This window comes from Rhinolophus hipposideros (genome assembly GCF_964194185.1).
Source record: "Rhinolophus hipposideros genome assembly, chromosome: 13".
NCBI classification, from domain to species: Eukaryota; Metazoa; Chordata; class Mammalia; order Chiroptera; family Rhinolophidae; genus Rhinolophus; species Rhinolophus hipposideros.
The window spans coordinates 6,442,876-6,556,392 of NC_138059.1; the positions used below are offsets into that span (position 1 = coordinate 6,442,876).

Below are 113,517 nucleotides of genomic sequence, written 5' to 3' on the forward strand. Positions count from 1 at the left end.
CAGAACAAAAATGTTAGCAATCTAATTATTAATGGAACTTCATTTTCTGGCTAACAAAGTGACCTAATTTTAATATACGACAAGAACAAATGCACATTAATTTAACCATGGTCGCCTTGGATTGAGAAGATGAGTGTTACTTGGTACAAAGGGTCTTCTGTGTATGTGACAAGAATCTAGGCTACACCGCTATTCATAGGTTAAGGAGGCCATTTGCTCCCTCTCTGAAAAGAAATGAATTCAATGTCTAGAATTTAACCACAATCTGGAAAAGGTTAGAGCTCTTATTTTAAAATACAAATGAATATAGTATCAATCTTGAAATACACACATTAGCAAATTTACTCCACACATGGAATACAGGCACTATTTACTTTAATATGCAAATTTAAGCAACTACCCCATAATATCACCTCTACTAAAGCTTTTCATTTCTCAGTAAGATCTTTGACAAGGTTAATGTATCACAAGTAAATACACATGACTGTATTCTATGTCGGTTGATCTTTGGCACATTTGTCAAGTTGGCGAATCTCAAAAGGCAAGAAAAATTTCTAATGACTATTTAGCACATACTTTTCATCATCTTTACATCAAAATATAAGGCCGCAAAAAGGCAAGCTGAAAATTTAGGATATGTGGAATAGTTTTAATAAAGTTTTACATACAGTACCTTACATATAGAACAGTGTGTTTGCAAATTTAAATAATATCTGAATGTACAGTGGCATGGATTCTTATCAAAGATAAATTCAAGTTTACTGTTTATCAGTTCTAAAATGCATTTATACAGATTGCTAGAACTGATAAACAGAACGAGGCATAAAATATTCAAGTGTTATATGTCATCAGATAGCCTCCTCTTAACAGTCTTTTTCCCCTTTTTAAAAAAGTTTCAAAACCTGTACATACATTTGTAATTTTTAAAAACAGTCTGTTAAAAGGTAACATTTCATGTTAACCACCAATTCTTATAGTCTATAGTAATAAAACTAGATATGTGTAGATATAAATATGTGTAGGTTATGTACATATGGACGTTGAGCGTCTGTTTCAAACAAGCATCCACACTTGCGCAGACCTACGCGTGGAGCACTGGGCACTGCGGACAGGACGACCTGGGCTCGAAATCCAGCAAGAGCTAACACAGCAACTTAGTTGCCTTTGGTTTCAGAATTTGTCCATTTGTGACCAAAGCTAAAAGTTTTGAGTGCGCATGTACTTTTTTTAAAAAATAAAATCCATCTTCAGAAATGAAGATTTTCCAGTATTCCACTACCAGCAGTTTAAAAATATCCACAGCCACAAATCATTTTGATAGCTTTGTCACTCCTCATCCCAGCCGAGGTTATGTACAATGTATTTTCTGAAGGCAAACACCAAGCATACTCAGGATCAAATGGTACGTTGAAGCCTGAATACTGCAATTCAACCATATATATTATACATATAGCATATGCAACATATGTTTCTGATGGACTGATGGCATTATGTAAGACTTGGGGTGGGAGACACCCACGGCATTTAAAATTCTCTTTCCAGCAATATCATCATTTGGCACACTGACCCTTCTGCCACCCATTTTGTTTTCAATGAGCTTTAATGCCTGCAATAAATTCCAATTATTTGGTGTTTATTTTTAAAATAGATTCATAATGAAGTAAAAATTCCACAATTGTTTTCCCCAGAAGTGAGACTTCTGCTGTCAGTTTTCTGATTAAGGACATTCATCATCTAAGAAACAGCTCATGATCCTATACAAGTTTAAATACCCCAGCCTTCCATGCAGCTGCAGAAACTGCAAAGACAGTTCTTATAGCAACCTTAAAGAACTTTCCAGAATGTAGTCTCCCCCTACCATTTTGTTTTTGGCCAAATGCTGGTTTATAAACGTGGATTTCCTTACTAGAAACTATATAAATACACCATATTTCTTTCTACAGGTATCTCGAGCTTTCATTCAAAAATCCTGCCAGTTGAATTCCCTTCGTCTAGATTAGATTCTATATTCGCTCATCGTTGGCATACAGCACGTTATCATTTGTAGCTTACTCACAAATTTTTCATATTAGCTTCCTTGATCAAGTTGTTCATTTTCTCTTTCAAGGTGCTCTCTTATTGATGTCACAAATCAATAAATGACCAAACATCACTAAGCTTTTGAACTATCCACTTAGCAGTCATGTGGATAATAAAAATTCCTGGACTGAGGAGAGCCACATTCTTTTCTGCAGGTTTTCACTGCTGTCATACAGAACAAAGAGTTGCTATCTGTTGTACTTTGCCCATGTCAATCAGAAGCTGTTTGATGTGGCGTTTGAGTTGGGGCAGTCTTGTGAGAGGGTCAGGTGGTTCCAACTCCCCTGTGAAATCAAGCCAGCTTTCCAGAACTAAATGAGAGAAGAGAACAAGTTTAAATGGCAAAACAATGGTATACGCATCAGGTTGGAGAAGTGACGGAGACAGAGTTCACTTCCCTCTCCCTAGGAGGCCAATATACACAAGCCATTTCTGAGAGGTTTCGCATCCCCGAGAGAGCTAATTCCCCTTGGTAACCTTAATCTGCTATTATTGTAGATAATTTTTTCATATATATATACACACTCACACACACGATACAGTGAATGTTTAAATAAAGAAAGCTTATTACAGTAAAAGACACATTGCCATTAAGCTCCCTCAAAATACTCCCCCTTGTTTCTAACACACTTATCCCATCGTTCCTGCCACTTTCTGAAGCAGTTCTGGAAGTCCTCTTTCCTGGTGTCTGTAGTTGCGCTGTCGTGGATGGCTTGATGTCCTGAATCGATTCAAAACGTTTTCTTTTCATGGTCATTTTAACTTTGGGGAAGAGCCAGAAGTCACACGGTGCCATATCCGGTGAATAGGTAGATGAGGACACACCATAATGTTTTTATTTGACAGAAATTGCTGTACCAGTAATGATGTGTGACACGAAGCGTTGTCATGTTGGAGGGTGAAAACACTCAGGAAAGAGGACTTCCAGAACTGCTTCATAAAGTGGCAAGAATGATGGGATAAGTGTGTTTGAAGTGAGGGAAAATCTTTTGAAGGTGATTAATGGCAATGTGTCTTGTACTGTAACATTTTTTTAAAATTTAAACATTCACCGTATCTTTTGATCACACCTTGTACATGTAAACTAACTTCATTTTGAATGTCTCCCTTTAGTCTCTTCTGGAATATAAACCAACAGCTTCCTGTGCCTACTCAAGATTTCTATTTTTTAGGCTTAAATTATCTCTACTTCATCTTAAATGAAACTTAGCTACTTTAACCATTTTTATTTTAAATCCAAAAGCTCATTTTTAATAAAGGAAAGGACATGACAATTTCTCAGTGTCCTTTTCAATTCTGCTATTTTATCATTACTTTTAAAAAAAAACATGCAAACACATTAGAAGTCTCGGCGGAATGCAATTAATTTGCATTCTACACTTTTTATTAATCATAGGGGATAGTGTCAAGCTGCCTTTTTTTCCTTCACACATCTACTCAAAACATTAAACTAACTCGACAGTTAGTATCAACAAATAAAAGATGCTTCTGAAATGGGTTTCCATTTCCTCATTTCTCAGGGAAAAATAAAGCAGTAGAAGCTCTAACTGAGCATAGGGCGAATGTATCCCATCCTTTTGGACATTTGAAAAAAAAGTGGGTGGGAGGGAGAATGCAATCTATGAAGTTGGGAAGAAAAAGGAGTCAGAAAGCACAGGAAATACACTGGGTTAGGAAGAGGGTAACCTAAGTTACTCTTTCCTCAACTACTATAAAATGGGGATAATATCTTCCCTGTTTACTCCTCAGGGCTCCTGTGTGATAGAGTTAAAAATATATTTTTTTAAAAACTATTTGGAAATTCGTATGCAAACGTAAGGTTTAACATACCTAACCTTATATGAGCTTTTTGTTCTTATTAATTGCACATAACAAATAGTGACCAAAGTGAAAGCAAAAATGTTTTCCCTCATATTTCAAATACGCTTAACGTCCTTATGCAGACTTTCAAAGAACACATAGTTCAACGAAACGAGTACATAGCTCCTAAGTGCTCTATACTGTGCCGGGCAAAGGGGCAGTATTTAATAAACATCCACCTTAAAGAATAATCTGACATAAACAATATTCAGTCATGTTGCCTTGAGCGGAACGGACCCCAAATGCCAGCTGATTGAAGTCCATGGAAAGGGAGCGGCAAAGCCATCAGGAGGGGCGCATATGCACTTTCCAACCCACGATTTAAAATCCTTAAATGACTTCTGCATAATCACACACACACACACTTTATACACTATAGTGGTTGTACTGTAGTTCTTTCTTAAATTACCATCAACTTCTTTTTCTATTAAGTCCATCCTGCTGGCGACTTCATTCTGCACATTCTCTATGTGCGTGAGGAGATTGAGCTGCCACTGAAGGTGTGTGTCTCCTGGGTCTTCTGTGCCTTTCTTATCATTATAAACAAATACCGTGTTCTTTTCAGCTGGCTTCTTCTCCAAAAGACCATCGGAAACAAACAAAGAGTTGGATGAAATGTACTATCACACAAAAAAAAAAAAAAAAAAAAAAAAAAATTGCAAACCTCATCACCCGCAAGGATCAGTGGAATCCAACCTGACTCTGAGTATTTTTAAAGGACGGCTAGCACATAATCAAATTACATCTGATGGCCCTTAAGAGCAGGCATGCCCACCTTGGGTCTCCACAATGCCCAGCGGCAAACTGCTATACATGGCCAAAGGCACTGAAGAAAACATGCGAAACAGAGGAAGTCACTAATTATAGCCTTCATTAGAATGTCCAGCTAATTTGGACTGACTATACCTTCAATTAACCAAAGCTGGTGAAATAAGGAGAATGAAGGCAAAAAGCAATAACGGGAAAAAAATCAAGAAAGTTGGCAAAGACCAGTATAAAGTCCAATTAACTGTAGACTGGACTTTACGGGGCAGTTAAATCAATGAGGTGAGAGAAAAGCAAAAATCTTTTAAAAAGTGAAAACTGTTTAACACACACACACACACACACACACACACACACACAACAAATGGGAACTCAGAAATAACCAATCTCATAAAAGGGATATTAATTTGACAACATAATTTACCGCAAGTTTTATAAAATACAAGCTTCCCAAATTCAGTTAAGTATTTATAGTGGTTACTTAATAAAGGAAGCCAGAAAAATAAAGAACTAATTTTAAAGGCATTGCTAATTGAAACTTAATTAAAAAAAAAAAAAGTGAAAATACAACGTGTCTAAGACAAGCCCAATGTATAGGAAATAAGTGTACAAATATTCAATGTACAACAGCTCTACGAATTCAGCTGACTAATAGGATTGATATGTATATACAAACATGCTAATATTTTGAAGAGGACTGAAGTGCCACCTTTTGTCTAAAACACACAAAAAAGACAAATTATATTAAAATGTACAGGCACCTATATGCACTTTCATGTTCTCACATAATTTTCATTTCAAATACAATGTGGCTCATATTTTTGGAGGTATCTAGCTAGGTATATTTACAAAATTGAAATTTTTGTTAGGGCACAAGTTTACTAAATTACTACAATTCTGATTTAGGAAATAATTAAACATCCAAGCGGCCAGTGTTTTCTTATAGAGGAAACAAACAACGTTTGTACCCTAACAAGGTACTCAAGAACTTGGAAAATGTGAGTGAAATCTCACAGTATGTGTTATTTTATACAATTTTCCTTTGCTGGTCTATCCCATTTTCCAAGAAAACAAATGAACGAGTCATACCTTTTCAGGCATTCCATCTTCTTTCACCATGCTTTGTAAACGGCTTTTCTCTCTCATGTGGAATCCTTGTTCTTCTTCAAAACTGCTAACATCATCATCTGAGCTCCCAGGGTCTGCAAGAGATCTGCAGTCTTGACCAAAACTTTGTGGTTTCTGGTAGCTGTGCTCACTTGTTATATAAGTTCCTTCCATTTTTAGGGGCCAACGAGGTGGTTCTTTATGGTTTTGTACATGATATTTCTTTTCTTCCAGATTAACCGTGTCTTGCACTGTTATTTTTTTCTCTACCCCAACAGTTACTTGGTCTTGGTCTTTTCGCTTCCCAGAACAAGCCCAGAGATGAAGGTCAGGATGATGTTTATTCCTTAAAACAAAATTAGAGAACAGCAATTCAGAAAAAAAAATCCAGCAACAAGTTTCATACCATAATAAATTTCAGAATACAAAATTACACAGTTAACCCTTTGTTTCTGAAATTATAAATTTGATCTTTTTGACCCCTAAGAATTCAACATCTTAGAAAATACTAAAATCCTTCACATGGTAAAAGGCACAGTAGAAAGAAAGCTGGCTTCCTAGTCCAACAGTCTGGTGTGTTGAGTCCTGCTGTGCCACTGAGGAGCTTGGACAAGTGATATAACTTCTATCTTTGACTACCCATCTGTCAAACAGGTAAGACCTACTTTTCAGGCTTATTCAAGCAATCAATAAAATGTCGTATGAAAGCACAAATTCCTGGCATGTAGCAGACAGCACCAGCAAGGGGAGGCGGCGTGGCCTGCACAGCGGTCAGGAATTACGGGGCGTGGGCACACTCTGTGCTCTAGTCAGTGTGGGAGGCCCCAGGATATGGACGGAGCAGGAGAGGACGTTTCTGGCCCAGGCAAGGGAGTCAGAATGAAGAAAATCTTGTGAGGAATCAGTGATTCATCCTGTTTTTATATAAATATGTCTTTTGTGTGTTTTTAAATAAGAATCCTAGCGAGGAATAAGAAAGTCAAGAGCATTCTGACATGTCGTTTAGGGAGGCTCAAGCCTGGTTTTTGACAGGACAGTTGTCTGGCGTGCACAGCACAGGAATGGGTGACATGACCTGCCAGCTCCCTTCAAAGTCAACCTGAAAGTAACTGAAAAATTTGCTACTGAATCTGTTTCATCTTGACAGCATTCCAGGACATAAAACACAGTGTTCACTGCAGCAAATGTACTTAATACTGTGCCAGTTATGAGCACACAAAGCAGTGGATAGGGGCTGACACTTGTTGAAATCCCAGCTGCTGTATCTACCTCCAACCATGCTTACCTATTCCTGGACTATGTGCATGAAGCAGCTATTCATTCAAACAGTTACTAATCTTTTCCGTTTGGGTAAGTTGAAATTTACTCAAATAACGATTCTGTCTTCCAGACTGCTCATCCGAACCTTCAAAAGGCCGGATGATTTGTCTGAATTAGAACTGACGTTCAGCACGACCCTCCCGGGGCACCCTCACTTACTTGAGTATGCCAATCTTCAGCTGTAGGCCGTGCAGAACTTTCGTAACACCACAGACATCCGCGAGCAGGTGATGTGTGGAAACTATCTTTTTGGCATTGAGATGAGAATAATTTTCCTTTAAAAATGACAACCCGCACATTTTCCCATTATCCAACCAATCCTTATCATAACGGTATTTTGCACTCCACCGCTGACCTGTAGATGAAATTGACACTTAAGTCACAAAGGATTCCACTTGTTCAGCTTTGTTTTCAACCGCTGCTAACATCACTTAGGAAACAAGGTGAAGCACGGTACAAAAAAACAAATTCAAAGAGCAAAGCAGCATTCTGAGGATTTCCTGCCCGCTAAGGAGAACGGACTCCACTCAGCGTGTGCTCAGTGGCAGCTGACAACTGTGAAGGGAACCTGGGTGTACTGCTTTCCACTTTCTAGGTATCTGTCATCCGTCTTCTAATAAGGCTGAGAGGTCTGGAGAGAAACTAGACAGAGGAGCTTGTTTCTCTCACTGACCTTCATTTTGAACTGGATGAAACATGAGTTCTAGTTCAGTGAGTAGGACCCCTCCCCACGTCTGAGATCTCACAGAATCCTGTATGATTCTGTCTTCGTATCAACAGTAATTCTATCCCACCATGATTAGCTGCTGCTGTGTCTGTGTCCCTACTACACTATGAGATAGTGAAAGGCATGGTTAGAGTCAATCATCTTACCTCTTACCAGTGTGGCAAACAAAAGGCAGCCAATAAATGCTGCTGAATGAATGAATGAGTGAACAAATGTAGACATTCATACAGGTCTGAATAGTTCTTCTGCTTCTTAATGTTACTTTTTTGATAGGTGGGATAATTCATCTGCCTTTTATTTGAGACTACCGAGTTATTTTCAGCCTCAGAAGCTGCAACTGTACACAGCATACAGAATAGTGCTACGCTAACAGCCTCCAGTGTGGCGGAGGGCACTGCGTGGAAAGCTCAATGAACAGGGAGTCAAAAGGCGCAGGTTTTCATCCCGGTTATGCCACATCTAGTGCTATCCACAAAGCATTCAACTTTCTGTGTCCTAGTTGCCTCGTCAGTGAAATCACGGGGTCATATGTGATAATCTGAGATCCTATCTGCTGTTAAATTAGTTGGATACACAGCACTATCAGAAACTTTTATGAAACTATGTCAGGAGGCGTGTTAAGTTCAAAATACGATTCCATTCAAATAGCCACGCATAAACCTACTGAGAAATCAGCACATAGGAGCATACTAAGCGGCTAGTGTTTCTCCATGGAAACGCCGTAACTCTGTCCTCCCAGTAAAGCAGTAATTATGTTGACAAATTTATGGTCATGTTTCTTCACCTAAGTAATTAATACGGAAAATAAAACTGGAACGGTGAACACCACTTGAAAACGTCGCTATGGAGGCCGAGTGTGCCCGACACCTTGTGGAATCCCTAGCGGGACATGCGGGCACCGGGCAGCCCCACAGCGATGGGTCTTACCAGGGGGGTCTCGGCAGACGTAGCATATGTACTGCTCTGGGATGCTGTCCTCTAGCAGACCCATGCACACGCTGTGCTGCCAGCACAGGCACTCTTCACACTGGTGGGAAACAGGAGTCGGACAGTCACCGCTCTACGCTAGGGACAGACAGACTCCCTTCCTTGCAGTGAGCTGGCTTCATCCCCTGCTCAGCCCCCAGCTCAGTTTTACTCCGTACAACAAAAGCAAGCGATGGTGGAAGATGAATTTCACTTCTGAAACACTCAACTATTCCAAGAACTGCCTTGTGTCGTGCCCACTAAAATGTGCTTTGATAAATTACTTAAATCATAAAAAAGTCATAGAACTATTTCCCTCATCTATTTCCCACTGATTCCTAGACAATTACATGCGTAAAACTCTAAAATATAGCTTTTCAAGTGCAGAAGTTTTGTTTTGTTTTGTTTTAAAGGCAAGTTTGTCGCAGTGCCTGTGACAACAGTCTCTTAAAGTACTACCTGTGTGGTGAGCCTATAAATCTGTAGTTCCCTTATCTGAGAAAAACCACTGAAAAGGGGGAGGAAAAAAGATTACTATTTTTACATTCCTGTAACTAATGTCTCCACATCTTCCAAATGTCACCACAAAATATGGGTGATACTTTCCTTTTTTCTTAAAAGATACTCTTTCTACAGGGAGAGGCTGTTTGTAATGGTTAACCCTTGCAACAAAGCTTTCCTTTAATCTTTCAGAACAGGGGAAACTTTGATGTTTCCATAGCTGCCTGTTGAAGGGTGACCATATAACATAAATTATTGTAACAACAGGGATCCCGATCAGGAAGAGAAGGGCTGCGATGGTCTACCCTTCACTGTGGACGCTCGCCCATCTTCATGGCTCCCGAAAAGAATTTCAGCTTCAAGGCCTCAAACGAAACACGCTAGCAAAGGGAGAGTGACCCTCCCATATGAAACCTGTACTTCTTTGATGAAGAGATTTCCCAGGCATCACTGCGGGTATTTTACACATGGTAAGTTGGAAAGCCCCATCCCCAACAGGACGGTTAGTAAAGAGAGAGAACAGAAGCCCGGATGCACTAAGGGAGCACCTGCAATGACTAATTCTGGGTGGTAGGGAGACCTTACCTGGATCATGAAGCCATTCTCCTCGTCCATTTCACAAATGCATCGCACGATTTCATTAAGAGCATCGTCTTCATCCTGAGATTCCTCAAAATTGGTTGAATCAAAGTCCTGATTGTACTCATCCCCGCTGAGAAGCAAACTCTCCGTTGAAGAATCGTCTAGGAATTCCACATCTGTTAAGTCTAGAATATACATAAAAGTATACTCAGCACGTTTTTCCATTTTTCTGTCTTTTCCAGAAAGAAAGGTGCTATGGGAAGTGCCTATGAGCTGTTAACTAAATATTTAGAGAGGGAGGGCAAACAAACATGACTAGATTGTTTGTCTCTGGATGAAGACACAGATGATTTTTGAAGCTTAGGTGAATTATGAATGCTTTACATCTTAACGTATACCTAGGTAAGTCAGAAAGTATCCCCTAGTCTTGGTGTTGAGAGATTATGGCTAAGGCTGATATTGACAATTTAAATCTGCATAGGTTCCAAGTGCTTTCACAAATGTTATCCCTTTTGGTCCTCACAAGAACCACAGGTTATAAAGAGAACAGGTTTCATTACTTGTGCCAGAGATGAATAGCACTTCACAGAGGGGAAAGGGCTCGCCTAGGGTCTTGTATCAATACTGCATCCTCAACAGCATTGATATCATCAACTGCCACTTAAAACAAACCAGCTGTGACAGCAGATACTTGAAATATAAGGTGTGTAACTTGCTAGAGTAAGGCAGCCAGCTAGTGGTAAGGCCAACTGCGTATGAGGACCGCCTGGCTCTGGGACCTGTGTTAGTGATTTCTCCAGTATTTCTCAATCTGGGATCATGTGTTCCCTAACAAATTTGTAAATTTCATTTTAATAAAAATCTTTTAAAAATTAGTGAAGTATATTCTAGAAATCAGATTACAAGGATGACTACTACATACAACTTGATGTAAATGCCACATTTTGGGTTTGGATTTATACATGGGAAAAGGGTGGGGTCGGGGGATATGACTTTTTCTAATCTTCCTCCTCCCAACGTTATTTTTATTTATTTATTTATTTTTTTATTAAAAAAATCTCAAAAGTGCCATGTGCTTAGTTTAGGGTGAAGGAAAGACTATGATTTTCTCCTAAGTGATTGAGAGGAGTTAGGCCTGGAAGACAGCAGGCAGTAACAGCGGAAAAGCAAACACATAACTTAGTCTCTGGGACTAGGGCACATGTGGGGCACTCAGCAGAGAGGACAGGAAGTAAGCTCCCTGGGGTTTCACATACGGTGAAGACCCCATCCCTTAGTCTTCATTCGCTGACTCTGGTTTCTATTCTGCTGGAGCTCTAGTTTCAGGCCACAGGCATCTATGTCTCGAGTGGGAAGACCCGTTTTCCTGTCACTGAGGACACAGGGCAGTGAGAGCCCTCGGCATCTCCCATTGTCAGGACAAGCTGAGAGCCCAGCTCCAGGCTCCAGCCACCACGTGGCTCCTGGCTGTGTAAGGGTGCCCAGCACCCAGCTGCACTCATATCAATCCTCTGACCACACTGCCAGACCAGCGGTTACGGAAGCATTTGTGATCAGGAATTCAAAGTGCGTTTCATTTCCAAGACTACGATAAAGATTCGGTAGAAAGAGCATTCATCTTCTTTGGAGTTAAGATGGACCTTGGTTTGAGTTTTAATTCTCACACTAACTAGCCCCAAAAGGTACTTAATGTATAAGCTTCTGCCTGTTTATCTATGCAATGTGGATAACAATATCTACTTTGTAAGTGGGTAGTGAACAATGTGAAAATATATGTAAAAACACCTACAGAAGACCAATGTATGGTAGAAACTAATAAATTCTCCATACCATCTCACCTATAATTAAGTATAAAGCCAATTTTACTTCCATAAATTCAAAAGTAGCTCACATGTCTAATGTTGACGTTTTGATGTTAGTTTATAGAATAACTTTTTGTGTGTCCTGCTTTGATAGGCCCTCAGTAAAGTATGTTTTATCCTCAGTTCCACAATTAAGAATCTTAAGACTTGTTTTAAGCATTACATGGTTACACATACTTTCACCACTAAGATCAACTGACAAAATTGCCCTTGGGTACTGATATGTTGTATTTTTCTCCGTAAACATGCTTCGCAGAGCCAGAGAACTCCCAGAAGATCGAGTTAGTGGAGAAGAGCACCTTTCCAAAAATTCTAGGGAACTGTCTTCATAGTCTGAATAGTCTGCAATATAAGACACATAAAGAAATATTAGTCAAGTGTCAGGTAGTTGAGAAGAGTCACTATACAAATACTGAGCAAGTCAAGTTTTAGGATACATGTTTTAAGATACAATCGTGCCAGCACTTCCTCTTCTCATCCATGAACAGCAAGATGATTATGTAGCTAATAGATTCGGTTTGGCAAGAACACCTGGGAAATACAGCCCAGACAGCATATAGGCAGCACAAATCTCTGTGTTCTAACTGGTACCAGTAAATTCTTGTTGAGTAGTCCAGGAGTGAAAAATGATGATTTCTACGTTTTCTCTTCATTATAATCACAGCTATGACTATAGGAAGACACACAATGACCTTTTTTTTTTTTTTTCGCAATTTGTAAAGAGGTTCTCATGATGTCTAGCATGTCAATTATTATAGTGATAATTTGATCAATAAATTATTCAGCCAAGAACCTCTGAGTGAAATTAACTGATGCTGAAAGATATCTGTCAAAGTTCTGTCCTCTGCTTGGAATGAGTCATAGAGACGGATGAGAGGGGAGAGGCCATATGCAGCTTACAGGACAGGGGTGCTGGGTGAGGGGAAAGACACCAAAGGGTAGGATTCTAGGCAGGTGGGAAGGCTCGGAAGTAGAAGAGTACCCGGCGCATTTGACAAATTATAAGACTATTGTTGGAACACGTTAAGTGAGGGAGATAAGAAATGAGGCTGGAGTGACAGGAGCCAGATCAGGTTAAAGACTTGTTTTTAAAGTTTTATCCTAAATGCAACAGAAAGTCATTCACAGTTTGGAACGGGGGGCAGGATGTGACACAAGTCCAATTGCATTTCTCAAAGCTCATTCTCGCTGTGGAATGGGGAGGAGTGCAGGGAGGCACAGGCGGAAGTGAGGAGACAGCTCAGAGGCTGCAGCTGTCGTCCAAGCAAGAGGCGCTGGCAGCGTGGACTGGGATGATGGCAGCTGAGTGACGACGTAGCGTGATCTGCAGACTGCATGTGCAGGGCTGAGATGACATCATCAAGGACAACTTTGAAGTTTCTGCTTGAGTAAGCAGGTAATGAAAATGAGGTTTTGAGATGGGGCTGAAGAGTAAATGGGAGGTGGAGAAATCAGAGGAGTGTGGGTTCAGAGGAGGACTTTTCATTGATGGGCGATCCTACACATCATCTACACCAATCTAAAACTCGGGGAGGAAAGAGGAATGAGAGATGCTAGGATTTTAAGAATAGAGAGGGAGAGATCTCTCCATTTTAACAGAGGCAGAGGAGGAGAAGATGGATATACCAGGTAAGTATGCAGATGTATGTAGAAGATGAGGAAATTTTTATCTGATGGCTTCTAGTTCAACTGAGTGTGAAGCAAAGGACAGCATGTGAGACAGTCGGGGAATAAATAAGAGGTGAGAAAGAATGGAAAGGACTGAAGAAAGACAGTGAGAAAGCACGTTTATAAGAGACTGAGAAAGCAAGTTTACAAGAGTAACAATGCTGGTGTGTACTGAGTATCCATTTGAAATTGGTGGCTGTAGTAAGTAGAATAATGGTTCCCAAAGATGCTCTTGCCCTGTGATACATGTTAGGTTGCAAGATGGCAAAGGGGAATTAAGGTTGCAGACGAAATTACGATTGCTAACCAGCTGACCTTAAAGTAGGGAGAGTGTCCTGGGTTATCTGGGTGGTCCCGAAAAGCGAAAGAGGACGGGTGGCATGAGTTGTCAGTGATGTGGAGTGAGAAAGACTTAAGCGGCCATTGCTGCCTCTGACGATGGCAGAGGGACACAAGCCAAGACATGCAGCAGCCTCAAGAAAGTGAACAACTGATATCATCTAAAACGAATCTGAAGTTGTGTTAGTTTCTTAGGGCTGCCCCAACAAATGACCACAGCATTGGTGGATTAAAACAACAGAAATTTATTCTCTCGCGGTTTGAAGGCCAGAAACCCAAACCAGGTGTCCACAGGGCCATGCCTCTCCGAGGGCTCTGGGGGCAGAGCTTTCCATGCCTCTTGGAGCTTCCGGCAGCCTGAGTCCCTTGCTGTTGGACAGCACCTCTCCCATCATGCCTGTGCAGGACTTGTCTCCCGTGTCTCAACTCTCCCTGTCTTTCCTCTTGTACCAGTCAGTCACTGGCTTTAGGGTCAAACCTAAGTCCCAGATGACCTCACTCTTAATCACACTGGCAAAGAATCTTTTTTCCCAATACAGTCACATTCACAGGTATGGGGGGGGGGGTAGGAGTTGGACACATATTTTAGGGGGATACTATTCACCTCACTGTAAGATTGTTCCTCTTTTTCTCAGTTATAAAATAATTTATGAAAGTTTAGAATAATTTGCTCCTTTTTAATGTTTGATAGAACGTGGCAGGAAAAGTTTTTGGGCCAGCACTTAGTAGGAAAATTTTTAAATATTGAAAACATTGATTAAATTTCTTTTAGGGTCTGAAGCCTATTCAGGTTTTCACCTTTCGGAGTAAGTTTGGTTTCTGGCAATAGTCCATACTCACATCTGAAGTTCACTGATATAAAGCTGTTTACATTATCTTTTCTTTTTTTTAATGTCGGGGAGTATTTGTAGTTATGTTCCCTTTATGCCTAATAGTGTTTGTGTACTTTGTTACTTTTTCTAATCAGTCATCCCAGAGATTTGCTGATTTATTAGTTTACAAAAAACTAACTTTGGCATGTTTTAATTCTTTCTAGCATTTTTTTTTGGTATATTAATTTCTGCTTATGTATTTTTTTATTTACTTCTTTTTTTGAACTTGTTCTTTTCTAATCTCTTAAGCTGGAGCTTAGTGATTTCCAGCCTTCTTTTCTAATGTAAGCATATACTGCAAAACATATTCTTCCTAAAACTGCCATTTTAACTACATTCTTAAGTTTTTATATATAATATTTTCATCTCTCAGTTTCTTAATATCTTGCTTTTCCTTTGCTACTGTTCAAAGGAAACATATATCTAGGAAGATATAAAATGAACTGAACCTTTATCATTATCTGGTTACTGTCAATCTCTAGGAATGATTTTTGCCTTAATGACCATTTTATTTGATATATGTATAAATATATCTACTCTTATCTTCCCTTTTGGTTGGTATTTGCTCACCATATTTTTCTTCCATATTTTCACTTTCAACATTGCTCTGTCCTCTCTATCCTTATAGATTTGTCTCTTGAAAATGAAATATAATTGAATTTTAAAAATCTGTTGTGATCTCTCTTATACAGCTTTAATTAGTGATACATTTGGATTTATTTCTAATATCTTATTTTGTAATTTGTACTTTTTTTCTTTTCTATTTTTCTCTTATTATCCTCTTTTGGATTTTTTTTTCATTACATTTCCCCCACTCCACTTTGGAAATTATACCCCACACTTCTATTATTTTAGTATTCATGTCAAAAATTCTACAGTGCAGATTTAATTTATAAAAATCTAAAAGCAATAAATTTATTTTACTCTTCCAAAACAAGAACTTAAAAACACTGATATACAAGGATGCCCATCTCAATTTATAAGCTATTGTTACATATTTTTATTCTCTACCATTTTTTTATTTTCCCCCACAAATCGAATTATTTAATCAATTTTTAGATTTATCCACATATTTACATTTTCTTTGCTCATCATTTCTTTTGGCATCTCAAACCTTCCTTTTGTCATCATTTTCCTTCTGTCTTCAAGTATAGGAGTAGAATATTGACTATCCAATAGGCTATCATTTGTTTTTGTTTTTTTCAAGTTTTTCTAAAAATACCTTTATTTTACCCTCATTTTTGAAAGTTCATTCAAGGCACTATAAAATTGTAGATTGAGAATAATCTTTCAGTATGCTGAAGGTGCTTGGTCAGGGTATCTAGGGCACCATAACACTTGAAATGAAAAGTCTCTAATCAGCTATAAAGACTAATTTACAGACCGCTTAATTAGTAAAACAGAGTTGCATATTTTCAAAATCAGCAAGAAAAGGGAAAGCTACAAGAACTTCTCAGTTCTCATTAATATGGGGATCTTGTCCCACCTCCATTTTGGTAAAAGAAGAGAGAAAAGTGGAAAGAATCTTAGAATTTAAAAGTGGGAATCACCATTTTAACATACTCACCATGCTGCTTAGATTTCTTTTTCTTTTTCTTCTTCTTCTTCTGTTTTGGTTTGTAGTGATCTTTGTCTCTCTTCTCTTTCTTTTCTTTATCCTTTTCTTTTCTCTTACCTAAATGACAAAAGTAAGTATTTCAGTAATCATGATTGATCCTGACTTGTTCCTTTGTGGTTAACCTAAAAGCAGCATGTATGTTTTAATCAGCTATTCCAGTCACCTGCCCAGAGTGGATGGATTCAATTAAACTGTTCCTGGCATGAGTCTGGCACTCCTGATTAGCTTATTGGACTATAAGAGGGGATCTTCATTAGCAGTGTTGAGAAATCCCAACTCCTGACACCTTGAAGTTAACACAGACAGTAGTTAACATCTTTAAATGAGTAATAGAACTCAGTTTCCTGATGTGGCAAGAAATAAGCTCCATGATTTAAGACCTGACTGAGGAGACTCAGCATTTCCATGTGTAATGTAATGAAAATCTATTAGAAGATTTAAAAAAAAAAAAAAAAGAACTTTTTTCTTTGGAAAAATAAAAATAATAAAAATAAATCCATAAATAATTCCTTCAGTCTTTCAATACTTTCCCAGTGTGTACAAGAATGAAGATTAAAGACACAAAGAAAAAGCTTATTTCATTAAACTGATTTTTCCCAAAGTTTTAAAATATTCCCTTTTCCTAATCATATGTACTTTAAAGAAAATGAATAGATCTTAAAGAAGTATCCTAGAATATTTTATTAAAAGTTAATTCATCACATATATTCAACTATCATTCCAACTCAAATGTTTAGCCTACAATTTATCGTCCACATTTAACCAGCTTTCAGTGACCCATGCTCCAGGTAGCTAATGTGTAGAATGTTTACGACTATCATCCATTATTTCAAAACCTTTAGCTATTATAGCACAGAAACTAGAAAAGATAGCAGAAAACTTAGTAACTTTGTTATAAGGTGGGTTAAAGAAGACAGTCTGAAAAAAAGAAAAGACTATTTTAGCATTCATTCTCTAAGTCTCAACAACATTAAATGGTGGCTTATTTTTAAATAGCCGTAATTTTAAAGATATTCAAAAACACAAAGTTCTCAGAGAAAGCCTTAGACTCCCTTGACAAAAAAAATACACATAACACCGTAAGATACGCATTTAAGAAATCCTGTATCTGGATCTGAAACACTAATAAATACTCTGACGATAGCTTACACCTAAAAGAGCACAACCTGGTAAAAGTAAGGAACAGACTATGTCCTCCCACTGCCAAGCCATCTATAGTCTTTCGCTTAATGATTACTTTCTGTTCATACCAAATGCTGTTGAGCTTTTTTCTTCCAATTTCACTTTTTTTTCTGTTTTCGATATTCCTGCAGATTTAGGGGAAAAAGATGGTAAGTTTAGTCAGAAAGGGTTAAAAGTATGGAATGATGTTTTAAATTACAGTTGATCACAAAACTCTACATTAAGACACACTTTCCCCTGAAGGTCTCCATTATTTTATTGCCTGAACTAGTAACAAAGAAGTGGGATTTCTTCAAAAAAACTGATAGATTAAGGATGATTTTTGTTCCTTCAGACTACCCCGATTAAAAGCCTGTTTCCACCATGTATTAGCTGTATGGCTTTGAGAAATGCGTTAAATCTCTGTGTTTCGAATAGGAATAGGAGTATCTACCTTGTGTTGTTACCAGGATTATATGAGTCCAAGTATGTAAAATGCTTAAACCAGTGTCTGTTAAATAGTAAGTGCTTGTTTTCACTTTCTCCTTTGTGATGGGGTAATAATTTGAGACTACATCATTTCTAGAAATAGAACAAATATGGGTATAAACATAAAAAAAAAAGTTAAGTTAAATGTACTAGGCAATCAGTAAAGATCTACTCTGCCATCACAGCCTTTGGCAATCCAGCAAATGTTGACATGCACCAGAGTGGTAGGTCCATATAATATTTCCGCTTCTGTGACAGGAATGACGTAAATACTATTCAAGTTATCCAACAGAAATATTAAACTTCATATTCAAGTATACTGGTTTTCAACAACCTGTATCAAACTTAGCCATTGTTGCCTAAAACAAACTTGTATCTTTGAACTGCATCATGAATGTGATGTTAGGTAATGATAAAAATCAAACAAAACTGTTTCACTAATTACCTTTGGTCTTTATCTAACAGTAAAATACAAAGCCTGTTTACACATAAAAAATATTCAACTTGAATGGTATTTAGGTATTACTATCTAACAGTCCAAAATACATTTTAAACCAATAGTGCACCTCGGTAACTGTAGAGCTGACACAGATACATTTAACCGAGCTTCTCAACTCACATTCAACCATTCCCAATGCTAACATCTTACATGTGTCTAGGGTTAATCTAAGAAAAATACCATAGTAAGTTTAAAATACAATTTCAGTCTACTAAATTATGCTTTAATATCAGCATTCATGAGTTCTTTGATTTTTAAATCACTTCAATGCAGTATCAAAAAAGCTAGCATTTTATTATCTTTATATATTTTATATAGCTTAAACACAATAAAAGTATGAAAATACCACTCAACTTGAATTAAATGTTAATAAGGCTCTAATAAGTAAGTTTCATGTTAAGTTAGAATAGTGCCAATCTCCATGACAAAAAATGAAAGGGGCATCAGAGCAAAGAGAAATACAATTAAATTTCCTTATTCTTAAGACTGTTGAACAAATGTATCACTTCCTTTTACTAATTACTGTTCACTGACTACTAATAATGCACCATGAGAATTCTACAAATCGGATGCAACTTTCTTAAAGATGAGAAGGCATTTACAACACGAGCAATGAGAAAGGGGTTTCCTAAGTGCTCCGTGACAGTACAGATATAGTCAGAAGCCGCACTTGATTGTGATAGGTGCCTTGTAAGTCTAATGCTCTGGAGCACTGACTCCCCAGGCTGAAAGGTGGAGCGCGGTTAGTATCCCCCAGGCTGATTCAAATGAAAGGAACTGCCTTAGTGGGCTGCCTTTATGGACTGGAATGTGTGGGATCCCTCAGGTACTTGGAAGACAAAATGGTTATGAACCACAGCTCCGGACACAGGTCAGTAGAGCAGAACAGATACAGTCATTTCCAGAGTGCTTTCAGTTCCAGATTCAATTTTCCCACTCTTTTATATTTAACTGATTAAAAAAAAAAAAAAAAAAAAAGTAGAACTGGGGGATTGACAAAGGGTTGTCAATATTTTACACAAATAAGGATATTAAAATAAACATTCATATATGCAACAGTAGCAGGAGTTTTAAACATACTCACACCCAAATACAGGAACAAAATAGATATATTCAAGAATTTAACAAAAGAATAAATTTAGGAAGTTCACTACACTACCCTTATTTTGCCACGTGCTAGAATTTGGAACCAAAGTACTAGTTTAGGGAATAGCGATTTTTAAACTAAATTTTATTAGCGGAACAGTTACTTCAAACAAAATATTACATGATAATCCAACACAATACAAAAACCATAAACATGAACCACAGGTTAAAAAACAAATGGAGCTACGTAGATTAAAGGAAGGAACGTAGATCTCTGAACTGTGTCTGCTTGCACACAATTCAAAACCCAGTATGCAGAGGGGTTTCTCAAGGCCCTTCACTAAACATCTGACTCTTCTGGCTAAAAACAAGGCTATCCCTGAGGCTCTCCATGGAAACTCCAGGCTCTCAACAAACCATGAACATTTGGTGTGGGGGTGGAGGTAGATTACGGAGTCTCTGGTTGTAGTTTTATTTTGTACAATTCTAGAAAAAAAATTGAAAAGCACTTTACAACCAAAAGGCTGAAGAGTACTAGGCGAAAACCAAAAAAGTTTTGTTTTTCTTCATTTCAGAACTGACTCAATTCAGACTTCCTTCACCATCTAATTTCAAATTAGTTATTTATTGAAAAAGCATTGGAAATTAGTATTTGCCTTTTTTCATTATATGTACTCTTTAGTTGAGGTTAAAATTCTATAAAACTGCCAAATAAAACAATGTAACCATTTAAAGGAAATATAAATTAATATTCTGTCAGGTTATAACATCAACTTGATAAAATACCTCTGAATAGTTTCAGATTACAATAAATATCATAAAATCATCCCAAAAATGTGTTATTGAGCATGACTGATTTTACATATTAGACTCCCAAAATAACGCTATAACAAATTAGATTTAAATTTGGTAGATTCTGCCCCAAAATATGGGATTATATTTAAGATACAGGTATATAGTTAAATTAAAGCTAAGTGTTTCTTAAATATAAAATTCTATTAAAATCCTTAAACCTAAGTATTGATCCCATTAAGCATTTTCTGGCTACAAAACCAAAAACTTCAGTAATAATATTTAGCTCTAGTAGAAATAGGATGTAAGAAAAGCTAGGAGGGGACTTCTGGTCAAGATGGCAGAGTAGATAAACGCTGTGCTCGCCTCCTACCGCGACCACATCAAAATTACACCTAAATTATAGAACCACCACCTTTGTGAACCATGTGCAGACCAGCTGAACAGAACTCAGATAAACAAGGATAAAAAGAAGCCACCTCGAGACCGGTAGGAGGGGCGGAGAGGTGGAATGGTGCACCCACACCCACGTGTGGCAGTTAAGAATCAGGAGGGATGTCTCGGCTGTGGGGGTGCCTCTCGAGGAGCGAGGGGTCCAGCCACACATTGGGCTCCCCAGCCCCAGATTACAAGTGCCAGGAAGAGGAGTTCCGTAACTTCTGCCTGTGAAAATCAGTGGGGATGACGACCAGGTGAGATGGAGGGCAGGGCGGCTGGAGTCCTAGGCGCTCCTCTTGAAGGGCCTGCACACGGACTTACTTGCTGACGGACTCACGTGCTCTGAGCTCCAGCACCGGGGCAGCAGAGCAAAAGGTGCCAGGGACACGTGGGGAAGAGCTGAACTGCCTCGTTTTAGAAAGGTGCTAGAAGGGCAGCTCTCCCCTCCATTTTGTTCCTTTGTTGAGCCACCCCCACAAAGCCAGCAGTTAGACGTCATTGTTCCTTTACTGAGCCCTCTCCCAACCCACACAGGTGCCAAATCTGAGTCTCCACCAAATTGGCCTCACCCTGGTCATTCCCTGAGACCCTGCCCCACCCAACTCACGCACAAGCCTGAACCTCTTTCAGTGGCTGTTACTCACAAGCGGCTGCCCTCGGCCCATGCTGCGGACTTCCTTAAAGTCGCTGAAAGGTCCACCACCCCCAAACAAGCAGTGGCTGGCTTTGGCATGCCCTGTACTTCCTGCTAAGCAGCCCCAGCCTGGCCCTAGTGGCCTCAGTTCACAGCATAGCCTCTCCCACGTGCCTCCGAGCCCAGCAGAGACAGCTACCAACCACAGATCACCCTGTAGCTCCTACCAGGTTGCCCCAGAATGGGCTGACCTGGGCCTGACCAGAGACCCTCCCAAGAGGCCCCAGAACCAACATACCCGGTGGCCAGTTTAAGACCACACCAGAGCAATGATCTCCACAAACGATACACCCAAAGGGTGGCCTGGGCAGACACCAGAGCCCCACTAAAGTGAACCCTGATCCATGGGCTCAGACCCCACATAACAGCTCATCCTCTGTAGTCACAACCCGTCCTCACAGCCAATCTGCCTGAGGATCAGTCCCACCTCAATGTGCCAATAGCAATCAACACTCAATACAACAGGAGGGCACACACAAGCCACACCAGGGACACCCATGGAACACCCAGCTCAGAAGATCAGGGAGTCTGCACCAGTGAACCCAGAGGCCCACACCAAGACACACCATAATTAAAATATCAAAGGTTAAAGACAAAGAGAGAATCTTAAAAGCAGCAAAAAGAAAAGCAGTTAGTTGCCTACAAAGGAGGTTCCATAACTGTCAGCTGGCTTCTCAACAGAAACTTTGAAAGCCAGAAGGGACTGGCACAAAATATTCAAAGTGATGAAAAGCAAGGACCTACAACCAAGATTACTCTACCCATGAAGGCTATCGTTTAGAATCAAAGGCGAAAAAGAGCTTCCCAGACAAGAAAAAGCTAACGGTGTTCATCACCACCAAACCAGTATCGCAAGAAATGTTAAAGGGACTTCTTTAAGAAGAAAACAAAGATAAAAACACAACGAATCATAAAATGGCAATAACTACATGCCTATCAATAATTACTTTAAATGTAAATGGATTAAATGTTTCAATCAAAGACTTAGGGTGGCTGAATGGACAAGAAAACAAGACCCAAGTGTCCATCGATAGACCACTGGATAAAGATGTGGTACATACAGACAATGGAATATTACTCAGCCATGAAAAAGAATGGAATCTGACCATTTGAGACAACCTAGATGGACCTAGAAGGGCTAAGTGAAATAAGTCAGACAGAGAAAGACAAATACCACATGATTTCACTTATATATGCAATCTAAAAAAACAAAAAATGAACAAACAATACAGAAACAAACTCACAGGTGGAAAGAACTGATGGTTGCCAGGTGGGAGAGGCTTTGGGGGGGCAGAGTGAAAAAGGGGAAGGGACTAAGAAGTACAAATCGGCAGTTACAAAACAGTCATAGGAATGTCAAGTCCAACACTGGAAATATGGTCAACAATATTGTAATAACTATGTATGGTGTCAGGGGGACCACTTCGTAAGTTACATAAATGTCTACTACAATTTATACCTGAAACTAATATAATATTGAATGTCAACTGTAATTGAAAAATAAAAAAAGAAGGAAGGAAAGAAGGGAGGGAGGGAGGGAGAGGTAGACTAAAATGACAAAGTAGTAAGTATGGCCAGGGAATATAACAAACGATAGCACAAAATACCTTTAAACAGAGAAACCCTGTTTCCCACAGATGTTACATAAAAGTTACGTTTGAAGAGGAACTACATATGAAAATAACCTTAATTATACATCAAGGTGTTTACAGCGTATAAATGCAAGCCCAGCTACTTGTAAAACACAGTTTTTACCTGATGCTGCTGGAGCTCCTCTTCCGTCAGTTACTGCTTTGGAAGGAGGGTTTGTAAGCGTCTGTGCATCTTCCTGTTCTGCTCTGGGACATTCGTTATGGTAAGAGGGGTCTGGCACTAGTGGTGCTGTGACTTCTGAACCACGACTTAAATCAAGAGGGAGACAGGGGCCCAGCTTCTCAAGTGACGAATGTGCAACATCAGGCACTACACAAAATAAAGAATGTAACAGAGTATTAACATAGATAAACGGGCTCGGTTAATGTCCATGTGGATTAAAATGTCATCTAAGTTAAACAGTGCCCTGCACGAAGAAGCACTAACTATTTGCAGAATCAATGAAGTGCTTTTAAGTCCAAAAGATGTGAGAGAGAGAAAAAAGCAGACATTTCTTAATATTTTAATAGTCTTTATCTCTTAAGTGTTTTATCTTCTTTTATGGTTTGGTTCTATAGGAAATCAATATACATTACCCTCTGGTCCTGAAGACTCTTGCTGATTCTGAGAACTGATGGAGAATACTTTCCCATCAGTGGCTGGAGAGGAAGGAGAAACCTTTTCTACAGAATCATCAGGCATGGGCAAGGTGGCTAAACGCTGAGATCTTCTTCTCCGTTCACTATGCTTGAAAGGTCTAGGGGGGTTCACAGGCTGTGGAGGACCTAGAAAAAGATCTTCAATGTTCACGAAGCAGACATATGCCGGGTGATCTTATAATATTTAGGGAGATAAACGGGAAAAATGATTTCAATACTGCCCTCTGATGTTGTAAGGTATCCACAAGGAATGGCATGTTCCAAAAGTAATCAAAGGCAAAAACTGTGCCCTCATTCACAAAAAGAATTAATCAAAACCTCTAAAAATCAAAGCCTACTAGAACCGAAAATAACATGGAACATTAATTTCAGGTACTTTCCCCAAGTGACAGACTAGAGTTAACTTTCTAATTGCAGATCATTGTGTTAGTTGCCATTTTCCCTTTGGGAAAACAGTCTCTGGATAGCCAAAGATTTTAAAAAAAAATCATATATATAAATCCCTTTTGCTACAATTCCAGCAACTCTAAGGAAAAAAAAGGTGGGGACATAGGTGACAAAAATCTGACATGCACTGTAGAGTTAGTGCTTTACTTGCCAAAGTAAAACTAATGTAAGTGATTTTACCCCACCCTCATTCCCCCAAATTGATTTTTATAAGCATATGTTTGGGCCTGATTCATTAAAAAAAATTGAACACAAACAACTTTAAGTACCTATCATGGGCAAATACTCAGGATTTTAGAAGAAAATGACACTGTTCTTGCCCTTATGTGTTTTGCTTTGTTTTTTAATAACTAACTTGGTGAGTCATTTAAGCATCTTCTAGCTATATAACGCCAGTTTGTCTTTTTTTTTATCCTTTAGTTTTCCTTTTTCTACATGGCATGTAAACATTTGATTACTTAGAATAGGCAGGATTACATAAGGCCAATATATTCATATTAATTTAGAAAGAGGAAATAAGAGTGGTCAAAGAGATTGATACCTTGGATATTTAAAATTTCACAAAAATTGAAATAAAAAAAACATGGTGATAATTTAAAAAAATGAAACAGTAAAAGTCAGTTGCTGCAACGTTGTGGTTATAATACCAAAATACAAAACAATTTCAAAATAAAATACTTAACAATGTCATATAAGATTGTTGTGACGACTAATGACATTATTTCATAAATGCCATAATGAGGAAACATGAGTTTTTCTGTTCCGATCCTGTCTACCCATTCATTAAAAAGAAAACCAAAACAAAAAAGTACCAAAATCTAATTAAAAATTGAAAAATATGACTTAGTAGAAAATATGACAACTGAATGGAAGAGGAGGTTAATATATTTGGTTGGTAAGTCTTCTCAATATCAACATTCGAAATTGTTGTGAATAACAAAGAATTCATAATGAATGTGTCTCATTCCTTTACTAATCAGGGTTCTAATTCATTTGTTGTATAAGTAGCAAAAGAAAAGGGTCTTTTACCAAATGAAAGTGTCTTTTCCAGGTAACTGTTTTTCATCTTTTTCTAACTTAGAATACTAAACTAATATGAGAAACACAGGGTCAACACAAATATTGTCATATATATCTCCAAACCCACATTGAAAGGCTGTTTTAAAAAAGACTAATTAACTCTTGAATGATTAGTGGCATTGAAACAGTAAAATCTTTAAAAAGAGCAAGGAAACATTCTTCTTCTTTCATTAGTAAGATTAAACTGAAGTTTGCCCTTTCAATCCTAGAATAAGAATGAATAAGATGTATTGCACAGGGAGATACAGGAAGCGGGAACAATAAATCTATCTGTAAGAAAAGCCTTAGGAGTTGAGGAAAAATATCCACAAAGGGTCTTTTTTATATCTCTTTCTGGGTTTATTTTGTTGATTTTTTTTTTTTTTTGTAATGAATCAGGCCTCTCATTGCGCTTGGATTATAAGTTGAGGAGAATCAAACTACAGTGGAATTTGCATTATTACATGATAAGGTTTCTCAACCATCAGTAGTCTCTGTATACAATAAGTCAGTCAGAAACGTATACGGTTTTTGCCCCTGAAATGGTTTCAAGCCTTCCCTATCATATCCACTTAAGTTTGAATTTCTAAAAAGCAACTTCATAAAAATACAACATAACTACAATCAAACTGTTTTTATGTATCTTATAGGATAAGTAACTATTTTTTAAAAATCTGTGCTCACTAGTTTTATTTATCACTGAAGAAGAAAGCTGAGATACAAGCGTCAAATCCTCGACTTGTATTAATTCTGGGGGAAGTGGTGATTTAGGGGATTTTATACACCCAGAAGAATCTCCAGATTCATGTTTGCATTTCTTGCTGCGAGCCTTCCCTGAAGACAAAGTTGAGGATAACAGTGCAGGTTTCTGAGTGTTGGCAGAACTGCTAATGTCAGCTTCATTTTTTTTCTGACTTTGAGGTTTAGGTGAAATCGCCTGAATAAATAATAAAAAATTGATATTTTTATTTTGGTTTCTTCATTTTTGTTCTTGTATTCTATTTTGATTGTTAAGCAACTTTAGTATCCAAAAACATTGTTAAGCAACATATAACATTTCTATTACAAATGAAAAACCAAAAAGAACCCCACAAATTATTAACTAAAAGTTGAATAGGCTGTCTTTAAAGGGATGCTGTCAACTTGAAGTCTAAATTTGTTTTTTTTAAAAAACAATTATTCATTATATTCTCAGAATGTAAAATGTTACATTACTGGACAAATATTTTTAGTATTAAATTGAAATATACCTTTTCTGAAACCATAATTGCCAATGACATTAATAATTAAATAAACAGCATTTTCATGTTTTAGAGTATCAGAGGAATATAATACACTTAAGCCTTTGACTTGCAGATGTTTTCTTACAATTTCCTTTATCAAGCTGAATGCAGAGGTCTAAGTAGACAGTTTCCCTTTAAAGAAAGATCTCAACAGGAAAACAATGATCAAATTAACGAAACATTATCTTTAACTCATTTCAGTGCTGAAAGCTAGTTTCATAAGCGTAATGCATCATGAAATCAAAGCCACCAGCAATATAGAGTTAAAAGACTAAAAAACAATACAAAACAAGCAACAACAACAAAAAAAACCAAGGAGTAAAACCAAGTGTAAGTTAAAAACATTGGATTTAAAAACAAAATACGTCGCATTCTTAGATGAGTTTTTACCTTCTTCCTGCCAACTGATACTTTTAAAAAAAAATTAGAACTTTGTCATTTCTTTATTCATTTGGCAGCAAAACTTCCTACATATGTAAAAATGTATGTGAATGTGTCCCAAGACAACAGAGAATAGCTGCATTGGATGGATCTGCAAGTCTGTGGTGGTGGAATGCCTATACTGTACCTCTTTCTGATATTCGTATACCAGAGTGAAACATGATACACTTTTTAAAAATGTATACTTAGGCCTTAATAAAGAATCAAATTGCAAGCACTCTGAGCAATACGCTTGTCCCTAAGAAACCTTTTATTTCCATGTCTTTGGTGAGGGGTGACCATTGGGTCTGCAGTTCCCTGGAATATGAAAGGTCATTGCTAGGGACCAAACAGCTTTCTGATCCCACTAAAATATAAGACTCAGATTTTGGTGGAATAAAAAGTGTATCTTTGGTATTAAGCAGGGCACGTTTGAGTGCTCTAAAGATGGCATGCTGGACATACCACATAAAAGGGCGGGTGTCAAGTGTCCCATTGATTTGTTATCATTTCTCCTTTTGAATTTACTCATCCACATGTGTTTAGGTGCAGATTAATCATTTGGAAAAGAACTCCATAAATGGAAAGGATTCCTAAGCTTATCATAAAAGGTGTTGCCAGAAAAGTAATTAGAGCCATTACTTGTAAAGAAACAATTTTATTGTTCATCTTCACATACGTGAGAGACATCACTACAGCATCCATTAATCTCGAGTTACAAAGTTAGGAAACAAGATTTTAAAACTTAAATTAATTATCTTGATAAGGTGCTTAACTTCTAAACAAGGACAAATTAACATTTTTAAAAACTTACTGAATTATGCATCTAATGCAAGTTTTATCCAAAAGTAGGTATAACATGACAATTCCCTAATACAATTAAGTAATCTATAATTTGAGAATTGGGGGTCAAGACCACAGAGTGAATTTTTATTATTGTAAATAAAATAAATCCATTATTAGCACAATAAATTTTGGCTGTCGGCCTGTTATAGATCTATGTCATGAGTGACATTATTTTACTCATTAGGACTACAGAGGTTAGTGACAATCAATACCTCTCTTTTAAGTCTATTGTTGACACCAATTGAGATGTAACAAGAGTTTTATGACTCGGCTTTTTAACTTTGAAGCAGGGCAAACAGCATAAAAATTAAGAATTTTGTTTCAAAACATTTTCACATTGAAATCAACCTGAATACAAATAAAAAATGAGGGAACAGCATTATGTTCCTTAAAAACCTAAAATAATTTACAAAGTTTTCATTAATGATTACTGGTCTCTTTGTTACAAAACTGGCAAGGACTCTCAAATTTTTTTAGATTATGCAAACAGAAACAGCCGAGTTACTCAATTTTTCTCTTTTTTTAAAACTCAATTTCAGAATGTTGTTTTCTGTACTTCTCTCAGAAATAGGCACTGCCCTCCACACTAACCTCCACATATAGTAAATAATTTTCACAATCACATTCTTCTCAGCAGGATTGTATGTCACGAAAGATTGACATTGTAATGAATTTTCCAGAAACATTTTATTACCCAAGTCCCTGATTTATTGCATTCTGAGAATACCATAAACAGTGGTGAAAATACAAAATACTGTTATATCTGGGACGTTGAATATAGTAATACACAGTAAAAAAAAGTCACTTAAAATTTGGTTGATATACTGACAATAACGGCAAAGACTTAACCGTTTCATGATCACAGAAAATCAGAAGGTGTGATTTGCTAACATATGAATCAATTTAAAAGACCGTTGATTTAATACAACATTAATGGAGGCACCAAAACAATGCACTGTAATCAAATCAGGCCTAAAATTACCCTGAAAAACTCAATACAATATCAATTAAATTTGGACTATTTTTTTAAACGCATATAGGTAAGAGCAAAAGATACTCATTTTAAAGTCTTCTTTATTAGGCTACTACTAATAAAGAAAATTAAAATAATACAAAATGGATATGTTAGAACTACATTAAGGCTCAGATTTTAAAACAGGAGAACCAAGGAAATCCAGTTATGGCTATTACTGTGTTCTTATAATCTTACAGTGCCCAAGAAGTTAAGCCCTTAGAGAATGGAAAAGCATGCACAGTTCATTATGTACAGGTATCGTGGGAATCTGAAGGTAGCCAAGGCAAAATCTAGCAACTGCAACCTTCACTTTTAAATTCCTCTATTAGGTGGTTTAAAGACAGACCCTTAATAGTTTTTTTTTTTTTTAAATTCTCTCTTTTTTGTAGTTATTAAAATATACATCCTAGCAAAAATGTATGGCTCATTGATCAATTCATAAAACACATAGTCAGTCTAACAACACCAATTGTTACAATATAAAAGAAACTTCTTACAAAAGAAGCTTTATTAGATGTCAAAAACCCTGTTTGAACTCACAAATGAAAAGTATTTGTGTAAGGGTCTTTTTTGTAAGCTAGTCAAAGGTGATCCGGCTGGAAGCTTAGACCCTGGGGTGCCTGTCTCCAGTCCATCAAATGTTGGAGACAAAGGCTGTGCCAGTCTATTGAAAATAAACACTAATGAAGTCTGCAGTTTGTATACCTTGGAGAAGGCAGAGTTAAAAATATATCATCCATTAATTAGCTTCCTATTCCCATATCTGAGCAAAAGGGCAATTTCAATTACGTGGATATTATAGCTCCGTGATCATTCCAGTTGGGAACCTTGAAAAAAATCAAATGCTACCATTTCATACCTGCTCCAGCACTGGAGCCGTTTCACTGTAGTCTTCCTTTTTTTCAGCACCATCCACCCCAACAGCTTTGGATGCCAACAAACCTTGAGAAAAATTGTACAGAAATTGCTTATTAGAAAAAATATTGACTTTCACCCTAATGAACTTCACAAAATTTTAGCAGTTGAAATCCCATAATTTTTAAAATATAGGAAGAACATATTCTCAAAAGTTTACTTGTCAAAAGTACAAACACCCTTAACAATGACTCAAAAGACTGAATTAGAATTTGAAAGTTACTTGTTTTAATATTACTCCTAAAGATATTCTTTAGACACCACAGACAATCACATTTATTCTGTAAAAATTTTAAATTCTACGGCTTAATGTCCAGAAACCTAGTGTTAGATTATTAGTACTCTTAATATTGGCTTTGTTTATATAACTGAAATAAAACATGAAATTAAGATAGGAGAAATCCTTCCAAATATCTAGAATGTAAAATAAGACTTTTTGTTGTTGCATTAACTAAAAAATAGTCCCAATTTTTAATTTCACTTGGATCCTTTGACCTAAGCTTTACGGCTTTCACTCTATACCCAGCTGTATCTTATCTTCTTACAAAAGTGATGAAAACACTGATGGAGCCATTTTTTGTTAATGTGAAAAAAAAGTATGGGTCTTTCCTACAACACTGGAACTTAATAGCACAGCCGAATTCTACAAATGATGAAATAATACGGGAGTTCCCGTTTTCTCCAATGTATACATACCACTAATTCTCAATTTTAGAAGGCAGAATATTTTATCCGGAGTAAATATAATTAACTTTACAAGACATTAAAACTCTGCTTTAATTTATAAATTACAGGCATTTACTCGGTCAAGAGTCTTTGCTAAGCGCCTGACAAGTGCCTTCAACGAGGCCAAGTTTATAACCCTTGTGTAATAACAAGTATTTGCTTTTGCATATGGCCACTGGGTATGCAGTCACCAAAAATCATTTTTGTGTCATTTCAAAGCTGGCACACACCACCACTGCTTCAAAGGAAGCATGTTTAACAATTGACAACATAACAGTATAGTTACTACAGCAATGACACCACCTATATTACTGAAGCTGTCTACAGCACATTTAATAAGAGAAAAAAACATGCCCCCAAGTATCACATAATTTCGAGCTACTGATATGGCAATATCTCTTGACTGTTTCAGGTAACTATCTCAAAGATGGTAAGTAATCTAAGTAGGGATTCAAATACGTAGTAAAATTGTATTCTTAAAGTAATACTATAGCCAAGTGTCAAATTAGGCAAAAAGCCCCTTTCCTTTATTGGAAAGCTGAATATCTAACACTCAGAATTGTAATTTAAAATAGAAAAGGCAGAATGTAAAATCATGATGTGGATACATCAATGATTGGTATTAAAGTTGGTATATTTGGTCCAGTTTGAGATAACAATCTACCTAGTTTGTTCAAGTCTCATATAATATCAAGTATAGATTTAAAGGGGGGGATGACATATAATTTTACAAAATAGTCTATAAACCATAAATTCAATCCTTATTAATGTAACTTCTGAACATATTTTTATGTGACTGAAAAAGATGTAAAATGATGTATTTAACATTTAAAACCACATTCACTAGGCTTTTCTTCTCTAGCTAATATTTTTGAGAGTCAATACTACGAAAATTAAAAGAAAAATAATTAGGGAATCAAGTTCTTTTGTAGGGAAAAGTAGAGGTTCTACTTCTCAGGGTTAATCAAACAGGACAAATATCTGCTATTTAATCTATGAAATATATCTTACATTTTGTTTTCCTTCATATAGGTAGTGGAAATATTTTTTAAAATCTCATCAATAGATGGAATAGACCACAAACGGTAAGATTAAGAACAAGGTACTACAAGTTTTAAAAAACATAATTCAGCCAGACTCTGAATTTAAACTAGGATATTATAGACCCCTTTAAATAAAAGCAACTTCCACTTAATGGTTTGTAAAGGAAAAATAAAGCTTTCTAATATTCTTATAAAAAGTAATGGGACATTTAATAAAAACTACTTAAAGTTACATTAGAAAATACAATATTTGGCATCTAGAGAATTCAAAAGCCTCAAAAACGATCAATAAAAAGATTTTTGTACTCCATTTTACAAGGTACCAAATATAAAAAACAAAAGGGGACAAAAAATAAAATGTCCTTGAGGAGAGGATTCTGACTACTTCTGCCTTAAGAGGCAGTTAAAAATCTGTTATCTTGACCTGCTAATGTTCTGGGGAAAAGTGCATATCCTTAGAAAATTAGAATTGGAAGGAAACAGATACAAATGAAATTATTTTTAGTTAATTGCAAACACATGTCGTCAATATATTACTAACAGGTCCTCCTCCAGAAGAATGTTTCTAAGAGTAATTATCTTAAAATGCTTTATGCAGTTTTAAGAAATTATTTAAATATCAGGTCAAAGTAAAATGTCAAATATTCATGAGTCCCACCCACAAAGTTACCATTTCTCAATATCCTACTTCAGCTATAAAATACATAGCAGGTCTCTCGCTACCGATAAGAATAAACAGAATAGAGGCCAGAGCACCCTGGAGTAGCAAAGGGAAGTAGAAAGAGCAAAGCGTTTAAATTTGTGGCCTATGTTTCATCCAGGGATTCCAAAACACAGTATTCTTACTGAGATTAAGAATCAAATATCGTTGATATTACCAACAGCATATTACTGGACAAGTCAAACTTCCAGGGGTAGAAGATTATCATAAAATGCCTGAAGCTGCACAAACGTCTCTGAGCTGGCTGAACTTCCAGGAACTCCTAGACCTATTAGAAACAGATCCCGCACCAGCTGCTGATGCTCCTCCTTCTATGCTCTCTACAACCTGTATTTTAAAATCGACTCCGATTTCCCTGCAGTTTGCTGGCTACTTTGTCCCACAGTATGGACTCCTGATTCTCTCTGTAAAATTATCTATTGCAAATCGATATGCACAAAGTATGTAACTATCAGTAAGGTGTATTACATAATGAAAAATAAGACTCTGGAAGAACATACATATACTTTGCAGCTACAATTCCAATGTCTGCTTATTTGGAAACTGATGAAAAAACTCATCCCATACCATTTCCTATGTAGAAATCAGGTTCAGAACCTCGGTAGGATATGTATATTGGGAAGAAAGAGAGTGAATAAAAGAAATACATTAAATTACTCCAGTGGTTGGTCCACTTATTTCCGGCTACAACTACTTAGAAAATAAATCGAGTGGGGGAAATACATCAGAACAGGCTGAGATGCTGCCATAATCAGAGCCCTTTGCTTCTCAGCAGCAAAGGGACAAAAGGACACGTATAACTAAGCTTGATAAATTTAAAAAGCACCATAATTCCATAATGAAATTGCTATTTTATATTAGTTCTCATCTGTTTTTATGGTCTGCAAATGTAATTTACTGTACAGAGGTAGGCTTAAGTTTCATCCATCGAAGACAATCTTATGTCTGTTGTCTTTTTGCATGATATAACTGTAACATTAAATCAGAAACAGATGCAGAGAGAGATGAACTATTAAAAGGATTATCATACATTTAAATCTTTTGAGTAAATCAAAGGAAAAATTCGTAACGGTTTCACATTCGTAAAATCGTATGCTTTTCGATTGCTGTCAAACTATCACGTGCTCACTTGAGAGTCACAAAAGGAGATGAAGACGATGTCCCTCCAGAGAAGGCACCGGGTGTTACTAAGCAACCAGTATTAGAACTTCCGTGAGGTACATGGTAAAATGGTTCTTTCCCCCGCTACTGACTTTTCGAGGCCATGAGGAGATAATGCATCACTGTGGACTGAGCTGTTTTCTTTTTCTACTTCTTTAAATGTTGAGCTTGAACTTCTCATAAGGCACACGTAAGAGTATATTGACTGAAACTAAAATAAGGTTATCCAGACTGCAGGGAAAACCAGGACGCTAGTAAGCTGGCAGCTGTATTATGTCCATGTCTCTTCCATCTTCCTCAATTCTGGCTCCTCCCCTCCAACCGTGCTGTTTCAATCTTGGTGTCCCAGGCGTCAGAAGTACTATTCAGCTTCTGCCGAATAGGCTCCATTATCCTAAGGCAAAACTGAAGTCTCAAGTCGCCATCATAACAAGTACCTGGATAAGATATTGGCTGTCTCCAAAGCTAACAGTTTCTATGGAAAAGGTGGAATGGGTGAGCTGATTTGAAGTATTTCCTGTCTTGGGACCAAACATATCTTTTATCAGAGAAAGGCACAAAAATAATACTAACAAATGGAAAGAATAAAGAAGTCTCACCTATTGAAACCAATTATAATCACTTAGGTGAATAGTATGATAAAACAGTGGTTCTACAGAACCCAGCTATAGAGTCATTTTTCAGTGGGCTTCCACTCTTCAGAAAATGGACAAAATGTTTAATTTACATTTATTCTTGAATCTGACAATAAAACCAAAACCGACCTTCTTCAAATTGTTTAAAAGAATGCCAACAAAGGTTTATACAGCTTTATTAGGCCAAAGGTACTAAAAACCATTGTGTCCTTAAAATGAGAACATATGACTGAATAAAGTATCTTAACTGCCCTTTTAACATGTACTCAGAAAAATTATGTATCTTCACGATTTCTTTTAAAGATTAGAACCAGGCTGAATAGACATAGGAAGTGATGGGGCCTAGTATTACTGGCCCCAATTCTAATCCTTAAAATCCCTTCTTCAAGGAGACTTAACCAGACAAGGGGTTTCAGTGCTTTTCATCATCCTAGCACTTAATTCCAGAATTACCACAAAGCACAAAGAAATACAACCAGATTCTAAAGACCAACGTGAAGATAAGGATAGAAGTTTTAAAAACGTATAGAAGTACTTTTACATTGAGAATTAACAGCTTCGGTGTTCATCTTTCCAACCACATATGGAACCATCCTTCATGACACTGGTCAAGAGTAAGAATGTATAATAATATTTAGAACCTCTGACATTATGTCACCACAGGTTGATAAAAGCAGATAATTCAATTCTTGTAGAAACTACTCCTGCCACCAAGGTGATTTAAAAACTATGGAATTTTATAATATTTGATCCTATGAATCCTCACAACATCCCTGTGAGGTAGGTAGAAGATGTGTGATATTTTTCACATTTCACAACACAAGAAGCTAACAGCGTTGAAAGATGCTGACTTTGAAAAACCATAAAAAAACTCTCTTATTAACCAGTTATGCTACAACAAAAGATACATTTTGCTTTATTAAAAAGAAGCTACTCTAAAATCAAACCCTCCATTCCCCCACCCCAAAAGAATCATTGTAGTTTACCAGTAATCTTGTTAAGTCGAGCTCTCTTTGCCTGAAATGAGTTGCCTTGGTTATTTTTCCTCTTGTTGGATAATGTGCTCTCTGGCTGTGCAAAGACCATCTTTGGAACGTTCTCTACATGAAGTCCTACTTTTAATAGAACACATATATGAGAGTTTATATAAAATCCAAACTTAAAACACATGAAAGTTTTTTAAAATAGCAAAACAGTAAAAATGCTTTGCACTTAAATTTTTTAATCTAGTGCTTGACATAGAGCTTAAAAAAACCACCAATCTCTCCAGGCTGATATATTAAGAATAAAAACTACTAAGCAGTTATTTTTCAAGAAAGAAAAGCAGGAAGACAATGACTTACTGCTTTTTCCATACTATATATTATACATTGAATTACATGCAGAAGCATTTAAAAAGTTCAAGGAAAAAAAACATTAAAAAAAAAAACACACACACACACACACAAAAAAACCCAAAAACCTAGTACCAGTAAGTTACAAATCAAAATCTCAACTCATTTCTATTCAAGAATAGTGAGGGTGTCCATTATCAGGTATCCATATTAGACTGTTAATTTCAGATCTGTAAAATGCTAAAGAAGTTAACCACCATGTTATGCTAAGGGAAGAGCCTAATAATTTAACTACACGTTCAAATTACAGGTAGCCAAGGGATCTGACTTCTTCATTCCTCACTATGTGAATTTACCACTGCCGTAGGAATGAACGTAAGAACATATTTTGTACCAAATGTGTCACTAGACGTGGGCAGGTCTTCCTTCTTCTCCACCTCTGGTGTAGCTACAGAAGCTGAAGTTTCCTCCTTCTTTGAAGGAACTTTAAACCATTTTCTGTCATCTTTCTCTTTATCTTTATTGCTGTTAGCGCTGGTTCGAGGTTTGTTCCCTGTTTTATTCTTGGCTGCAGCTGCAGCAGCTGCCTTGACTAAAGCTATCCAATCCTCCAAAGGAAAAACACAAAACATGCGAAGCATTAAAAATTAATCAAAATTTCATTACACTAATGAGTAAAAACATGTATCACATTTTCAAAGCTACTTTCACATGCACACAAATACAAAAATTGAATTAACTGTATTTATAAGGTAGATTACCAATATTATAGATTACCAAATTGAATCATCTAATGGGTTGGTTGGATTTATAACCTTATATAAAATAGGAAAAGTCAATAAATAAATATCCCTTGAATATATTTTCTCAGGAATAAAATCTAAAATAACAGAGGAAATTTATGACAAATATGGAGTACTATATGGCATTCTGCCTTAGTAATTTAGGGTTTAAATGCCAAGTTGCATTTCTTTTCTGAACTTTAAAAATAAAATCATAAAAAAAATAAAAGAAAAATGTTCATGTTACTTTTCCTTATTAGGGAGAATGTACCATCAAAGTATGGTCAATTCCATAAAAAACAAGGTGTGATTTTATTAAACTTTAAAACTTTTAAAGTTCAGATACCAATTTATTACAGCAGTTTACTAGTACCAGTGAAAGAAGGGGGAAAAAAAGAGCTATTTGACTTGGCCAAGGTGAAGTATAGTGTAAGGCTCCAGGGTAATTTCCCTCCCTCTACAACTTCCTGGGCCCGTGTTAGTTACCATTCTTCTGAGGTGCGAATATTTCTTTTTCCTGTATTCATTTTTTTAGTTTGTTGCTAAATAATTTTACGGTTTTATTTTGAACTAAAAATGCTTACTGTAAAAAATATGAAAGATGTAAAGAAGTGGTGCTAACACTTAAATTTTCACAACTGAAGTTTTGTGTTTTTTTTTTTAAGCAAACATTCATAATATCTCTACAGAGTTAATTCCACGGAGGCTACTAAGCTGTCAAATGACTGCCAATTCAGATTCAACCCCAATGGGCAATCCACCAAATTCTTAGTCTAAGCAACTAAAAACAATTTCACAATATTAAATGCATTTAATTTATGGGTCACATGAACAAAGATAGGTCATTAAGCAATACAGGTTGATGGCTGCTCAGTCTTGAAAATGTATGAAGACAATAAGCACAAAAAAATAACAAACAAAATCTATATCTCCCCCTCTCCCCCATGACTGAAATGAACTAAAAACATCATGCGACTGTACCTAACACATTCATTCAACCAATTTGGAATACCCCACTACCTGTGCCAGGAAGCTAACTACTCATGAGACAACCATTGATAAAAGATGCTGCCTGAAGACCCAAGGCACGCAATAGCTCTGGAGTGACCACATTTTTGTTCCTGACTGGAAAACACCCAGCATCTAGCTTTCCCAGCATTTTAAACTATGTCCTCAGTATAGGTCTTATTAGAAAGAGAATTATGGCAAAGCTGTGAAATGAAGGTTTGTATTTCTAATTTGTTAAAGAAAAAAACAAATGCACCAGTACTGTCCAGCCCGTTTTACTTAGACCCACCTCTTTTTTTGGTCTTGCCCATAAGGAATTGATAGGCAAATTAACTATAAGAGAATGTGACAGGAGAAATAGCAGAGGAATAAACAAAAAACCTTGGGGGATAAAAAAAAAAAACAGATTAATTTTGACTGAAGTAAAAAAACTAGTGGAAGGCTCGCTTCGCTTTGGTTAAATGATAGATGAGCTGAACTCTGAAATAGGAATTTGCTAGAGAAAAGGGTAGAGGAAAAGGAGCAAATGGGCACTCCAAACAGAAGGAAAACTGTTAAAACCAAGGCATGACAATCAGAGTGCACAGGGAAAGGGAAACAGGTCCAAGGGTCAATCTGAGTAGCTAAAGTATGATGGCTGTAAGTTGAGCCTTCAGAGTGGTATTTTAGTAAAGAATGCACCACCAATGAAAAAGACTTCAAGAGAAACAAGAGTAAGTACAACCAGACAAGCAAAGAAAAGTGCTAAATTCAGCAGAGATCATATGTTTGCAGAACATTTAATTTTGGGCTCCACACTGTGGACAAAATTTTAAATTGTTACAGAAATGTTGCAAAATGCCAGGGGTAAATCCCATCCCCAGTTGTTTGCCATCTCCAATAAAGAGAAAACAAGGAGACATCAAGATTCAAGTTGTACTTTGTAAACTGAAATCACATATAAAAAAGTTCTTGATCACATAACTTGTTAATCATGGATCATTGCAGTTGTATAATTAAAGAATTCTCCCATTATTTTGCTTTTCAATTTTAAATATGAAAGATTCATTATCAAAAATAACTAGTGGGATCAAATGAATTAGAACTAATGATATGTTTCAAATTTCCTGTAAATAACATAACAGAGCAATGCACCAGAAGCAGCATTGTTTGAAATCAGGTCTGAGTTCAGAGTCACTGCATATTACCGTTGAGTGAAATTTTAAGTTACTCAATTTTCTAAGTTCTGAATTCCTCAACTGTGAAATAGAAATATCAGCCATATCTATGTCAAAGGATTTGCTATGAGAATCCAATAAAACCATGTATGCAAGAAACGTTTTATAAATGAAGGACCTTATGAGCCAATCTTTAACATTAGTGAGTTACAATGTAAACTGTATGTCAGCACACTCCCAAGAAGAAAAAAATAGGGAAGAAAAAACTATAGAAAGCTTAGAGAAGGGCATTTCCATAGTGCATTTATTTAATGCCTTATCTTTTGCTAGTTTAGTAAGAGAAATGTTACTATGTATCTTATTAAGGAATTCTCAAAGTACTCAAAATCCAGAAGATAACATGCAAAGTTCAATTCTCTTAGCATTACCCAAAAAACACCTGTCTTAGTATATACCCCTAGATTAAAAAGAAAAAAAAAAAAGTCAAAAACTTACTGGAGTAAAAAGACATAAATGAGAACACTTTATAAAAAAATAATCTATAAATATTTTAATGTGGTTATAATTTAAAATTAAAGAAAATGTAACAAAGAAAATATACTACTGCCCATAATTTCTTTCAGTAGCTTGTATTTTGGCATTGATTTTAATGTTAACTTACATCATGGTGTGACAAAACTACTTATTAAAACTAAATATCCAGTACATACAATAAATTAATTTTTACAACTTATAATTTTACCACAAACCAAACTGGTTCAAGGTTTCACTTTGGAAGAAAATAAAGTTTTAGGGCTAGGGCCATCTCATGAACACTTGAATAACGAGAATAACAAAATAATAGTTTTAAAGAAAAACATGAAAATTTTGTTTAATTAAACGGGTATATATTAATCTTTCTATGCAGTAACCAAGAAATCACACCACTGAATGCTTAAAAGAACATTTTATTTATACATACAAGTAGGAAGACACAAAGCAATTTACTGACCAAAAGCATTTCCATTTTAAATTGTATTTATATATTAAATGGGGAAAACACTCTGCTAGCTGATCATTTCAAAGTCAACTTTTGAAAACCAGGTGATTTAAAACAATCACACTTCTCAGAAGATGTCAGGAATCGTTTTTTTAAAGCGGTGGTCAACATTTCTGATTACTAAATGCATACATCTGACTGGAGCTGACCAGGTGATTTCAACACATTTCAGGATGACATTTTTCACTGCATGGTATGGAACAAATATGTATAGCATACTTCCATATTAGACATTTTTAGAGATTACTTTCAATTTCTTAAAATTAATTGTAGGTCCAGGTGCTGAAAATCCCAAATAACAGCAGAACATAAAAGAAAATATTTTAAATTTCTACTGGCACCTTTACTTTCCAGTATTTCAGGAAACATAGTCAACCAATGGAATCATGGTTTTAACTTCATCCCAGATTCTCCTTCAAATGCTTACCGTTCATTCTCGCTTTGAGCAGTGACAAACCATGTAATACACTGCTTACATCGTATGACTCAGAGAGAGAACCCTACCCGAAACAGCCTACAGAGTGTCAGGTAAGCGCCTTTTAAAAGAAGATTAACAACTATGATTTATAGAAGAAGAGAAGAAGATAAGAAACTCAGTACGAAATTTTATATTAAAAATTAACTTTCTAAATGATACTATATACCAGGAAAAACAAAACAGAATTAAAACCAGGCACTTACCTCACTTCCCATAGACTGGTTACACGATCCAGCTGGGTCGATAGGACAACACCAGCTTAGTGGATGCTGGGATTTCACCTGGAACAGAAACTAGTGACCTATAACTTTAGCAGGTCTAAAACCAAAGAAGCAAAAATCACGTGTATAATTTACTTTACATTCTAAGCTTCTTTTTCTTGCTGCTATTTGGGGCTATCAGCACATAATCCTACAATTAGTTCACTTTAAAAATTCGTGTGTATAATTTCATCAGTCACCACTCAAGAAGACATCCCTGTGGGTAGCTAGGAACGCTGAGCACTCTTACCTGCCCCTTAGCGTCCTCGGGCATGGCTTTAATGTGCATTCTTTTTAAACAACGAATTACTCCGTCATAAAACTGAACTGTGAATGTTCCTGAAATTGGAGCAAGTCAGAATCATTAGAAAACATAATTCAATCTTACAGCAACACTTGAAATCCAACAAGTCATGCCCTAACAGAAATAAATATTCTACAATTGTAATAACTGCAAACAAACAACCTTGTTCAGGAATCCATCAAGTTTATTAAATTTATTTTCTCTTTCCATCTGCAAATAACTCAAATTTCCCATTAAAATACCCAAATTAAATCCAGATAAGTTAGTTGCATGTAATTCTGATTTCTACTGAAAGATTTTAAAACTTACTTTGTGTAATTTAAACATGTGTTTAAATAATATGTCAGGTATGTTATAATATACCTGGACAAAAATAAAATCATTATTTAGAAAAATGTATAAATATTTCTATTAAAATTATCATTTGCTCTCTTTCAAAGTTTCTTTCCAAGTAACAGAGAGGAAGATCTGATATAACAAACGATCATTTTCTCAGTAAAGAATTATTCCTTTGGCAATATTAATAAACTGGCAAGTAAGAATTAGAGTCAGAGGCTTTAAAGCTAGAAAATACGTTACAGGTCATCTAGGTAAGTCTTCCTGTGCAGATGAGACCACTGAACTCCAGGAAGGCTAAATATGGCATCCAGTGATAGCGGGCTAGGCAGCTGCACAGCCATAGCTAACCCCGAGCCCCACGCCTTTCCCACTAACTAAACCTGCTTTCAGGACTCAAGATTCTGTTTGCACATCTATTACAAAGTATATTCACTTCTTGTAACAGACTCCATTATTGCAAGTCAATAAAAGTCAGTTCTACTAGAAAACATAAATCATGTAGATTTTATACTTATGGAAATTCCAATGTGTTTTCTATCATTTCCTGTACAAATGAGGACAGAGTGCCACGTTAAGTAAACAGATACTTGACCTTTATAAAAGTATAAACGATACATGTGATCATTGGTGTAACTGGCTTTGAAGTTGGCACCAAAGCCAATGCCATATATGAGCAAAGATTTTTTTTTATAATTTGAATTTTATTATCTTCCTACAATTAGCATAACACACAGTATCGCAGATATAAAGATCTAAACCCAAGTTATGAAAAAATCTGATCAGTCGAATAGCAAGAATGTGAAGACACTGGGAAAATTCTGAGCATGCCAAGCCTCACGGATACCTTAGACTCATCATTCCTGCAACTGGCCTCTTCCTTCTTCAATGGCTTTGCAGACAGCAGCCCCCTACTATGTGGCCTATGCATTCATCCCTCCCTGCCATTACTCAGTTTCCTCTATTGTGCCGCCTCCCTCCTTTCCTATCTCCAACTCACTCTTCAATGATAAGTTCTTCAAATCCCACCCATAATATGAAAACTTCCCTGATCACTGCAGTCTGTCCTGATTTGCCTCTTCTTTTCAACTTATCTATGACATATTACAAGTACCTAAAAGTTTACAAGTATTAGGTTAGCTTTTGCAGTGAGTAGTAGGCTCCTTGAGGACTTCCTTTGCCTTTTTTTTGTTTGTTTGAGGGGGCAGGCTCACCCACCACGTGGGGCATGTTGAAATTACAAAGTAAATACCAGCAGGGGGTATTAAAAAACAAACAAACAAATTGCATCTGCCAATATTTCACTAAGGGCTCAAACTGCTCCTATAACGGCAGAGATTGTGGTCAGTATCATCACTCTTGTATTATTAATACAAGTTTCATTTTCTATATTACATGCCCACGGACCAATGGGATAGGGTAAAAAATGAGGGTGTTTTTGTTTCTGAGTGTGTTGTGTGTGTGCATGTACTTAAAACTCCAAAGGAGCTTTAAGCATGGAAGGAAGTTCCCAAAGTTGCCTACACTTAAAGAAACCATTCTTAATTAAAATAGCATTGTTTAATTGTGCTTTGTTTTGTGCTATTTGGGGTGGATCCTATTGTCCAACAGAACCGAGTCTTCTTCCTTTTGTCCCCCAAATTGTAACCGACTGCCTATGCTGTGCCAGGCTGTGGAGGGGACTCTGGGGGCCCAGGTGTGGAAGACATGGGAATACGAGCTCCATAACACAGCTCTCCTAACGCCTGAGTGCACAGGGAGATGAAGGCCCCAGTAGAAACGGAGAAGTAACCCTCAAAACTGAAATGTCCCTCAAGTCTTCCTGTACTGAGGTGATTAGTGGTAACAAAATCATAGCCCTATTTGTTATTTTACTTCATTAAAACAATATATTGGAATAAGGTCTTTGTAAAGTTCTATCAATTTCCAGACAGACAACTGTGACTTACTTTTTAACACTTAACATCCTTTAATATCTCTCTTTAAATGTTCTCGTCTTCTATCTTCTCTTACCTCCTATTTTTTTCCTCAAGTCTGTTGTTAGTTTAATCCCCTCCATGGCTCCCCTCACCTCCAAATAAAATTAAATACTTCAGCAATATTACGTTCATATACCGATCCTTGCTTCTCTCTCCAACCTCTCCTGCTATTCTAGTCCCTTTAAAGGAACCCTTCAATCCGGTCACATCAAAGACTGCACTTCCTGAAAAATGGCATGCCTCTCTTCTTTTCTTTTGCACACACCATTTCTTCTGCCAGAAAGCCTTCTCATTCCTTATCTACCTAACTTGTGCACCTTTCAAGATTCAGTTTGAAGGAAGTGTCCCCTTACTTAGATTAAATGACCTTCTTGCAAAGAAGCTGTCATTCAAAGCGTTCATCTTTAGTAAAAAGAATGAGTGGTCCAGTTTAAGAAAACTAATGTATTACTGACTTGAAAGATATACTTACAAGTATTTCACAAGTGTTTTAAAGAAAAATTTAAATAAGAAATCTAGAAAATAAGTATATTTCCAATAATTTAAATATTAATTCTCATGCCTTTTCCAATTAATCAGTCTACAAGTCCTGTTTTTTAAATTCATTATCTGTACAATAGATGTATTCATCATATGCTACACTAACACACCTGGTTTGTGTGTTATTTTAAACATTTCTGATCAGCTCTGTGACCTTTGCTCAGTACCAGTATTAGATACCACAAATGGCTATTAGGAAAATTAACTCTCAGTTACCTATAGAAATTAAGGGAAAAAAAGCAGGGGAAAAAATGCAATAACGAAAATTCTCAAAATTATGAAGTTCCATACTCTTCCCTCAGAAAATATTGTACAGTATTTCACTTCTAAGTTGAACTAATTTGAATTTCTCTGTATCTTTAACTTTTCCCACACTCTGGTTGAGATGCTCCTAAAGATAACTTAGCCAACAAACTGGAATCAAAGGAGAAATAAAAAGCATATGATACAAGGCTGTGAACTGAAAGCTGAAAAATGTTAACCAGCTATCTACCTCTACTAACTTACACAGTTAATTCAGGCATTAATTAAAATCAGAAATAGTTAAAATTTTACTATTAATCCCATTTTAAACCTCAGATCATTTCAGATACATACCTTCTTTGTTAATTGCTTCAATCTTGGCAGGGTAATAGCGACAGTCTGTCCAACGAGCCAGAACTTCTTCTCCGGCTTTAAAATCCTATTTTAAACAACTTTTAAGATCAATACCGTGTGTAACAAGCGTTTCCTTAATAAAAATAAGCTTTTGTAAAATTTAACAGAATTCCTTTTAAAAGATATCATTACATGTCTAGCAAAAGAAAAAGGCTTGCCACTTACAAAGAACTCTTCCTCATCCTTGAGCCCTTCTTTTCTCAGGGCAGGCCTCTCAAGGGGTCGTAATCTATTGCTATCCCAGTAAATCCACTCATCGTAACGGTGACTCCAGCGCTCAAAATGGACCAACATTTTACCCTCCTCATAGTCGATTTTTTCAATCCGTGATGGATACCTCAAAAATAAAAAGGAGCTTCATATCAAAAGAAAATTCTTACACTTGTTTACACAACCCATTAAAAAGTATGAAATCTTATTGTTAAAACCACAAACAAAACAATATGGGTCTATGTTTTTAAACTATTGAACCAACAAAGTTTGCTTTATTATTTTTGTCTTTCTTTAGATGACTTTTCTCAATACTAATGAAATAAACACTTTGATACACTCCCAGTGGAAATATAGATTACTGCACAACGTTAAAACATGACTGCTTTGACCCAATAATTCCAATTCTGGAACTATATATACAAAACATTTATAATAAAGAAAATAGAAACCATCTAAACATATGGTTAGCCAAACTGAAAACTGTCCACAGCTATACAAACAATGGCATAGCCACTGCATGGAATATTAGTCTTTAAATGTGTTTACAAATAGTTTTCCTATACTTCCCAATATTTTACAACAAGCATGGACGATAGTAGGGAAAGCTCAGTTAAACCTTGAATTTAAAAATATAAAACATAACATCACATTGTTCTGTCTTCATGTGTTTCCCTATAATTAATTCCAAAATAGAATTCTTAGCTAACTCAAATTTTGTCAAAAGGAACACTCCTTCATCATTGTTAATGTACTGTGTTAAATGTTCACGCGACTCAATTGTTTTAAAGTATCATTAAATAAACTTAAGAACTCAATAAATAGCAGCACATGGTAGACGATTCAGCCAAAATAGTTTTATCTAATATTTTTACTAGTTTTTGATAAATCTGAAAGTTTTCTTTTCCTCTGGACAATTAGCTTTACCTATAAAGCACGGTAGACCTTACATAACTTTGCAATTTAGGAATGGATTTCTACCTGCTTTATTGACTGCTTATGCTATTCAAGGCTTTTTACACATTTCAAGGGCCGCGACTCACCCTCTAGTATAGCCTTTCCCCACTTCGGTTTGGTGACACTGAAATTTCCAGCACACCACGACTGTCAAACCTCTGTGCTTCTGTATACTCTGCCCTTCCTGCCTCGCCCAAAGCTGCCCCTCCCTTCCTCAGTACACTCATCATTCAAGACTTGGTTTAGCGTGTACTCACTTGTGTGAAGATTCCCAGACTCCCCTCCCCTGCTGACTGCTCCCTTCTAGTCATAACCATCTCGGTGTGGGTTCCTAAACTGTGTGCACAGCATGTACAGCCCTTGAAAAACTAATACGTGTGACACAAAAAAGGGGCCCGCAGTCACAACTAAGCTCGGAAAATACTGGACTTTAAAAACTGTTTTCATAGAAAGATTTCTTGGTCCGGTCAACAAGGTGGAGATAAAGCATTCACCATTACCAAACGTAAAGAACTACGCAACCCTTTTACCAAGGACTATTTGCTAACATTTCTCGAGATGGTAAGAGATCTAGGATCACGACATAAGAAGCTACTCAAGCCGGGGAGCTTCGGGGTAACAGTCACGTCCGCCCTTGGATCCCCAGCACCTGGCAGTGTCTCTCTCTCTCTCTCTCTCTCTTTCTCTCTCTCTCACACACACACAGGCCACTCAGAACAAGCTCAGCATGAATAGGAAGTGGTTCGTGTTAAAGCCAATTGGCACATTTGCTCAGAACTAAGCCCGGCTGTCAACCCAATTATAATCTCCAGGAACACCTTAGCCTTTTGTGGGAGGGGCTGAGGAAATGCTTTGTTAAAGAACAGCATAAACACAAGAACCCCGAGAGGATTCACATGCTCCCCCCGGAGGGGGACAGATCAAGGCCACTCATTTACAATGACCGCTGTAGGCTCATCTTGGGCAGTGTTGCTCTCAGTTTTTGTGGCTCTGTTTTTTTTAAAACACAAAAACTGTCAAGAGCATTAAGAGTTAGCCTAGGAATAAGGTTATCCTTTCATTTATTTTTCAACATTCACTCACCACTTTACTACAAAGAGAGTCTATCAGTTATAAAAATTGATAAATTCCTCTCAAAATATAAGAGCCTCTAATTTCACAAATTTATCACAGCCTTTAAATTTCTGAATAAAAAGTAAAAGGTTTACTCTTGGGTTCCTTCACATTCACATGTACCCAACTCAATTCTTGAAACCCTTCTCAAAGTGAGAACAGTCCACGGACACAGAGTCAGACATTACTTTTACTGTCACATCGTCATTCAACTCAGTAGAGAATCAGATCTGAATGAGTTCAAATAATTTAAATCTGGACTGCAGTTTTAAGTACCTTAGTTTTACTAAAATATTTCAAATCCTGTTGGCTACGAGGATGCCAAATGCAATAAGCAGAGTAAAAGTTACATTTTGGGGAACTTCTTCAGGGTAATTTATAGCATGTTACACTCTTTACATAAATATCGAAATTGGTATGTAAACTTTGGATGAAGGCCAAGAATGAAATACATGACACAAATACCCAAGATTATCGATTTTAATTTTTACAATGTTTACTACCAACCAAATGTTGAATCTTAAAGGTGTCGTAAGTATTACCATTACAAAGAAAGTCCAAATTTCTGTTTATTCATTCAACGTATATTTGGAGATCTAATAAGATCAAGACAATTGGTAGGCACTGCCAGTAGGTGAAAAAGAAACATAATGAACGCCTACCTTCCAGGAACTTAGCTTGGCCAGATGAGGAGAGGGAGGGAAGAATCATAATGTTTACTCAGAGTCCTACGTGAGTCAGACTTTGTGTTCCTTCCTTATGTCATCTGCTCTCTCTATGCCTTACCTCAATGGATCCTAGTAACCATCCCAGGTATAGATAACACAACCCCCATTTAATAAATAAACACTGCCCCAGGACACTTGTGGCAGAGTTTTCAAAGCCAAGACTATCTGGCACAACAGCCTACAGAAGAAATGGGATGAGGCCTGTATCAAAGTGATAATGTCATACCTGATAAATTGGTAAGTACACGAATAGACAAACATTTTACATAGGGTTCTATTGTTAAAAGCTCAGTGAGAATTCAGAAGTTCACTTAAGGTCCTTGGGGAACACTATCTATATTGGTCTTGGCGGTGGGGGCGGCTTGTAGGATTTAGGCTTGACAAACAGCAAACAAAAGTCAAGTGTACACACAAAGAATATTCCACTTATTCACTAGGTGCTCATTTACTTAAAACCATCAAGCAACTCCAGGTGAGGCCACCAGCCAATGAGGATGCAGAGACAAGTCCTGTCCTCAAGGACCTTAGGATCAGAGATTGGAGGGGTACTTCAAGGACACAGTTCCCTTTGGCTAGACTACAGTAAACAGGAAGGTGGAAAAAGAGAAGAGTGGGACATTGGATTGGACTGGTTAGCTAGGTTCAAACTAAAGGACTTTGAAATAGCAAACTAGTAAAATGACCATTTATTCTACATACAGGGAATCCCTAAAGTTTGTACTTATTTTGGTTATCAGTTATACCCTGGAAAAAAAATCCTAACATCAATATCTTTGCTATACATGTTAAAATGCACAAAATAGCCATTTAACATATAGTTTTATACAGAGCAATGATTTCCCTGTTCTAGCAGATGGCCCATAGTAATAATGCTTTGATATACACAGTGAATGAAAAATACTGTTGAACAAATGCATGCACAAATGTTTCTCCATCTTGAATTACAGCAATATTATTTTGATGCACTATGTATATTTTATAAGTGAGTATGAATGGAACGTAAGAATTTTCGTATTGAATTTAGAAGATGTAGCGGTAATGTTTTTATTTTGTCATTTTTTAAAAAGGCTGAATCATGGAAAGCTGTGAAAGAACAGCGATTAGGCTCAGTCCCAGATATTTACAAAAGATTTAAGAAATGGAAGACGGGTTTCAGAATTAAAACAGTAAGGGATTAAGAAGAAAATACCATAGTTGGCATATCTCAAGTGTTCAAAAGATATGGAGAGAAGGCAACCTCACTAGAAGTATGATTCTTCAACGCCAAAATTCTACACAGAGCTCTCTTACCCCTTATCATCTGTTACTGCAAAATATCACAAAATTTCCACTATCTTCCCTTTTAGAATCCCACTTTGAAATGTACGCATTGTTTAAATGATATTTACTTGTGCAGAAAATAAGGGATTGCCTCCATTGCTCTGGGTCCATCTTGCTCTCAGATGTCTTTTACATTTGAATCCTAGAGAACAGTCATTCTCAGCAAATTTAAGAAAAATGACCCACCCTAAAATTGGTTCTTTCTGGTCTAGTAGGCTTAATGGAAACAAAAGGCATTCAAAAATACTGAGACTTTATAATGATTCTTGCTTAATTTAACAATATTCATACATGTGATTCTGCCACTGTAATCTTTCAGTTGATTTCTTGGGACCCTTTCTGAATCACTGTGGTCAAAGTCTTCTAATGGTCAGTTAAACTGCGGCTACTACTACAGAGTAGAGCAACACCATTCCCAAGAATAATGGTAATTATTTTCACCTACCATGCACTCCTATAGCACTATATTGTCTTATCAGATAATCCCGGCATTTTAATGCTATCACTCACTGGTGCTTCCCACTTCCAAGATTATTCCAAGAGTAGCAAGATCTATGGATTCTGGACTAAACACATAATCCAGTAAGAGGCAGATACTGACCAAAATGGTTAGCTATACACTGAATACACTGCAGCAGTTCCCTATGGTACCAACTCTTCAGTGTTGACAAAACAGAGAGAATGTGAGAAACCTCAAATGGTAAATACCTTAACAGACGAATTCCTATACTGGCTCCCTCTCTGAAATGTTTGATGTGGGCAGGTCCTGACTCACCCAGTAGACCTGGAGACTGCGATACCCTGAGGCAGTATGCAAAATGTGTGTCTGGTGTACGGGTGCACTGGTATTCTTTTGAGGTAGGGGTTCTCAACTTTAATCAGATTTTCAAAAGGGTCCATGATCAAAAAAGAAACTCCTCTGAAAGGCAAAATCATGTATTAACTCTCAAACTATAGGTGTGCCACTATCCTTGGAAGGAAGAAAGACATGACGGGCATGCAGCTATGTCAGAACTATAATCTGATAAATTTTTTAAAAATCCCTTTTTAGTATTCAATGTGGTAACAGTAAAATAAACATTTTTTTTTTAATTTCAGGGACTCATTCTAATTTGTCATCTAGTTTGATATAACCATATTTTTACCTGTATTGGTAAAGAAAGTCAACCATGAGGAAATGACAAAGGAAATCTTTGACACACTATGGCGTATGGGCTCCTGCCCTTAAGCCAAAGGACAGAGTTGTCAACTACTCAGTGACAATCCACTGAGGTTACAACCCACTGAGCAAGGCCAGACAACACTATCAACTGTCCTAAAGATCATCAAAATTCACTCTGAGATTGAGCCAACTATTTAAACTAGTGCCATATTAATCAAAAAGGCAAAGTATTTTTTAAAATTGCCCCTGATAAATTACTCAAATTATATATTTTACATGTCATTTTGTTTATATTGGTAAGACACTAAAACTTCTAAAAATTGACAGTTCTTCATTCATTTCATTTAACTCAACAAACACTGAGTCTCTAATTCACTATGTGCCAGACACTAAAATAGCAATAAAATTACAAATACAAATAAGATATTATTCCAATCAATTCAAATTCAGGGGAAAGGGAGAGAACAAAAGTCAAACAAGTTAATACAATTACCGTGTAATGTAACAGCTGGCAGAGTAAAGATATACTACACTACAGTAGGATACAGCGAGTACCTACATCAGAGGCTCTCCCGGAGAAAGTAGTTCTTCCATTTTCAAAGAATAAAACACACTTGAAATATGACTGAATCATAATTTAAATGTTAGTGGAAACTTAGGGAGTTAGGATTCACAATTCAAAACAGTTGTGTGGATAAGAACTCATAAGCAAGAAACTCTAACCTGGTGTCACACAAAATGACTAAGACATATTAAAAGAACTAGAAATAAAGAGGTAAGAACTTCCTTACATATGACTGTCATGAGGATTATTTGCCAAATAATAAAAATTAATGTAGAATGTAATCCAAAGCAGACCTAATATCCTTATAACCTAGTAACCTCTTAAATTTAAGAGCATTTTAAATTTCTGGAAGCACTTTAAATTTACATTATGCTCTGTAACTGTCAAAAGTATTTTCTCACCCATTCACTCATTGATTATAACAATATGTCACCTAATATCATTATAGTATTTTTAAATGAAGTTCTTTTAGATACTGCATATTTATTTGTTTCACTTAAGAACAACACACTAGAAACAAAACCCTTTTGATTCAAATTTGGTATTCAAAAATGAAGTATAAATACAAATGAATCTAAAATTTCAAGAACATTCAGATGGGAACATATGTCAAAATCACATCACCTCCAACACTGAACACTAAAAGTCTCATCACATTATCCCTCAGGTCCACTCAGATCCATTCAAATCCCTCTTTTCCAATCCACTCATTCTCCAGAACACACAAGTTCAGTACAAGCTGCCTGACCACCCTGCTTCCTACCTGTCCAGAACCTTCACAGCAGAGAACGGATAAGATCCGAGTTAGCTATGTTTTCCTTTAGAAACTTTCAAATTAATTTCATTTTAGATTCTGGACTTAAAGTCCTGTTCCTTGCCACCTCCTTAGCACCTGCACCGCCTACACTCATTCACCCCAAATCAAAATGCCTACACCACAGCTTTCAGACTCATTGCCATCTCCCACAAGAATCAATGAGACTACCAAAAATTCCTTTCCTATTCTATGAAAAAATGCCACCAGTATATGACTCAAAGATTTTGTACTTCATATAATTTGTTTAGACAAATATGACCAAACTCTTTTTTACTTAATTTTGTGACAAAACTCGAAACTCTAGCAGGTTGCAGTCCAAGTTTCTATTTCTTAATACTTAGCACTTAAAAAATTATTTTACTGCTACATTCATATGTTTACATGCATATTGATTGATGTTTTTGGAATTTACAATGACTCCTCTCCCATTAGATTCTACCTTCTTAGAATAACTAATGTTCATGTTATTATTAAAGCTAACATTTATTAAGTGCCTACCATGTGGCAGAAACCATGAGAAGCTCTTAATATGCACTGTCTTGCTTAATCCTCAAAAAACTGAGTTAGGTATAAAAAACAGGTAATAAGTGGTGGGTCCCTGAACTGAGGTTTGTCTGTCTTCAAAGACTGACTGTGTTTTCAATCAATATACATATGTATTCTGCATCTTTCAAGTGATGAATTTCAGCTTTTGTCACACCTACTACAATGTTTCAAATATAGGGGCCTCTTAAGAGGTACTGAAAACAGATTAAAAAATATCAAATTATATTATTTGTTGTTTTCTTACAAATTTAATCTTCTGCTTTTGACACAAATAAAATGCCTAAAGTTGGTTTTTGCTAGCCCAAAGAGTATAAAAAAACAGCTTTTATTATATTGTACAAAATAAAAATCCAAAAGGCTCTTTTGTTTTATTAAAATTTCTCAAAACAAAAGATACACTGCATCTCAACTATGCCTAAGTATGAAACATCACAGGATTAAATGAAAGAGTCTGAGAAAAGAAACATAGCTTCACTTTTATGATGTTTGAAAATTGTCATAATATAAATTTAAAAAGTAAGATTAGGAAATTTAGGATATGATTTGTTACAGAAAAAATACCTCGGTGACTTTAAAAATGAAATCAAATTTGCTAATCTAGTCTGACAAATATATTTAGTATTCAGCCATTAAGTCTCGATTCATTTGCCATAATTTTCTCCAATGGTATCGATTTCATGATATCCTCAAAACTTTTGGGTTCATTCTTTACCAACCCACCAAAATTCAATAAACTTTGCTGGGCACCTTTTACAAGGCTAAGCCTTGTACATATATCATTTCATGTAAGTAGCTTATATTCAGTACCTTACCCAATCATTATGTACTAGAAACATTCATTTTTAATTGAAGAGGGTTGTTTTTTGGCAATAAAAAAACAGACTCTAAGACACACTGAATATCCACATCCTTTCTTCAATTTTACTTCAACAGTACTCTCAAAGCCAATTATAATTCCTGAAAAAAACATAATACTTGCACATCAATTTCTAACTTAATTTAAAAAATACATGCTAATAATATGTGGGAGGTGGTAGCAGGGATGGTCAACAGCATTTCAAACTACAAAGTCATATAAAAATACTAAAAAATTGGGACTATTATGAAGAATAACAAAAAACTAAGCTACCTTTTCAATATCATGTTAATTTATTTAAAAAATATATATACTATTCATATTTAAAACTTAAAACTAGTATTTTCTCCCACCGTTAAAAAAAGTAATTTGAAAACATTCAAAACCCTAAACATCTGCAGACAAGCTCTGTCTACTCAGTAAAACTAGAACTGCAAAACATTCTTTTCAGTTGAGTTGACTACAATGAGAGATAAATTATTTTCCCACTAGGAGCTTTAATCAACTCCCCAACACAAAATACAGCATTATCTAACGTGGTGTGACAGTGTAAAACCTCACGTAATGATAATATTCAGCAGGAATGATGTCAACGAATAGGGAGGTGGATGGGTGTTGACACTCGCACGTGATGGCTGAGCTTCAACCAAATGGCAGAAAAGCAAATAAAACTGTCTTACGTCTTGGTCTAACCTTTGCCATTATCTGAAGACACAAACACGAACACGAACACACACACACACACACCATAGCAAAATAAGCCTGAGGTTCCTGGACTTTACACATTTACGAAGGAGGCTAGGAAATCATCAGCTTAAATGTTTGATTCTAAAGTAAGCTTGGGAGGAAGATTCTCCAGAATGGACAGGCCTAAAATTACCCTGCCTTGCAGAAGCACTCTAATTCCACGGGACACGAGTGGCACAGGCATGCTGGACTTTAAGGACCTTTCTAAACACCAGAAAGGTGCATATCCCTGGGACAAGTCAGGAAATGAAGGTGGCCTGTTAACAGTGAGCCTATTGACTCCTGAAGCTGAGGCTCAAAGCTTCAGCACATCTACCTATGAAGCAAAGGCTTGTAGTAAAGAGACCACCAGACTTGGAGCCAGAAGAACCTGGCTGTAAGACTTGACTTAACTGGAATAAAAACAGTTAACATCCCCCAACCTCAACTCTGTCAATTCTAAACTGGTAAAGATCATCCGTTACCTGACAGGCTTCTTGAAAAATTCAAGTGACATACTGAATATTTTCTAGAAATCCTAAATCATTACAGAAATCATGTCTGATAAAAGTCAATCCATGATGAACTGTAACTATGGCTACTTTGTCTCTGTTTTTAACAACAAACCTCAACAACTCTCGAGCCAGGTAGGGCTGGAGATTAGACACAGGAGCAAGAAAACCGAGGCACATCTATGCAGGTCAATAGATCCCATTCTATTCAAAAATAGCAAAAAAAAACAAAACAAACAAAAAAAAAACACAAACATTCTGTATCATGCATCCCTTTGCAATGCATTTACATTTTATTTCCTCCAACTAACATAAAGAATTAAAAACAGACTACAAATTCAAAAAAGAGTCCTGGATAGTTCCATTGCCATCCACCTCAAAATATTCACCTTCAGGTTCATAATTCTGTACAGTGTAGACCAGTGGTTCTCCTGTGTGCTCCCCAGACCAGAAGCAGGAACAATTGTTAGAAAAGCTGTTAGAGATACAACTTGCTGAGCTCCACTGCAGACCTACTCAATCAGAAACTGTGGGTGCTGGGCCCAGCAATCTGTGCTTAACAAACCTTTCAGGTGATTCTGATGCAGGCGGAAGTCTGAGAATCACTGTTCTAAACGTCCCAGGAATCACTTTCAAAACTACAGTATCGATGAACTTTGTAAGAGAACCAATTTGTTAGTAAATTGGTACCACACAGAAAGTTAGTGAGCGAAAATACACTTTTTAAAGCCAATACTTACAATTCTAATTTCCAAATTAAACAGTTAATGAAAAGCATTTAAATGAATGGGAGGGCAGGTTAGATAAAGGGTAACAACCTGCCCGCTACACTCCAAATACTTTCAAATCTCTCTATTTTGTTCCAAAATATATTCACCTTTCTCTACATTTTTCAACCCATTTTCTCCTAGTTTTGATCAAACTACACACTCCTAATCCTTATCTATCTCACTTCTGTCTCAAGTCTGTGTTATATACCTATGTGAGATTTAAAAATCTGCTATCCCTGAATAGGTTGAAAGTAGACTTAAAAAAAAAAAAAAAAAAAAAAAAGCTTCAATTCAAGGGAACTGAAAGACCATCGACTAAGTCACACCCTCACTCTAAAGGATATTAAACCAGAAAGGTAACTCTCCAAACTGACACAGTTCCTGGCAGAACAGCACTTAGAACCCACATCTTCTGACTTCCATTTAAATTAACTTTTATGTCTAACCTTGCTTTCAGCATTTTTTGTAAGGAGGTGAAGGAGGGAGAACTTTTTTGAAAGTTTATGGGGCTTTCTTTTGTGGAAATTTTAAAAATTAAAGAACTGAAATGCTTGTGCACTGGTAGAGACCTGCTTGATGATTAAACTGAGAGTTCACCTAAACTTTAAGATTCAAAATTTGTGACTTTCTGAATGTAAAGCGTCTCAAAATAAAAAAAAAACAAACAAACAAACTTATGCATCTCAATTTGAAATTCTCTGCCTGAACGGCCTTCAACCTGGAATCCATACGTAAGTTTCCCATAACCACCCATAATATACTCATACAGGACAATTCAATTATTTTGGAATATAAATGTGATCGTACATTTTTCTAAGTCTATACCTGAAATTAGGTTTTCAAAGGTAGCTAGTGACTCAAAGTAAGACTCAGTACTTTTCAAGTATATATAGATTTAGGAAAACCCAATATACAAAAAAAGAAAAAAAAAAGTATTCCTAGCAGTAAAAGAATTTCTATTTTAAAAGTACTCTCCTAAGGTTTCTACAAATACCAAACTCAGGTTTAATATCATCTAAATATGTCAGCCCTTAAATTTGACCTTTCAGGAGCATTCTTTTCCAAATACAGATCACAACTTATCTCTGCCTATGTTTTCCTTTGAATAGCTAAATCCAATTAGAAAAAAGCAACCCTTTTTACTCAGACAATACATACTCGCATTTAAATTAGAAGGTATTTGTACTTGCTATAATCTAAATTTTCTCAACTTTCCCACTCTATTAAAATTCGGTTCATGAACATTTTTAAAAACTCACATTTGCAAATGTTCCATACAGTTCAAAAAAACTCCAAGTATGTGGAAACAGCATTTGCCAATTCAAATTTATACTGTTCTATCAAACTTTGATATTTGGAGACATCTCCACATTTTTTTTATCTTTCATTTTCCTTTCCTTTAGATCTAGAAGAGAATTAAATAGAAATATTCCCAAATTGGTCAGAAGAGCATAACTCATCTGAATGTTTTAAATTAACTCTACATCTCAAATTTCTTTTATGAGTAACACTTTTGTGAGAATGCATATTACTTGAATCGTTTTCATAATTAAATCATTCACTATACAGTATTTTACTTTCAATTAAAAGACAGAAATTAAATCAATAATCAAAACCAGTTTGATTTCACCACTTTTCTTACTGAACAATAATCAGAATGATTAGATACTTTAATATTTGCAAGAGTGCTTTGTAAAGTATAAAACTCTGTGGAAACAAAGATTTTATTATCACCTCAAAAATATGGTTTATAGCTTGCTGCAATGACATAATTTTCCTTTTACATTCCAGGCCATTCTCATGTCAACATTAAAGCAACATTTAAAATCATATACACTTAAGTCTTTATATCCCCACAAAGATTCATTTTTCAACTCTCCCTCTTCCCTTGCATTTATCTCAGTGCTTTATAATTATTTACTATTGTATAGAATCTGAAGCAAGCTTAAATACATTATTTTATTTGATCTTTGAAATAATCCTATATGTAAATGCCAACAAGCACTATTTCCATTTTACTGATAAGCCAACCAACTTCAAGGATTTACCCATATTTACAAGATTAGAAAGTGACAGTCTAAACTTGAACCTGCCTCTTTTGTGTTTAGAATCCACTTATAGTGTCTCCAGTATAACTTTAATTCTGAACTTTCTCTTTCCCAAAAAAGATTCCAGTATCAACAACCTGTATTCATTTTCATTCTTATGGTGTTACTGCATTCAAGAGATTATAAAATTGCTACGTTAAAGTTTGGATGCACAAAAGTCGTGGTGGAAAATGTGATGGAGGTAAGGCAGAAAAATGGCTGACTGTGTTAGCTGTAAATGTTAACATATTAAAATTATTTTAAGAGACTTTTACATTAAAAGAACTGTTGAGGAAGAAATTAAATGTGTTAGGTAAAAATACGAAATTTTACAAAATGAAAGCAACCCACACTACTCTGTAGGAACTAGGTTTAGTGAGTGTATAAGGGGATCCATGTATCAAAAACCACACACTTGAACTGAAGACGACAGGCCTCTTGCAATGGCTTCTCAGGACCTGCACCCATTAGTATAAGTAAATAATCAACACATCAATGAGCTTTCTGATGTGGCTGTAAGTTTACTTTGAAAACAAAAAGTAATAAATCATTACTTAAAAATGTAGAGTATATTTTCAAGGCTGAACTACCTTTATGAACTTCAAAGAATAGGGGATATGGCTTGCTCAGTTAGTAAAACTGTACTTTTCCTAAAAAACAACAACAAAAAAACCCACAAAACCCAAAAAACAGATTGAGTCTTCCTATTAAATCAAACCTTCCCCAAACCTAAAAGTGGGAGCTTAACTTCAGTTTATTTCTGTCCACTAAACTTAGAGTTTATCCTTTTCTTTATAGGGCACATACTAAAAATCCTTCTCCTTCTGTCCATAGGAAAAGCCTTTTACACACAGGACAAGTTGGCAGTTTGGGTGCTCCATTATCACAACTTTCCCCTTAACAGGCAATGTAGCAACATGTGATAACTTATCATACATGTCTTGAGAGCAGAGACAGTACTATTTGCATGCCTGCTCGTGCCTCCCTGCCCAATGTCTATGATAATTCAAAAGACATTTATAGCAAATAGAGACTTAATACCTTTCCAACTGAATGAGCAAACCTGAAAGACTAAGCATTAAATATGGACGCACCAGAGGGGAGTATAAAAGCAGGAAGGGAGGACGAAGAGAGAGGGGAATTATTTCAGTATATTTTCCGGAATTAACTATTTTGCTCTCACAAGAATATCAAAGTTTCTCAACACTTGAATAACCCTTCTACACTTTCACCTGATACTAAAGCAAACACTTGTAGAATTTATATGAAATACAGAATGGCTCTTACAAAATGGAATGATAGGAATAAAGTTTATGTCATTTAGAAATAATATCTGTTAAGAGCATTATGTCTCATAGAAATTCCTTTGTGCCCCATACAAAATTCTTCACAAATAATTAATTATCCTACAGTAAAGCTCTATAATATTAAATTATAGGGTCACGCAAGCCTAACTAACTCTTGAGACTACTGAGATTAATAAAGTCACAATGAGAAAAATTATTTTGTTCAATTACCTAGAATGTGCATATACAACACTTTTAATTCTTTTTTAATTAAGGCGCCAACCGCAGCAGAATAGTAAGATGTTCATATAAATGAACTCCTAAAAAGCAAACTGATGGCAAGTTTCAGTAATTATCGTATGTAACTATTCTGACTAACGTGTACTTAAAGAGACCATTATTACTGGGGTCATTAAAATTAAATATAAACTTCATCAATGAGTACAGCTGCATGTTATCGCCCTACCTAAATACTTGAGAATTTCTTGATGATGAGCATAAAACAATGAAAAATTTAAGCTGCAGCTTTCATTTGTTCTCTTAAATTCCAAATACTCTAAATGCACACTTAAGCTCGATTTCAAAAGTAGCTCTTTTTTATATATGTATTTTTTACCTGTGTCATTGACTTAACAGGTGTTGAGAATTAGAAAACATTTCACCACTAAAAGTGAATCTCTTACTAATACCAAAGTTAATTATGTTAATATCTCTCAAAGCCACTGAGAGAACTAATAAACTGTGTGCTTCTCCCAAACTGGAAGCTAGTTCAATTGTAACTTTGTCATTATTGTAGCCTAAAAAAATATATTAATATGAATTAACTAGTAATTAAAAAAGCCAGTAATCTTTTAAAAACTGAAGATTAATAGTAAAGAAGTATCATTTCTCATACTCCTATCACAAAGAGGTTCAACAGTGTGCCTGTAAAAAGCTTCTTTTGGTCAAATCAGAAGCAAAGATAGCCAATTACGGACTAAACTGACAACTTCTGTTGTATGGCCTAATGCAGTGGTTCTGTCAGTGAACCACCGATCCCCCCAGTGAACACTGGCAATGTCTGGAGACGACTTTTATCATCATCCAGAGGAGGGAGGGTCCTGCCGGGTTCCCACACTCTCAGGCCCTTCCTGAGAATTAATGTGTACTCTCCACCTGATGAGAGTAGTAATTAAGTCCCCTACAAAGAAGCACCTGCTGAGATGCAGCTTGGAAGCAATAACTGTGCCTTCCCACCTCAAATTGTAGTTTTAAACTGTCCCAAAGCAGAGCCCAGAACAGAGCTCATTAAGTTGGGGGATAAGGACATGTGGAAAGTTGTAACAGTGGATGCCAGGAAACAAAAACCCGAGGCTGGTCTAAAGTCAAAGATCATGACTAAACAAGATTTCTCTGCCTGCCATTGCCAACTCAGGAAGTTGTCTCAACACAAATCAATCAAAGGCAAATCTACAAAAAGCCCACTACGTTTTGAAGGGAGTTGTAAAAACTGTCAGAAAGTCTGGCAAAGTCCTGGAGTGGCAAAACCGCTAGAAACCTCATCAGAATAAACAGGCTTCAAGAGGAGCCGAGGGAGCACCACTCCCAGGAGAGGAACTTCTGATGCCCATCTCAGGGTAGGGGGCATGTCCAGCTTGAAAGACCACCTCTGACACAGGCCAAGAAAAAAGATTAATATCAAGTTTTACCCAGAACTTGGCAAGCTGGTTATCTGGATGAATCCCCTCCCTCCCACTACCCATATAACTCATGTTAAGTACACAAGGGTGCTGATTCTCTCCATGTATTTCATATTGTAGATAATTATTTGCAGCTCTAAAACACCTAAAATGATAGCGACCTAAATGATTCCGACTAGAAGCAGTGTTTAAATGCTAAACCTGCAAAGTCTGTTGAAGAGTAGGAAAACTAAAAAACAATGTATACAAGTAATTAAAATGTGAATGTTAATGTTCCTGCCACTTTCAGGAGAGAAGCAATGATCCAACATATGTAAGACTCCAGTTATTGTGCTTTACGTCAAGAGCTCCATGTTTTCCATACCATTTTTGTAAGTAGTCCAGTGCCTCCAAACGAGCACCAATCTCAAAAGTGATTCCAGGACGATTTGGGGGCTTTTTACTCATCTTGAGATCCTACTCTTCAGTATTCTTTCACTACCTCAAGAGGAAAAAAAAACACGTTAGATTCTGGTGCATAACAAGCATAAGGAATTCAACAGAATTTTTAAAACAGTACAAGAGAAGTCAAAATAACTGACAGATTTAGAAGAAATCTGAATGCTAATCACCTGTATCTCTAGGTAAAGTACTGCAACTTGCAGGCAATCTTGATAATGAATTAAGAAAAAGGATATTAAAAAAACAACTGCTGAAAAAGAATGACTAGATGAGCATGAAAACTAGCTAATAACTACAAATGCTTTAAGTTTTAACTTAAAATATGCCCAAATAAACTCTCCACAAAACTACTGAAAATGTTCTTCTGAGTGTTCTACAACATGACTACTGAAATTCTTAATTAACCAAAATTTTCAACACACATTTACTGAGTGCCTTGTAGTACAAAATAGTTGGGAAGACACTGAAGAGCACACGAGATGGAAGAAGCAGGAGACACACTGCTCTGCCAGTGAAGATTTTCATAACGCCTCTTGCGATTAGGATTTTTCATTACTTATCATCTTCCACAAATGACTGAATAATTTTAACATAGGAAGTTCCAAAGGACATTTCTCCCTTATACTTCGCATTCAATAAGCCACAATGACATGGATTGGAACTTTGACAATTTATTCCTATAATATTTCAATATAGACAGGACCCTTGTCAATTTCAACACTGGCAATAAAGGTGGTTGTAGCGTTGGAACAAACCACAGAGGATTTTCTCCTCTCTGGACCACTGACGGGGACTACAGAGGGTGCCAAAGAAACGTATACACATTTTAAGGACGGAAAAAACTATTAAAAGTATAACACAATGAATGGCGCTGGCATTCACTTGATTAACGCCATCTTTTGAGTGAACGTCATACTATACACTGCCACCGTAATTCAACTTCAAAAAGTAACACATAGATAACATCTTTTAAAATGTATTTCGTTGGCACCTCCGGTATTTATCACCCCCTGGACAGTGGCCCCCCAGCACACCTGAGGTGGGCTCTGCTGCACTCGCTCCCCAGTGCTCACACTTGAGGACTAGGATGCCTTTTGAGATCGCCTGGTCAAAGCAGAACAGGACGTCAGGAGTGAAAAACCCGTGGGTTAGGGGAGAAGAGGGCTCCCTACAACCTTTACTGGCATTTACGATTACTGCTGGGACAATGCCACCTCCCATTTCGAAAAGGAAAGCACACAAATGTGCAATTTTTTTTTTAAATGGTTTGGTCACAATTCGAAAGGGACAAAACTTAATAAATAGCAAACGTAAAACCCAATGTCCTTTTCCTCTTTGAAAAAAAATCTGATAGGTAAGGGGGGCAAAAATAACGCCGATACTTGCCATAAACACATGTACAATCAAAGTTAACCAAACAGTCGTGGTTGGGGGGCGCGCCTGAGGTCCTCCTGCCAGGGAAGCAGCCAAAGTGGGCGCCTCGGAGTTAACGGGGGGCTCGGCCGGGGGATTAGTTGGTGTCCAAGGCGCAAACACACGATTATTTTTAGTAGATTCCCGGTCAGGGCGCAGCACGTGGGGCCCGTCACTTAGAGGTCTGCGCAGAAACCGGGCCAGCCCGTGCCGCCCTCGCGGGCGCTTAGGAAGCAGCGGCCAGTTCCCTGACGCCTTCCAGGCGCCCCGTCACAGCCCACGGCGGGCACGAGCGCGGGGACCTGTCCCCCCACCCCCGGGGGGCTGTGGGGGGGCTGTGCTTCGAGCAGCCCGAGAAGGCCCGCGGCCCTCGTTCCTGGGTGAGGAGGAGAGGGCGAGGGCGAGGGCTGCAGGGAAAGCAAAGCATTTCCCCCCCGCCCCCGCCTACCGGGGGGAGGGGGACCCTGGAGCGAGAGAGAGAGACAGGGGGACACGGGGACGGAAAGGAGCACACACGGGGGGGGGGAGGGGAAGTGGGGAAAATGGCCACAAAAATAAAGGACAAGGACAAGGGTGGCGAAACTTGTGAGCGATGACACCTGGATGGGAAGAGAAGCTCGGCGGGAAGCCGCCACCCGAGGAAAGCGAGGCAGAGGCCAGGGGCCGGCCCGGGGCCGGGAAGGGCGGGCGGGCGGGCGGGCGGCGGGGCCGGGCGGGGGGACGCGCGGCGGCGCCCGGACAATAGGGGCGACGCGTTGCGGGGCCGGGCGCGGGAGGGGCGCGGGCCGGAGAGAGACACCAGCGCGGGGGCGTCCCGGGCGGCCAGGCGGGGGCCAGGCGGCCTCCAAGCCCCGCCGCCCCCGCCGCCGCCGCCGCCGTCTCTTACCGACGCGGCCTCCTCTCCGCACAGCAGCCGGGGCCGTCCGGAGCCGAACCGGGGCGCGAGCAGGGCGGCCAGCCCGGGCCTCCGCCACCGCCACCAACGCCGCCTCCGCCCAGGCCGCGCCGCGCAGGGAGCAGGAGCGGAGCGAGCCGAGGCCGCAGCGCCGGGTCGGACCCGAGGTCGCGCGGGACGGTGCAGGGCCGAGCCCTCAAGCCCACTCGCTGTCCGCAGCCATCGCCGCCGCTGCCACCGCCGGCCAGCCCTGACGCGACGCCGGTCCTCGGCGACGTCAGCCGACAGCGACGCGCCGGAAGCGGGCCTGGGCCCGTCACGTGACTCGCGGGGGCTGGGCCCGGGCCGCACCGCCGATTGGAGGGCCGCCCCGGGAGGCGGGGCTTCCCGGCCGTTGGCTGACGGCTAGCGGGAGGGGCCATGGTTAGCGGAGTGAGGAACGCGAGCCGGGGTCGCCCTTCGGCAGTTGCGAAGCGTTTGACCTTCCCGAGGATCTGGACGAAGCCCGTTGAATATCATTATCGTTGATTTGATGGGAGCCCGGTTCCCACAACTACTCAACCCCGCCACCCGGGGCAAGCTTTTGCAAATGCACTACACGCTTGCTTTCCTACATGTCCACCCCATCCCACGTGAAAAATACAAGGAACGGTCACTGATAGAAAGTCAACCGACCCCTCGTGAATGGTCTGTGGCAGTCAGCACATCACACACGACCACAACTGCACAGTTGCATTGCCCACCGCCGTCTAGGAGCTCTTCACAATACAAAAGGCAGCTAGGACTCAGGCACGTGTGTGTCTCCCCCAAGACCACCCAGCGAAATGACAGAACTCCTTTTAGCAAATACCTACCACGTCCCAACCTGGGGTTTAGGCACCGGAGACAGTGTCTCTTCTGCAGGGGACACCAACCGGTGAACACAGCCAAAGCAATATGGAAGCACCCTTCATTCCATGAAGCCCGCGTCTCACTCTGGCTCTCAAGCTCTCTAAATGCAACATCGCATGCAAAGGACACACGTATCCTGCTGTACCCAGTGGAGTGAAAATGGCAAAGTATCTCTACACACTTCACTTCTAGTAAGATTCGGAAATCTAAACAACCATGTTCATATCCTTTCATTCCACATTCATTCATCGCTACGTTACTAATGGCTCAGGAGCTAGACTGAGCTTGGCAATATATAGAAAGGACATGCATAAGACAGTCTCTAGTGGACACTGGTCCTCTTGTGTTTTGGTTGCCCAGCATCCGAACTCCCTTTCCATGTCTGGGAAGTTTCCCATCGTGGTTGTCGTTAGTGTAGTACACCAGGCATTTCCAGAATCTTCCGGACACATGACAGAATTATACTCTCCACCCTCCTTAGAATTATATGGAGCCACTTGATTTGCTTTGGCTTATAAAATGAAAGTAGAAGTGAGCTTGGTCATGGCCAGCCAGTAATTTAAAAAGCCAGTTCACCAAGCTTTCTGTCTCCCGCACAGTGCAAAACAATTTTTGAGACGGTGGCTGCCCCAGCAACCCAAGGTCTAGACAGATTCTGATGAGCCCAGAACCAACGGCTAATCTACAACTGGGATATAGGATAAGGAAAAAAATAAATATTTGTTGTTTTAAGCAATCGAGATTTGGGGTTTGTTTGGTATATACACAACATAACCTAACCCAACTGACACATGCACCCATTTATGAGTCTTGGAGGCGCAGGCCACTGTAAGGCCACTAAATAAGACCAAAATGTCAGAAACTCAAGTTCCCTGACTCCTTTGCGGCTGAAGTGCTGTTTTCAGTGATGCTAATTAGACTCTCACTGAGGACTGCATCAGAAGCTGCTAGTGATGTTCCAAGTAAGGTTAAGTTTTCTTCAGCAACGTCGCAGCACCAGTGACCAAATTTCTGACTTTCAACCTTTGAAAGTTAACTAACTGAACCCTGGCAGAAACCCTACTGACCCACAATTAATTAAGTGAGAAAAAATTAAATATCTGTTGTTATACATCACTGAAGTTAGGGTTGTTTATAATTTCAGTAAAATACATACAAGGATAACGCAGATTCTATCCATGTTCCACTGTTGAGACTCCACTAATCATTCTTGAAAAGGTGATTCCACCATTTTAATTGGAACTTAACAAGGGACCCTTCCGATCTGCAACTTAAAAGGAAAAAATGGAAATCCTCATGCAAATGATTCCTGGCTTGAGTGGATTGTATAGGTGAGTGTTCTGAACATAGTTAATGCCATCCCCTAGGGGACACTCTGAGAATAGGGATGTGTGTGTGTGTGTGTGTGTGTGTGTGTGTGTGTGTGTTTACTTAAAAGTGATTGGGGTAGAACCCTGCCTCAATTTAGCGAGGAGGGACCAGGCTGCTAGACATTTGAAATTCACAGTGCAGTTCCAGACCTTCAAGAATTGCCCCAGGTCATTCATGACTTTTGAAGGTCCCTCCTGTTTATAATTGTCTCAGTCTAGAATGTGGTTTTACACATAAACACAAAGTATTTTTGCAAGGTTATATACATTCAATTTTCTAGGCACAAAGCCTCTATGTAACATGAGGCTTTTTTATGAAAATTACCAAGAGTTTATTCTATTTTTAAAAATCATGTCACCAATAGCAAAGCTACTCATTGCATTTAAGTCACCGGTAGAAAACACCTGTAAAGCTCTGCATTTGTAGCTGTTATATCCAGGGTAAATCTAAATTTAGGTGTCAGTACTTGGCTTTATTATGTCTCTTTGTGAGTCATGGCTGAACAGGTACCGTATTTCCCCAAAAATAAGACTGGGTCATATTAATTTTTGCTCCAAAAAACACTTCAGGGCTTCTTTTCCAGGGACGTCTTATTTTTTCATGTACAACCATCTACATTTATTCAAATAGTCATGTCATCTTCTTCTGGAACATCGTCATAACATACTAACTGCTTCTATCTGGCTGACGATTTTAACTGGGGCTTTCGGGGTAGGTCTTATTTTCTGGGATGGTCTTATTTTTGGGGACACTCAGTATGTATTGAAATATGTTATTATTTTTTTTCCCCTGGACATGTCAGAATTTTATATAATTTTCAGAAAATGCATAATAATATATCTAATATGTAAATATAATCAAAGGTTTAGCATCACTTATTTGACAGTGCTTCCCGAAATATGTTATTTTTATTATGCATTATTTCCATAAAGTTTGTTTGTATATTATCATTATGTCATTATATTGATTTTAAAACAAGATTTAGGTGTAGCTTAGTTATATATATGAATTTAATTTCAGAAAAGTACAGAGGGTGTTAAAAAATATTAACTCTATAAAGGGGGCATTAAGTCTGATAAAGCTGACAGAAAACTCATTTAGGCTGTCATTGCCTCTTTTGACCATGTAGAGTCAAAGGTCAGGATCAGGGCAGGAATACAGGATTGTCGTGCGGGGACCCGGCAGGGTCTCTGTTCCTGCTCCCCACATAAGAACGCAGGACACGGTGAGGCCAAACAGGAACACCCATGGAGCCATAGATAGGGGAGTCAAACCAATATATTCTCGCTGGCGGCTGGGCTGGAGACACAGGAAGCAGGATCTACATAATCTGCAACCTGCCGTCCTAACAGCAGTCCACGCTTGCCAGCCACCATCTTCTTGCTAGCCCCCATTTCTTTTTTGCTAGTGTAGCCACGGCAGTTATATTAGTGGCCAATGGCTTACAGGTTACAGCTGACAGCCAACAGCTGCTGGCCATCTGATCACAGTTAATGGCCATTTACTACCCGAGCCAGCACCTTTCTATGTGAGGCCGAGAGCCTGGAAACTGCTTTTTGGGGCTTTGTCCCCACAAGGATGTAAAAGTGTCTAGAGATTGTCCCTCACCATGCAGTGAAGCTATGCATTGCTATGTCCCCTTTCCGCTCTCCCACCCAACACACCCCTCATCCAGATGGCTGATGTTAGCCATCAGTCACTCCATCTCCAAATATAGAAAGAAAGACCTCACAGCTGTGTATGAGCAGAACCAAGCAGTTTGGGCAAATTATCTTGAAACAACGGTCCTCAGGCAGAAATCACTGAACTAAATTCCCCCAAATAAATATGTGGGAATTTATTTAATATTTAAATAAATATTAAAAATATGAAATGGAACCATAATGTCTCCTGGAATATTTAACAATTGTATATACATATTCTAAGGGAGGAAAAAGTCACGACTAAATATACCAGATATTCCTTGATTATATATAAAACACAAGAAAGCTATTTTTCTGTGCTTCTGTAATATTTATAATTAGCATCAGTGAAGAAAATCAAAGCAATTCAAAGTTTTGGTGTTTGTTGTTAATGGACTAGTTTAGTAGAGACCCAAATTGCTGTAATAGATATCTCTGGCATATCTCTCTATTCCAGGGGCTTAAACATCTTCAAAAAACGGCACTAACATCATTTCCTTCACCTGCCAAAGAGTTTACTTGTCTCTGTCACCATATCCCTTTATCAACTGACCAGAAGTGATAGTTGTTCCAGAATTAATCTCTGGTTGTTCGACCTCTAAGCCATGTATGAACGTGATGGGGAGATACCATCTCTGCCATATGTGCACATAGCATTTCTAATATATTTCCCATTGTACTTTCTGGGTTGACATAGTGCTTTCTTAGAATGAGTTAATTTTAAGGATGACGGGACATTCTAGACAACTTTATTTTATTTTATTTTATTTTTAACTAGTAGTTCACATGCTGTTCAGAAGCTACCTGAGTTTCTGAGATTTTAAAGAATTTTCGACTTGGCAGTAATGATTTTAAAAAATCAGACTCTGCAACATGGATAGACCTAAAGGATATTATGCTAAGTGAAATAAGTCAGATGAAGAAAGACAAATACCATATCATTTCACTGATATCTGGAATCTAGAAAACAAAATAAGCAAACAAAACAGAGAAAAACTCATAGATGCAGAGAACAAACACGGTTATCAGGCAGCAGGGGGTTTGAGGGGCTGGGTGAGAAACGTGAAAGGATTAAGAAGTACAAATTGGAAGTTGTAAAAATAGTCATGGGGATTTAAAGTGCAGCATACGACATACAGTCAAAAATATTGCAATAACTATATATGGTATCAGATGTGTTGATCACTGTAAGTTATATAAATCTCTAATCACTATGTTGTACAACTGAAACTAATACAATATTGTATGTCAACTATAACTGAAAAATAAATTTAAAAAATCTTTAAAAAGATTTTAAAAATAATAATAAATAAATAAAAGTATTTGCTAGTAACAGTCATAAAACAGAAAAAAAAAAGTATGTTTGGCTCAGCAAAAGCTTGTTAATGTAGCAACAGGCCTGAAGGTCAAATAACTCCTTTTTGTGCAAATTGCCCGGAAGCAATGGAGTAGCCACACAATGCCTCATCTAAGCCTGGATACTTTTAAGAGTGGAAATAAGTGCTACTAATAATTATACCAGAAGGACAGGTGGGTTCCTGGATAGTCCCACACAAACTGAGACATATGATCATGCTACCTAAAGCAGGAATAAATAATAAAGAGAAATCAGGTAAAGATTTCCTAAAAGGAAAAGCACTGAATATGGAATCAGCTCTTGATTGCTCAATGGATTTTCTCCTTTGTGATACCAGGACAAAGGATGGGTTCTTTCAGCCATTCTATTGGTAGTTTGCACCTCTGATTTTGGTTGTTATTCATAATCATCACTTCCATGAACTATATCAGTAGTTCTCAAGTGTTGGTCCACCAATCATCTGTATTAAACCCACTTAGTCTGTTTGTTAAAATGCAAGTTTCTGGGCCCTAACCTGTCTTGGTGTTTGGAGACTGGGAATCTGCATTTTAAAAGCCATCCTAAATGATTATTACGTACAGGAAAGTTTCAGAACATGTGTTGGGAGTCTTCTGGTTGCTTGTGGTAGAAATTCAATGCAAATAGGCTTAATCATAAAGGAATTTACGCTTGTAGAATTAAGAAGGGAAAAGGGATGAGTGTGCCTTCTGGGGCAGTTTGATTCAGGGATCAAATTATAACATCTTTCACTCTGCTTCCAATGGATTGGCTTGATTCTTGGAACCCACATCCCCGCCCCCAATAGCTTCAGACTTGTCATTACAAAGCCTGATGAACATAAAAACAAGTCTGAGAAGTCATTGTCTCATTGGCCTATATTAAGTCAAGTGTCCAACTCCGAACCAAGCCTGGTGATCATAGCCATGACTTTGCCGAGTCAGGCAGGTGAGAGTGGAGACTGGCCCAAACCTCATGGACTGAGAGATGGGAATGAGTGGTCATTTAAATAAAATTGGGGTGCTGTTACTTGAAAGAGAATGGAAACCAGACAACAAAAACAACTAAGATTCACTACAACTGTCTTATACTGACTGTGATTCCAAACAGCCATCCAACAAAGCTAAGAACTCTTCCTGGTTTGCAAAGCTATAAAGGCAAACCAAAGGAGAGACAAATCTAGTGACAGATTGACCTACCATTCGTATTCCTGATTCCTTGGTGTTTGCTTTTAGAGGCAGGCTCTATAATATGAAACACATTGCAGAAGATTGTTAGAACTGGGGGAGGAGAGGATGGGCAACAGAACATAGACAGTTTACAATAAACAGTAACCAAACAGTCAATACTTTTAATCTCTTAGTGATCATTATTTTCCTTGAGAACGGAGCTAGCTGCAATTCAGTGCCATACTCAAATGTAGCAGAGAGCAGGTCTGCAGGTATTGTTTCCTGATTCATTTATTTGTTTAATCAATCATTCAACAAGCTTGTATTGAGGTTCTATCTAATGCCAGAAAATGGGTGATGCAGAGTGAGAGAACAGAACGAAAATTAAAACTAGGTAACCAATTCTAAGGTGACTTGCCATGATGGGGAGATGGATACAGAAATAAGCAAGTTCAACAGGAAGCGAAATGCTAATCAGTTTGAAACAGAGATACTGTATTGTAGGAGTGTGCTCATTCTGACTCAGCAAATCAAGGAAGACTGCATAAAGGAAGTGGCATTTGCAATATGTTTGAAGGATGAGTAAGCTTCAAATAAGCGTTCTGTGCAGACCCCAAAATTAGTATTGCCCTATAGTTCTAAAATTTTGATTCAAGCTCTGACAAATTAAAAAAAAAAAAACAAACTCATCATTCTACTTCCATTTCTTTCCCACAAGCATTTATTAAACATCTGCAACGTGCCAAGCAAATGTTTAATCAATGCGTGTGGGCCTAATAAGTGCTTAGGCCTATGGAGCATAATGAATGAATTAGCTTAATCCCGGATCAGAAGGCACTTAACAGTGTAGTCAAGTAAACCAACATATCAACAGGTAATTTCCATACGGTGCAAGTGTTAGCAGGCAGGATGAGCAGAATCAGGACATGTGCTCTCACTGGTCACTTGCCATTTGTCTAAATGTCTGTCCTCTTGGTCCGGATCAGAAAATAATACCAACATCTTCAAGGTAAACTGCCTGACATTCAGATGAAACAGTTCCTCCGGTGGGGGAGGGAAGAGGGTTGGGCAGGGGCAGAGAACATGTTAGCACAGGCGTTGCCACAGTCCACAGTTTTGCCTGAGTCAAAACTATTGAGGCAACACAACCTTGTGGTCAGGTATTGGATTACTTCCTCTTTTCTACATTGTTACAAGACATTCAACAGAGCCCGTTTCACCATGATGATTTTCTTTCCTTGTTTTTTTGTTTGTTGCTTTTTGTTGTTGTTGTTGTTTTTTTTTTTTTTGAGATCTATAGGTTTCATGAAGATCACAGGAGACTATAAATTTGAAGGGAATCAAGACATTTACTTGATTCTTGCTATTGTGTTTCAATAGCCACTTAAAATAAGGAAGTATGTTAGAGCCAGGGATTTGGAACAAGACCAAGTGTTAGATGGGACACTATTACCAGAATGTTCCGGGACTAGACACTTCTGATTCTCCTTTCCTCACATGTACATGAGAATTTTAAATCGACTTCACAGAATTATTTTGAGCAAGGCTTTCGTGTTTTGTACATTATAATTGATATGCAAATGCAAGAAGTTTCCTAATGTGTCTTTCTCACCTTTCACAGGGATCTATATATCTAGTTACTGTTGAATCTGAGGATAGCCCCTGTCTCATTCTTTACTGATTCCAAAAAAAACACATGCATTCTGAGGACTTAGTTTGCATCAAGCCCTGTATTTGCTGCTGGGGATTACAGAGATGAAAAAGACACTGTTCTTGCCACCAAGAATACAAGCTCTTACTGACTTTATTATAGGATTTTCACTAGGTGATCAGTCTCTCTCTGCGCCACCTCTTATGTTTCAGTCTGTCTCTTTCCTTCTCTTCTCTTCTCTTCTCTTCTCTTCTCTTCTCTTCTCTTCTCTTCTCTTCCTTTCCCTTCCCTTCCCTTCCCTTCAGTTCCCTCCCCTCTTCCCCACCCCTTGCCTCCCCTCTCCTCCTTTCCCCTCCCCTCCCCTCCTCCCCCCCTTTTTCTCATCTCTTCTCTCCTCTCTCTCCCTCCCTCAAAAGAAAATTATTCCCACTGCAATGCAAATATGAACACTGAGCAAACAGTAAGGACATATCTAGAGCATTTTTGAGAGACAGAGATTGCAGTTGCAAGAAACACTGTATAAATCCTAAAAAGACACACTAGCAACAAAGGAAGTTTGAGATCATCCATTATAAGAAAATCAAATGGAAGGCAAATAATGAAAGTATTGCAATGAATCTAACTGTGTAGAAATTGTAGATTCTAAAAATCAAAGAAACCATTAGAGATTTCAATCTTCTATCACCATCTGAATATGAGATACTCCAGTATTATTACAAGGGAACTGACGTGGGCCAGTTTAAATAAATCCATACCTATCCTGGTTTGCCATTTTTCTGATTTATTTTGTCTTTTCTAAGTGTATCACAACTGAAATATCATGTTCTCCAAATTATATACAAGTCCCCATGCCTACACTCCTATTACCCTGCCCTTGTGTTACCTCGTGGCACTCTGATCGTACAGTCTGATTACAACTCATATTGCTAATATAATCTAGTTCTCATAAAATCACACAGTTTCTAAAGTCCTTTCAAGACAGTGCCCATGAATCACTCATATGACACATGACAAATACCCAAGAAATGGAGAGTATGACAAGGTCATGAAGCCAGCAATATGCGTCATAAGAATTATAGGTATGAATATTGGCACAGAGAGGTGACTGGAATCAAATAGATAAAAAAGTTATGGACTGCTTTTGATCGAATGTACAGCCAAAGAGGTGACAGCTTAGTTTCAAAGAGACTGTGACCATTCAAGGCTTCAGAGGACCACGTGCCAACTTCTAGGAACAGAAAGTTGGCTGAGATTTATGGGCATAGGCAGAGCAGAGGGTCTTGCAGAAGTCAGAAGGACTTTCTCCTCCCCTAGAATACAGCAGCTAAGGCCGGAAGGAGGAAGATGAGAAAAAGGAAGAATGAGGAATGAGAGGAACCGGAAGAGGGTGAGAAAGAGGAGAACTATGAATTAAAAGAAAGAGGGTCCTGGACTCCCAGGACAGCTGTAAAGCAGAATGGCTATCTGGTAAACCGAGGCAGGTGTGCTCGGACACCATCTTGAATAAATGTGTCTATATTCTGAGGATGACACTAACGTACCAGAGAGACACGGACCGTTATTATGTAGCGTGGAATAATGGATGGCTCAGAAGACAACATTTGTTAGGACTATGTATTAGTTATCTGTTGTTGTGTCAAGTTACCCCAAAACTCGATGGCTTCAAACACCGCTTCTTATCGCACAGTGTCACCTGGTAGTGCTAAGCTGGCCCCTCCACTTCTGGCTGTTTTACAGGCTGCAATCAAAGCGTTAGCTGGGACACAGCTAACGCTGGGACACAGTCATCTCCAGGCCCCACTGGAAAAGGATTGCTCACGTGCCTGTTGGCTGGACTTCTGGCTGAACTGAGGGCCTCAGTTCCTCCCTGGCATTTGAGACAACCTGTTGATGCTTGCTATGTGGCCTTCTCCAACAAGGCAGCTTGCTTCATCAAAATGTACGAACCAGGAAGGTAGCAGAAAGTCCAGCAAGACAGAAGCCGAAGACTGTAGTCACCTAATCATGGTGGTGACACCCTGTCACTTGGGTCTTATTCTATTCAGAAGTCAGTAGTTTTGGCGCACGCTCAAAGGGCGGGGATTACACAAAGATCCTTGCAGGCTGTCTTTGAAAGCTGCCTCCCACAGACTAGACAGGCTTGGTTCCTAACAGCTTCTGCTGTCTGGGGCATGTTCTACAGAAGATCCTGCCTGTGGCATAATCTCAGGGGGAAAGGGAACCCTAGGAAAGAATGAGATTAACCTTTCTGCCAGCCTGACCACCTGGAGCCTCAGAAGACAAGTTGGTTTGCAGGAAACAAATAAGGAACACATCTTGCACATCTGAGCTGAGGGCTCACTATGTCTCATTTCTTTTATCTCATTGAATTCTCCAAGCCATGCTTTGTAATAGATATTATGATGATGATAACTCAAAAAAGTGAAACTCAAACAGGTTGTCACACATGTGAGGACACACAGCTAGGACGGCAGACAGAGTCTGAAGTTCAGTATGACTCCAAAACGCACACTCTTTCCACATCCCACTACTCCTCAGTGTTGCTAGAATGTGTATTTCTTTTATCACTTACAATCGCAGGGATTTGTAGGAGCCCACCAACATCAAGTTTTGGGAGCTTTACTAAAATATAAAATGTAACATGCCACTCACAGTTTCCTGTAAAGCCCACCCTTTGGTGGATTAACATACTGCAGACATTTTCGAAGCTCAAGCTGCTGGTATTCAACAGCATTCTGAATTTAACATCATCAGTGCATTATCACCAATAAATTTCATTGATTTGGACAAAGCACAACTATGCACTACTCATACTGAAAATGGCCAGAAGCTGATAAGCAAGAAGTGTGTGTTGCTTCTTTGAAAGTTTTCCTTACGCTCTCGAAGCTAAAGGTGCCGAGTCAGCTCAGAAAAGCATCCCTCCGGTGACCATGATGTTTCTGTGGCCTGACTCATGGACAGCACATCCCCCATGGCTGGTCCAGGAGCCAGTCTCGAGTCTTCACAGTGCCCCTCAGCCTGAATGCCACTGATGCGAGCCCCACAGGAAGTGTGACCTCATTCTGCCTCTCAGCCTCTGGTTGCGCAAGCTGGTTTTGAAAGGAAACAAGGGTGGTTTTAAGGCTGACTTTCCCAAGAACGACATGCTCTTCTATTCTAGGAAACAACCAAAAGAACAAGAGGCTGCCGAAGACAAATCTTCTCTGCAAATGTCTGCACACGGTGATGTGTGCAGGCATCTACTAGGAGAGAAAGGTGGGGTTCCCCTTGATGAAGAGACTCCGGTACCTGTTGACATTCTGACAGTATTATCAGCTGAAGAACTGCTAAGTCCTGGATTTCTCCGCTGACTGTCAAACGCAGGAAACTTCGTATTTCAGTAATTATTTTGTCATCTATCAACTGGGAGAAGAGACTGGGAACACCCTTTGGAAAGAACGCGTGTGGGCAAATTATTTTTCCAAACAGATTTGTTGCTTGGATGGAAGTGGTAGATAGTATCTGTTTCTTGTAAAGTTTTAGAACTGTAACTGAAGTCGTTTTCAGTGTTACTAATACTCAGTTAACTCTTAGTGTACTGCCTGTACCCTGCTACAAGAATTTGTATTATATAGCCACAAGACCTTACTTTTTGCTGTAGAACTTGGCTTAAAATTATACTGAATGCTTGGGGGGAAACTAACATAGGGTAATCTGGGCTGGGCATACTCATATTATATTGATCAAAACTCAAAAGGACAAATGACATACTATCATTAGGTTGGTGCAAAAGTAACTGCAGTTTAAAAGGTTAAAAATAATTGCAAAAAAACCGCAATTACTTTTGCACCAACCTAATATGTTATAGTGAAACAACAATTATTTTATATTCCAAACAAATGAAATCAATGAATGCATGCTTTGATTTAGAGATTATCCAAAGAATGCCAGAAAGTTCTTCTGACTTGTCTAAAGGTATAGGTGAGCCGGGAACAAAATTTTCTAACAGGTTTTTTATGTAATTTATTGGAAGAATCAATGTAGAGCTATAGAATTATCCTGGTTTCATTTCATGTATGACAGCTACACCAACAATCCATTACCGGTGATCACACTTAAAAAAAATGTGGATAGAGGTGGGGAATCAGAAAAGCATTTCATCCTATCTTATAAAGCTCTTAGGATGGTGATACCTACAAAGTTTAATAGTCAACGAAATGTAGATGTATGTGATGAGCAGTAAATGGTCATCGTTTACATAACTTTTTAATTTGTAATTGAGAAAGTAAATAATACCTTGGTGAGAACTGAGTTTTGAAATCTGCCCAGTGGTGTTCTATTTTTAGTGCAAAGCAGGCTGATAGCATGTACAAAAGACCCTCTCTGTGACTACCTGTCAGTGGTTCAAGGTGTTGGACAAAAGACAGACACCAATCCCAAGCATTATTTGAAACTTGATAATGAGGTTGATGGCTGCTGGATGATGAAAATATAAATAAGTTTATTTAGAGGGCTCTAGACCCAATCTTTTTTCAGATATCTTCATCAAGTAAGTCATTTTTATTATGTTATTTTGACTACAAGTCTACCTTTGCAAGTCTAGCTTTCCCAATTAAATGTTGATCTTATTTACAGAAACAGATTATTTGCCTTCACTGATCAAGACAATGAAAAATGTAACAACAAAACTATAGCAGCAGACAGCACCTCAGTGGCCCTTTGTCCTATATCTCCGGCCTTCCATCCTATATTTCTGTATTATTTCAGTAAACAAATCTGACTAGTGCAATTAGTCGATGCCACCTGTTTGGGCATCACTTTTCTATTTTTAACATATAATCCACCTTTTTTTTTTAACGTCTTTTTCAGCAAATCTGTGAAGTTTGAACAAGCAGCCTTCCCAAGACGTACCGAATATCTCAACTGATGTCAACACCAGTGGCAAGTAAATGTGGGCGAACTGCTACACGCAATTATCTTTTGAATGATTAGACTTCTCTTAGCAATTTCCTTGCTTTGATTTTGCTGATACTCATACCATTAACCATCTGCCAGTAGCTTGTGCTTCTTAAATGCCAGTGTTCACTTTGGCAATGATTTTGACTTCATTTCTTTCCTTGAGAGAAATGTGGTATTTTTCTTTTAGTAGAAATTAAAAAAAAGAAAAACCCGCCGTTTTCTTTTTTAGATTCCTGTGCATAAATGTGAAAGGAGACTGTTTATCAGCTACTATTAAGATGCAAAACTGTCTATAAAAAAATACTGAATGATTTTGATAGCTACTTGCAGAAAATAAGGGCGTTGTTAAAATGGTAGTGATTTCAAGTTTCTTCCTTCCTCTTGTCATTTGTCTCCCCAAACCCTGCTTCTAGCCCTCCCTCATGCACCTACAATTTTCTCCTTACAAATCAACCAGCCCAATCTGAACATCTACATTCCTTTCTTTGCTTAGATATTAATTGTCAGTAATGGAATCAAGTCTCGCAGAGCCTGTCTAGTACAAGTATTTCTACCATTAATGTACAACATAAAATTCTGCTTTAGAGTTTAAAATATTAAGCAACTCTAACTTTCCCTGATTGAAATCTATTGCCACCCCTTTGGTTAAACTGGAATGAATGAATGGATGCTTTTCTTTTTTTTTTTTAAGTTAAAAATACTGACATGCTTCATACATTAGAAAATCATTTATAGGAAACAAAACTTTACTTTTTCCTTCCACAAATGCCTTTTGCTCATTATTTTACCATAGAAGTGCCTTGAAATGCACTAATGAGAGAGATTCTGGGCAGATGATTGAATTCCTCAGATTACTGAGTAAGCTAAAATAACCAGCACATTGGGTAATTAATTGACTTTGGTTTTCTATAGCTTCACACAAGATGTTCTCTTTCTCCTTTTCATGAGTCAGTGATGCTGATGATTTATTATTGCCTCATCCTGTGGATAAGAATAATAATAAAGGACCTCTAACGGAGTGTTGAATGGGAGAAGAACCAGAAGATAGAAGCCCTTGGATGATTTCTGGCTTCCTGGAGAGGCCTACTGACAAGTTGTGTTAGTACTGATTCATTGGATGGCTGCACCACTTGGAGTCTCTGCTGAGGCTGGGACATCAGCTATTTGTACCTTCTTTATAGCTTCCACTGTTTGCCATCACACCAGTTGGGGAGGTGTGATCAATTTGTACTTCTCTCTCATTTGCTTAAGCAGGTTCTTCCAGGTCTCAGATTGAACGAGCTGGAGAGCTGTCTTCCACATGCATTTTTCCAAGGTATTCCATGGGGCTTTTACAAGGAAAAAAAATCAAATTCTCCTCCTGTGTATGCATTATATTGTGGCATTCCTGGTTTAAAAATGTTAGTTTTAAATATCATCCAGTTTGGGGATAGGTATATACTTTCAGATCCATGCACATACCAAATGAAAACTTGCCTAACATAATAATGGATTTTTTTTGGAGTGGGGGTAACGTATTGGCAAATATGAATTGTTTGTTTGGTGAGTGGAGAAAACTACGGAATACTGATGTTTCGTTACTTTTTCTCAAATTTATATTCTCTTCAATATGCCTTTACTATTTCACTTTACAAAAGCAACAACGTTCTACGCCAATGCTCAAGCTGGCCCGACTTCATGCTCCACTAAAAACATGTAGGGTCTATCATTTTGTTCAGTTTCTGCAATGAAATCTCTTTTCACTTCCTTTCTGTGTTTTCTGTTCCTCTGTCTGTCTTTTATTCCTGGTGCAGGCATCTGCTGATGTTTCCTCTAGTATTCTGTAAAATGTGCCGATTGTATAAAGGGATCGTGCACTGATACTAGAACCTGCCCCTTTTTGTAAACTCTAAGCCTCCAACTACTATCACTGAATTAGCCAAGGATGAACAAGCAGGCCGTGTGGAAAAGGCACATGCTTTAGAGTCAGAGAGATCACAGTTCAAACCCTTGCTCTGCCACTTACTAGCTATGTAAAATATACAAGTTATTTGCCCTTCTGCACTTTTTTTTCCCCCTTGTTGCACCATGAAGATAATAATACTTAGCTTTTATGGAGGTTTGCCCAAAGCAGATAAAGCATGAAGTATGGGCCAGGCCCATAAATTTTCAATACTAAATAACATCCATTTAAAATAGCACTTGACTAACTTTAGAGAATGTATTAATTGCAAATAGACTTTTAAATTTAAAAACGTACCAGAATTTCAGTAGAGCATGAGGTTGCCTTTTGATCATACAGGTGTGTGATGGTTTTCCAAATCTAAGACACATACAGATTTACCTAACTAAATCGGAGACTTCCCTGAAGTACATCAGGCATGGTCACTGCACAGACATTTGTGCGGCTGACCTAAAAAGACGTTGGCAATGGCTAAAAAGATCTCTTTGTCTGCACATTCACCCTATAACTCGTACGTGTCTGGTAGCTGCGTAGTTACGTTATCTCTTACAGTGCCAAGATTAAGGATATACCTAGCAATTAGAAGGATATTTAGAGTAAGAGGTGGAGGAAACAATGAGCTTCCAACACCCCAGAGAGACTGTTTTGCAATTTTTCCACCCAAAAAAATGGGCTAATGTCAAGGATGCAGTTACATCATATGGTCAAGAAACCAACGAGCCATAATGTTTCACCAACGTGTTTACAACAGAAAGAAGCACTAAATGTTCGATGATGCTCTCACAGGCGAGGAGATGAAGCCCAGAAGATTAAGAGGGACATTCTTAGAGATGGAGAAGTAACTGGCAGCCATGAATGTAAAGAGGTGTTTTCCTTCATGATGACTAGAAATGTGGATTTTGTGTGACTGGATGTTCTGGACGAAGATTGAAAGGACTTTCCTTCTTCCCTCTTTAGCTTTGCCTGTGATTTTCTGGATGGGGACGTGTCCTTTCACTGCTGCTCCATAGACTCCCTGACAGGACTTCCCTGCCGTCGAAGTCCAAGACTGCTCACCAATGGCTACTATCTTTGGACGGAAGATAGTTTCCTCTGCGACAAAGATGGCAATGTAACTCTGAGTCCACCCCAGACCAGTGTTACATACAAGGAGAACTTAGTTAGGTAAGTAGAGGGAGGATATTACATAAAAGAATCAGAAGTCCAATCCACCCATTAATTATTCATTCATTCATTTGTTCATTCAACATTCATTTCTAAGGAGCCCATTATTGCTTCAGACCGTGGAAACACAAAGGCTAATGAGGGGCGGGAATAGCCGACATGAAAATGAAAGTAATGAGGTGATGCATGTCCTGGGGTAGAAGTCTGAACAGAGTACAGCGGAGGGGAGATGGAAGGGAGGCCAATTTTTCTTGGAGGAATGGGTTAAAACGAGCTTCCTAGAGATGATGATGATTGATTTGAGTCTTTAGAGATGTAAGACATGAATTAAAACAAATGTAGGAAAGGCGACTTCTGGAGAGAGTTCTGAGAGACCCTGATACAACTTTGGCAAGGGCAAGTAGTTTGGTAGAAATACAACTTTGGGTGGAAAAGGATGCCCTGCAAGAGAGAAGTCTGAGCACCGAAGCAGAGGCTGGATGGAGGGGGTTAAATTCCAGGCTAATGAGGTTGGGCTTTATTCTGCAGGTAGAGGGGTCGCTGACAAATTGTTGAGTTTCTCCTTAGCAGGACAATACTGATTACAATGTAGGGGACTGTTGGGACTGTGGATGTGCGCGTGGTGAAAATCTTTCAGAAATGTAAACCAAATCACATCACTACCACCCTCTTCCCCTTGATATACATCAATGTTCTCCCTTTGTTCTGACATTAAATTCCAACTCCTTCTCATAATATCCAAGGCTCTCCATTACTGGCCTTCTTTTTGCCTTCCTAGCCTAATTTCCTAGTACCATCCAATACGGGACCGACTTGAGTTTCAGTGAATAGGTCAGATGATCCTACACAGCTCAGAGTTCTCTTAGGCCAGAAAGCCTCCCTGAGCCATGCCCCTCCTGGCGTTCTAGGTAATTCTGTCAGAGCACACATCCCTCCATAGCCGGGCAATTGAGCAGAGACTGCGGAGCCAGACGGCCCGGGTTTTTGCATCTCAGCTGTGTCACTTACCAGCTGCATGACCTCAGACAAGTTACTTAACCTCTTTGTGCCTCAGTTTCCTAATTTGAGGGCTGTTCTGAGGATGTGAGTTATCATATCTGAACCGCTAAGAAAGACACCTGACACAAAATAAGCTCCATGAAAGCATCAGCAATACCTGCATGATGTTTGTCTGTCTCTAATACTGACTGTGAGCTTTTTGTACCCAAGGTTTTGTCTTTTATCTCAGTAGCCTTGACATTGACCAAACACCTGGCACACACAGAAAGTTAAGAAACTTCTGTGGAATTAATAGCGGGAACAAATAAAATGAGCGTCATGGACCTGAACTGTAGAGATGAGCTCTGTTCATCAAATCACTTGCACTAAATTCTGTTTTGAAAAACTGAACCTGACTGCTATTTGTTATTCACCATGCTACTTTCATTTCTCTCCAGAATATTTAGAAAGAAAAAGAGAATCCGCCGTTCCTTTTCTTCTTTCTTCAACCTCAGTGCCTCTAAATCCTGGCTGCATGGAAGTATCTTTGATGATGTTGACTTTTCCCCAAATGAGGACATCTTGTTGGAGGGAGTCAGCAGGTTGGACACGCACCATTACAATGAAAATGGTGAGTTTGAATCTCCTTTTCCGTAACAAAATACCATTTCCAAGTGGTCAGCAGCAACATTGGTCCTGGACCAATGTAAAATCCAGAGACAACAGTCATTTTGGTAGAGAGAATGAGCCACATATAAAAAAATTAATCTAAAGTTCTCTCCACACTACTTGTGGGATCCAAATACATGTTTCCATGTGATGCAAAATAGCCTAATTTAAATATGTAAATTATCACTGACAAAACCTGGAAAACATTTGTAAATATTCAATGTATCTTTTCTGTACTACATACGGGTGGAAAAAGGATACTGGAGTCAGGGTTCAAGTCCTAATTTGGGCACAGTGTGATAGTTACTTAACTAACTATCAATTTTCTAATTTTTAAAACAAGATGTGTGTATATAGTATGATAATAATATGTTTATACATTACCGTGTTTCCCTGAAAATAAGACCTAGCCGGACCATCAGTTCTAATGCATCTTTTGGAGCAAAAATTAATATAAGACCTGTATTATGTCATATATTATATTAATTATATTATGTTATATTATATTATCTTATTATATTATATTATCTTATTATATTATATTATATTATATTATATTATATTATATTATATTATGACAGGTCTTATATTATAGTAAAATAAGACCAGGTCTCATATTAATTTTTGCTCCAAAAGATGCATTAGAACTGATGGTCTGGCTAGGTCTTATTTTCAGGGAAACACAGTATTATATCATAACATATGATAATAACATGAAATATTCCTGTTGAAATACACTATATGTATATATCAGATATATCATATATATGTATTATGCAATACACATTTTATAATAATATATGTAAATATGCCAATATCTGACAATTAAGTTCGCAAATTTTCCACCACTTTAAGTGCAGGGTGGAAAGTTCGTGAACTTGATTGTCCACCCATATATGCATGTGTGTGTGTGTGTGTGTGTGTGTGTGTGTGTGTGTGTGTGTGTGTTTATGGACAGTGATGGGAACTTGAAGCAATGTTAATGTTAAATGGGACAATGAATGTCAGATACAGTTCAATGCCTGGTACTCAATAATTTGTCGTTGCAATTATTTTTATTACTAGAATAGAAACAATGGATATTTATTGGGCACTTGCCATCTGCCGGGCGCTGCTAGGTCTGGGGACACAGGGTGAATACAAACAACATAATGCCTGTCTCTATTGTACTGGGGCAGGGTGTGGGGTTCAGGCCTTTGTTAAATAATTGCACAAATATGAAACAGTACTTGTCATAAGTGCCATGAAGAAAAGGTATAGGATATAATGGGAGATTTGACCCACTCAGACGCTGAGGGAAGGTGTCTCTGTGGAAGTGGCCATTGAGCTGAGTTCTACATAAAGAGAGGCGCTTTCCTGAGCAAAGGGGGAAGGTAAGAGAGAGCATTCTGGGCTGAAGAGACAACAAAGGCCAGTGTCTGAGGAGTCCGTCTAGGGAGTAGGTTTGCTGGGTGAGGAAACACCACATGCATGGTTTGGAACACCTTCCGTTTAAGTTCCTTTGGGACATCAAAGGGGCTATTCGATCTGGAGCTCAGAGGGGCCCTGTGAGTTAAACCCATACATCTGTGGCTCACTTCAGTCTAGGTGGTCACTGAGGCCATGGAGTGAGTGCATGAGATAAATCAGGAAGAGGGAAGAGTTGGAAAAGAGAGAGCCTAGAATGGAAATTTACAAACTCAAACACTGAGTGGGTGAAGAGGAGAGGACTAGCCCACAAAAGAGCTGGAGAGGAGGATCTAGGAGGTCAGAGAAAACCAAGATGGTGTTATGTAATGAAAATCAAGGGGAAACAGTGGTTCAAGAGGTAGGGAGCAATCGGCAGTGACAGAGGGTGAGCCTGGAAAGACAGACTGAAATATTTGAAGAACCTTCTGTGCCGTGTTGAGGAATTTGGATTTTTACCTTGTCAATCAAGGATATTTTGGAAGGCTCTTGAGCAGGACAATGACATAATCAGATTCTAGATTACCTTTACAGTAACATGAAGTGAAGAGGCGATTAAAGCCATCAGACACACTAAGGAAAGTGGCTCTGGAAATAATAAGGAAGAGATTCAAGGAATATTTTTCAAGGTACAATTGGTAGGTGGGTGAACAACTGAATTGCAGGGATGAGAGAGTGGGAGGAATCAAAAAAACAAAAAAACAACTGTTATGTTTAATTTGGGGGACTGCATGAAAAGTTCTGCCAGTCACGAAGGCCTGGAAGACAGTATGGCAGACTGATGAGGAGAATGGGCTTTTGAGCTGAATGAAACTGAATGCAAGTCCTGGACACACCTCTTCCAACCTGTGTTAAGTAACCCCTCTGATCCTCCATTTCTTTGTATATAAAACGAGAAAAGTAAGAATAGCACAGAGAATTGTGAGAGTAAAATAATTCACGAAAAGCACATATTAGCCCAAGGGCTGGTATTCTGCCACACACATTAGCTCAAAAAAAAAAAAAAAAAAAAAGGGAACAGATTTGGGTCAGAAAAAAAGACAATGAATTCTAATTCACATGAATTGAATATGAAGTACCTATGGAAAGAAAGCCATTAAAGGGCTGGAAATGTGAGAAAGGAGTTCAGGAACAAGGAAGGATCTAGATATATGGATTTGGAAGCCAATATGAGAAGCAGTAGCGGTCGCTGGAATAAAGGAGTCTACCTACGAAAAACAAGTGAATGAGCAGAAAGGAGATTTAAGAAAGGAATTAAGGAGGTTGAACAGAAATTCCAGTAATAACTCTCCTGAACAGTAAGTGCTATTGATTAACAAATCTGTATGTTATGCAATCACTTCTCTCCAAAGTCTGTGAGGGAGTATTATTAGTGTGTGTGCGCGCATGTACGTGATAAGTACGCTTAACATAAGATCTCCCCTCTTAGCAAAGTGTTAAGTATACGACTCAGTCTTGTTCACTGAGGCGCTGTGTTGTACAGTAGGTCTCCAGGACTTACTCACCTTGCACGTCTGAAACTTGGACTACAGAAATCATGTAGTAGTCCGCCTTCTGTGTCTGGCTTATTTCACTTAGCGTAATGCCCCTCACGTTCATCCATGATGGGAGAACGTGGAGAACCGGGAACCTTGGTGCACTGTTGGTGGGAATGTAAACTGGGGCAGCCACAATGAAAAGCAGTATGGAGGCTCCCTAAAATTGAAAAATAGAACTACCAGATGATCCAGCAATCTCACTTCTGGGTATGTGTTCAAAGGACTTGAAATCAGGATCTCAAAGAGATATCCATACACCCATGTACATTGCAGCATTATTCACCACAGCCAAGATATGGAAACAAAGTAAGAGTCCATAGGTGGATGAATGGGTAAAGAACACGCCGTCTATATGTATAATTGAATATTATTCACCCTTGTTAAAAAAGGAAATCCTACCATTTGCAACAACATAGAAGGAATGTTATTCTTATCCCCCTTTTGCAGAGGTGGGAAATGAAGGCAGATTAGATACTTTTCATGGGGCCATATACCTAGTAAGCGGCTTAGCCTGAATTCAAGCTCAAGAGTTTTGAGCACGTGCTCACTAGGCCACATTTAGAAAGGCTCTTCTGGGAAATTTTCTCAGGGAGGGAACCAGAAGAGCATAATGTCATGAAAGAAAGAATGTAAGCCATAAGAAAAGATAAAATATTGCCATTTGAGACAACTGGATGGATCTTTTTTGGGGGGGCATTTTTTAAATTAAAATTTATTGGGGTAACAATGGTTAGTAAAATTGCATAGGTTTCAAGTGTCCAATTCTGTAATACATCGTCTCTATATCACATTGTGTGCTCACCACCCAGAGCCAGTTCTTTTTCCATCACCATATATTTGACGTCCTTTTCCCTCTTCTACCATCCCCTCCCCCTTTACTCTCTGGTAACCACTAAACTATCGTCTGTGTCTATGAGTTTTGTTTCTTTGTCTTGTTCCTTTGTTGCTTTCAGTTTTACATCCCACATATGAGTGAAGTCGTATGGTTCTCGAGTTTTTCTGACTTATTTCACTTAGCATTATACTCTCAAGATCCATCCATGTTGTCACAAATGGCACTACTTCATCTTTTCTTACCGCCGAATAGTATTCCATTGTGTACATGTACCACGTGTATCTTCTTTAACATGGATGGATCTGGAGAGGTTCATGCCAAGTGAAATAAGTCCGACAGAAAAGGACAAGAACAATCTGATTTCACGCAAGACAAAATGCAACAAAGGAACACACAAACCAAAACCCAAACCCGTAGACTCAGACAACAGAATGGTGGTTACCAGAGGATAAGCAAGGTGGAGGGAGGACGAAGAGGGTAAAGGGGGTGAAATACATAGTGAAAGACGGAGATTAGACGTCTGGTGGTGAGAACACAACAGAACATACAGATGCATTATCAAGCGGCACACATGACATTTATATAATGTTATGAAACAATGCTACCCCGATAAATTTAATATGTTTTTTAAAAGAGATCAGTTTTCAGCCTCATGCAGCTATTTGGAAAAAAAGAAATAGCTAATGAGGTACAGTGTAACAGAGATTAGTGCAAGCGCTCTGCAACCTCGAAGAAAGCTCTGATAAATTAGTTCTGTATGCAAACTTCCCCCAGCAGAGAGAGGGGGTCCTAGTCTCCACATCCCTGACAGGCCGGCACACATAGTTATGGCAATAAGAAGCACGCGTTACTTTCTAATTGAGATAGAGTGCACATAGCATAAAATTTACTACTTTAACGTGTAGAATTAGGTGATGAAAAAAATATAGTCACAAGGTAGCTTATGCAACCCTGACCACTTTCTAATTCCAGAACATTCTCATCACCCCAAAGAGAAACCCCACCCTCATTACCAGTCACTCCCTGTTACCCGTCCCCCCGACTCTCCCCCAGCCCTTGACAACCATTAGTCTACTTTCTGTCTCTGTGGATTTGCCACTTTGGGACTCTCGTGACTTTTTAAGCTACCTCTTTCTCTCACTGGTAACACTGCTGCAGAAGTGGCTTTCTTTTGCTGACCTGTCACGTGCCTTTTGAAAGTTTCCATCCCTTGGTTCTAGGCTGGCTTTGGGGGGGGAGGGGGGAAGGGGGAGCCTCTTCTCAATTCTAAATCAATATTTTCCAAAGTGTGGGGTGGGACAGCAGATGCCTCTAGAGCACAGTACTAATGAAGACTGGATCTCGCAGGGAGAGAAGCTGGGACCCCCTCTTTCTGATCTTCCTCACTATCCTGCTGAGACCAAGGACAGGGCTCAGTTTAGAGCCTCGATAGGTTCAAGACTCTTGAACACTTGCTAGTCTTCTTGTTTTAGCAAAGTTCTTTTAACAAAGAATAAGCTCAGAGCTTTCTGTTACAATGGTGATTAGTGCAAATGAAATAAGGTCTTAGTTTCATTATACTTTTACATTTACTTTCTCTTTAGGGCAGTTAAATGATTGATATAGTTTCCTATAAAGTACGTAAAAGACTAAAATGGGACAATTTGAGAAACGTATTAAATGGCTCAGCGTAAGAAGGCTCCGGGGATATGGCAAAAATCAGGAAAATGTTGCTTAGATGACTTAAGTTTGGGAACCGCAGTTTCCCAGTTCCAAAGGCAGTTTCACATATTTGGAAATTCACATCCAGTTTTCCCATAGTTGCCTCTTCGAAATATGCCCAAAGAATTTGAAAGCAATTGGACTAGAGCAGTGCTGCACGTGCCTGAGGTATCTTGTTAAAATTCTCATGGTTTCCAGATATCTGCTAAATACAACAAATCAAACCACCACCCACCCCCTCCAAAATCAGTAATTAGTCAACCCGGGTGCACGCAGGACTTTGAAATCTCTCTTCTCAGCTGTAAACCGTAATCAAATCTTTCCCAGACTTTTTGTTTTCTGGATTTGCCCAAAGCCCCGTGACTTTTCTCAGCAATTTATTTTTTCTCTGGAAATGTCGCCTCGTTAGAAGACTCAAGCATTCAAAATTAAGTTGTTTTGCTGTTTTCTCTCTGGGCAATGGATGCAATCAAACTCACTTCCCCTGATTTTCTCTTGCTTCATTTTTCAGGCTAAAAAGGACTTTTTTTTTGTTTTTGTTTTTGGTTGCCTATTTGGTTTATCCTGAGTTCACCCCTTCCACTACTGTGTTGAGACACATTTCCTCATGAGTTGGAATTCATTCTTTAGCCATGGCACCTCGCAATTCCCCAGACCCCAAAACTGCAATTGGGGATGCGTTCCCAGAGCCCCATGAGTCATACTGAAAATGGATGGAGGATTCATGCAGGGAGAACTGATCAGGACTTCCCTGCTCTATTTCCACCAGTCCTAAGAATGAGAGGACCAGATGACCTCTGGCAAGGAATGCCAGCTGGAGGTCTGCGATTTTCTCTACAGCTAATTAGTGCCTCGCCCATAAATATCTTTGATGGCAACATCTGTATGTGGCTTTGTGTTTCCCTCTGTAGCCAACAGTAATGCTCGCTTTACATGCAAGGATCTGGAAATGTGCTTGGAAAAATTGATTCATCCTTTTAAAACAGAAGTCAACTCCACTGAATGTAAATAAACCAGGATGAAATTAATACCTTCAAATCTGATACAGAAGAGCTATTTGCTGAAGTGTTTTCTGCATTCTGATCCTTCCATTTATTGTTAAGGTTGGAGAAAAAAAAATGTCAGTTAGGAAGTGTAGAGGGGGCAAATCATGTTTCAGAGATGACACATCCTTGATGATTTTTAATGTTAAGATTATTTTTTGCAATTTCCGTCTTTAATGCCATCACTTCCGTTTTAGAAAATTCAGTGTAATATTTCCAGTATTCCATACAATATACATTTAAAAAAAAAAAAGTCATCTAATTCTCAGTGGCAATGTTGTAAGTTCAACAAGGCAGCCTTGGACAATAGCACAGGGGTCTTTTTACTATTATGGTCACAGGCTCCTCCTCACCTTCCCAGATCTTAATTAAGTGCTACTCATGAATCAGCCCTAAAAGTTCCCAGTTCTCGCTCACTTCCACTTTAATTTGACCACATAGCTTCCTCTTTTTTTAAAACAGCTTTATTGAGGTATAATTGATATTTAATATGTACAATTCGATGAGTTTAGATATTTGCCAACACCCATGATCGCATCAGCACAATCAAGGTAATAGACATCCAACTCCTCCAGAGTTTTCTTGTGTTTTGTGGCTTGTTTTCTTGTGGCTTGTTTTGGTGTCTTCGTTTTTTGTAGTAAGAGCATTCAACATAAGATCTACCCTCTTCACACATTTTGAAGTGCATAAAATTCCATATTGTTCAGTATTAGCCACTCTACTGTTGAGCAGACCTCTAGAACTTATCCATCTAGCGTAACTGAAACTCTCTACCCATTGATCACGTCTCCATTTCTCCCAGCCCCCGGTCCCTGGCTACCAAAGGTTTATTCTCTGCTTCTAGGAGTCCGATGATTTTAGACCCCTCCTGCAAGTGGAATCATGCAGTGTGTGTCCTTCTGTGATTGGCTTATTTCACTGAACGTGATGTCCCGCAGGCTCATCCGTAGTGTTAACCAACGGCAGGATTTTCTTTACTCATCCATCTATCCATAAACCCTTGGTTGTTTGCATATCTTGGCTACTGTGACTGGTGCTGCAGTGAACAACATCCAGACCCTCCCCTGCTGGTGGGGTCATTGCTAGAGGATCAGCATGTTTCGCTTCCTGCTGCTTCATTTCTCCATGGCAAAGGGAGGCTTCTGCAGTCCAGTGGCCCCAAGTTGTAGGAGGAACAGTGGGAGGAGCCTACAGGGTCCACAGGAATTCCTGGGTCCAAAAGCACCTGTTAATTGGTTCAGTATCCAGGCTGAGCAGGAGGACAGCGCCACAGGTACACTCAGCCAACCAGCGTGGGCCAGGAGGCCATTCTCCTTGTGTGAAGCCTCAAGATCAGGTTGGCTTTAGCTTCCTCCACGGTGAGAACTGAGCCACTAAGCCCCGTTACAGCAGGTCCAGGTTAAATCTGGGGTATAGAAACCTCAATGTCTCAATCTCCCTGCCCCCCACTGTAACTCGCCATTTATGCATATATCTTATCAAGGGCTAACCATAAGCTCCATAAGCTAGGCGTCAATTGCTGGTGTCTGGGACAGATCAGGTGACCTTTTCCAGACATTAAGTAAAAATCACGCAAATTACATATTAGGTAGTATGTGTTTCTACAATAATTGTAAAATCGGCGATTGTCATACGCCCTATGAAAGCAGAGAGCAAGGGCTTTGACAAGAGTAAGGGCAATCAGGCAGGTATAGAAAATGCAGGAAAATACAGTTGTTCTCCCCTGGTAAGCACTTAGCAGGATTGTTGAAAGAGCTATAATCATGAAGACTCCTTGCACATTTAGGTCTGCTCTCTCTTTGACAGGGTTTCACAGCTTCAGCGTTATTGAATGATTCTTTGTTTTGAGGCCGGTCCTGTGCATTATAACCAAAAATATCTCCAGGCATTTCTGAATGCCCCCTGGGGGTGGGGGGAGAAATCACCCTGTTCAGAAGCACTAAGTGAGGACCCCGGATTTCTCTTGGAGTTCCATAATCACTTCCAGCTCCTGGAACGGAGCCGGGATCTCTCAAAGGTCTCCCTCCTGAGTGAGCATTTCAACACACAAAGCTTCTCCTGTTACACTCCTGTTCCATACTGCCCCAGAATAAATGCTGGGTCTCAAGTGTGACCCATGAGCCCCTTCTGTGATCAGGCCCCTGCTTAGCAGCCCAGCCAGAAACATCTCTGAGGACTGCCTACACTCACGGGCCCCCGTCCAGACACATAGGAGAGCTTGCTCTTCTGGGAACCCACCATGTTCTCTCACAGATTGATGTCTTTTCCCCCGTCTTTGCCTGGCCTGCCCTCTCTCTGGAGAAACTCCTACTCATCCCTCAAGTTTCCACATCGGGACTGCCTCATCTGTGAAGCCTCCCTTGATTCCCCCAGGCAGACGCAGATACTTCTTCCTAGATTCCCACTGGAATTCCCACCGCTAGCCTTCACTGTTGCAATTACCTCATTGCATCCTAACTGTTGGCTTGCATGTCTGTCCCTCTCAGGCCACGAGCAGGCACAACTGTATCTCCTTGGACTTCTCACTCCCAGCTCCCATCGAGAGCCATGTGAGCCGTTATACAATAACTGTGCACCGAATGGAAGAAGAGAAGTGCCTGCCCATGCCCCGAAAGCTTTGCATTCTCCTTTCCCCTTGCTCCACCTCCCAGTCTTCTCTGGCTTGGGGTCTTTTCTGGGGATGTCACTTGTAGGTGGCCTCAGTCCTTCCTTAGTCACTTTACACTCCAGACATCCCATGACAGCAATCAAAACAAGGAAAGCGGTCTGATCTTTTTTTTCATGACTTCTTTCAGAACCACCTGGATTTTGTCATATTTCAAAACCACATATTATTTTATTGACATAAAAATGTGGCAGAAGCTTGCATACAGTGCCACCCTCACTTGGGGACTCGCCATCATGCCACTGCCTGCAGCATATGTTCTAAACTCCTCAGCCCAGGAAGCCAATGCCTTCTGTGACCTGTCTTCTACCTAGTTTTCCAGCTTCATGTTTCACAGGGCTCTCCTGGGCACTCTGTCCTCACCCCACAGGCCCTGGCTTCCTTCACCAAACGGTCATGCCTCTGGCCTTTGCTCATCTCTGTATGGAAGACCCTTTTCCTCTAAAACTTTCAGGAATGAGGACTAATGGAGGTGCCATCGAGAGATGGCCATGCCATCGAGAGATCCACTCCCGTCCTACTCCAGTGGCGTCACCAGTGTTACGATCACTAGCTACCGTGCCTTTTGAGTCACAACACACACACGTATGCACTCACATGTGCGCACACACATGAACACTTACGCACACACATTAAATGCTTTTTGCTTTTCCAGGAGGAGATTTTGACTGCTCTCTGACAGATGACCTGGAGTCAGAGAAGCCAAAAGCAGAATCTGTCAAAGCCTCCTGTTCGCGCAATGTCACATTTCAGACTCCCAGAAATCACTCTCATGAGGTATCCCTTCAGCCCCAGAGGATGGCTGCTGAATATCTCCCAGGGAACATTTTGGATCATTCAAGTGAGTTTCTTTTTCTAATTCTTTGCCACACCCAAAGAATTCTTGCCTTTAGGCCTGGAGAATGACTCAGAAATGACAAACGTACACTTAGGAACTGGACTCAACCTGTAGGAGGTGGTTAGGACCTGGGGTGCTGCAGCCCCCATGTGACACAGTCACAGTGGACGTGACTGCCTTTGGGGTGTCACCTTAGAGGCATCTGAAGGGCTGGATTTGCAGTGTTTTGTTTGTTTTTGAAAAACCCTGAATACATTTGGTAAAATGTTAAGCTTTGCTAAATCTGGGTAGTATATACACAGGAGTCTGTTATTTTACTCTTTGTACTTAGCTGTGGATTTGAAAAGAAAGGAAGGAAGAATAAAACATCCTTTAATGCTATGCCCGTGGCAAGGAAAAGTCAAAAGGCATAAAGGTATTGGGATTTCCTGTCAGGAGTAAATCTGAAATAAATTCAGCAAGCATGTCCCTTAATCTCTCCGCACTTGTTATCGATAACTCAGAAACAGTTCACCTAACTCTCTAAAACTTAACATTTTCCTCTGTTAATGGAGATAATCAGAGTTCCTACCTTGTAATGATCAAAATAATTCAGGTGAAACCTTTAGTGTTATGTGTCATGTATACTAAATACCAAAAAAAAAATGTTAAGCTATGAGTACGTAAGATTGAGGTTAAACGGAAAAATTAGTATCTTTGCTTTATTTGTCTTTACAACATCATGCATGTTCACTCCGCTGACCATCTCTTCTTCTGCCAAGGAGCAAGGTGCCCTGCTTCATTTTGTTCCCAGGGTAGCTATTAAACAAATATTAACAAGGGTTTTTAAGTTCCCTTTCCAGGTGTTAGGATGGCAGGGAAAGCAGCTTTTACTGTTTAGACAGTTTCCAGGTAATCAACACCTACTAAGGGTCCATAGCCACCTCCTCTAGGGAGCCCACCCCGTGTTTCTAGGGAGAGGGTGTAAAGTGACCGCTCTCTGTGCTCCCCTGCTCACAGGGTTCCCCTCTCTCATGCCCATTTCCTGCACTGCTGTGGCACATTTACTTCCGCACCTTACCCACCCCGCTGGGCCACGAGCTCGAGGATGGCACTATGGTTTAATGACCTGTTTATTCCACACTGCCCACATGGTACCTGATACAGAGCATGACTGCGGAGTGTGCTACTTCTGACTTACAGACAAGAATACTCAAGTTCAGATGGGTCTAGTAAGCCTTTGTACAGGATCTTCGTTGTGTCTGGAATGTCTCTGTGGGGACAGAGCCCTAGAAAGCAGTTTCCAGGCTCTCGGCCTCATGTGGAGAGGTGCTGGCTCAGATAGTGGATGGCCGTCAGCTGTGGCTGGTTTAGCCATCAGTTGTAGCCATTAAGCCATTGGTCACTGATATAACTGCCTTGGCTACGGAGGGGAGCCAAGGAGAGTGAAGGAGGAGACTGAAGGAGAGTGAGGAGAGTCGAGGAGAGTTGATCGGTTGGCAGCAAAGCGGACAGCAGGTCGCACGTCGTCGTGTAAACCCAACCTCCAGTGAGACCATAGTGGTATGACTTCCCCACCTATGGCTCCGTGGGTGTTCCTTTTTGGCCTCACCATGTCCTGCGTTCTTATGTGGGGAGTGGTAGCAGAGACCCCACAGGCCGCCCCGCCGGACACCCCGCACGACAGTCTCCCACTTGCTATTCCCGGAAGACCCCAACTCCTTCAAGGTCCACATCCAACAAGACCACTTCTGTGAGGCTTCCTCTGCCCCCTTCTGGCTGGTGGAAGTAGCACTTTGCTTCCCCATAACCCCTCGGGCTCTGCATCTATCTCTATCGGACCTACTTTCCTCTTTTTCACCTGGCTGTGAAGCCCTTGGTGGACAAGGTCTCCGTCTGATTCTGTTTTATCTCCTTTACATGGAGGTTTTGAGTGTGCATTCTGTTCCAGGGAACGTTCCACGTGCTGACAATAGAGGCACACAAGCCATGGTCTATAAGGGCTTTGTGAATTCCAGCGGATGGAAACCCAACTCAAAGGGGATTAATCAGTAACAGAATTTATTGGCACATATTAATGACAATTCCAGGCACAGATGTCCGTTTTCTATCTGTCTATTTTTGTTGTCTCTTCTCTTCTGTGTCAGCTTTACACTTTAAAATGCTATTACTCCATGGTGGCTTGGTGCCTACAATTTCCCCGTTTCCAGTCCAGCAGAAAGAGAGAAGAGCCTTCTGAGTTATGAGAAGAGGCTCAGTTTTGTTGGTACTGGAAGGGTCCCGTTGACATGACAAAACCAATCGCTTTGTCAACACGATGTGAAGCTCCACATGGCTTGGAGTGGACCAGATGCTGGGAGGGAAATCGGTCTCTCCACCTGAGCCATGAACAAAAAGGGAGAAGTGATTCCCCAAGGAAATCATGGGCACTGCCACCAAAGCCCAGCCAATAGATGTCAACTAGTCTCAGTGAACTTGCAGTCTAGTGGGGGAAATACAGAGAAAATAAAACAGTGATATCAATTCGTTGTGAAAAGAGCACATGGGGGGGGGCATGCATGAGCCATGGGTCTTGGCTAAGGGCTGAGGGGGAAGTTGAAGGATTCAAGGAAAGCATTCAAAAGAAGTTTACACTTGAGCAAAACCAAAACAGCTGCTAAATAAATGGCTACTGATGAATTCACTCAATGAACACCTCGCCCCAAATCATGTAAGTCCTATCTTTGCAGAACTTAAATTGAAATTCAGTAATCCTTCAATATTCAAGGCTAGTGATCTTTGTGGTTTGTCAAGCTAGACTTGTTTCTGTGAGAAAATGTTTCCCAAATTCCACATGAAATCGGTGGAGACTAAGAATAGAAACGCACTTCGGAAGGATGGTTGAGAGTTCAATTGAGCCCACAATAATGTATTTAATTTACAGTGTACATGAAATACTGTATGTTCGCAGTGACGTCATTCACGGCTGCTATATTTTGCGTTGTCAATCTCCGCTATTCTGCCCACATGGTGGACTAAGTAGGTCTTGTGTGCTGACTCAATCTTCATTTGGAGCACAAATAGCAAAAATAAAGGCATTCATAGCACAGTCATTCCAGGTTTTAAACAACTGTTGCAAAATTGAGCTTCTCTGCAGCATTTGGCAAACACTAAGTTGAGGCCTGTTCATACTTGCCTTTAAATCTTTCTGAGGTCATCCTCAAACCAGCTCTGATTTCTTTTAGGTGATTAGAATAATAGTGTCACTATTGGTTTAACTGAAGTTTAGCACCGCTGGAGAATTTGCAAGCATTTCCACTGTGGCTCAATAGCACTGCAATAGTTTACTGAGAGCAAAGAGTTTTGCAAGGCCAGGCAGTTCATGATTTTTGTTCTTTTTTTTTTTTTTTTTTTTTTTTTTGCCCTTTACAGACTCCCAGTATGCAAAGTTGCAATTCTCTCTCCCTGCCCCATTTCAGGCAAAACATCACGTTCTGGTTACACGTGGTTTTTAGATCTTGGCTCTGGCCCCTCATAGCTGTGTGACCTTGGACAAATTTCATCATTCTTCTCAGTCTTGGTCTTCTCGTTTGCAAAATTATGATAATGGTTCCTACCTCACAGGTTGTGTTGATTAAATGAACTGACATATGAAAGCTCTGTGAATTATAAGGCACTTCATAGACGTAAGCATTCCAGTTACTATTATCATCAGAGTTAGACTTAGACATTAGCAAAAACTCTACAAAGCCTTTCCCCAACAATGAATTAAAGGCAAGCCCCAAACTGTTTACGTAGCGTAATCATTTATCTTTTAACGATAGAAAATCTATTTGTAAAAATTTTCTAACATTTGATAATTTTTTTCTTGTTACTTCTGACAAATTGTTCGAGCTGACGGACATCTGCAAACTTTTGTTTTAGTATGTAGAAGAAATGTTTTAGAATGATTTTGCTGTTCCAAGAGGATATTTAATCATTAATGTTCTAATTCATTAATTTTATTTTTCCTATTAGAAACCAGTTTGTGGGGAGAGGTCTCCTTTCAAACAATTCTGCTTACTGTTTGTTTGATCCTTTCTGCATGTGCAAGGTAATTCAGATTGTGTTTTCATGCAGTTGTGTTTCATAATTAATGACATTGTAATTGATCGATGATTTACTTGCCTTATTCTGCAAAGCATATTTAGGTAGCTCTGTGGTTAAGATTTACTCATTTGTCTGTCCATGATAAGTATTCTTTTGTCTGTCACCTCCTTCCTCCCATCGTCTCACAAAGCATACAAAAGCCAGTGTATCTTGTTAGAAATTGGAATTTACCATGGATCATCCTTTGTTTAAATCCCCAGTGACTCTCTGTTACAGATAGTCTAAGTACCCCTGCCTAGACTTTAAGGGCACTTAAAGTTCTCACTAGGGGAGAGGGAGTCCTGCTGGGACTCCATCTTTCCCATTATACTTTTATATCCTAACATAAAGTGTCTGCTCCAGGGATGCTCACTCAGCATCTCAGAGCACATGATGCTCTTGCCTAATTATGGGCATGTTTCTGTTCTACCCTCTGTCCAGCATGTCTTTTTCTTGCCCAGACCTCCAGGTGCTAAGCCCACTCATGCCCCAGGGCCTTTGCACATGCTGTTCACGCTGCCTAATACAGTCTTCTCCAGATAATTATGAGGTTTGAGAAGTACTTTTACATCACAGGGGGACCAGAAAAACAAAAACGGGCGGGGGTGGGGTCCCACAGTTAAAAATAAATCTGCAAAATTCTGCATTATATTTCCCATGTTGGAGGATCATAATGTGCTTTAGCATGATAAAGGCACAGTGAAATAATGTAGTGAAGAAACACGTTTTAGTCAATTTGGCATTTCCCAAACTTAGTTGATCATGGAACGCTTTCCTTTATTTCACAGGACTGTTAATGTAATACTCCTCTTAGATTAATTTCTGTAGACACTCCCCGTTAAGAGGGGAGCTTCACTCCCCATCCCTGAGTGTGAGCTGCATTGAGAAACTTGCTTCCAGAGAGCAGACGATGGAGAAAGGGGAAAGGTAACTTTACAGCCCAGAAACCTGGCAAACATGACCTCAGAAAATCAATAGTAACATCAACAGGGGTCAGTTACGTTGACAGCCTGTACCCTTGATCCTGTGTGATGAGAATGGCCCTTCAGCTCTATGACCTTCCAAGCCCCAGTCTAACTGTGACAAAAAAAAAAAAATTGAGGGGCATTCTATTAGATTCTACCAGTCGTCCTCACAACTGTCAAGGTCATCCAAACCAAGGAGAGTCTGAGCAATTGTCACAGCCCTGAGGATCCTGAGGAAACAGGATGACTCCATGAAATGCAGTGTCCAGGATGGGATTCTGGGACATGGATAAACCAGGGAAAACTGTAAAGTCCAAATGAAGTGTGGAGCTGAGTTAACAGTGATGCCCCAATGTCGGTTCCTTAATTATGACAAATGTACCACGAATTGCAAGATGTTAACAATAGAAGAAGCTGGATGGGTGGTATATGAGAACTCTCTGTACTCTTTTTTGCCACTTTTCTGTATATCTGACGTTATTCTAAAATCAAAAGGTTATTTAAGTAAATAATTGGTTAAAAAACTATTCACATGGGAAACAGCGCAGATGAATCTCATAGATATAAGTGAAAGATGACGGCTCAAGAGTCTGTATGATTGCATATACATATAAAATTCAAGAGAAGGCAAAACTAATCAGTTATTATAGATGTAAGATTGGTGGTTAATTCATGGGGACACACTGGGAAGGGACAACAAAGGAAACCTTATAGGGTGCTGAAAATATCCTACATCTTGATTTCAGTAGTGATTGCAGGGGCCTATGTAAAAAAATAAATAAATAAAAAGCAAAAACACACAAAAAAACAAGATGTGCACTTTATATGCTTTAGTGTACATTTGTTAAAGCTCAATTTAAGCACATAATTTAAAATTAAATTAAATATAAAATATTAAATGACTTAAATTATATTAAATTATAAATAAATATTAAATAAATGAAATAATTTAAAATCAAAATGCTCAATTAAAAATGCATATAAAGAGATATCTGAAAGGATATTCATCAGATTTTCATAATGGCTGCTTCAGGGTGGTGGTATTTATGATATTTTTCTTTTTTCCTTTGTTTTTATTTGTACTCTATTTCAATAATTCATATTTTGAATACAAAAACAATAGACATTATTCTTTTTTTAAAAATCCACCCTGTAATACAATCACACATCAGATTGGTAAAACCCCAGAAGTTTAACACACTAATTGGGCAAGGTTTTGAAATATTAGGCATACAGATTTTCTCCTTTGTTTTTTTTTTTTTTTTTCTAAAAATTTTATACTTTTGTGGTTAATATTTCAGTCTATGACTCATTTGGAGTTAAATTTTGTGTTAAGGAGTGATGTACATGTGGGGGTTCATTTTTTGCATGTGGATATACAATTGTCTCAACACCATTTGTTGATATGACTATCCTTTCTCCATTAAATTGCTTTTGCATCTCTGTTAAAAATTAGTTAACTATCTCTGTATGGTTCTTTTTCTGGGTTGTCTCTTCTCTTCCATTGATCTGTATTTCTGTCCTTTTGCCAATACCACACTATCTTTACCTTTATTAGTTTTCTAGTAAACCTTAAAATGAAGTACTTAGTAAATCTTAAAATCTAAAATCTATAGTCCATGGAAAAGCATACCGCATGTACTGGGAATGCATAATTAGTTTGCTGAACCTGAGCAATTCTGTTGTTTCAGATGGTTTCTGGGAGGAATGTTAGCCAGTGTCTTCACATGCTCCTTGATGATAACTATTGCTTGTAAGTAACTGTTTCTCAAATGACTGCTCTGATTCCTGTATTTCATTCCAATTTTGGTCATTTCAAAATATTTTCTCTTTCTCATCCAAGATCTTGTCAAGTCACTGTGTCTCAGCCTTGCCAGCTACTTCAAAGCCACCGCCTGTGCTCGTAAGTATTGCTTGTGCTATCGTGGTCTGGATAAAGATGACCATGATCTGCTATCCCAGAATGCTTTGTGCTGAGTAATGATGGCAATGCCCACATATAGGAAAGGAAAAATACTGAAAAATACTTCCTGTTACTGCTAATAGTATCATCATCCTGTCTCCTAAATTCTTACCCCCAAACAGAATAGAATTAATTTGTAAGGCAGCAGGACTCAGGAAATAATATGAATTTAAAATTCTTAAACAGTTTTAAAGGGCTTTTATAGATTCATAGCGATGCACTTTAAAGAATACTTCACATTAAGAGGACTTTCTTTGTCTTAGAGTTTCCCAAATAACTAGCAAACTGCCCATGAAAGGATCTTCGTTGCAAACTGTGATTCCTCTGCCATCTCTCCTCACTTAACGATCCTCTGTATGCTGACTGCCATGGTTCAGCATATTTCAAAGGGTTACCTACTGGGGTCTGGGTGAGAGGCTCCCAGAATTTCAAGCAGCCTGCAAAGCCCCATCCATTGCAAGATGGATTGTGTTAATTACCTTCACTTCAACATGGCTGCCAGAGGCCGGCTCCCATAGCTGGGAGACTGAAGACTGTAATCCAAATTAGTTTACTGGCCTTTGTTCTTGACACTACGTTGCCCTGTTTGTGAAGTCTTTGGGTTAATTCTGAAGTCACAACGGGGCTGAGTGAAGATTTGTTTTGTTTACGATTCCAGCCAGTATTGATTTACTGACTCTTTGAGTGATGCTTCCTTTAGTTTCCTAGCACTCCAGGTTTCTGGGTGCAGGTATTGATACAGCTACATTTTGTTTAATCTGATAGTTAGAAAATTGGGCCCTGAGGACACCCGAGAAATCCTTAGTCCTTAGCCCTTGCGAGTGAATGACATTGGCTTCAAGCTCTTCTAAGATACCTACTCCCCTCCCTCTGGCTACAGGCCGCTCTCTGCCCCACTCGGCATTGACTACAGGTCTGTATGTGGGCTCAGTGTTACGGGCTGTCGACTAACTGATAATATCCGAACAAAAGATTCTCAACCAAAGAGTCATTGTGTAACAGACAACGTTACTATTATTTGTCAGATGGTGTGAATTGTATACATGGGTTCTCTATGGGTTTTATGAACATGTGAAAATTAATCAGAAGACCAGGATCATCTTGGTAGGAAGCACTGGGATGAGGGCAGAGTTTCTCCAAGTGTGGCCTGGTGACAACCTCTCTAGAGCCAACTGGGGAGCTTGTGTAAAGAACAGAGTTACAGAACCTGGTTCCAGACCTTCTGAACCTAAATCCCTGAGGGGTGTTCATTTCCAATAACTCCTCCAGGTAATTTATTTTGCACATTAACTATGACTCTCTTGGAAAGATGGTTTGATTTCTAAAGTGGCATCACTACTAAATAAATCTTTATTGAGAACTTGTATGTTCTGTGCGGCACTGGGTGTCCAGTTTTCCTCAGCCAACGATTATGGAGTCTCCACCAAGAGCCAAACACTGTCACTTGGTGCCACGGTTATAGTGCCAAGGCCTCAAGATTTCAGAGTCAGTCCTGCAGCGGTTATGTCACCTATGGCTTTGGGGGCACCTCCAAGCTTCTTGTTTGTTCTCTCCGAAAAGAAATTAGATCAGCGCCACGATGACAAGTCCACCCGAAATACTCTCATCTACAGCCTCATTTATGGAATAAGATCCCTTCTTGGATTATTTGTACACATGCTTTAACGTGTTCTCTTGTCCCCCCTCCATTTTTTCCTATTTCTTCCCACCAAGCCTCAAATACACACAGTCTTGCATTTAGGACCTATGAAAACAAGGACTATTGATTTCATTTTTGTATCCATCTCAATGCCTCGAAAATAGTAGATACATCATTAAATATTCATGGAACGTATCTGCTGCATCATTTCTTAAAGTACTTCCTTTATAGCCAAGAACTCTGTATAGTAAAGATTTTGCAAGCCTCTCCCTCACATACAAACATACCCAGAAATGAATGAGCCAAAGTCATGGTTATTACTATCGAGAGTCAAGAATGCCTCATAAGTCTGTTCCAACAGTCAAGGATGAAGGTCTAAGGGAGTGCAGGGCAAGGTCTGAATCCACTTTCACAAACGTCAACAGAGTAGCCCTCCCACGCATGTCATGCATGGTGCAGTTAGATTATTAAGTGCCCATTCTTTAGCACTTTACACGTCTCAAGTCACATCCCTTTTCATACCATAATGCGATTCTTATTCATCTACCCTCTTGGTTAACTGTAAAATCTGCAAGTTAGGGGACGGTCTGCATTGTTCACCATTGGCCCGAGTGTCCCTTTCAAATGAAGGTCCTCACAGGTATCCCACACTGCCAATGGGTTAGCATGAGCACTCTATCTTTTGCATATTCATGAACACATATATCATGTGTTCTCTCTACTCTTACATGCAGAAATGTATGTTTATATATAGTCGGTGAAGGAATGAATAAGCTTTAGGGAGTAGAAATGGCGGGGGCGGGGGGAGCCACCTGTTACCCTGCAGGCCTTTCTGTTCTAGAGGGGTTGTGGAGAAAGGAAAACAATATGAAATGATAGTGAACTAAGTACCAAGCTGAGATTAGGGGCAGAAACCTCCACAGAGGAAAGGGAGGAAACTGAGAACTGCTGGGGGGGGGGGGGAAAGGAGCTCGAAGTTGAAGCTCCACTTTCATAGTTAGGATTACTCAAGCTCGTTTGTCAGTGTGTGTGCACCGTACACTATGTCTCGTGCAGTGATTGGAGTAGATACTGCATTTCCTGTGTATGGGGATGAATTATGCATTTGTTTTCTCCTTTCTCTGATCTAGGTTTGCTAAAATTTGACAAGCATCAAGAGCGTCTCTGATGAATGTCTTCAAACTCAATATCCAGAAACTGTCCCATTGGCAGCCTGCTTGGAACAACTGCCTTACTGGAAGGGAGTGAACGACCGGATACTTGAGAAACACATTTTAATTTGGTTCTGTGATTTAAAAAAAAAAAAAAATCCCAATTTTTGCCCTCATAATTATAATATGCTCAAAAATGACATTAATTCATTTTTCCTTTGCAAACATTAGCAGTTGAAAGGGAAAGGACTGTGAAATGTGACAGAGAACAAACCACCTAGGTAAATGTTGCCAGATTATTCCTTAAGGCAGTGGTTCTCACACATGAATTTTCATTAGAGAATTATATGGGGACAGATTCCTGGGCCTACCGACATGGACCTATCCTTTGCTAAACTGCTTTAATTGAACGATGAAAGCAAATTATATATATATATGTGTATGTGTATATATATATATATATATATATATATATATATATATATATTAGCATCTCAAAAGTAAATAAATGCTGATTATATTTTTAAAATAATATAGAAAAAGTCATCATTTTCCCCAAAGGAGTGGCTCAGTATTTGCTGGTGACAGTAGATAATGGTTGATGGAACAGGGACAGAAGAGAGCCATTTTTTGGAAGGTATAGTCTCTTGAACTATTTTTTTTTTAAACCAAGTTTTCAACCTTCTTGGGGCTCACAATTACCATTCACTAAAACTGCAATTAAAATAAAGATACAACAGAAAAAAAATTCCTTAAGGGCAAAATAAAGGCAAAACATGGGAGAGCTTTGAAACACGTAAAAATGGTGCACTGCTTAACCGACCGAAGGGTTGTAGAATATGCTTCTTCTTTATCCCTCTCGCTTGGGATATGGTCCAAACATGCCTCCCAATTCAGATTTATACTATATGATATTCTCTGTCTAGAAATTTGTGTGGAGAAATTTGTCTTTCCTTAAAATGGCAATGTCAATATATCACTTTTTTATATTATTTGTATTTAGTGACTTTTGGTTGAAAAAAAGTATTATGATAATAATAAATGGAGTCATCAGCAAAGTATATATCTATATAGATATATATATATCTTACTATGTAGTATATAGCTGTTATATAGGTATACAGAGGGTGCCACAAATGTATACACATTTTAAGAAAGGAAAAAACTATCACAATTGTAATACTCAATATATACTGACAACAAAAGATGAATACAAGTCACATGTGACTTCTGCAATGACAAGAGGTGCTCAAAGTGGTTCCCATCAGCATCCAGACACTTCTGATTACGGTGAACTACTGCTTGAGCAACGTTGATCAAAGCATCCACTTGTATACATTTTCTTGGCACCTCCGATATATACATATATAAATGCAGATTGACTATTTCTACTCTGCTGTTTAAAGTCGACATGAAGGTGGACCAAGCAACTGATTTTTCAGCTTCATTCAAAGCTTTGAAGAGGTAAAAAGAGCATGGACTTTGGAGGGACCCAGAGCTGAAATCGAATCCTGCTCCCACACTTACGACATATTTTGTGAAGTTGCTTAATCTCTTTGCATCTTAGTGGCTTTATCTATAAAACAGAGATCATACTTCCTATTTTTCAGGATTGTTCTGAGAATTATTAATAATGTGGTTTTCGGGGGCGATGGCTTTAATCCCCTCCCCATTACGTCTGTATTAGTTATCTGTTTCTGAATAACAATGTTAGCACAAATTTAGCAGTTTAAAACAGCACCCACTTATTATTTTACAGTGTCTGTGGATCAACAGTCTGGACACAGCTTAGTTGGGTCCTATGCAAAGCTGCAATCAAGGTGTCAGTCAGGACTGGGGAAGTTCCACATCCAAGATCACATGGCTGTTAGTAGAATTCAGTTCCTTGTGACCCAATGGCCAGCGCCTTCCCCACCTGAGCCTTCAGATGTGAGCCCAGGCTGGACATGTCTTGTAGCCTTGCAGAGGACCCAGTTGTGTCTGGACTCCCGGGAGACCCACAGAAACTGAGACAATCAATATGTGCTCTAAACTGCTGGGTTTGTGCTAGTATTGTTAGGCAGCGCTAGATAACACAATACCCACGAATTCTCTCCCAAGTCACTCTGTGAAGATGCAATCGAGTAAAAGCAGTACGTGGCTCTGCAAAATGACTTCGGAACAAGTCTGCGAGCAGCTTCCTGCAGCCAGACCACTGCCCCTGCCCCACCACTTACAGCAGCTATTATCACCTAAACTCCTGCAGCACCCCCACCCCACCCCCACCCCACAGAGGGGCTCTGAGCCTGAGTGCTGGCATGTGTGGAGCCAGGAAGACTTATTCATCATGGGGTGTCATCCCTCTGCCAATGGTCAGTCTGACTCCTCTGAGGATCCCGTTTGTCACTGCAGCCCCAGCAGCAGGCTTATGGAGAACAACGTCTGGGGCACACAACAAATTTTCCACCCCTTGGGAAGCAATGAGCTTGTTCAAGTTTATAATAGTAATCAGAATATTACCTTAGGTGTGATTTTGATTCTCCAGGCTCGTTTATGCATTCACTCGGTCAATGTATATCCAGTCCCTGCCATGTGCCAGAAGCTAGTCCAGCTCCGGGGGACAGGACAGTGAAGACAGATAAGGTTTCTATTGTCAGGAGGCTGTGTGTGTGTGTGTGTGTGTGTGTGTGTGAAATAGGCAAAAGAGCCATTAAAAATATTTTTTTAATTGTGCAAACAACACAAATACAGAAGACAGTGTAAAACAAATGTATAATTAAATACATTATTGTATGGCAAATGCCCTTGTAAGAACCAAACATGAAAAGAGACAGAACCTTGCCAGCTGTGCCGGGAACCCTCTAGCAGCCCCTCCCAACACCTTCACCCTCCCAGGAAGCACTAGCCTGCTTTTTACGGTAATCACTCACTTCCGTACTTCTCTTTGGAGTTTATCACCAGTGTTTCTTCCTAAATGTTATACTATAGCTCTGCCTGTTTTCTAAAAAAAAATATGTCTTTCAGGTCTTTTTTAATGTATAGGTTCTCCCTCCTACTATTCTCCCACCTTTGAAGTTTGTTTCTTGTGGAAGTTGGATCCCCTGTCCTGGAGCTTTCCTCAATTGGAATTTGCTGATCGCATCCCTATGGTAAAAATCAGTGTCTCCCTTCGTCTTCTGTAGTTCCTGCTGATCGTAAAGGCTTAATCAGTTGCAATTTTGAGGATTTTTTGGACTACAACTATTTCATAGGTAGTGTCATATTTCTCATGAAGAGGCACAAATACCTTCTTGTGTCGTTAGCAGCCATTTCTGTTCAGTGCTTAGAGCCTTCATTTATTAGGGGTTGAAAATGGATGGTATTCCCATCTGATCATGTCTTCTTCATGTATCTGTCGGGATATGTCTGTACGGACAACTTCTGCCATCTGATTACACAGTGGTTCAGTTTTTACAGGAAGGATGAATGCTTGAGTCTGTTAATTTCATTTATTCATTTTCAAAACAAAGAGTTAGCTCCTGAGCATCATTCGAAAATAATCAGGATACTATATACATATACTGCATTTTTAAAGACTGTTTTTACAGCAGTGTTAGGTTTACAACAAAAACCGAGAGGAATGTACAGAGATTTCCCATCCACCTGCTGTCCTCACACATGCTCAGCCTCCCCCAGGATCAATTTCACTTACCAGAATGGTATATTTTCTTTTCTTCTTTTTACTAAAAATGAACCTACATTGAAACATTATCACCCAAAGTCCAGAGTTTATCTTAGGGTTCATTCTTGGTGTTGTTCATTCTATACGTTTGGACACACTGATTCTCAAGTTTATATGCAGAAGCAAATTTTAATGATGGATAAAAATGAGGATTTAAAAAAATCTACATTTAAGTGGACCTGCACACTTCAAACCCGCATTGTTCAAGAGTCAGCTGTGTGTTTGATCCATGGTTGGGAATCCACCTATGCAGATACCGACTAAAGTTATAGGTGGATTTCCAACTTTGTCAGTGGTTTCGGCCTCAATGCCCCATCTTGTTCAAGGGTCAAGTGTGCATATGCACATATCATATATCCTGTTGGTTCTGTTTCTCTGGAAAACCCTGACTAATACAGCAGGTACTATAATCACCGTCTTGTAGATAACTTTAGAGAGGTTTGATAACGTTCCCCAGGACCCAAAGGGTAAGGAGGAGAATCTGTCAAACCCTGGCCTGTGTGACCTCACAGCTCTTCTGCTATTGACTGCAGCTGAGAAGGGTTCCAGGAGAGGGGTGTGGCTTTGAAGATCAATCATTGCCTGAGTCACTCTCGGAAATACTAACGCAGAAAAGAGTTTTCCATGGGGCAAGAGATTAGATGAAGAGGAGCGTTTTTCAGGGACAACGTGGCCTTTACCTTTTTCCTTGTATCTCAAATCTGGACCTTCAGGGATCTGACATGAATGAGATGCAATATAAGAGAGAAATCTGGTCTGGTCCACTTTAGGACCTCTGCTTGTAGAGGCCTCTATAGCTGTAACTGGCGCCTGGAAAGAGCTGCCATTTTGATGGAGCACCTACTATGTGCCAGATGCTTTATCTGTCTTATCTATAATCTGCACCACAGCCCTGCCAAAGATACTTCTGGTTTTAGCTGCCCCAACAGGCAAACCCATGTAATAATGCCTGGTGTGGGCCAGGCGCCCTCCTCCATCTCGTAGCCATGCCATTGGCCATCTATGGCCTCCAAGTTTGCCTGCTTAACTGCCCCAGGTCAGGGAGTGACATATCCCTTCCTGTCCATGCCACCTATGAGGATGAGGCACATGACCCTGCCTACACAGGGGCGGGGTGGGGAGGGGAATGTAAAGGCCACAGTTGTCCGAGGGTTCCATTTGCTCCACATTCTCACCAACACTTGGCGATGTCTGTCATTTTTATCCTAGCTGGGAAATACAGGGAAGCATGTGGATCTTTGGTGAGCTCTAGCCACACCATCATTTTAAAGATGAAGCAGGCAAACCTCAGCTGGGACGCATGACTTGAGCACCCCAGATCATTAGGGCTTCTGTGCCATTTCCCCCACCCACTCCACCCTGCAATGCTTCCCCAAGTAAAATGTACTGTAGTTACTTCAAAGCAACTCAGATACAAAATGGTCTGCCTGTACTACAGGGGGGGCCAATCCCCTCCCCCCACCCCCAAAAGGAATCCCACTACTGCTCAGACAATACAACAGAGCAGACACCTGCTAACTTGGCATACTCTGCATCAATGCCACAAATCCCTATCAGGCCCTGATGAAGGTCTGATTATGTACTTTTTTTTTTAATCTACCCTGCTGTGATGGCTGTATCCCCTCCATCTGTCCTATGCTGGGTGAAATCTGCTACAGCTGCAAGCTACACCTGCTAGAGAGCCAGACTGGTACCTTGGGGATAGGGGGCGAGTTAGCAGGTGGATGCAAAAAGCTGGCAACCACTTTGCAAAATGTTCTTATCCTTTTGTAGCCTTCACTCACTGAAATAAAAGCAAAGGAAATGAACTGCAGGGATTGGGGTGGGTGGAAACAAAGACTGGTGCATCCGGACTTAAATTTTCAATGCAAAATGTCATTTTGCATTTGCAGTGTGGGAAGAGAGGGTGACCCACCCTCCACCCCAACCCAAATCGAAACAACATGCTTTTTGTGTGGGTGAAACTCAAGTTCAGCTGCAAGCGATCTGCTGTGGGGGAGATAGCTGAAGCTCAGGGCCAGCAGCTCCATTTCTCTCTCTCTCTCTCTCTCTCTCTCTCTCTCTCTCTCTCTCTCTCTCTCTCTCTCTCTCTCTCTCTTTAGTAAAAGGAAAAATCTAGGACCCCTTTCCAGAACTTTCTACCTTCGGCATCTTCCTTGATTCTTTCTGGCTGATCACACCCTTTGAACACTAGAAGAACAGCGCAGCGTGTGCCTGTTCTGGAGTCAGACTAGAGCTAGGGCTGGGCTCTGACCCCACCGCTTAACTGCTGTGTCACTTTGGACAAGGTATTTCACCTTTCTAAACCTTTACTTCCTCATCCATACAAAGGGATAAAAATATCGCCCAAGTCATGGCATTTTTCTGAGTATTCAAATGAGTCCATGAGCCAAATACTGAAAGCTTAACCCAGTGCTAGATACATAGCAAGCTCTTCCAAAGTGGGAGCTGCCATTATTACTATTAGTATTAGCAGTACTGGTAACATTAGCAGAAGTGGAAGTCGCTTTTCTGACTTCTGGGATCATGTGACTTTTTCAGTTACTGGGTGCGATGGTAGGAAGAAGTGACAAGCAGGTGGGTTGAGGCTTGGCCGAGGCTGTGCCAACTTAGCTGAATAAATACTTCTTCCATGATTTCACACGAGGCAGAGTGGCATAAGGTCAACGTGGGTTTTGAAGTCAGACAGACTTAGGTTTGACCCGGCTGCTCTGTCCTTTGCAGCTTTGTGCGATGGTGTCTGTCACTCAGCCTAAGTTCATATCTTGTGATTCTCTCTGGGAACATCACTTTAGTGTCAAACCAAACAAGAGAGAGTGAGCTGATAGAGGGGCATGAAAACGGACTCACTATTAATACCGACTAATTTGATTTCCTTGATTTTGAATCTGATTCACCGCCATTTGGTTTAAATAAAAATGAGAACATTTGAATAAGCAAAGGAGAAAAAGTTACCCGTTATCCCTCAACTCAAAGACAGCACTGCCAACGTCTTGGTATTTATCCAGAAAAACTATCTTGGTTGCAAGGTTGATGAGATATGGAAACAGGCCACCTAGAGAGAAAGACTTTGGACATGGAAGCAGCCACCATCTGGGGGTCAATCGTGTGGACGTTGCCCAGTTGGAGCAGAGGGCTCCAGCAGATGACAGGCTCAGCCCCCCGCTATGATTTATTGTCAGGGCAGTGCCATCAGCTGTCACCCTGCAGGAAAATCATCTCACTCTCCATCCGCAATGTGGAAGTCAAGATGACCACACAACAAGTTAGTTTTAGAGACCTTTTATCAAAGGGGAGGCAGAACATAAACTTAAATCTAGTGTAGCCAGTGTGTCAGTGTGCCCACCTTCTCTCCTCTTCCCTCCCTGCCTCCCTCCCTCCCTCCCTGTTTTCAACTCTTGCCCATGTGTCAGTTCTGAGCTCCATGCAGCTCAGGGCTCACAATGTAATGAAGGAGGTCAACAAAGAGGCAGAAACATTTATAACCTAATTAACGAGGTTGATAAAGAGCAGTAAGATTGAGAGGAAGTCTGGCTAGCCATGGAGTCCTGAAAAGGGTGTGACTCTCCCACCTCTGCCTGGGTTATAGAGAGCCAGACAGAGAAGCTTCCCAGGTGTCCATTTGTGTTCTCCGTAAGTGCTGTGTGGCTTTAGACGAATACCCTAACCTCTCTGAAGTTCAGTTTTCTCATCAGTAAAAATGGAGAATATACGAGGATAAAAGCTCTCTGTGGTCTCTTATTATGAAATATGAGACAGGTTTGTAAATACTCTTGTGTCACCCTCAGGACACTACATTTTGTTTACCCATTCACCCATTGATGGACATTTGGGTTGTTTCCATTCTTTGGCTATGATAAATAATGACGCTATGAAATTCATATACAAGTCTTTATGGGGACATATGCCTTAAATTCTCCTGGACACCTAAGAATGGAATTGCTAGGTCATGTGGTAAATTTATATTTAACATTTTAAGAAACTGCCATTTTTTTTTCCAAAGTAGCTTCGCCATTTTCTCTTCCCACCATCAGCTTCCGAGGGTTCCATTTTCTCCACATCCTCTCCAACCCTTGGCAATTTCTGTCATTTTTATCCTAGCTGTGCCCTAATGGTGGTACCCACGGTTGTCTGAATTTGCATTCCACTAGTGGCTAATGATTTTGAGCATCTTTCATGGGCTTCTTGCCTGACCCTTTATCGCCTCTGTGCTTAGAACCTTGTGTTTCACCTTACGTCAGTCACACACTTCCACAGTCAAACCCTGGACCTTGTCATTCCCTCCCTCATAATTTCAGTTTGGGACATTCTGCCCTTAACCATCACCATCTTTCTAGCTCACTACTTCTCCATCTTCAACAATTTTTCAACATTCTTGGGATCAAATTCTACGATCCTGACAACTTCTCACTTTCTCTCAGCCTCCATCCTGCCTTTCCTTTTGTGCTTCTTCACCTCAGATTCTATGGACTATCATTAAAGCCATTTCCTGCACCTCCCTCTCTTCATTGTGGTTTCCTGGTTAAACCACACCTCTGGTTGTAGCCAACGCTACATCTATTATGCAACTTTACCCACACATTGAACATGGCTTGAGGAAACACACACACACACACACACACACACACACACACACACACACACAGGCCTTTCTTTAAATTCATGACCACAAACCTCAAGGTGTGTTGGGTGGTGCCTGGCAATCGACTTATCCAATCCGATGGACTCAGTCTGCCATTCCCCAGGTGATTATTTCATACCTTGTCCTTTCTCCTCAAACTTTCAGGATATGCTCTCCCAGTCTCCGTCTTAGCTGATGTCTGTGCTTCCTATTTCGCTGAGAAAATAGAAACAATTATGAAGACACAACTAGCCATTGGCACCATATCTATACACCCACAAGCATCTGTTCCTACTCTCATTCCTTCCTGTTCTATGGATGGAAAGTCCTTACCGCCATCTAAGGCCAACTTACTACTCATGCACTGCAACCCACCCCCTCTAATCTATTCATGGAAATTACGCCAGGAATTGTCCTCTCTTCTATAGCAGCAGCATGCCAACAGACTGTCACAACCTGTCTCAATCAAGCCCTCTTTGGGGTCCACATCCCTCATAGCTACTCCTATCCTCCATTTCTCTGCTCCCAGTAGCAGCAACATTCCTTGGAAGATGTGCCTTCTGTACTCTTTTCGTCCCCAATTCTCTTCCTCCAAGTCTTTCTTGAACCCACCCCAATCAGGATTTCACCCCTACTATCCACCATAGCAGCTCCTGAAAAAGCTACAATGACCTTCAAGATTGCTAGTCGGTGACAATTGTCAGGCCTCTTCCAACGTGACCTACAGCAGCATCTGAGGTCACAAAATTAGTCCCTCTCTCTTCCGTAAAGCACTTTTCTTACATTTCCTCCTACCTCGCTGGTTTTATGTCTCCTTTGCTAATTTTTCCCCATTTTGCCAACTTTTACGTTGTAGGGTGTCCTCAGGCTTAGTCCTTTGGCCTCTTCCCTGTCTAAACTCACTCCTGGTGTGGTCCCAGCCACTCAGGTGCGTGTAAACACCCCTGGAAACCATGACCACCCCAGCGATACTCCAGCCTGGACCTCTGCTCCATGTTCATAAACCCAGTTGCTCTCTCAAAATTTCTACCGCCTGTCTAGAATGTATCTCAAATTGAACACGGCCAAGACGGAGCTCCTAATTTTTACCTTCTCTAAATCTGTAACCATCTTTGTTAACAGAAATGACTTTTTTTTCAGTTTTCCAATGAAAAATTCAGGAGTCATCCTTGACTCTTCTATTAGTTTGCTAGAGCTGCCGTAACACAGTACCACAAATGGGGTGGCTTAAATGTCAGAAATTAATTTTCTCGTAGTTCTGGAGGCTCGAAGTCTGAGATCAACGTAGGGGGAGACGTGGCTGCTTGTGAGAGCCGTGAGAGGAGCTGTCCCTGGCTCAGGGATGGTGATCTTTTCCCTGTGTCTTCACATGGTCTTCCCTCTGTACGTGTCTGTGTGTGTCATGTTTGGAACCACACCCTGTCTCCTTACAAGGCCCTACATGATTATGTGCCTCCTACCTACCTCTTAGCGTTTCCTCTTTGCTCATCTGCCCCATCATACCAGCCGTCTTTCTCTGTTCCTTTCACAGGCCAGGCACACCCCAGTCTGAGCTTTTGCTTTTCTCTCTCCCTGGGAAAAATTTTCCCTCAGCTTCTCACATAACTGGCCCCTTCTCATGCTCAGATTTCACCCCAAATGTGACCTACTCTGACTATCCAAAGTAGCCCTTCTCCAAACTTAATCTGATCACCCCATTTTTCTTTCGTAACACCTATCAGCATCTGCATTGTTTACTTGTTCACTGTCTGTCTCCTTCTATGAGTATACAAGTTCCGGGATAGTCAAAATCTTTTCATTCTTGGTCACTACGCTGTCCCTAGCCTTAGGGTTTCAATACATGTTTGCTGAAAGGAAAAAATGAATACATGGATTAATGGAACCCTCTAATGCCCACCCAGATTAGGAATTTTACATCAACTACACCCTGCACTTGAAACAATAATTTGGGCACACACACACATGTTCAGGGAGATGAGAGGAGCCAGAACAGGTAGAAGATTAGATTAAAAACAGAGTTTAGAATAGACAGTGTCAGATCTCTTAGTTCATGTAAACAAAGCCTTGAAAATACTGCTGAAATGGGAAGCCATGAATTCTAGAAGATTGTGTGGGGAAGGCCTGTCTCCGCCTTTGGACAAATGGTGCCCAGCTGAGCTGTGTGACAAGGAAGGTGAAATCGTTTTCAGCAGCTGCCACTGAACTTGAAAAGGGTTGATTGATATGACAAAATCTTTTTCACAAAGAACATAAATCAAACAAGATGACTGACAGTGAAGTAAACATTTTAGAACTAGAGTAATTAGGAATATATTAGCAATTAAAATAAACTTATTATCATTAACAAAATTGGCAGTTACTTGCAATTTCCCCAGGGGCCTCATTTCAAGTTTATCCTTGTAGATTATATTAAGGCAGGATTAATGCTTAAGGCAGTTTTAATTTGTCTCAATTATGCCTGGTGTATGGATGGCCCTTGATAAATATTTGCTGATGGAAGGAAGGATGGAAGGAAGGAAAGATGGAAGGAAGGAAGGAAGGAAGGAAGGAAGGAAGGAAGGAAGGAAGGAAGGAAGGAAAGAAAGAGAGAAGAAAGAAAGAAAGAAAGAAAGAAAGAAAGAAAGAAAGAAAGAAAGAAAGAAAGAAAGAAAGGAGTTGAAATTCTAGAGGTGCTGGTAAACATGAGAGCTTGTTTACGTGCCATAAAGTTGCAATGAGGAAACTCTCCTGAAGGAAAATTAAAGGAAAGGACAATGGAATTATAGCCACAGCATTAGTCACTCATCATAAAAATACTAAATTATATATAATAATGAAAATAATAAGAACCAAATAGCTTTCTAGGTCAATAGCAGACACAAAAGCAGTAAGAAGGCTATTTTGTTGTTCCTGGAATTTCAAAACACCCTGTTCAAGATTTATTTCTACTGCTTATGGACACAAAAATGTTGTCGCCGTTTCCTCAGGAAGCACCACATATCTCGTTATATTTCCAGGAGTCAAAGAAATGAGCCTACTTTGAATAATGACTTGCATAAACAGACACACACCATGACTCTTTAAACTATCTCATTTGGTTTGAGTGAAGCGAACTTGACTTTACGTGGAGCTGTCACACTATGATTTATTGCCCAATTCCCCCTCCTGTTAGTGGACTGTAGCGATCACAGCTCATTTGTACACCTGTCCTTCATGCCCCATGGGTGCTGTTTCTGAGAAACACAGTGACTGTGATGTTGATTTGAGGAAGGACACAGCATAACCAGCCCAGCCTGGCCCACGACAAATCATTAAGTAGAATTCCTGGTTCCCCCGATTTCTTAGCCAAGGCATTTCTCTGTTCCACCAAAGCGATGAAACAATCTGTTAAGATTCTGCTTTCAGAAGTAGCTCTTATCCTAGATTGTGGTGGAAAGGTCCCAAGACAAGAAAGTGTCTAGTGAACAGAAGAATGGGGCACCCTTCCTGGGTAGCCTGCTAGATCCCTTTCAAACGTGGACACCTCTGTGATGATCCTGCTTAAGTCATGAGATGTGGTCCTTGCATCCAGAACAGCCAGGCTCTTGGGGAGACTGGTTCACTGACTCATTCATTCCGTCAATTAAAGTATATTGGGCATCTATGGAGTGATGGGAATTGTGATGAAAGCCAAGAGTCGGAGATGAAAAACAAACTCCCTGCCCTTAACTAGCTCTCAGTCTTGAAAATGACGCAGTGTAGGGTGCAGGTTTGGGCACAAAACACTGGATCCACTATCTTAGTAATACCGGGCTTCAGTTTCCATATCTGCAATGGTAGCATTGCCTACCTCCAAGGGTTAGAATTAATACACACTCCAAAGCACATGAGTAGAGTACAGACGCAGTAGAATGACACAGTTCCATTGTTTGTTAACCTGTGTATTAATGAATCGAATACCCCAGTTTCACAGGCATTAAGTTTCCTAGGAAACATTCAAGGCGCATTTAACCATTAGAGAGCTTAAGAGTGAGGAAGAGAATTCAAGAACAAGTTTGTCTGAAGGTGAGGATAGAAGCTCAGAGCCAATATGGCAGCCCCCTGGGTCGCAATTGCTCTTGAGAATTTTCTAGAGTCCGGACTATTTTCCTCCTCTGACCCACAGGCTGAGATCCTCTATGCTGGACCTGACTTCATGCCTCTGTCACATTAGAATCTACTTTCTACCTGGAATACGTCTTAGTACCAGCTTCTTGCCAGAAGGTAGATCCTTTCTAGCCTTGATGGAACCCCTTGCTGTCAAAATGCTCAAGTTCAAGCACAGGCCTGCTGCTCACGGCTGTCATCTCCTCCATGAGGAGCCAGACCCCAGCACGCAGACCGCTCAGTGGCACAGCTATAGATGACTGCCTGTATTGTCACCTTCATGTGGAAACGGGCAAGTTTTAACCCTGGAAGGTGGAATCATGGGTCCGATGCCACACAACAATAAATCTGTGGATATGAACCGGCTCTCCAACACCCAAGGCCATACTCTTCACCCCACACTGCCCTACTTACAAAAAACAGTGAAGTGATGGGAACTAGGCTTTTTGGCAGGAGCAAGGGATGTCACCCAAATGTATAGTTTGAGTGCTTTCGGGAGTGTCCTTAGAACTGCAACTATTTCTCCCACTGTGGGGACATAGTGCCTGAAATCCCACCATTCCAGTTAGTTCCTTTGGCCTGGTCTCGAAGGTCTCCATTACCCTGATCTAATTTTTCGGGCTTACTGTTCAAAAACACCCTCTATGCAGTGTCCACATTGCCACACTGATGGGTCCTGACTTCTACCTTATTTGGCTTTTCTGCCTCTCCATCTCAATCTATACTCTTCACCTGGCAAATCCTAATAATAACTACCCATGATAACCAATTAGCAGGTGTCTGCTCAAAGATTACATTTCTTTGTACTCAACATTGCTCTATGAATGTTCCTTAAAATGTAAACATAATACACATATCAAGATAAGAAGCATGCACTCCACACCGTTTACGATGACTGGGATAGGGGGGGATATTTTTTATTTTATTTTAACTCTTTTATATATTGCTTTTTTTTTGCAAATAGGGTAGACAATGATTTTATAATAAGACATTAAAAATAAACAACTCTTGGGAGGTGTAATACATTAAAGCGCTACGATCTGAACATCTGAAAACCAGGGAGATTACTGATGTGCTTTGGAGTTCAGAACTGAGCTAAAGCATGTGGCACACTTTTGCAGAAATGTCAGGGGACTAGTGGGAGCTGTAGGAGATGCACTTCCTACACTTTACCATTAAGAAGCAGTGGGTAGGGGAGGTTGAGGGAGGGGACAGTCGGTGGCGTTTCTAAAACTTTTCAGCAGAAAATTGACTGATTTGGGGCGGCGACTTTAAAGAGATGACCACTAACCTTTCTACTGGGCCCGCTGTTTGCTTTTTTTTTTTTTTTAATGTCTCTCATTCACCCAGATGATCTCATTAAAGCGTTACGATGATCTTTGAGGTTATTATTATTAATCGTCTTACGGGGGCGGGGGGCACCGAGGCTAAGGAAGTTTGAGGTCACATCGCTAGTAAATGGAGCAGGG

At 39.2% G+C, this 113,517-nt stretch overlaps 2 protein-coding genes across 31 annotated transcripts; one reads left to right on the forward strand and one right to left on the reverse strand.

The window, feature by feature from the left end:
- Positions 1 to 635: 635 nt before the first annotated feature.
- PHF20L1 (PHD finger protein 20 like 1) lies at positions 636 to 62,223 on the reverse strand. Of its 26 annotated transcripts, XM_081070040.1 has the most exons (23): positions 61,936 to 62,209; positions 61,023 to 61,087; positions 59,807 to 59,844; positions 59,560 to 59,676; positions 44,027 to 44,198; positions 43,802 to 43,886; positions 40,296 to 40,384; positions 39,989 to 40,066; positions 35,716 to 35,929; positions 34,974 to 35,102; positions 29,646 to 29,728; positions 25,907 to 26,159; positions 23,654 to 23,842; positions 23,181 to 23,387; positions 17,517 to 17,573; positions 16,216 to 16,323; positions 11,947 to 12,111; positions 9,911 to 10,092; positions 8,786 to 8,885; positions 7,291 to 7,486; positions 5,794 to 6,157; positions 4,349 to 4,559; positions 636 to 2,390 (listed from the first exon to the last, which is right to left on the reverse strand). In XM_081070040.1, the coding sequence occupies exons 4-23, from the start codon at positions 59,640 to 59,642 to the stop codon at positions 2,248 to 2,250; spliced, it is 3,108 nt and encodes a 1,035-aa protein (XP_080926166.1). In that variant the 5' UTR covers positions 59,643 to 59,676; positions 59,807 to 59,844; positions 61,023 to 61,087; positions 61,936 to 62,209; the 3' UTR covers positions 636 to 2,247. The 26 variants fall into 26 exon arrangements, with proteins under 26 accessions (XP_080926166.1, XP_080926148.1, XP_080926158.1 ...); XM_081070022.1 differs by lacking the exons at positions 59,807 to 59,844; positions 61,023 to 61,087 and adding an exon at positions 55,403 to 55,548 and having other exon boundaries at positions 59,560 to 59,672; positions 61,936 to 62,217; XM_081070032.1 differs by lacking the exon at positions 59,807 to 59,844 and having other exon boundaries at positions 59,560 to 59,672; positions 61,936 to 62,217.
- Positions 62,224 to 73,164: 10,941 nt separating this feature from the next.
- TMEM71 (transmembrane protein 71) lies at positions 73,165 to 99,815 on the forward strand. Of its 5 annotated transcripts, XM_081070804.1 has the most exons (11): positions 73,173 to 73,317; positions 74,911 to 74,982; positions 76,255 to 76,315; positions 77,729 to 77,807; positions 77,900 to 78,106; positions 79,543 to 79,715; positions 89,637 to 89,822; positions 93,795 to 93,870; positions 96,562 to 96,623; positions 96,714 to 96,773; positions 99,603 to 99,766. In XM_081070804.1, exons 4-11 carry the CDS (start codon positions 77,794 to 77,796, stop codon positions 99,638 to 99,640), a joined length of 816 nt encoding a protein of 271 aa, XP_080926930.1. In that variant the 5' UTR covers positions 73,173 to 73,317; positions 74,911 to 74,982; positions 76,255 to 76,315; positions 77,729 to 77,793; the 3' UTR covers positions 99,641 to 99,766. The 5 variants fall into 5 exon arrangements, with proteins under 5 accessions (XP_080926929.1, XP_080926930.1, XP_080926928.1 ...); XM_081070803.1 differs by lacking the exon at positions 77,729 to 77,807 and having other exon boundaries at positions 73,165 to 73,317; positions 74,911 to 74,986; positions 99,603 to 99,815; XM_081070802.1 differs by lacking the exon at positions 77,729 to 77,807 and having other exon boundaries at positions 73,208 to 73,441; positions 74,911 to 74,986.
- The last annotated feature ends 13,702 nt before the right edge of the window (positions 99,816 to 113,517 follow it).

Excerpts from the sequence above, each read along its gene's own strand:
- PHF20L1 (XM_081070021.1), bottom strand. The coding sequence starts at position 59,642 with ATGAGTAAAAAGCCCCCAAATCGTCCTGGAATCACTTTTGAGATTGGT. Across the intron at positions 10,093-11,946 it reads AGTTGATCTTAGTGGTGAAA|ACTTAACAGATGTGGAATTC; the intron begins GTATGTGTAACC and ends TGTATATTCTAG. Across the intron at positions 2,391-4,348 it reads AATAGAAAAAGAAGTTGATG|TTCTGGAAAGCTGGCTTGAT; the intron begins GTAATTTAAGAA and ends TCTCTCATTTAG.
- TMEM71 (XM_081070801.1), top strand. The coding sequence starts at position 76,026 with ATGGGAGAAGAACCAGAAGATAGAAGCCCTTGGATGATTTCTGGCTTC. Across the intron at positions 89,823-93,794 it reads GAACATTTTGGATCATTCAA|AAACCAGTTTGTGGGGAGAG; the intron begins GTGAGTTTCTTT and ends TTTTCCTATTAG. Across the intron at positions 96,774-99,602 it reads CAAAGCCACCGCCTGTGCTC|GTTTGCTAAAATTTGACAAG; the intron begins GTAAGTATTGCT and ends TCTCTGATCTAG.